This window comes from Clinocottus analis, unplaced genomic scaffold, assembly GCF_023055335.1.
Source record: "Clinocottus analis isolate CAN_PGR_092001 unplaced genomic scaffold, fCliAna1.0.p SCAF_13, whole genome shotgun sequence".
Lineage (NCBI taxonomy): Eukaryota > Metazoa > Chordata > Actinopteri > Perciformes > Cottidae > Clinocottus > Clinocottus analis.
In genome coordinates, this window is record NW_027175854.1 from 15,132,267 (window position 1) to 15,240,511 (window position 108,245).

The 108,245-nt window shown below is 45.9% G+C and overlaps 7 protein-coding genes across 15 annotated transcripts; 3 read left to right on the forward strand and 4 right to left on the reverse strand.

Moving 5' to 3' along the window:
* Positions 1-3,475: 3,475 nt before the first annotated feature.
* Positions 3,476-25,302, reverse strand: LOC137784325 (electrogenic sodium bicarbonate cotransporter 1-like). Of its 4 annotated transcripts, none has more exons than XM_068574901.1 (26): positions 25,008-25,302; positions 21,471-21,544; positions 20,530-20,706; positions 17,671-17,803; positions 16,389-16,549; positions 16,122-16,301; positions 14,833-14,909; positions 13,947-14,104; positions 13,769-13,856; positions 12,811-12,965; positions 12,159-12,278; positions 11,505-11,679; positions 9,867-10,000; positions 9,195-9,457; positions 9,027-9,082; positions 8,605-8,790; positions 7,983-8,096; positions 7,407-7,568; positions 6,758-6,936; positions 6,282-6,354; positions 5,497-5,565; positions 4,918-5,091; positions 4,652-4,816; positions 4,445-4,538; positions 4,039-4,119; positions 3,476-3,932 (listed from the first exon to the last, which is right to left on the reverse strand). In XM_068574901.1, exons 1-25 carry the CDS (start codon positions 25,022-25,024, stop codon positions 4,073-4,075), a joined length of 3,231 nt encoding a protein of 1,076 aa, XP_068431002.1. In that variant the 5' UTR covers positions 25,025-25,302; the 3' UTR covers positions 3,476-3,932; positions 4,039-4,072. The 4 variants fall into 4 exon arrangements, with proteins under 4 accessions (XP_068431002.1, XP_068431000.1, XP_068431001.1 ...); XM_068574899.1 differs by having other exon boundaries at positions 4,043-4,119; positions 17,671-17,806; XM_068574900.1 differs by having other exon boundaries at positions 3,476-3,895; positions 17,671-17,806.
* Positions 25,303-25,823: 521 nt separating this feature from the next.
* dck (deoxycytidine kinase) lies at positions 25,824-29,235 on the reverse strand. The gene is made up of 7 exons (XM_068573518.1): positions 29,101-29,235; positions 28,848-28,963; positions 28,201-28,394; positions 27,397-27,544; positions 27,191-27,306; positions 27,016-27,115; positions 25,824-26,169 (listed from the first exon to the last, which is right to left on the reverse strand). The coding sequence occupies exons 1-7, from the start codon at positions 29,189-29,191 to the stop codon at positions 26,143-26,145; spliced, it is 792 nt and encodes a 263-aa protein (XP_068429619.1). The 5' UTR covers positions 29,192-29,235; the 3' UTR covers positions 25,824-26,142.
* On the reverse strand, positions 29,142-37,241 carry LOC137783513 (MOB kinase activator 1B). Of its 2 annotated transcripts, XM_068573520.1 has the most exons (7): positions 36,911-37,241; positions 35,716-35,882; positions 33,994-34,087; positions 33,284-33,417; positions 32,128-32,291; positions 31,922-32,008; positions 29,142-29,249 (listed from the first exon to the last, which is right to left on the reverse strand). In XM_068573520.1, the coding sequence occupies exons 1-6, from the start codon at positions 36,922-36,924 to the stop codon at positions 31,931-31,933; spliced, it is 651 nt and encodes a 216-aa protein (XP_068429621.1). In that variant the 5' UTR covers positions 36,925-37,241; the 3' UTR covers positions 29,142-29,249; positions 31,922-31,930. The 2 variants fall into 2 exon arrangements, with proteins under 2 accessions (XP_068429621.1, XP_068429620.1); XM_068573519.1 differs by lacking the exon at positions 29,142-29,249 and having other exon boundaries at positions 29,926-32,008; positions 36,911-37,240.
* A 1,263-nt stretch (positions 37,242-38,504) lies between these two features.
* On the forward strand, positions 38,505-46,431 carry trappc13 (trafficking protein particle complex subunit 13). Of its 2 annotated transcripts, XM_068573515.1 has the most exons (13): positions 38,505-38,621; positions 39,555-39,623; positions 41,397-41,496; positions 41,610-41,694; positions 41,777-41,904; positions 42,227-42,299; positions 42,627-42,671; positions 43,073-43,090; positions 45,069-45,202; positions 45,290-45,488; positions 45,579-45,679; positions 45,778-45,925; positions 46,111-46,431. In XM_068573515.1, the coding sequence occupies exons 1-13, from the start codon at positions 38,576-38,578 to the stop codon at positions 46,216-46,218; spliced, it is 1,254 nt and encodes a 417-aa protein (XP_068429616.1). In that variant the 5' UTR covers positions 38,505-38,575; the 3' UTR covers positions 46,219-46,431. The 2 variants fall into 2 exon arrangements, with proteins under 2 accessions (XP_068429616.1, XP_068429617.1); XM_068573516.1 differs by lacking the exon at positions 43,073-43,090.
* Positions 46,432-46,559: 128 nt separating this feature from the next.
* On the reverse strand, positions 46,560-53,909 carry sgtb (small glutamine rich tetratricopeptide repeat co-chaperone beta). 3 transcript variants are annotated; one of them, XM_068574042.1, is made up of 12 exons: positions 53,843-53,909; positions 52,263-52,378; positions 51,975-52,078; positions 50,980-51,055; positions 50,350-50,449; positions 50,059-50,163; positions 49,806-49,944; positions 49,620-49,682; positions 49,002-49,039; positions 48,830-48,913; positions 47,956-48,076; positions 46,560-47,331 (listed from the first exon to the last, which is right to left on the reverse strand). In XM_068574042.1, exons 2-11 carry the CDS (start codon positions 52,360-52,362, stop codon positions 47,965-47,967), a joined length of 921 nt encoding a protein of 306 aa, XP_068430143.1. In that variant the 5' UTR covers positions 52,363-52,378; positions 53,843-53,909; the 3' UTR covers positions 46,560-47,331; positions 47,956-47,964. The 3 variants fall into 3 exon arrangements, with proteins under 3 accessions (XP_068430143.1, XP_068430141.1, XP_068430142.1); XM_068574040.1 differs by having other exon boundaries at positions 46,560-47,357; XM_068574041.1 differs by having other exon boundaries at positions 46,560-47,357; positions 52,263-52,375; positions 53,843-53,907.
* A 105-nt stretch (positions 53,910-54,014) lies between these two features.
* On the forward strand, positions 54,015-61,527 carry nln (neurolysin (metallopeptidase M3 family)). Its single transcript, XM_068574347.1, has 13 exons — positions 54,015-54,173; positions 54,609-54,862; positions 55,063-55,211; positions 55,471-55,575; positions 55,785-55,887; positions 55,966-56,126; positions 57,021-57,156; positions 57,738-58,104; positions 59,061-59,262; positions 59,360-59,546; positions 59,825-59,953; positions 60,228-60,364; positions 60,460-61,527. The coding sequence occupies exons 1-13, from the start codon at positions 54,130-54,132 to the stop codon at positions 60,619-60,621; spliced, it is 2,136 nt and encodes a 711-aa protein (XP_068430448.1). The 5' UTR covers positions 54,015-54,129; the 3' UTR covers positions 60,622-61,527.
* A 765-nt stretch (positions 61,528-62,292) lies between these two features.
* Positions 62,293-105,753, forward strand: erbin (erbb2 interacting protein). Of its 2 annotated transcripts, XM_068574278.1 has the most exons (27): positions 62,293-62,447; positions 70,952-71,026; positions 84,504-84,698; positions 84,964-85,081; positions 87,327-87,405; positions 87,530-87,619; positions 88,359-88,415; positions 90,679-90,742; positions 91,097-91,171; positions 91,925-92,069; positions 92,914-92,986; positions 94,570-94,699; positions 94,826-94,941; positions 95,560-95,629; positions 97,802-97,901; positions 99,198-99,319; positions 99,468-99,641; positions 99,750-99,929; positions 100,019-100,136; positions 100,220-100,394; positions 100,506-102,054; positions 102,708-102,851; positions 103,832-103,885; positions 103,981-104,148; positions 104,659-104,751; positions 104,962-105,036; positions 105,137-105,753. In XM_068574278.1, the coding sequence occupies exons 3-27, from the start codon at positions 84,513-84,515 to the stop codon at positions 105,242-105,244; spliced, it is 4,263 nt and encodes a 1,420-aa protein (XP_068430379.1). In that variant the 5' UTR covers positions 62,293-62,447; positions 70,952-71,026; positions 84,504-84,512; the 3' UTR covers positions 105,245-105,753. The 2 variants fall into 2 exon arrangements, with proteins under 2 accessions (XP_068430379.1, XP_068430380.1); XM_068574279.1 differs by lacking the exon at positions 102,708-102,851.
* The last annotated feature ends 2,492 nt before the right edge of the window (positions 105,754-108,245 follow it).

Genomic DNA, 108,245 nt, shown 5'->3' on the forward strand with positions numbered 1-108,245 from the left:
TTACTTAGACATTTAAGTTGAATTAACTTACAAAATCAACTTGACTTTATTTGAAAAGTCAAGTAATGTAATCTAAAAAGTTTAGTACACATTACTTGCAAAAATGAGTTGACTTATCCTAAAAAAAAATAGATATCCCTTAAAAGAAGAATGTGGGATGTACAAAACTGAGTAATTCATACAAAAAACGTTTCCTCGATTTGATTAAGTAGATAAAGATATTTTTCAGTGAAACATCATATCATCAAGTAATTATAAAAACTGACTTTGACGCTCATTCAGACACATTATGGTGAAAATAATGACCTCATTGTGTTGTTTTCCAGAGGAAAAGAGGCTCAATTAAACAAGGCAGCGCACGACACACTGACTACGAACTCAGGAGGAAAACATGGCTTCCCAACACGACTTGAGTTTCAATAAGAGCAATAATTAGAGGCTTCGTGACTTCACAGACTTTGACGCAGTGTGGTTTTCTGCTCCGTTTAATTGTCTTCCAAAGGTCCCACACCTCATAATTGTCACACATTTTGCACACTCTACACCGGCTTCATTTGGACCGCACCGTGCATGGAACTGTGTGGCGATGCTGTTTGTTTCTCTGCTTGACCAACAAATGCAATGATGACAATGCAATTACGTATAAAGAGTCACCACGCTGCTCCTTCATGAGCATTACAACGGAGACGCCATTCATTCATTAGGAGAGACACGCACACAGACTCACACACACACACACACATACAGCCATCGAACAAGTGTCAGGCGGCGACCAAATTAGCTCATGAATATAGACCGGTTTTATTAACCGTGACAAGCCTTAATACCAAATCTGTGATTGCCTTGGCTGACATCTTATTTATAAGAAGATAAGTGTGACGTGTACGTGTTCCTGTGGAACACCCGCAGGGAGAAATAACACACTAATTGCTCCTTGTGACTAAGAAATGACACATTCAGACAATCACAGGACCTTGTTACGAGCCGTGAAAGTGTGTGTGTGTGTGTGTCTGTGTGTGTGTGTGTGTGTGTGTATGTGTGTGTCATGAGCCAGCAGGTGCGCTGTCAGTTTATTAGGAGTTACAGGAAGAAGCTGCTGAGCGCGAGTTGATTGTTTCTCCAAACTTACTTTTCACATCTTCAAATCAGTAATATCTATATTTTGTGTGTGTGTGTTTTTTTTACAATCACCTGATTACACTTACTACACACACCCTCCAGCCCACAGACACAATCACTCCACTTTACCAAGAGACGCTCCACGTTCTTCTTCCCTTCTCTCTCTCTCTTTTAATACAAACTCTCTCTCCCTCCTCTCTCTTCTTTCTCTCTTTTAGTACAGACTCTCTTCCTATTCAATAGACTCTTTCTCTCTCCCTCCCTCTCTTAGTACAGACTCCCTCCCTCCCCCCATGTACAGTAACAGTGTCTCTCAGTAATGAGTCCTTTTGTCTCATTCCAGCAGACTGAGTCTTGTGATGTGAAACTCTTCCTCCTCTCTTCTTCACTGAGACGATAAACGCGACTCAGAGCTTCAACCCAACGCCGTTCATCCATGAAAATATCATCTATTTTACTTTAGTTATTTCATTGTATACATTTACTACAAAGATCATTTAATTGTCCTTAATTCAGTCATTCAATCTTCTCCTCCCTCTTTGAACCCTCCTTATGGAGTGCATGTGTAAAAGTGTATAATGTGGGTATACATGTGTATGGTTGTGTGTATGTATGTATACATACATGTATGGTTGTGTGTATAAGCCTCTGTTGGTGTGTAGATGTCCATATATGTAAAGGATAGCTTGTTACTATTGATACTAATACTACGGTTTTGATTTACTATTTTATTACATTTATCTTTTTAAATGTCAAGAGTTGTTGAAAATGCAAAATAAAAAGTATTCTGCTACAGTACACCACACACACACACACACACACACACACACACACACACACAGAAATAAAACACGACCCTGTTTAAGAATCATCTGAACGTTTATTGTGCTCACTCAGAGAAACAAACTACTCAAAGACAGACAGCTCTGTGTGGAGTAACCGGCTGCAACGGAGCACACACACACACATACGATTTGTATAAAATTGGTTCAAAAAAATATGATATTAATTGTGGAATCAGAACCAGGAAGTCAAAGTCAAGAGATACAGATCAGACAACAACGTGGAAGGTTTTTTTGATTCGTTTCAAAGAAACTGTAACAGTCTCGTGCGTCAACGCATTCATTCGTAATAAAAAGCTCTTGTTTGCGCCACAAATCAGATCAGAAGCAGCGCTGATTGTGCGCGATTTGAGATGCATTACACATTCAAGACGTGCACGAATATCCTGCAGATCAGTTCAAGTTACAGCGTGCACGTCGACAGGAGAGAGTTAAGACATCGCACCGTCACTAAAGTGGAAGTTAAGATTGTGAAAACGTGGATTTCTTTTGAAAGTGAAGCTGTTTGTGACTGACAGCTTTTGTTTTTTTTTTTACCCTGTAAGCTCTGAAGCGGGAAAGTTCCTCCAGCAGGATGTCACGACATTGCATTTCCTCACAGTGATCGTTTGATGATTTGCATAAAAAAAATAAAATCGCACAAAAACACACACATTGCATAATTTAAAAACGTACTCAAAAGATTGAACATGAATGCATCACATGAACAGTTCAAACATGATCATATGTTCAAAAGGAGGCTTCTGAGGGTTCACAGTCACGCGTGAGGACGTCTCACCCCAAACTTCAGCATCAGGGGAAAATATATATACATATAATCCTTTTTTTGTTGCTTTTGGGATGAAAAATATAATTACCCTTTAAAACATGGCAATGATAAAATAAATCATACACAATCATTTCATGAATCGACAAACAAAAACATCTTAAGTGTCACCGGGCAGAAGAAGATTCAGAGATCCTATGCAGTGCCAGTGAAGATAAAACAAACCATAAAATCAGTGTTTGATCACAAATAATTGCACAACAGATGTTTAATTAATTAATTAATATATGCTTATATTAATTAATATATACACACACAATGCCTGGCACCTACAGAAATATAAGAGGTAGAGCTACATATGTCTATACCTCCCTAAAAGAGAGAGAGAAGACAGCTGAGTAGATACAGACCACAGAAACGACTTCAGAATTTGCACAAATGGGGAAGTTATATAAAGCCATATACTTTAGGTTCAGCAAATTCATCTGCCGAGAGTTTAAATAGAATAAATATAGAAAAAAAGGGGATGTAGAAAGAAATTCCAGCCTGTATGAAACTGAAACTTCTTGCTTGACCTCTTGGATGTGTTTGTATGAATTCGCAGCCTGAATAAATAAATCGATACGCCCGTAAATACTAAATTATTGTCCGCTCATGCACAGATGTTTTACCCTTTAGATTTTCTGAAATTATGATGTAAAAACTCCAAAAAGGAACTTAAAAAAAAACCTTCCATGAGACAAGAGGCTGGTTTTGTTTGGTGTCATTTGGAATAAAAAACACATCTTTAATGATATATAACATCTTATTGCCTTTCAACACACACATTCATAAGATGTCAATGTCCCGTAAAACCTGCGTGACCTTAAAGTAGCCATTTGGTTTTGAACTCGTGAGGACGAAGAAAGCAAAACGTCTCGTTTAAAACTCAGTACCAACAAAGTGTTTAAAGATTAACACAAACACTTCAAGCCCTTCTGATTTAAATCCTCACAGGGAATCATAATAATAAAAATAATGCAAATAACAAACACTGTTACAATGTGGTACTATAGTAGAAAATAAAAAGGATGTTAGCCATCTTGTGCCGCTTCTGCTGCTTCTTTGGAAAACTCGTTCACAGATCGGTTTGAGAGCTCCTCCTCCAGAAGCTCCCGTGTGTTTGAATCTGAGGAAAACCATTTGTGTTGGAACCTCGGTCGAGACTGGAAGAGGAAGACGCGAAGCGATGCCGTTAAATCATGGAGACAACAAAAACAATCAAAAATTTGAGAAGCGGGAGAGAAAAAAGAAACGGCGTCCTGTACTCACTCACTCGGCCACGGTGGGAGACTCGAAGTAGTGCTCAGCACGTCGAATGCGGGTTAAGGACAGCAGTCTGGGATGGATCATCTTGGGGGGAGGGAGGGAAAGCACTTAAAATATATTCGAAACACACACACACACACACACACACACACACACTGTGAAAGGTCAAGTGGGTCAGCGGAAGAGAGACGAGAAAGAATAGAAGGCAAGCGCCGCGAAAGCTGCTTTTAGTGATGGATTTATTGCTAAAAACGGTTGAAGCCGGCATGTTAGAGCAGCGTGAAGAGAAGGAGGAAAAGAAAGCACTCTGTGAAGGCGTTAGCATCGTTAGCATCGTTAGCGTCAGCAAGAAGCTTGCTCGACGGGACCAAGTCTGCCGGCGCGAGGCCGTCAGAAGCAAAGTACTCACTATCCTGAGGTTTATCGCCCAGCATGGGCTCCTGCTCCATCAAATCCATAGAGATTTTTATACTGGGTATATTCTCATTGTAGGGGTAGTCAGACTGTTGGGAGGACGGAGGACAACGTTAACACTTCTGGACATTAGTAAAAAGGGGGAGGAGCCACCACAACGTATTCTTCGGCACAGCTAAATGTTTAAGTGGAGAGTACTTACAAAATCCAGTTCGCTGTCGATGCTTCCCTTCTTCTTGCCTTTCTTCTTCTTCTCGTCCTCCTTCTTCTTCTTGTCCTTCTCTGGGATGACGTCGTCCAGGTAGCCGAGGTCGTGCTGGGAGAACACGTAGTCCATCGCCTTGCGGACGGCCACCAGCGCCAGGATCTGTTTGCGGAAAGAGAGAGAGGGTGAGACCTTGATGGGGCGGGCTCTCTCTCTCGAGGCTCAGCACATCACGTTCGGGCAGCGGCCGAGCCGCCGCTCACCATGACGGGGAAGACGATGGCCGCCACGGTCGACTTGAGGATCCAGAGGAGGGCTAGACACAGGACCTGGATGAAGGTGAAGAGGTGGATGCGTCGCTGGGGGACGTGGCGCAGGTAGATGAGGTCCGGCTGGTGCTTGGCTGGCATCAGGAGCAGCTGCAGCCGGTCCATGAACTGATGCAAAGCAACAACAACAACAACAACAACAAGAAGACACAGACGGGTCACGAACTTAGACAAGTTTTTAAATATCGTATCTTCCATTTCACAACACGTTGACAGACTTTAAATGGGCGTTATTGGCAAGCAGCACTGCTCTGAAGTGATGCTTTACGACGATGTTGCAACTAGCCTTAGCTGCTAACAAGCCACCGTTAGCTTTGCTGGCATTTGATTGGTTTAGCCCACATTCGGGAGGGGGGGGGGGGGTTCGGTTCCAGAAAATGGAGGCGTGCCGCCCTGGACGCCGCCAACGCTGGAGCTTAGCCAACCAACAACTTCTCGTTGTTAGTTACTTCTTCAATTGGCGAAACGAGCAACGGGGTTGCGGGCTAACGTCGGTTCAAAAGGCTCACTCACCTGGACGCCGTTGAGCGAGGCCACGCCCATGTAGAGGAAGACGCCGTAGAGGACCGGCATGGGGATGAACTGCAGGACACGGCGCACAAACAAACAAACAAACAAACCAAACAGGTTATTCATATGAAGTGTGCAGCTCTAGTTTCACCAGTTTGGGTTACAAAACATTCTATGGAGTTAAAAAGAGATGCGACAGGTGATGAGTGTTTATAGTTAGCGTTGTTGCTTTTGGTCTATTAAAAGAAGCCCTCAAGCAGCTTTTCTCAGAAGGTTATTTCAGGTGACGCCGCCTCGGGGTGACGGGGCACTTAGTGGCGGTTTGGCAGCTGCTCGCAGAGCTTTGAAGCAGTAAGCTCGTGCAGCCAGAAGCAGGTCCAGCATGACGGAGGGAAAAGACCTGAGAGAGCGCACGCGTCACAAGTTACACCAAACAATCCGCGCCTTGAGGCACTCTCAGCACACGTGCAATATGCAACATGTCCACAAGAGGGCGCAGCAGCCCAATAATGACTTCTCTTCACTTTTTTTTGTTTTGTTTTGTTAGGCAGCTTCATGTGGGAATGGAAACTTGAGAAGGCACTCAGCTGCAAACGGAGCTTAAGCCCGGATGAGCATGCTTATCGCATCAAATTACTTCAAATCAGGAGAGCAACTAATGGGATGAAAAACTTTTCTTTTTTTTTTATTATAAAATTTGAGAGCTGTGACGGGCGTTCTGCCCTAAAAGAGGCCGACAGTAATCTTTGGTTTTCGGGGAAAGAGTTCTTAAGGAGTCGGCGCATTACCTTGAGGATAGGAGCCATGAAGACAGAGAGTCCCGTCAGGAGGAACACAAAGATACCCGTGACTCTCTGCTCTCTGGGAAAAAAGGAGGAAAAACACCAAAAAACCTCACAAGCATGAAAGCGTAAAAGGCTTAAAACCAGAGAGGAACGCCATGTTTCATTAGTAAAGTTTAATTTAACATTGCATCTAAATTCACATTCCCAACTGGTCTTTGCACGAGTAATGGTTCAAACTTTAGTTCCCTGTCTTCAGCGTTGAATAGCCCCGCCCCTAAAAGTATGATTGCATATGAATGTCTGCTCTGTGACGGACACTGACACTCTCACACACACACACACACACACACACACACACACAGCGCTTTAACCTTTGTGCTGATGAGACGCACTTTCATCCAAGGATCCAAAATAAATGTGTTTCCCGAGATGGAAGCAACGCGTTGGGAGTCATCCCAACGACGTCGCCGCAGGCTCACCTGACGCCCAGGAACTTGGGCTGCTCCCCGGGGGCCGACGTCTGCGTCTCCATCTTCAGCGAGTCGATGTGGGCGATGGAGATGACGGTGGCGGCCACGTACCACGGCAGGCCCATGAAGGAGCAGACGATCATCAGGACGGCCACCCAGAACAGATCCAAGTGGTAGCCTGCACCTTTCTGGAGGGGAGAGAGAGCGCGAGAGAGTCTCAGAGAGGCAAAGTGGACGAGAGAAAAGGACTTCTTCAGACAGCAAAATCCTCTGTTTGGCAATTTTTTGGAAAGTCCCTCGTGGTTGTAGTGAGCGTTCATTATCTTATCATATTATCACTCCTACACCTCTGAGCATGTACATCAGAGTGTATTAGTTGTTTGGGGCATGATCTCTTTTAAAAACATGAAATAAGAGGAAACAATAAAAACAATGACAGCAAATTACTGTATTTTGGTATTAAAAAGAAACTGATGGAGATGCTTGTTACTCAGAGTTTACAGGGAAATATTGTTCACATTATGAGGCATGCAATGAGTAAGCTAATGGTTAACAGTTCAGGGCATTTACAGGCATGCATGGAGACAAGTGGGCTTCTGCAATCTAACGGCTTTGGGAAAAAGTACATTTTGCAGACTTTTATTACTCATTTCCTGACCTTGAGCTTGTGCTCCTTCCTGTTGACGATCACGGCGGTGATCTGCTGGTCCATGAAGATGAGGATGGTGACCAGCAGAGCGGGCAGCGTGGCCGCCAGGTACACCCACCACGGGTTCCCTCCGAAGGGAGGGATGAACCAGCCCCTCTTGGAACTCGTGGGCTAGAAGAAAAAACAAAACAATAAAATGAACAAGAATTAAAGCGACCAGACACCGATCTCTCGTATCATCGCAGTAAAACATCTCAAAAGACTAATTCCAGGTGATTCCTCCGCGACTCCTTCAAGAGTCTCAGAAGAAATGACCGGCGCATCGTGACACGACTGGGCATCGAGCCGGCAGTCAGAACAAAGACGGCTCTCTACTCGCGACCGGCACGATCTCACGTGTCTTCTAATCGAGTAATTTGATGCAGCTGCCCGCTCGTCCACCGCGCCGGCCCCCGTCCTCCATGGTGGTCTTATCGAGCGCGCTTTAGTTTCAGGCGTCGAGCACAGAAGAGGCTTTTGTGCCCGCGGCCTCAGAGAGCTTCAGAGCGCTGCACGCGGCCGCAACGCGATCCGTCTGCACCGCACCTTGAATTCACTCGGCACGATGAGCTTGGGGGTGTCCACGCCGACGAAGACGTCCACGCCGACGAAGAGCAAGATGGTCAAGATGATGGCAAAGTCGCTGATGAGCTTCCTCACCTGCAGAGGGAAACGGGCACAGCAGGTAAACAGAGTGAGTGAGTGAGTGAGTGAGTGAGACAAACATTAACTTGCTGAGCGAGCGCTTTCACAGCACACGCGTGTGAGTATCCGTCCGGAGCCAGTTGATGCATCATTTTGTGGAATAAAGAACGGATAATTAATAATTATCTACATTTTAAACATTAGCTCATTTTAGTGCTCAATACTTTGTTCTTTGTGGTGTTGCTGTTGCTCGGTTTAAAAAAACTCTGTGAAGGCTTTTCTGGATTTTTTTTAATTCTTCGTTCACAAAACAAAAACTTCTCAAAGACTCCAAGTTGTGACACACACACACACACACACACACACACACACACACACACACACACACACACACACACACACACACACACACACACACACACACACGGAATGCCAGCAAAGTGTCTGACTTTTTAGGTATGACACCTTTGACATGTCACTCAGGCACGCACACACCCAGACACACACACAGACACACACACACCGTGGTGGGGAAGAAGCGGCTGGTCTTGAACTTCTTCAGCGATGTGGAGCAGGCGTAGGTCCCGAAGAACAGGATGAGGGACATCAGCGTGATGTCGGGCACGAAGCCGCAGGCCGCGCCCTCCAGCTGCCCGCCGTACCGCTGGCACTGCTCCTTGGTCAGGGTCCGCCACGTGGCGTTCACTGACTGCAGAGACCGTGGGACAAAGAGCCTCCTTTAAAACCTTGTAAATGAGATTACATCTTTTTTGCAGTATACATTTTTCCCTAAAATTAATTTTGGGGTTCCTATGACGACTCAAACAAGGAAAAAAGAGACAAAATTGGTTCCACAGTTTAAGCACCATAAGTAATATACAAGTGAAATGAATAGTTTGGTGCATGAGAAAATTAAAATGTGATCCCGACAAGGCCCCAACATACCAGATCAGTGTCGTTTGTCCACGCCGAGGCGTCAAAGATGGGGTCGGAGGAGTTCCCTGGAAACAATAATATAGAATAAAGAGAAGCTTTCACCCTCGGGCGTCACAGAGCGAAGCGTCGAGCCTGCCGCAATACGTCCTCGCGCCCCCGGGTGTCTCCGCTACGTACCCGGCGTGCAGCCGCATTCGTAGAGCGTGGCGAGGTTGTCGTGGTACTCGGCGTTGATGGGGTTGTGGTGCGCCAGCTTGATCATCTTCTTGAACGCGTCGTAGATGAAGATGAAGCTGATGAGCGCCGAGAAGCCCTCCTCGGTGAAGCGCGTGAAGTACTGCACCAGGAAGCTGGCGTCCGTGGCCACCAGCACCAGGCAGAAGATGGCCGACCACAAGCCGATCCACAGCCGGAACTCCAGGTAGTCCAGCCCGTTGTCTCTGGGGGGGAATCGGGCACACGGTTAACTGTGTCACGGCTTCCTTTAAGCGGCGAGTCACGGAAACATTTGATGAACGGAGGCCATGACGTTCTTGACTTTAAAATGAAATGAGTGAATTATTAATAATGGAACACAATCAGGTTGGAGTGTTGTAATACTAGACTGTATGTGTGTGTGTCTGTTCCCAACAGGAAGCAGACGGCAAAAACACTCGGAAAATTAACAATCAGCTGGCGTCAGATTTACAGTCGGCACAAAAAAAAAAAAAAAAAAAACGTTCCCGCCCGCTGGGGCGCGACAACAATCTGTAAACACAGCGGCCGCCGCCCCGACCTCCACGTCACCCCTCCTCCCTCTCCCTTCATTTCATGTTAGAGCCCCTGCATGAGTTGGAGTCGGCCGCTTACTTGCTGAAGCTGAACAGCAGCCTCTCGAACACGAGCACCGGGCCCGTGCTGCTCAGGATGGTGAGCGGCTGACCGGCCAGCAGACAGAACACGGTGCCCGTCAGCGCCGTGCCCAGGAAGCTCTCCAACACGCCCTGCACACACACGGACAATGCAGCGGGTTTAGCTTGGAAAATATACAGAGTTCATGCGCCGAGCATTGCTCCACAAAGACTCACATTCTTTTATCAGGATTTAGCACTTCTGTTTTTTTCCTGCAAAAACATCGATACCATGAATCTGCTGACGCAGCTGTGAGCTTTGTTTTCCCTGCACACATCACCTGTTTCATTCCTGACGCATCAGCTGTTCACACCGTCCACGTAGCGTGAAGCTCGTGAAACACACACACACACACACAGTTTTTCTGAGGACCTGCGTCGAGGAGAGGTCAAGCGAGGACAGGGATTCCCTCCGCTGTGCTCGAGAGCGGAGGAGGGCCACAGGATTAAAGAAGAGGATGAGGAGGAGGAGGTGGTGCTGGTGGTGGTGGTGGGGCTCCAGCATGACGAGGCTTCAGTGGCTGAGTAATCTGGATCTGTGTGTTATTTTCGGCCCGGGCAAATCCGTGAGGCCGGCACAGGACTGGGAGGATGTGCAGCGGCCTGCCAGGAGAGCGAGCAAAGCCAAGGACGGCCATCATGTAGACGGGGGGGGGGAGGGGGGGCGTGGGTCCATTACCAAACTCTGCCAGCAGTAGGTGCAGCAGATGGACGCTGTATGAGCCCTTGAGCTCCTAATTAGCATGGCTTACCAGCTGGAGGAAACTTTTTTTTAAAATTTTTTATTTCTTTTGGTATCGTTCCTGGGTGTAAAGCGACGTCGTTTCAGGTGGACGCGGGATGCGTTCAACGCTTCCAACGAGCGCCACTCGCTCTGTGAACGCGGTTGCGTAATGTTGTCCGTGCCCCGAGGTGGAGGGGGGGGGGGGAGGCGTTTAAATTTGGAGTTTCGAGTCAGCGGGTTTATCTGGTGCTTAAGGAGACACCTTGTGTAACAACCTTCAGGGTGTGGGGGCTGAGAGAAAGTCAACATTTAGGAGTCAGGGAAGGAGACGACCCAGCTGCATTATGGGAGATGTAGGATCAAGCCTGACCTGAAGTGAGCACCAAAAGCAGGTTGAGTCGGCAATATTACAAACATATTTATTTTACGAAGTGTATCTTCCTTTTTTCTTGCTCCCACTAGACCCTGGTATTATATTTACTACTCTATTGTTTTTATTCTTATATTGTTTGAGCAATCTCAACCGCGTCAATTTTTAAACACTTTTATGTGTCACAACTTTATTAAAAAGGGGAATAATAATTGCTGGACCATTAATTATTATTGTTTTTTTTAAGCATAGAAAGAGAATGTGTCACCGAGATGCAGCCAGTCACCGAGTGGTATTTACGTTCATTCAACCAGAGGCCGGACTGGAGATGTCAGATTCAGAGTTCATCTTTTTAGCCACCGAGTTAGCCGTTGCACAACTTGTTAAGCTGATTGCAGGACTCGTTCTGTCGGCGGTTTGGAGCGTCTCTCTGCACGCACACGTCTCTGCGGACTCAAAGCTCACCCCTACATGTAATGAAATCACAGTAAAATACAGCGTACCTGCATGTTTTCCGTCGCGTCCCCAAGGAGGCCTCCGAACGTGATGGCGTTGGTGACCGTGCCCAGGTAGATGAACAAGATGGCCGACAGCGACTGGATGTGGATCGCGTCGTAGAAGTCGCTGGCAAAGAACGGCAGCTTCCTCTTGATGTCCAGGATGAGACCGCCGCAGAACCTGGAGGAGGAAGAAGGTGAGTAGAAGAAGCAGGTGAGTCGTAGTAGTAGTAGTAAAAGAAGAAGAAGGTGAGTAGTAGTAGTAAAAGAAGAAGGTGAGTAGTAGTAGAAGCAGAAGCAGGTGAGTAGAAGTAGTAGGAGAGCCAGTGAACACGGCTTCATGACATCACTCTGGTTTACTTCAGCAAGATGCAGTTAATCACACATTTGTTAAAAACGTTACGTTGGAAACAGAAAAGAAAAACCAATGCAGTGCTATAGTGAAGCACTGTGACTTGTTATTTTTGTCATGTGTGGGATATTTTGTTGTTGGCAAGTTATGATTTTTCCTCAACGACGCACATCTTCATTGACAACGTGTCAGATGATAATCAGGGCAATGCCCTCGGCTCACGGAGCAACCAGATTAGGATTATTCTCCTCCAACCGTCCACATTGATGTCATTGTGAGAGAGAGAGAGAGAGAGCAACCCTAATTACTTTCTCGTGCACTGCAGCTCCTCTCCGACCTCGTGTCCTCCTCCCCCTCCGTGGCCGTCTCCATCGTGGGGCGTGTCGCCGTTCATCTGAGGCCCCTCGAGCCCCACATACATGTTCTTCCTGAAAAACAACACACACACACACACACACACACACACCCACAGACACACACACACACACCCACAGACACACACACACACACACACACACACACTTCAGTCCGTCAGTTCCAAACAAACGACAAAATACTGAGCGTTTAAATACATTAAAAACATTTAACGACAGTGTTTTAGGGTCATGTGTTAATATGTAACTTGTGAAAACTTTAAGAAAGTCATGTTTTGTCAAAAGATAGCTAGATTTATCCATGCATCCATCCATCCGACTCTCAGCCTCGCCTTCACTTGTGCTGCCGCTACATTAGCTTAGCAGTTAGCTAAACGCGAAGCCGTCACCCTGCGTTCAACGTCTCACAATAACTACTTGTAGTCATTTGGCCTCAATGGTCTCGCTCAAAAGGTAAAGAGGTGATGTGCCGGGAGGTTTTTGTCACGGTGTCGTTGGTTGGGCGCATTAGATGGATTTGTTCCTTGGATTAATGTGCAGTGACTTCATTCAATCGGGATTAGCACCGCGCGGATTAAAAGCGGACCTCTTGTCCGAGGAGGGCAGGGACTTGGGCGGCTCGATCCTGATGTTGGGGTCCCACTCTCCGGGGGGCAGCACGATGACCTCGTCCAGGAACTCCTCGATGCCGGCCAGCAGGTCCCGCCTGTCCTTGGCTTTGTAGGCGATGTCGTGGAACACCTGCCGGCAGCCAAAACACACAACAGACCTGTTAGCGATTAGCGAACGGGTCTTCGCTCCCTCCTCCTCCTCCTACTACTCCTCCTCCTCCTCCTCTTCCTCCACCACCTTCTCGCTTTGGAGCACTGGGACAGAGAGCGACGCGTCATCGAAAAAGACAAACAAATGGAGTATCGACAAACAACTAAGAACTCAGACAATTTCACAGTACAAAGAATTCGGCTGATAAGCTCGTGACGGAGGGGGGAAGAGAGCGGAGAGGGTAAAGTTCAACTTTAAGGAAATCCTGGAAAAACACATCCTATCCTGCCGCGCGAACGCGGGAGATAACGCTGTGAAAGAGGAGAGGAGGCCGGTGGGAATTGGCGGGCGAGGGGCTCTCAGGGCCGACGGCGTTACGGCCGTTAACATTCCTGACGACACGGAGGGGTTAAAGGTGGGGAGACGCGGAGCAGACACAACGTACACTACCGAAATGTCCTTATTTTTCAAAGTAAAGCACTGTTTTTTTCAATGAAGCCAACATTAAATGAATCAGAAATACACTTTATACATTGTTAATGTGGTGAAAGACTAATTTAGGTGGAAACGTCTTGTTTTTAATGAAATATCTACAGAGGTGTATAGAGGCCCATTTCCAGCAGCTATCACTGTAGTGATGGTACATTGTGTTTGCTCATCGCCTTAGAAGACTAATGGATGAGTAGAAAACCCTTGAAACCCCGTGTGCAGTGATGTTATGCAACTGAAAACAGTTCTGCTGGTGAGAGAAGTTATACAACTGGCCTCGTAGTAAAAAGTACCTCGTCTGACATCAGAGTGGCGATGGATCTTCCAATTTCGTGATAGGACTTGGCCTTCCCTTTGGGGCCCAGCAGGACGAAGAGGAATCTATACAGGCGGCAAGGAAACGAGGTGTTAGCGGCGTTTGACGGAGCCGGATCGCGTCGGGGTCGCGACGGTGTGGAGAACGTGCGCTACCTCGTGGGCACGGGGACCTCGGTCAGAGCGCCCAGCATGACGGCATGCTGCAGGCGCACAAACGCCACGAAGGGAGCGTCCAGGAAGTCCACCTCTCCGACCAGCACGTTGGACGCCTCGGCGTCGCGGGGCAGTTTCTTCATGAACTTGTTCTTCAGCTGGAAGGAAGGAGAGAGAGAGAGAGAGAACATGGTGAGCGGGAGATCGTTCACACGCACTGCAGTCGGACTTTGAGTAAGTGGTTGATTAAAAGAAGCGATTGCGACAAGACCGGCGTTGTGATTTTTCCCGGCACAGGTGGTGCCCGCCTTTTCCTGCAATTATGTGCAGCTTGACTTTATGCCACCGAGTAAACAGTGGGAGAAATCTCACACACACACACACACACACACACACACACACACACACACACACACACACACACACACACACACACACACACACACACACACACACACAAAACTGACTGTGTGTTCTTTTTTGTACTTTGCATAACTTAAAAAAGAAAAAAAAGAAAAATCCGGGAAATCATTAACTGCCGCCTTGTTGCGGTCGAATGTTGACACGTTCGGCGCCGCTGGAGCGTAAATCCAGCCGTCACAGTTCACCACACGGCCACGCCGCTGCTCCACTAGCGAGAGAAACTGCATGTGTGGAGGACAGAAACTCACGGGACAAAGAGCCAGAGGTCTTATCTCTCACACACACGTAGAGCCCAAACACATGACCACACACACACACACACACACACACACACACACACACACACACACACACACACACACACACACACACACACACAGAGTGCTGCTTTGTGAATGAAGACCTCAGAGTATCACCGGTTGCATAATAGCTGCACATGTCTGAGGGAGACAAACGGATTTACCTGATCCCTCTCTGGTTTGTCGGAGAAGTCACTGAGGCTGTTGGAGGTGAGGTTTCTGTGGGCCGTGGTCGGGCTACCTGCAGGGCGTGGAGGAACACGGGTCGGGATCAAACAACAGAAGCCGAGGCGAGACCGCGCAGCTTTCACGGGGGAAAGAATCTTTTATATATTTTTGGGCACAGGACGAAGACGAGTCCAAGAAAAGAAGAAAATAAAAAAAGGCACAGTGAAAGCACACATGCAAAGAGAGAGAATGCAGCGAGGGCTAATCTTTTGGAAACTGTGCGCGAAAATCCTCGCGGTCCCATTTTAAGTCCCAGCATGCCCCATTCAGACAATCCTTTGGCATAAAATACGTACATTTTCCATTTTTGAACCGAACGACACAGTTTTTTTTTTTACTGAAGATGCTTCCCAACATGCCAAGGCTTTGTTTTATTGAGATTTTTGTTGCAGATTCTGACTCTTTAGCTACTAATCTTTCCAAAAAGGTGTTTTATTGACCGCTCCAGGAGGCATTTTTGGGGAATCTGGCTCATACTATGCTAGATATTGAAAGTAATTTTGTTTGCAGATATACATTTTTTCCCCAAGACTTTGCTGAACAAATACATACACTAAACACAACTATTGAAATGAATTTGGGGTTCCTACGACCACTCAAACACAGGGGAAAAGAGGTCTAAAGACAAAATTGGTTCCACAGTTTAGCAGGTTAAGCTTTGGGACTAAAGCCAGACGGGCGCCGCAACAGCAGCAGCGGGCCGAGGCGACGGAGCGAGAGCGTAAACTTTGGAACGCCGACGGCGTCAGCAAGTGGACCATATCGGAGGCCAGCGTTGACAGCGTTTCAGTCCCTTTCCGTGTTGCCAAATAAATATTTAGTAGAGTACATTGAGTACTAACAGACGTAAACACATACAGCTTGATGCAGCTGGAGGATGAGCTGAATCGTGGGGCTGCTAGTTCTACGTGTCCTGCTACGACCTCACTTACAGAGGTATCCCACGCTGGAGCTCCTCCTGACCTCGCATTGGTCCTCTGGGTTCAAAGAAGGCACAGGGATATCGACCGAGAGGCGCGCTACGTTACCAGGATGGTTTAGAGGCGGCGCGAGTCCCAGAGAGAAGGAAGGAAGGAAGGAAGGAAGGAAGGAAGGAAAGGAAAAGCAGAGAAGAGACAAGAAGGGTAAGAAAATGCGTTAAGATTTCATGCCAGAAACGAGAAGAGTTAAAGCGGTAATAGTTTGTGTTACGAGCGGACACAGGGTGCGAGGGCGGGTACGTTACCGTTCTCCTGGTTGCTGAACAGTCGACTCGCGCTGGAAACGCTCTTGCCGATGTCGGCGAGGGAGCGCAGGTTGGACTTCTTGGTCTGGTGGCGATGCTTCCGCAGCAGCGTGTAGGTGACCTGCTCCTTCAGGTCGGCGCTCAGGTGACCCGCCTCGATCTGACTATCGGTGATCATGTCTGAGAGAGAGAGAGAGAAAGAGAGAGTGAATGAAGATCAAACCTCATATTCTTAACTCTCCGGTTAGCGGGTTAGCGTCGACCTACCGACGACCTGCGGCAGCGTGGCGGCCTCCAGGTCCAGCAGGATGGTGCCCGTCTCGATGCACGTCTTCAGCTCCATCAGGCTGTGCAGGGACAGTGTGGCCACGTGGGGCTTGCTCCAGCGCTCGCCACCCTCCTCCACTTTCTCCTCGAACTTGATCCATCTGAACAATGGAGGACACACACACACACACAATAAAAATGCATGTTGAGATGCATTCACCTCGCCAGGCGTCTCTTATAAACGATGCAGATGAGAAGATTACAACCTATAACACACAAGCTGAAAGTGAAGGTCACTGCACATCGTATGTATACAACTGTGCCTTCATACGTTTATGAACTGGTACAGGTTGACAAACAAAAAGGAGACAAGCGCGGCTCTCTTTTCTTTACTAAACAGCCCCGTGGTATTTTGCCTCGGTCACACTTCACGGGGTGAGAACAGGGGACGCAGCGCCGCGTGGAAATGATAAATAAAAACCACTAGACTCAAGCGAACGGCACGCTGGGATGGAGACGGACGGATGTCCCCGGACATGGCTAAATGTGAGACTTTAAATGAGCTTAGTCCTTGAAAAAAAAAAAAAAAAAGGAGGTAGGACTCAGGACAAGGATTCCTTTAATAATAACAATAAAGCCTTCACTTGTCACATGTCAGCGCTACAAAGGAGCCATTCTCCCGAGGCTGAGGATGGGGTTTCCTGCAGGGATCGAGTGTCCGTCTGGCTTTGGGCCGCACGCCACGACGAGCCGTCTCACCGGGAGAACAGGGAAGGAGTCCGGCTGCCGCCGGGCCCCCGAGGGCTTCACTTATCGGGCCCTTCATTCAACCCCCAGCGCTCCCCTCCCCAAGGATACTGCACGGTGGGAGCTTTGCCCTTCCTGCAGCATTACAGCGTACTCCCGCCTAGATGAGCCCGCCCCTTTTCTTTTGTACACCACACCTTCCTCTATCACATTGAAGTTAAAAAAGAGAAGGTATGTGACTCCACAGGACTTTGTAAAAGCATTAAAATAGGGAACCAGCGCACGGCATCCACTTTTCGATGCCAAAATGTCAAACGCTGAAGAGCCAACTGTAACATTACGTCTTGTTCTGGCCAGTGTGGGAGTTTCTGCCCTTTTCCTGGTCTCACAGGAGGAGCAGGTACTACAGATTTAACAAATCAGATAACAGCAGACTGGGAGTTCACCGGCGTCCCGCCTATTTCCCAACACAAAGGAAAAAAAAAAAGAAACAACACACACATAAGTGATTGTGAAGCGGGACATTTGGGCTCACCTGGCCGTCTCCTTCCACTCCAGCTCCTGCCCGTCCACGGCCAGCAGTTCATCCAGCTCAGTGAAGAGCTGAGGCGGCGGGGGGCCATCGTCCTCCTCTCCAAGGATAAACCTGATCCTCTCAGCCGGAGAGACTGCTGGAAGGAAGGAAGGAGGGAAGGAAGGAGGCCAGTTAGGAACCGACAAACGAGTCCATTACATGTCTGAGAAACTCAAAATACACAGACAGCCCCTCTTAAAAAGGTTCACCAGCGCTACAAAACAGCTCTCATAACATTTGCTTGGAAGTGCCTGGAAGTCAAAAACTCCCACAATGCATCTCACGTGCTGCAATGAACAGCACAGTCTTGACACGCAACAATGATTAACTGTTCAGGAAAACCGAGTTCCAATAAACCGGAGGTACAGCTGAAGTGTAAAGTATATCCACCATGAGATTAAATGAGTCACGAGTCTGCAAATAAAAAAGGAGAAGGTGTGTTTGGAGCAAACAGGGACGTAAAGCTGGGAAGGAAGTGATGCAGCTGAGCGTGCACGTTTGTCTCTGGACGTCTTTATCTGCCGAGAAGTTAAGAAATACAAATGAAAACTCTACAAAAAGCATGACAGACATGTCTTGAGCCCGGGAGAGAAGAAAAAAAGCACAGAGGTATTTAAGCGAGAAGGAAATACTCAGCAGCATGCCCGCAGTAGGAAGAACTTTCTACTTCCTTCTGAGAAACGAGTCAAAACAAAACCCACGCGATTGATCAGTTGCAGTAAATATCCTGATCTCACACTTCAGAAACTAAAAGACACAAAAAGCCTCGGTCACAATGTTTTGGATCCAGAGGATGAAAAAATATGAATAGGGTCCGTTCTTTCAGAACGTTGTGTAACGTGATGAGACAAAGCAGAGGGGAAGCGCTGAATATCTCTCACATACACACACACACACAGTTGAGGTGTGTGTGTCTGGAACATTTTACTCTCGTCGCAGCTTGAACTTACGGCGGTTTGTTTGTAAAGAAACAGTCTTTCACCGCAGCGCTGCATGAAAAAGGTCAAGATCAATGTCTTGGAAACAGCGTCTGCTCATCATCAGCATCCTTGTGTGTCACACACACACACACACACACACACACACACACACACACACACACACACACACACACACACACACACACACACACACACACACACACACACACACACACACGAGATCTTTCAGGTGTCCACATGGCCTTTTCTGCCATCCGGAGCTGACTTTTGGACGCCGCGTCGTGTACACAACAGCGCTCGCCCCCCTCGAGTGTCATCAATGAAAACCCAGAGCCGTGTTGTGGTTGCACACGACCTTTAAGTGGACGGCTCCACCAGGGGATTATGGGTATTTAGACGGAGGGCAAAACACCAAAATAAATAAAAAGTGGAGTGCTCGGTGCGCGCCGTCTGAAGGGCTGTACAGGAGATATGCATCCGTCACACGGCTCCGTCCTCTCACTCAACCGCTCAGAGCTGTTCACGCTTCAGAGCTCCTGCAGCGACGCAGTCGGACGGGGCCTCTGCGTCCCGTCAGCGGAGAAAGAAACCTGGAAACAGACCTCGGCGTCACAACGCCGGACAGAGACAAGCCGCCGAGCACGGAGACAAACGGGTGAAAGTTCCTCGTGACCGACGCTCGGCCTTTTCGTCTCCTGAATGCGTAGCGACGCAGCCGGTTCTCTCCGAGGCGTGACCGCACACAAGAGCGCCTTTCTCTGAAACTATTTCAGTTTCCTTGTGCGAGTTATCCGCTGCTCTACCAGTTTATCTTCTCTATAGACTTTTTTTTTTTTTTAAAAGGGGGTGTTGCGCCAAGCTTTGCCCCCACTGCAAATAATAATAATTAAAAAAAATGCAAATCTTCTGTACGTCCTCAGAGCACCTGTTGCGTAACCGGCGCTTGTCTGCACACGCTGCCGGAGGAGCGAAAGCTTCCTCGTGGCGTCTCTGAAAATGACAATAATGTTCAACCATTAGCGTTATTATTGCCCGAAACAAAAGGACTCATAATGAAAGGCCTTCCATCATCCTCTTCATCATCAGAACTACCAGCCAAAACTCTTCATCAGCAGTTGTTTACCTTTGGTCAGGTATGCAGCATCACTGTCTGCACATGCCCTGATGAGTCCTATACACAACCCCCCGTCCCAAAACACATCTTGAGCCTTTAATGTTTACCTCCGGCAGCAGGAGAGCAGACGCTCACCCACAATGCATCTCTTCCGGCTCTGAATTCCAACCGTGTGATAATTGCACGCTCTGCAAAGTGGCTTTTAAACCTGATTTTATTAACGTCTACTTATTTAGTCACCCACCATGCTCCATACTTTACCACGCAAATCTCACAGAGACGCATTCAAACTGATCTAAAAAGACCGTTCTCCGTTCCACAACTCCTCCAGTTGGCTGAACGGTGGCACAGAGACACTTTCCTGATCGTTCTCCATGAGGAGGAATATCTGCAGCAGAAGGAAGCGACAGACGACGATCTTAAAACGTGCATTTTACATTTATTTAGTGCTTTCGGAAGCTTCAGCTCCTTATTCAGTGCATGCACCTCCTCTTCCTCCTCCTCCTCCTCCACCAACCCCTTAACTTAACCCAGGTTTGCATAGAGTCTGTCAAAGGGAAGACTTTGAATTTGGGCTTTTTGTTCATCCCTTCGCCTCACAGCGACTCCCATCACAGACCGCTACTCAGTCATGTGATCCAGACGTGTCGTTGATGAAACCCTTCGTGTGTTCACTTTACACACTTTTAAGCCAATCCGGTGTCATTTTCAGATCAGTATTCAACATGTTCCCATGCCCCTCCCCCCCATGGGTGCACCACTCACTGAGCGGTTTGAGGATGTTGGCCGTGGACTCGTCGGCGTACTCCCCGTCCGACTTGTATCCCTCCGCGCCGTGCTCCGCCCGCTCCCGCTTGTCCTTGTGGCTGGACTTGCGTCGGTGGCGTCTCCTCCGGCGGTAGCTCTTGGGGACGTGCACGCCAATGTACACGGTGTGGTGACCTGCTCGCACAACAACACAAAGCAGAGAGGGGAATGCGGGGTCAGATAACGCTCACAATCAGCGTGAAATGTCTTATCACTAGGCGACGCTGACGCGATGCTTCTCGGCTCGTGCCAGAGGGGTTTTTTTTTGCTCTCCTCCCAATCAGGAAAAGATTAAAGCCCGACTGAGAAATTAAATACATGCCAACTACTTCCTACACAGCAGCTCGTACAGGAAATGATGACTTTTGGCATGCAGAAAGTGAATCAGAGAAACGACTCCTCCAGATACTGGAATGTAACCAGAGTCAACTGTGTGTTCCTTAAACCGCCTCAGAGTGTTTTAATGATGTCTTTCACGCGTCACATGGTCGCTCTGGCTTCCTTTGCAGAAGCCAAAGACCACCTGAGGCGCACACACACACACACACACACACACACACACACACACACGGCTCTTACGACTTCGAATTCAACCACACACACGGCTTGACATGATGCCAAACCCCATGGCGTGGTTTTCTTTGTGTGCACACACACACAAACACTTTAGTGTCGCTTCGTGAAGTGCGTTAAAGCCTCAGTGGGCGTGTCAACATAAATTCCCATGCGGAGGAATGTCCACGTTAAAGAGCTCATACGTCATATTCTAACTGGAGGCTTCACAGTGTGTGTGTGTGTGTGTGTGTGTGTGTGTGTGTGTGTGTGTGTGTGTGTGTGTGTGTGTGTGTGTGTGTGTGTGTGTGTGTGTGTGTTGAGAGACACCCCATCACTGATCTTACCTTCCACTTCCTCCTCGTCGCAGACGTGTTTGACAAAGGAAGCTCCTCTGTCCAGGACGACCTCATCTTCCACTCTGCAGGGCAAACAAAAGGTTACTCAACACGGATCCCCTCATGGACGCCAACAGCGACGGTCGCTCTTCACCATCATGGAAACAAATCAAAACACTCCTGAAGACAATGAGGACCAAATCTTTAAAACACACGCGGCAACACAAAAGGACCGGCGCAGGCAGCCGTAGTGGATTATTTTGTATGTTTTGAATCATCAGGAAAACAAACGATGAATAACGAGGCTTCGAGGTCACCGGAGCGAGCGGCCTTCAGAGTAAATCAGCTTTTGTGTGACGCCGTAGTCGTCGCCCACATGTGCTTATTAATAACCACGTTGCACAAAGCATGAGGCCGGGCAGCATTTGTTCCCCTTTTCTTTTGGCCAGTGAGTTGTAGATGTAAAACTGCACGGCTCTTATAACACTGTCGCAGCACACAGAAGGCCGGAGACATCGTCTCAGGCTTCTCGCCGTGAGTCAACTTCTCTCAGAGCGCCGTGTGAACCTTCCTGGAAGGTTGGAGGAGACGTGGCTCCTCCAGGCGGGCAAAGTGTGGACTAGCCGCGAGCAACCGGTTTGACCCCGACCTCAGGACACGGAGGGCGACAACCTCGAAAAAAAGGGAAAGCATGCGAGTTCTAAAACGAGTGGATCTCTGCCTCCAGGCTGGTTGCATCCGATCAGACGCTCGCCGCTTCACGAAAACAGTTTGGGTTAAAAACAAAGACTTGGTGGGATGTGCGTGGAGCGTGTCTATAAACACGTGACGGGTTTCCGCCGAGCAGCAATCCCCACGTGGGACGATATCATGAGAGAGAAAGCGAGGGGGACGGTAGCAGTGGACATGAATCGCCAAATAAACAAAGTCAGGAAGAGGATACAACTTGTTCCTCCGAGTACACCGAGAGCTCCTCTGGATTTCCCCCCCAGAGGATACGCTATCTGTCCTTGAGGGGAGATACGAGCGCAGACGTAATGTGGATCTAGCAGCTCAGAGATCAAACAAGCGATGGACGAGGAGGAGGAGCCGCACTCTGTGCCAAGTTTACACGCCATGCTCGTAGGGGTCGGCCTCTGCAGCCTCTTTGTTGCTCACAAAAAGAGGGGAGGTCAAGTTGCCACGCGGCCTCGCGAAGAGCGCCTACGCTATCGCCTCGCGTCAGATTTCTGTGAATGTTCTGTTCTGATTGTGCTCGTCTCTTCCCCCCCCCCCCCACACACACACACACCCCTTCCCTCTAGGACAGCGCGTACACAAAATACCAGCAGCTCCGGGGAGATACTCGTGTCACAGTTTGTGTGTGTGTGTGTGTGTATGTGTGTGTAACTGAAAAGGTCAGTTCGTCCCCAAAAGTCGTAAAAAAAAAAAAATACATATTTATCCTCTTACGCGCAGTGACGCTTATTAGCAATCCAGATGCGCGTTGGACAGAATGCGCATCTGTGTGTCGGGGAAGAAAGAAAAAAAAAGGAAACATCTTGACCTCATACTCGAGATAATCTACAGTCCTTGGCTTCATGTGGGAACTTTCTGCTTTCAAATGGCACAAAACAAAGTCTCCACACGGTCGAGATCTCCCAAAACAAGTTGACTGGCACCGAAATTAATCTACAGGGTGAACAAAATAGCACTTAAAGGGAGGAGGGAAAATATGGATTATCACAACGATGGTTTTAACCAGCGGTGCTTAAAATACACGGGAACGACGCTCGACCTTATAGCGTGTACACCTGCAACAGGGTGGGGGTTTGTGTGTGTGTGTGTGTGTGTCAGAGGGCCACACAGAAGCGCAAAAGAAAGCTCATGTTGCAGATTTACCGCGCCGAGGCCCCTCATGTGAGCACAGACCAGGAGAAGATTACAGCACCGACTCAAGGAGTGGATGTCTGCAGCTTTAAACTGCTCTTCATATCAAGAGTTTAAAAACCAAGCAGCGGAAAGCTGAACGGAGGCGGAGGATCTGGCGTTTGAAAGCGCAGATAAAAGATCCTGCGTCTCGGCGTAAACAGGAAATCTTCCGTTTCATTTCCTGCCATGACTTCCTCTGCCTGCTAGATTAATGCATGCATGCAGAAATAAGTAAAAAACAAAATCAGAAGCCGGGTGGGGGTCAGAGTGGCGGCCCTCTTGCGTCTCGGCACCTTTGCAGTGTCGGCGGCAACCTCGTGGATAAACCCGTCGGTTAGCGTGAGGAGCCGGGGATCAGCTGCTCGGGATCAGGGATCATCCCTGTCTCGTTACAACGTGACGCACACGATTCCCAGTGGACGGTTCACCGGCAGGGTGGGCCAGTTACACACACGCACACGCACACACACACTACAGCTCCCAGGAGTCCAGTTATACCTCCAGGTCTTCAGCACCCGTGCCGTCCAACCAACAAAAACTCATATTTATTAAAAGAAAAGGAGGAAATCGCAACACACAACATACTTATAATGGACTATTTATTTTAAACGGTGGCAGCGGCTCTACCAGGAAGTAGAGACACAGAGCCACTCAGGTGATTATGGACCTTTTCATGCACTAATTGAGCTGCAGTCAACTCCCTGCTTCTCAGTCAGGCCGGACTGGACTTTTGGAATTTCCTGTAAAGCAACAAACACTTTGAATGGATGAGGAAATGCATGGCGTGTATTATGCATGGAGCATCACTCACTCAGCAGAGCACAAAAGAGCATTCAGTAGTGGAGGAAGAGTCACACCAGCCAAGTGAAGGAACTAAAAAAAAAAAAAAAAAAAAAGGCAGATTTCACAATCTGTGGCAGAAGAATGAGGAATCCTCTCATGAGCCCCAGTGTGTGTGTTGTGTGTGTGTCACTTCTGTTTGCAACACTGCAGTCAACAGTCTCCCTCTTTGCAGGTGAGTTTACCTGTTGGTGAACTAGGGGAGAGAGGGTCAAGTCACCGAACTTCCCGCAGACGGACAAGCTTGTTTCCCGCGACTGGAACTATGAAAAAAGACGCCAAGTCTCGACAAATTGCGTCATTGCGCAACATCTGTCGGGCGTCAAACTCATAGACCACATGGTGTGTGCGCGCGCAGACACATAAACACACACAGAGACGCGCGCGCAGTTGTTTTATTAAGTGTCAGCTCTACGCCACCTGGCCCCGCGTCCCTCTAATTGGAAGCGACAAGCTTCCTGGAAGAATAGATTAGGAGAGCGAAGAGTTCAGAGGCGCCGCGGCGCGGGAGCGGCGGCTTATCCGCATGCGCACCGGTCCGATGCGCGACATGCGACTCAAGTTACACAATTCGGGAGCCTCGGAGGGGCTCGTGTGGTTTTTGGCAGCTGCGAGCCAACGAAGCCCCCAGATGAGCCGCGAAAACATTTAACGCACAAGAGTCGCGCGCCACGCGTCCTGTTAGCGGGTGAATAGTGTTCACCTGGTGCCTCATCACACCTGGCCAGGAAATGCCTCCGCATGGAGGAAGAGTCCCACCGCGCCGCTGTACAGAAACAAAGAGGGAGCACTTACTTCTTCTCGGAGCTCATGGTGGAGAAGTTGGCCTCTCGAGCTGCTCACTGTGGGAGTCTTCAGCTCCTCGAGACGTCGCGCTTTTCACGAGGATTCAAAAACAAATAGAGACTTGTTTTTGTTTTTCTAAAAGATTAGAAAAAGTAACAAAGTCGAGGAGTCCGGAGTGAAGTCTCTGGAACGGTTCCTGCGCCTCCACGGAGCTGAGCTGGGAACAGAGTCCTCGGGTTCAGGTTCGGGTCAGGACGCGAGCTGTCATCGTGGAGAGAGAGACGCGGGTTCGAGTCTCGATGGGTCTGGAAGGCGCGCGGAGAGACTCAGGGAGCGCAGCGTGTCTCTGTCCATATTTAAAGTGCCATCCCTCCTCCTGCGTGACGACACCGGGGGAGGAGGGTGATGATGAGGAAGAGGAGGAGGCCTAACATTCACCAACGTGTCTCACTTTGTATCTAATAGAATTATTTATCTCCAGATTATTATAATCCAATTGACGTTTGAAGACTTCATTAAATTGATTTCATGAAATTATTTCTACATACACATGCTTGTTTTGGAATTAATTTTAGGTTTTAATTTCACTTAATTTAACAGTCAGTTCTGATTTTAAACACTTTAAGTATAGTTTAATTTAGTAATACAAACATCACTGTATTATAGTCTATACCCCCCCCCCCCCCCCACTGGAGACGTCTTCTGGACGAGCTTCAGCTCCAGAAGACTCTAAAGCTGAAGTAGTTTTAACGACATTTATACTCTAGACAATGTTCAGACTTGTACATTTAATGATGATTCCACAGGACAAAACTCACAACCAAACACGACGCACTTAAAAGTTTATTTTCATTTGCAAGGGAAGAGACACACACACACACACACACACACACACACACACACACACACACACACACACACACACACACACACACACACACACACACACACACACACACACACACACACACACACACACACACACACACACACACACACACACACACACACACACACACACCAAATGTAAGAAGAGTTCATACAAGTTTGTTAAAAAATAATAATGGTGCAAGTCAGATAATCTGTACTTCATAGAAATATAATAGTATAAAATGTACACTCCATGGTGGTTTCCTCCTGATCTTCATAACGTGCTCAGGAACTCCTTCACCTGAAACAGAACCACAACAGTCACGCCGCCGCCGCCAAACATGGCTTTTCTGTTCTTTGTGCGCTTCCGACTCGAAAAACGAGTCGCTTCCAGTCGTCCATGCAGAGAGCAGCGAGGGACCTCTCCTCGCCTCCTGAAAGGTGGAGACGTCTCGAAAAACAATGCTGACGTGTGTGTATCAGAGAGATCACGCTGTGCTCATAACTTACTAAAAACCTGTTTTTAAGCACTTGATCTGATCCCTGTTGTGTCTCTAAAGGTCTCATTCTCTGTATGACATGCATCAGCTGCAACATCTGACATTTAGCTCTCCGTCTTTATAGCTGAACAGATAACAGGATCAAGTCTTCACCTCACAGTGTTTAAATGCTCCGTTACAAACTCCCGTTCTCCTCGTACAAGGAAAAAGTACTTTAAAGTAAAGAAATATCTTTCAAAAAGTTAAAAAAAAAAAAAAAAAAAAAAACAACTTTAAAATTAAAAAGAAAAATACTTTAAAATTTCAAAAAGTACTTTAAAACTTAAAAAGAAATGTACTTAAAAATAAAAAAAGTACTTGACTAACAAACTACATTTTTTATATTTCTCAAACAGGCTTGTACATCTTAAACATCTTATTACGATAGTATCATCCTATTTTGAATCTCTAAGATATTATTGTATAGTTTTTGCTCCGTTTTGTCCTGTTTTTAAATAACAAACAAAACTTTGATGAGTGCATGTTATGTTATAAAAGGAGCCATAGAAATAAAGTGTATTATTACTATTAGTAATGATAATATAAAGCCCTGGAGGCGATTTGCAGTGGGCCAACAGGATGTTTGGCATTAAGTGACCGCCCCTCACCTTCTCCATCATGTCGCCCCTCTTGCTTTTATTCCCCTTGAAGTCCTCGTTCACGTCAATGGTCAAGACCGGCACGTCTTTGAGGTACTGGAACTCCATGCTGTGGGGCAGAAGCAATGCTTAGCGACACAAAGAGGGAACACAAGGCGACTTTCCCGTGGAGGCGGAGGCTCACTTCATGGTCTTGTGCTGCAGCCAGCTCTCGTGCTTGAAGTGGAGCTTCTCCAGATACTCCAGCGGGATGTCCTGCTCCTCCTCTCGGCCCCTCAGGTGCAGCCGCTCCATACATTTCTGCACACGTACGACACAATAAAAGGAAAAAAACATTAGTTGGTGTCGACTCCACTGCTGTGGACGACACAATTAGAGCAGCAGCAGCACCTCCGGCACAGCCCTGAGGTAGACGATGCCGTCCAGCTCTATGTGCTTCCCAAACTGGCTATGCAGCCAGCCGTGGCAGTCCTGGTAGATGGACCACTCCGTCTCGTTTATGCACTCGCTCTCGTAGAGGTTCGCTGCAAAGATGTACCTGGTGGACATAAAGGACAGGGAGTTTCAACTCATGAACACTTTTTAAATCGAAAACAATCAATACAAATGACCATATCTGTGTTTATTAGTAGCTGCGTATTATCGACATGACCGAGGTTTATCTTTAATAATAACGTTTTTAGGTGGAAAAGATCGAATACTGTTTTTAACTTCATCACGTTGTGGCTTAAGAATGAAAAGGAAAAAAATAAATAAATAAAAATGATCAAATCTGTATAGTTTGTTTGTTCCCATTAATATGTTTGTGCATTAAATATGAGAACATTGTGGCAAACGACAACTACAAGTTCCCAGAGCCCGCGCTGTTGTTTGAGAAAAACTTATTTCGTAAAACCAACGGACAAAAAAAAACACAAAAATATTTAATTTCCGATAATACACTTTTTAAAAAAAAAAAAAAAAAGCAGCAAATCTCCACACGAGAGAAGCTAAGAATGTTCCTTTAAAAGAGAATAATAATCAGAATTGACAGTTTTTAACTGTCGAAACATGACGGTTTTTCAAATATTATGATAAAAAAAATAACTAATTTGAATTCTGTATGAATAGTTTTGTATACTTAAAATCATCCAAAACGCCATAAACGTATGCATTTCATTCCTCATCACATGTAGCCGCTCGTCGCCCCGGTACCTGTCGCTGTAGATGGACCGCTCGAAGAACTGCACGGGGTTCTCGGCCTCTCGCAGCTTCCCGTTGGCCGAGCGCATCTGCGCCCGCACCCGGCTGATGCAGGCGTAGCTCTGGAAGGTGTAGGCCCAGCGCTCCGGCTTCTCGTACATCATCTGCAGCACGTTGCCTCCACTCCGCTGAGAGGTGGTGAGCTCCTGGGACGGACGGACATTTAAACGTGTGCATAAAGTTAAATAAATACGAATAAATATGCAGCAATCATTGCTTTGTGTGCATGAACTGTGTCGGTATTAGTAATGTGTGTGTGTGTGTGTATATATATATATATGTATGTATGTGTTGACAGTAATGAAGGAGGCTGAGAGGGCAGCAGTGTGGGAGGTCAGAGATGTTTGGCCCGATGAAGGCATGCTCATCTGTTCCTCTGGGTGTGGATCAGTGACCAGCTCAACTATGTGGACGCACAGCAGCTGCACTCTGAGCCCCAGAAGATCTCTCTGACGGTGCAGGGTGATGTCAGTGGACGTGAGAGGGATATAACAACCCCACTTGCATTTTACGCATTGTCTTAAACGTGGATTTGTTGCACCAACTGTCACCAAAAGCAGACGGTAAGGTAAAAAGCTGTGGATCTTTATTAACGGTACCTCGAAGTCGCCGCCTTTCGTTTGCACATTGCACCACCTGGCGATGGGCTCCGGTACTACCTCCCAGTCCGCGCTCTCCTGCTCCAAAAGGCTCACAAACGTCGTCTTGCCCGAAGCTGCGCGTAAAAAAGGAAACAATAAGCCGGAAATGTAAATTCAGCATTACAGTAAATACACATTTAAGACACACGTATTTGCTCCATGGGACGATACAATGTCGCGGATTGGCGCCACAAATGAACTACACACTCACCAATGTTTCCCTCGATGGATATCCGGCGTATCCGCTTCTCCATGGAGTCATTCAAGGCGTCGGGACACGGCCTCTTCGGAATGAAAGACATTTTTTTTTTGCAGAAACAAGAAGTCGTCCTTGTTGATTAAAGCGGGGCGTTGCAGCTGCTAAAGAGAGAGAGAGAGAGGGAAAAGTCTTCTTGTTGTTTAAGGTTTGGCGGCAACTAATGTCAGGAAGAGGCGGGGCCTCCGGACAGCTGTGACTCCGCTCACCCGGAAGCAGCTGCGGTCCGTCACGTGACCCGGTAAACAAATCAAGTGAAAGAAACCCTGCATTTGATTTATATAGCAAGTAAAAGTATATTAGTAGCTGAAATATGTTTTTGATGTGGTTATATTATTACCTGAAAAGTAACTACAAGAGTTAATTAAATGTAGTGGGGAAAGTACTACTTAAACCTCTGAAATGTTGAGGTATAAAAGTATAAAAGAACAACAAAGAAATGTACATATAATACTCAAGTAGGCTTCAAATTGTGTGAGTAAATTAAATAACAAATAATAAACACTGTACCACAACTAAAGTAATGCATTGTAAATGTTACTTTAGTACAAGTACAAGAGCATTTTCAACAAGAAGTATTCAAAAGTAAAAGTATTATCTTGAAATCAGATTTTGTATAATATTGTAGGCGATAAAAGTAAATGTAGTGGAGTAAAACGTACAATATTTCCATCGGAGAAGCAGTATGAAGAATACAAAAGTACCTTAAAAATGTTTTTCTTAAGTACAATACTTCAGTGAATGTACTTTGGGCGGTCACAAGGTACAAACACAATTCAATCAAAGAGTCAAGACCACCTTTATTTTCCTTGTAAACAGCATAAATCAATTCAGTAGCATTGAAAACCCTCCTACCAAAGCCAATATATACAAACACGTCATGGTTATTACAGTCGGGGAGGAGCGAGCTGTAGGCAACAGGCTGAAAGATGGGCTTCACGAGCACGAGAGGCCTCCAGGACGACTGACTTTAATACACTTTCAGATATCCGGTGAGCAGAAACATTCATAAGAGTTCAAACTAAGGACGTGGAAAAAGACACTCCACAATAAAAACTAAGATTTGTTTCATATTTCAAATGAGGAAGCAGCCTCTAAAAAAAGACTCGATGCACTCTTTAAACCAAAAGCTACCGCTCCATGCGCGTCGAAAAACACAACAAAAAAAAGGTCTAACCCTCAGTATTTACATGTGTGCATTGAAGTGTTACACCTCCGACAAATTATATATAAAGATATATAAAATGTTCATCTCACCGGTTTCTATTTAGCCAAAACCTGAAAGAGAATTCTGTTCCCATCGCGCACAGGTAGGTATGCACGATGGGAAGGAAGAAGTAACGTCAGATTAAAAGCAGCCGGTGACCCTTTTAGTGTTGTCGGTTGTTGCATAGTGAACTACACGTCGAGATCCAGAGGGTTTCACGCAGCTCCAGACCATAAAAGCTAAAAAAAAAATAAACGAAAAAAATAAGAAATCTCACTTCTGCCTTAAAAAAAAAAGAGGTTTAAGCAATTCAACATTCATTTTTGGGGAAATATGAGGGAGGAAAAGATCAGTCACATGATACGTCTTCTCTCAGAGTCTATGCAGAATAAACATTCAGGCAAAAGAGGTCAGGAACATTGTTCAAAGTGCAAAAGAGAACAAGGGATGCAGCAGCGTAACCCAATTAGTAGTATTTTCTATGCTTGTATTTGTTTGTATGTAACTGTGGAGGTTTCGACTTTAAAAACACAGGTCTCTACTTCTACGAGGACATTTATTTACAATTTAAAAGGTTTTTTTAGATCCCTTGAAGACTTTTTTTTTCCTTAAGAAAAAATTGTGTTTCAAGTTTTTTTGAGAAAAACGGCGACTCGGTTAGAAGAAAAAAACGAACCAGCTAAAGGTTTCGTCCACACATTCATTCATCAAAAACCCAGCACTGAACACTCGGTGGAGAGGCTTCCTCGCTAAATAAGGAAGAATGTTTAAAATGAGGAAGAAAAACAGCTTTCAACCAAGTTTACAGTGCAGATAGAAAACTGGGAGTTAGGACTCAGAAACTTAAGAGGAGGTGGCGCGGGGAAAAAAATGTTGATGTTATCAATCAAGTCAGTGGTTTATGGCCTTTATCTTCTTCCAGCTGTTGATATAGGGCAATTATGAGCCATGCGAGGCACTTAGGATTATTCTGTATTGACAGATGTGGGCTCTTACAGGTGCTAGAAGCAACAAACCCCAGATCCTTCTACATCGACTAATGAGGGAAAATAACTCGCTTAGCGTGGTGAGATCGGCTTTAGAAAGGCTGTGAGACGGCAACTCTGCTCACTTCTTCTTCTTCTTCTTCTTTTTCCCTGCAGGTGACTCTAAGAGCGTCGTCATGAATCCGAGTAAGTGTGGGAACGGGACACATGTCTATATATTATCCGTGACTGAACACTGGGGATCTCTCCGTACGGCTAAAACTATTCTCTCCTATATTTTAATCTATGGTTTGTTTAATCGAGTTGCGTAATCCCTGATGGCATTAGTCCCGGTGCCTTAAACCTATCCAGAGCCTTCCTTCTTCCTGGCCTTATTATTATTAAAAAAAAAACATTTCCCCTGAATGGAAATGCAGTATGTGTGTGTGTGTGTGTGTGTGTGTGTTTGTGTGTGTATGTATATATATACATATATATACACATACATACATACATACATACTATATAGTGTATACATATACTGCATACACACGGGAGGGGATCTGTGCAAAAAAAACTAGAAGACCAATAAAATGAGGATTACGTCGCTGCTTTATCTATCCTTGGTTGTCAGTTTTTCGATCAGCTCCTGAAGCGGGACGAGCTCCTTCCTGTCGATGAGGTTGAACTCCTGAAAAGAGAGAAAAAAAAAATCATCAACATCGTAACCCGCTGCTGACGTACAGCGTTAATGCAATAAAAGTCCACGTTTAAAATGTGTACGAAATAAAAACAGGAGGGTTTTTGCACCTGAACGAAAAATATGAAGTGTTTGAACGACGTGTTGAGGTGGGCCTCCTCCTGCAGCTGCATCACGGAGTCAAAGTGCTGGTGGTAGATGTGGGCGTAGACCCTGAAGAGACGCTTCAGGATGGTCTTCGCCACCGACATGAAGTTCCTCTTGAACGGGACACCTTGGGATAAACCGGTGATAGAGATATTACGATAAGACATGAAGGGGGAACAAAGGAGGTTAAAAGGGGTTCAATCTATTCCTACAAATCCCAATATAAGCCTGAAAGAAAATCAGATGCAGCGACACGTGTTGTTCTTCGGATTGCAAATAAACAATTTAACGGGAAGTGCGAAGCGGTCACGGGTGCGACGCAGCAGCGAGCGCCTTGTGGGTAACGATGATGGCGCTGCCGCGTGCAGACGCTTCCTGCAGCGTGCAGAGAGCTACAGCACAACATCCATTATTCAACACAAAAAAAGGGGAGCGCGTGATTGACAGGACGAGGAGTTCTCAAATTAAAAAGCTGCACTTCGGGCAAACTATTCTGACCACTAGGCGCTTTTTCTTTTGGACACCAAACTCGACTATTTCTGAAAAAAAAAAAATCAATCATTCATAGGCGAGAGGCCGGTTTCTAGTCTTGACGAAGAAGAATATTTAAAAAAGAAGGTATCCTGTGGAGTTTTTGATGACTTCATCTTTTGAGTGACGCCCTGTTTCGGTAAAGAATGCGAGAGACTATAAAATGGCGACCGGTTAAAGATCCTGCGATCGTAGAACACTCACACCTTCCCTCCCCGTGAAGACGAGCGGCGTACGCGACGGGGCAGGCAGAGAGGTATTTTGTGCTGGCTGCCGCCCAAACTCCATTACGGCTGCACCCTACACGGCACAGGCCTCTGCTAGTCGTGAGGTTTGAGCGGCCCGCCGGTAGGTATGAAGTCTCTTCAGGCAGCCACCCGGCAACGCGAACAAAAGAAACTTCTCAACGTGTTCGCGTGGCGGCGCCGTATTTACACGCCTGCTAACAGGCATGTTATGGGGTTTTAAGAATTCAAATTCCACACGCATAAAGAAAAGGAAAAATGCTGAGCACTAATAGCGACATCAAACACACACACATAATGAAAAGATGGTGTCCCGGTGGAAGCAGTGGGACATGAGGCGTACCGATCTTTGAGGGGAAAAGCGTCTCGTCGTCGAGCTGGTCCTGCACCCAGGTCATGAGGTAATCGATGTACTTGGGGGCGGAGCATTTGATGGGCTTCTTGATGTTGGTTCCGTCTGCCCAGTGGTACTCGTACCTTCAAGGAAATGCGACAAATATTCCATTAAAAAAACATTCACTTAAGGCATGGACTTAAGGCTGATTTATACTCGGGTTTTACGCAGAGACGCAAGCACACATGGCCGCGTCACCCCAAATTTCTGACTATCCGTCAAAGCAACGCAAACCCGCAAGGCTGTGATTGGTCCGCTAACCACGTCCTTTCTGAGTCTCGCATTTCCGGTTTCATAGCATAATACCGCTGTTTTTAAAAGCCACAGCAGAAACACGAACAATGGATCCCGTTGAAGAACGTTTGGCTGAACAGGTCCACAAATATGAGCATTTATAAAAACCCGTCTGACGGAGTATAAGGAACGTCGGTGTGCAGGTCGACTCTAAATGGTCGTTGCGCCACCTACTGTTCTGGCGTATGGAAAACGCACGGGAACTATAAACCAAAACGTGTCCGTCAATCCAACTGCGCGGCCAGCCGCAGTTGTAGTTGCAGAAGTATAATTTGCCCTTTACAGGTCACATTTAGTGCCATTGGATCAGAGTTATATTACCCCGCAGGCTGGTTTTTACAAGACTACATCAACGATGAACTTACTTGGGACCAGCGGACATGACTGGACAGCTTGCCTCTGTGCAGAAATCTGTGATGGTGCCATACAGCATGTTGATTTGGTTGAAGAAATCCACCGCTAGAACACAGAAGAGAGAGGCAAAAGGGGAGAAAAAAAAGAGGAAACCTGTTGAAATCCAGCGAGCATGAGACCGAGGAGCACAAATGGTCCTTTAACCCGGCCCACTCGGCTGCCCCCCCAGTACAAAACTGTACACCAGTGCACACTCCAGTTATCTGGAACAAATGGTGTTATTGCTCATTCCCTGCGGCACACAGCCAACTCTGGCTCTCCGTTAGTTGGAGCGATCTGTTTAAAGCGTTGGCAGCGTTGGGGTCGGAGCTCCATTTGCTGATCACGCGGGAAATGAAAAGAACATATTGAACAGCTGATGTGTGATGTCATGTTGAGGGAAAACATGGGCTCCTGTGTATGTATTGATACGGTTTACTTCAGTCTCCAATGAAGACATTTGCTTCCAAAGTTGTTTGTATTCATAACAGGCTTGATAATACCTTTCAAAAGTTAACACTATTGTTTACACCACTAAAGTAAATGAAGTTAGATGCACTGCTTTATCACGACCAGCAGGCAGAACTGAATGAAAGACGCTCTCATAATAATACAGAAAAACATATAGTTCAACATTAACTTTAAAAGTAAAACTTCAGATGAAGCACAAAGAGACACAGAGGAACTTAAATCCGGGTCGTCGCTGTCGCCATGCTGTCGACTAACCGTGTTTGCGTCGGTCATGACGGGCGCCAAAGTCAATCGTCACCGTGACAGACTTTCTGTAGGCGTAGACGGACATGGTGGCAACGCAAGCCGACAGCTGCAGGACATCGCAGACGCTGAGGTGAGACAGAATAAACTTCCAGAGTTGTTTCCCCTGTTTGAATCTGGGCCTGGACCATTACTGCATATCACGACCCGTCTACCGCTAGCTTCCATTACAAGCTTCTTGTGAGCAGAGATCAGATACTCTTTCTCTTTCTTGTGCTGGTTAAAACATCTTTGAGTTTTTATTTCCACTAACGCCAGTGTTGCAATGACGTAGACACGTCGTCTCCATGGCACTCCTAACGCAGCTGAACAATGTGTGATCTGGCTGACACACCACAATACTCGCGGTTAGCATTGTGTAACAATAGCGGAGAAATGAGATCACCCTGTGATCAGCTCTCTGGTTCAAATGCATTGAATTCAAATCAAACACAAATAACTTTAGACTGAAATGGCAAAACTAGATGGCTTCACATTACGCTGTAGGAGAAGTACTTCAATAAAAAGGCCAATTCATCTGACGGAACATCTCAAACCCTGAAGGCCCAAGAGAGGAAATGAAGCTGCTGCTGCTGCTGCTGCTGCTGCTGACCGGCTTGTTATCTCCATTCAGAGGAATGTAAACACAACTCTCGCGGTGCAGACAATCAAGTCTATTTAACGTCCACCATGGTTTTTCCAGCACGAATGCACACGGCCTTCGGGGGAAGATTTAACACCCTGATAGCGCTCAACTGATTCTTGATGCAGACCGATTGTGACTTCAGGAAGAGGATTTAAGAGTAGAGTGACAGCTATAGAGATTATCTTTTTTTTAAAAGGGCACGTGTTGCAGTCGCTCTGCCAAGAAGCTGCATCTTAAACTGGTGTTTTCGGTAAAGGGGAAGAGGAAAGAAAAAAAAGGTAAAACTGGTGCTTACTGTTGACGGCAACCCACTCGTTCAAGTCCTCGCCCTCGGGCAACATGACCGCCATGCGCAGGTTTCCGCTCCCCAGCGTGGCCTCGGCATGTTTCAACAGCTCGTACTGGTGAGAACCCTCCGGGATATTCTTCTTAGGCTTGAACGTCTTGGATGAACGGTTTCCACTAAGAGTCATGTTCAGAGAAGGAAGACAAACAGTGTGACAGGTGAGGAGGGAAGTCGGACACCGTGACGAGGCTCTAGCCGAGGGACTTTTGCTGACCGAATGAAAGTCTGGATCTTCATTAAATAAAAACGACTTGAATCAGCGTGGCGGACCAGAACAGCGTGTCTCTCTCTGTGTGTAATGAGGCCGTTTGGGGAGGTGCTGTGTTCAATCCCTCTAGCCGGTCCATTAAACAAGAATTAGAGTCATCACAACACGGCAGGTCGCACACTGAAACATCGTAGATCATTTTAAAATGTATTATATTTCAGTAGGGGTGATGAAAACACATTCCCAGGTCTAAAATCTTCTTTTTAAAATCAACTCAAATTATTTGGATTTAAATAGTTTAGTTCATTTGGAAGAGTCTCTGCACTCTATGGTCTGATGGATACACATTAAAACATATTTGGTAAATGTTATTATGGGTTTTAAGTGTTGTCTCCTTCCAGCTACCTAAACAAAACACTCATATCTTTACAAGAGGGCACATTCTAATGTACCCCCATTCCTCCTTCCTACTTCAGCCACATAATGCCTTTTTTTTTAGTAGTTAACTAAACAGGTAGATCAAATGGCTCACAGATCGATGAGTGTCCTGTCACATCGGAGCTGGGTTAACTCATCTTAACAAAATGCTCACAACCAGCAAATACCCTGGCACCGGACTGACAACCCCACTCTGTTAACACCAGCTCTGAGGGGGTCAGTATAATGTAGCTTAACGTCTCATGACGGTACACACCACCGGTACACACAATCTACTGTCGATGCCGACGTTAATTATCCTAAAAAAAAAATCTATGATATCGCTGTAAAATAGACATTTGGAGGTTAGTCCAGCAAGTAGTCGCAGCCCGTGTGACTGCTTTTTCGCTAGCTAAAGCTAGCTTAGCTGCGTTAACGCCAACTCCATTAAACGTTACCCGGACACAAAGCTACATGGTGACGTTAAAATGAGCCCCCGGGACAAGAAACACTACTCACAAAAGAAAGCTCATGTTTCCTTGGACCGCAGACGAGGACACAATCACTCTCTTGGCAAATAGCTAGCAGGCAAAGTGGAGGCAGAGCAAGAGGGTTTGTTTGCTAAAAAAAAAAAAAAACTCTCAAGGCTCACACGTCCTCGGTTCTTTTCGGGTTCCTTTCTCCTAGAGACGAATCCGAAATGACTATTACTGCAGCGGGACTGACTAACGGCATCTACGCGTTCCTAATAAAGACAAAAACATGAATGTTGTGGACAAGCCGGTCCACTGTAAACTGCTCTGTACGCTGAGAGGCAGCAGCGTACTGGAGGTAACGTGAACTTCTTCTCTTTGACGTCCGAAGCAGATCAGACGCGTTTCTGCGGTGTGCCGCCCTCTAGCGGAGGAACGACGACGCTACAATTTAAATTCGAGATGGATTTAATATATTTAATATTATATATATATATATATATATATATATATATATATATATATATATATATATATATATATATATATATATGTGTGTGTGTGTTATATTTTTGTATATATTTATTTGTTATATTATTTATTTACAAAATCCCAAATTACAAATTTTCCTCTGAGGCCTTTACAATTTGTACACAACCCTGTCCCAGGACCTCACATTGGATCAGGAAAAAAAATTACGCAATAACCATTCACAGAAAAAAAGGAAGAAGCCTTCAGGAGGGCAACAGGATCCCTCTCCCCGGATGGACAGAAGCAATAGATGTCATGTGTAAGAACAACATAACAGAGTTACAGCACATTCAATGAATATAACCCATATATTAACCCATATATCTTCAGTAGTGTCTCTTTTTAGTTCAAATGGATTCATATTGGCTTCAACAGAAGAGACAAACAGAACCAGACATAATACATCCTCTTGTCTCTCGAGATGTCTTGCATGTATTTCCCGGTGCAATATGGATTTACTGGAACAAAAGATTTCCCTAGGGGACGTCCAAGATGCAATAAGAGGCCTTAGTTCAAGTCGGGCTCCTGGAGACGATGGCTACCCATCTGACTTTTATTAAAAAATTTAGTGATATTGCTGTAAGAACATTTAAAGGCACTTGACTTGGCAAGGGCCTATACGGCCTGCAAGTATGACAAAAAGCTTGTTCACAATGATCCTCAAAAAGTGATCATTTCAATCACTGCAAAGTGTGATCATTGGTACTGCAGGGTTGCATTTGTTACTGTATGTTCTTTAAATGTTGCACACGTGACTGATTCTCCCCCTAAATGCCATCAAAAAGAAAGTTTAGCTTCTACCCTGATATGCAGATAAAGAGCTGACCAAACAAGGTGAAGGATTCTCCATCAAAACAATATATTTTGTGTAACAATTACATTTATTCAGCAGGCCTGGCGTCTTGCTGAGAGTTTTCTCAAAATCTGTGGCTGCACAGGAGACATTAAGTGTGCAGCCTGAGGTTATATAAAGTCATGACACCGCTAAAAAAAACACCCGAATTTATAACTCCCAGGGCTGTAGGCAGGCTATGGGGGGCAGCATAGCATGCAGCGCCCCTTATTAAAAGACGAAGAAGAAGAAGCGTTTCCGGGTCAAAGTTGATAAAGCTAGCCTGTCACAACAACCAGCTAGCATAGTAGCTAACATCACCCCGAAAAGACAACTTCCTCTGTCAAAATGGAAGTAAATCAAGCGAAACAAGAACATCTACTTGCATTAAAAGGTACTTCATTTCCTCGCCATAACCTTAATAATATGATTCCAGGTGATAGTTTAGGGGGAAAACTACGCGTTATTCTTATTTCAGTGCACTGTTGTCATTTGTTTAGGGCTTTTAGCTGCTAACAGCTAATAGCTAAAGAAACAAAGATAATATTAAACGTTTTCATTGCAAAGTGTCTAAGCCAAACTGTGGCAGGTTTAGCTTTAAAGAAAACATGTCTTGCTGATATTTGACCTCAAAGCTGAGATTGAACGACGGTGTTAAAGCTATATATTACAGCAATACTATATAGCCAGCTAGCTATGGCTGTTGTGTTGTTAGCCAATGTAGCCAATAAACATAACGTTGGTTTACGAGTTAGGGAATGGAACTCACTAGCTTTTTTATTTATTACTTAAGCTGTATTTGTTATTTTACTGTAAAGGTGCTCCATAACTGACTAATATGAAGTAATTCAGTTTCTAATGAATGTGTAGCCTTTAAAGGTTGTACATGTAACACAAGACGCAATCAGTCAAAGACCCGGATCTTGCTTTGAGGTTAAAGATTCAGCGTACACACCAGTTGAAAGCTTTCATCTGCGAAAATGTTCCTGTTGACGTCAGACCCCTAAAAAGTTATTTAGTTCAACGTCACTAACCAGAGACTTGTGCTTTCTGTGCCTCATCTAGAAAACAAATCGTGGTGAAACATTAGAACTTGATCGATTTTTGGCAGTGCAACACCGTCTATTAATGCATAACAGCCTCAGACGATCTGTTGTTGTTGTTGTTGTTGTCGTGGTCTGGTGTTGGGATAAAGCCGGCCACTCTGTACGTGACGTGAGGCTGATTGCCAGTTAGTATGGACATCACTGGCAGTGGGATGTTCTCACCGACAATCAGGAGCCAACCTCTGTGTCCAGTCACTGACCGCTGTCCCTTTACTTCCCAGTGATGCGGTTAACCAAACCGACACTCTTTACCAACCTGCCCGTGACATGCGAAGACCGAGATCTGCCAGGTAAGCCTGCTCCGCTTCGGTGATGAAGTGCGAATTGGAATTTAATTCTCTGTTTACACACATCTGTTGCATAGGAGAACACGGTGAGTTGTTGCTGTTTGCATTGTCACCACCGCGTTGCTAGATGGCTTATTCACTGTCTCCCCCTTTTCTGCATTATTTAATGACATTGCACGTTTACGTTCAGACTTGTTGACAGCTGTGCTACTGTGCTTCAGTTTGTTTGTCACAAGGCTTCACGTCATGTTGAAGAGGAAATGGGAGAAAAGAAAACATGAGCAACACAATCCTGCTGGTCTTTGTTCTGCAGAGTGTACAGATTCAGTCACAGTCTTGGCACGCCAGAAAACAAGTTTCCAAAAAAACATTTCTTTTTTCGTCACATTGTTGTTGTTTTTTATGTCTCGTACGACAACAAAGTAGTTCAAAAGAATCCAAGAGGTTTTCGCCAGACATCTCAGGCTCCATCACCTGCATTGCATTCCAGTTAAATTACACCTATGACTGCGATTGAGACATCGACAGACGGGCTTCAGAACACAAAGGAGGAGCTTATTAACATTTCATAATCATGAGCACAAAGGGAAGCAACAAAAGCACGGACACCAGGCTGGAATGGATGTCTTAGTTCTACTTTTAGTGTCTCTGAGGGCATTGCCTCTGCTTTTTTAATTGATGGAGTTTCACAAACATCCCACTTCCATGGTCATGTTGAAACCTTTACTTGAGGGAACAATAGCGCATATCTTAATGTTATAAAAATGTCATTAAAGGGATCAACACGTATGCAGGACAAAAAACAAAAATGTGTACTTTTAATCTAAGCCTGCCGTAATGAGATAATATAATAACTGATTGTTGTAATAATGCAGGGATTGGTTGCCTACAATGTAGCCTGTTCAATTGTTGGGAATTTTCCTAAACTTGTAATTTATTGACTTCTGCAAAGTTCTAAATCATTTCGATTTTAAAACATTCTTTACAGACTAGTCGCTGAAATATAAACAGACAAAATGTAATGAAAGTATAATTTAAAATGTAATTTGAACCGCGTTTAGCTACTATTTTGTGTTGCATTTGCTTTAAATCCAGTGCACGTCTGTATTATATTTCTACACTCTCACAACCTTCTTGTGCTGTGAAGTTTGGGGCTTTTTTCCCCCCTCTGATGACATGACAGAGAAATGTGACCGCTGCACTGGTAACTGAGCTGCCGACAAACCACCAATCACAGTGACACTTCTAAGAAGGATCACTATATATATGGCGACGACTTATCTGAAAGTTCACAAAGATTAATGGGTTGAATTTGACATGAGATACATGGAAGCATTTTTCTCTTTTGCTATCGAGTTATAGCTTTAAAGGGAGCGTCAACATTCTCAAGCTCATACTTGTTTTATCGGATTAGATTTATGCCTCAATGTTAAGAAACCACATTAAGTTTCCTTATCATGTCAGTCTGGATAGATACCTGTATCCTCCATGTGACACAGGAAGGCGACAAATTTAATGCAACAACCTCGATATGAATATGAACATTGATATGTTGCCGTTGTGGTTGATGCGTGCAGAATTGCTCTCCTGGAATGGGAAAGGTGTGTCTCATGTTGGGACTATGTTACAGTTGAGATCTCAAGGTTGTGTAGAGATATAACAGACTGGACTTGTATTCTGGGCTGTAGGTGTAGTTTTTTGGTTACATCTGACTTTGATGTTCAATGTGTTAAGTCTCGTGTGAGCTCCAGTTCTCATTTCATTGTTATTTTATAGGGGATTTGTTCGGTCTACTCATGAGGGAGGACCCCTCCACCATCAAAGGAGCCGAGGCGTTGATGCTGGGAGAGATGCTCACGTTACCACAGAACTTTGGGTAATCCACGCTGACCAACCAATGAGCGCTCGGTTTTCCTTTTTGTGGAGCAGACGCTTGTTTTTAAAGTTCGACGACTTGACTTTTCCCCACTTCTGTGCGTTGTTACACAGGAACATTTTTCTCGGCGAGACCTTCTCCAGTTACATCAGTGTGCACAACGACAGCAACCAGGTCGTGAAGGATGTCCTGGTGAAGGTGCTGAGAGAGAGAGACCTTTCCCAGCAGTCGTTACACACTTTTCTCTCTAGTTTTACCCACAACTCTCCTCTCCTATCAGGCCGACCTGCAGACCAGCTCGCAGAGGCTTAACCTCTCGGCGTCCAACTCGGCGGTGGCCGAGCTCAAACCCGAGTGCTGCATCGATGACGTCATCCACCACGAGGTCAAAGAAATTGGAACGCACATGTGAGTGTTTGCACTCCGACCAGAAGCATGAGCGAGCGAGCAGTCTTCACCTTTTTGGAAACCATGCGCAAAAATTTAACCAAACAACACAGTTTCTTGACTGAAACTCCTTCGTAACATGCTGACGCTTAGTTTTATTGTGATTTCTGTTACAGATTATGATTATTTAGGTCCTAATCTTTCCAAAAAAAAGTGTCTTATTAGTATGTGGGATGTTGTTGAGACAATCTAGACAAAATTGGTTCCACAGCTTTCAACGGGTTAAAAAACTTTGCGCGCGTTTCTTTGCTATTCTAAATGTTTCTTTCCCTCCGATTTCCAGCTTAGTTTGTGCGGTCAGTTACACCACCCAGTACGGGGAGAAGCTCTACTTTCGAAAGTTCTTCAAATTCCAGGTGAGTTGTGTATATTTGCAGGCTCTCGTTAGATGACGGCGGTCCGAACCCCCGTGTGAGACCCGAAGAGACCCGAGGAATGTCACATGTCCACGACAGAGAGAACGCAATTACCAGGGGGGGGAGGAGGGAGACTGTGGATTTCGGGGCGTCGCCCCGTCTATCGTCTCTCAGCTCGTGAGCCGACGGTCCACGACTCTGATTCCCAGATTCTTCCTTTTCCTCAGCTGAAGAGTTACTGTCATGTGTTTAGTTTGTTCTTCCTGCTGAATGGAAACACAGTGTGAGAAAACCGCAGCGTTCAATCTGCAATCTATCCTCCATCAGGTTCTGAAGCCGCTGGATGTGAAGACCAAGTTCTACAACGCAGAGGTGAGTCTGCCACCACCGGAAAATAATTAATAATAATAATAATAATAATAATAAGCTGTCGTCATATGACACGCAAGTTCTTATTGTAGCACATGACATGCTTCATTTCACATTTCATTTCATAGTTAGGAATGTTTCCATACGCTAATAAGGGCAGATAGAATATGAACGCTCTCCTGGAAAACCCTTGTACCTCCCAGTAATGTCAACGTAACAGAAACAAACGTAAATCTTTTATTGTTTCAAGAGTCGGAGGTCAAGCGTTTTCCTCACAGAGGCAGCAAGCTTTTTCTTTTTCATACCAGTAGTTGTGTTTTTGTTGTGCAAATATTCACTGTCATCATCTTTTGGCACGTAACTTCATTTGTTCATTATGTCTTGTATTTTATTTTCTCCATCAGAGCGACCTCAGTTCTGTGGTAATTGTTCCTTCTGTTCTCACTGCTGGGCGTTAGCTTCTCTTTAACCCTCTCCGGTGCAGCGGACTCTGTCTCTCTGGCGGCCGATCGGAGGGAGCAAAGTAAAAGAATGGAAAGTGACGTGAAAAACGCCCTCAAGGCGGTCATAGAGCAACGATTGACCTTGCACCTTCGGCACAAACCTTTCCATTGTTTCCCTTTTGCCCTTTCTCTTGGACGCTTGTGCTTTCTTGCAAACTCATCCGACACAGGGCATGGACTTTTTCAATCAAAAGTTTGTGGTGTTTTAATCGTGGTGGAGCGCATTCGATCCTGCTCTTCCTCATCAAATCGTTTTTTTGCACTGTGATTACTCCCAAAAACCTAACATTGCAGACGGGAACGAACGTGCACAGATGCTTTACTGATTCTCCTTTTTAATTTTTGTATTTTTTACTCCTGTATTTTCCGGGTTGAAGGAGCGACGCAGCCGGTCCGGTGACGCCCTGACCAAACCCCAAACACGCTCTCGTTTACCAAATCATTTCCCGTCGGGTCCGAACACGTTTGATTACACGTGACGCACATGTTTGATCACATGTGACACCGCGTGGGGGTGTTGAGCGGTTTGGAATGGCTTTGCATGGAGCAGAGACGCTAATGCTGACTATAACGGTTCACGGCCACTTCTTTTATGTTATGAATTGCAAGGCATGGACTAATCTCTGCTTTTCCCCTCTCATGTTTCTGACTGTATAGTAGAGGTTGCACTCGAGCTTTGACAGTCGAGTAGAGACCACTGCGGTCCTAGGTTAGGTATTGTTTGACATATTCAAGTGTGTATATATATATCTATATATTATTCAAGTTTTTTGTCTTAAACGTAAGTTACTTTACTTTTTAATGCTAATATCATCAGGTATGGGTACGGTTGGTGGAATTTCAAATATTTCAGGATAGTCTATAATAGCAGTGATGTCATCGTCATATTGCTTTCTCGTATACAGTATAGTATTTGAATGAATAAAGTTCATCTGAAAGGCTTCAGCTGTCTTAAGTCGGTCCAAAGCACTATGATGATAACACTAAAAACATGCCAATAATTGACCAGCGATCAGGATATACTATGATACTTGGCCGAAATTGTCGTCATGAAATGCTTTATAAAGTGTTGTGGTTATTGATTTATAGCATTATGAGTGCCTATAAATGTAATTATAAGAAAGTTGTCATGCATTCCATGTTTTTGCAATGCGTTGTAGACACGGCCGTCGTCTGAAAGGCTAACTAGTCACAGTATTGGTGAAAAACACAACTAGTTTAATGGTCGAGGGATCTGTCTTGTGCAACCCCTACTGTCTGCTCCGCTGGTCAGCTCTTGCACTAACAATGTCCTCCAAGGCACATTGAGCAAATAATAACATGTATGTGTGATCCATGTTGCCACCTGACTCTCACATCACCTAAAAAATAAGTAGAAAAACAAAGGAAATGTTCACGTGTCACGCTTGTAAGCGCATTAAAAGGAGTTGCGGTTGTGCGTCATCATCCCTCCTGACTTGATGGGGGACTGAAGGCACCGACCTTTTTAAGCATAAAGTTCATCTGAAAGGCTTCAGCTGTCTTAAGTCGGTCCAATCAAATGGGTCTTTTTGCAAAGTGCACTGCACAGGGATGATAAAAACCAGGGAGACTTTGGGAAATGATCATTTGTTTTGTCAAAAGCATCACATTTGGCTTTAATCAAACTTTAGAAGGCATTTTGAGGAGCAAAACCACTGCAGTCAGCAACTCTCGTACTTACGGACGGACGTGAACGTGAACCTTCCCCATTTTAAGGCCGTAGGATTGTACACAGGCCCAATTAACTCTAATAATCCTAACACCTCTCGATGAAGTGGATGTGTTTGCTCAGTCGGCCTTGGAGGTGATGTCATTGAGCTAGATTGTGGGGCAGAGGAAAACCTTACTCAGTGACCTCTGGCTTCTCCGCACCCAGACGGATGAAGTGTTCCTGGAGGCTCAGATCCAGAACATCACCACCTCCCCAATGTTCATGGAGAAGGTGTCCCTGGAGCCCTCCCTGATGTACAACGTCACCGAGCTCAACACGGTCACAGGTGGAGACGATGGGTAAAAGCCTTTAAAAAAAATCCTTCTCATTTGTGCATTTTTTGCTTCCTGACTCTCACTCGTTGCTTTTTTTCTTCTCGCTGCCAGAGAGTCCACTTTTGGCAAAATGTCCTACCTGCAGCCCACGGACACGCGGCAGTACCTGTACTGCCTGAAGCCGAAGCCGGAGTACGCGGAGAAGGCCGGCGTCATCAAGGGCGTGACTGTGATCGGGAAGCTGGACATCGTGTGGAAGACCAACCTCGGGGAGCGAGGGAGGCTGCAGACCAGCCAGCTGCAGAGAATGGTACGAGGTCGCTTCTATTAAGGGAGTCGGCCTGCGGCCTAAATATTTATTTTTAAAAAAAAATCTCATTTTATTCTCTACGTCTTCCAGGCTCCGGGGTACGGAGACATCCGGCTGTCTTTGGAGATGATTCCTGACACGGTCAACCTCGAAGAACCTTTCGACATTATCTGTAAAATCACCAACTGCAGGTACAAAACCAACACATGAAAAAAACAGTCCAACGTACGATAAAATCACTGAAAAGCAGGCATGACGGTAACAACCGTTTTGTGTGTGTTTTTGGTAGTGAAAGAACCATGGACCTGGTGATGGAGATGTGCAACACCAGGTCCATCCACTGGTGCGGCGTCTCGGGGCGTCAGCTGGGGAAACTCAGCCCGGGGGCCTTCCTCTCTCTACCACTCATTCTCCTCTCCTCCGTCCAGGGTCTGCAGGTAGGATTGAGACCTTTAGAAATAAACCCAATGGTTCACTACCATAGCTCACTAGCGTTCTCGTTCACTAGTGTTGCTCACTAGTGTTCTCTCTCACTAGCGTTCCCGCTCACTAAAGTTGCTCACTAGCGGTGTCTCTCACTAACGTTCTCGCTCACTAGTGTTCTCTGCGTCCTTCTTTTCAGAGTATTTCCGGATTGAGGCTCACGGATACGTTCCTGAAGAGGACGTACGAGTATGATGACATCGCCCAGGTGTGCGTGGTCTGCCCTTACACAAGCAATGAGTGCTAGGACATTTTATTTTATTTTTTTTTGCATTTTAGCTATAAATGGACCAACAGTGGAATTCTGCACATAACATTTCACTCTTTCTGCAACCCGAGGGGATGACGCTGTAAATTTTTAAATGAATTGTGAATAATATAAATCCCTTCTCTTTGAAGATATGATATGAAGAATGATATAAATGTGCATAAATGTTAATAAAATATCTGTACACTTTGATCACCGTAGTGTCCAGAGTGATTTTTATAATGTGTTTTTAATGTAGAATCTGATTGTTAGCGGCTATTCAAAGACATTATTCAACACAAAAGATGTCACAAGTTCAATTTTAAGACATTTATTCACATGTTTTTTACACAAAACACTGTGCCGCCTTAGTATACCTACTTGTTTCCATCACGCGTCTGATCTCAAATACCAGATTTAAGAGCATGCAAAATGAACAACCTGTATACTTCGTCACGAGTTAATAAACATTTAAATATGATTAAAGGGGAGATATTTATATTTTTCTAAAGTGCAATAACAACACAATGCAGGCTGCAAACACTGCTATACGATGACATGGTTGTCTTCATCAGAAGTTAAATAGTACTATTAAATAGTAAGCAGTGATGTATACGAGTATTACGACGAGCGTATCCGGTCTACAAAAATAATATTACACAAGAGGCGATATAAATCTGATGTGTTCCGGTTGTTGTATACGAGCAAAAGTCGGACATGTTCCCTGCAGCGCTGTGAAAGTACATTCCTCCCTCGCCCTCGTGGGTGTCATGACTAGACGAGGAGGATCCCGGACGCGTCCACGGCATATAAAACACGATCTCTGCAGAATGTAAGAAGCACTGAAGACAGAACGAGCTCACGTCCCCCCCAGCGGGCTGAATGAGTTCTCGGCTCTTTTTACGATGAGGTGTTTACGATGTGTTTTTCCGTATATATACACGTGTGTGTGGATGCTTCATGTCGTGGTCCGGCCTCGAGGTTCCTTCGTCTCTCTCTCGTCAAAGCAAAGTGCCTTCAGCCCCATCCTTGTCTCTTCCTTCCAGCTGTGCCGCGGATTTGATTTCAAGAAATGGGTGTAGAGATTGTAATCGCGCCGTATGGTTGCCCTTCCTTGGAAAAAAAAATTAAATGTGAGACTGAAAAAAAACAAAAACAATGTGTGTTAATGAATTGTATGGAAGCCCGTTTCCGCCGAACACAAAAAGCCATAATTACGAGATAAAAAGTTATAATCTCATACAAAAAAAAGGGTTACAAGCCGCTACTAACTTCGATGGGTGTCCCTGCTAGCTCCCCGCTGGAGCCAGCTAGCGCTGATGCTAGTTACCCGCTAGCTCAACAACCACCGAAGGCAGCAGGACCAGGCCCGGCTCGACGCCTGACGCGGGCAGTAGCAGCAGCAGCTAGCGGTAAGCTAGCAGCAGCGCTAGCAGCAGCGCTAGCTTGCTACAGCGGTCAGTAGCAGCAGCAGCTAGCAGGGAGCTAGCAGCAGCGCTAGTTTGCTACAGCGGGGAGCTAGCAGCAGCGCTAGTTTGCTACCGCGGGGACACCCACCCGAGGTAGGAGCGGCTTGTAGCCCAACTTTTACGATAGTTATCTCATTATGAATTTTTAAAAAAAACTATTATTTAATAATGACACTTTTTTTTTGGGTGGAAACAAGCTTCCATAGATAGATAGATATTCTTCTTTCATTAAGGTATTTTTTTGCTGGGGCTGTACATATAAAAACACCTGAGTCGATCATGAGTGCTCCTCGGCGCTGCCGCTGAAGGAGCGGCTCCGGATGTGGTTCCTCAGCTGCTCGATGAGCTCCGGGTTCTGCTGCTGGATCTGCTGAGCAAACTGTTGTCCCCTGCAGAGACACGAGACACTTGTGTTCACCTTCTGCACAGCAATGGCTCACTATTCAAATGTCTAATAAGCAGGCAAAATTAAATGAAAATGCCAAAAGGGACGGCCTCTGAAGCAAATTTCTACAGGACTTTCTGCAAAAAGATGGCGTTTGTATGCTATGTTGGTACAATCTTTCCGTATGTGACATTGTTTGGGAAATATATTATGAAAATTATTTTTGACAGGACTTGCATGACACCGCTCTCCTGTCTGTGCAGTAAATATAAAGCTTCTATACCAGTAGATGGTTAGCCTAGCTTAGTATTAAGGGCCTTTACAGACCAGGAGGGTAGGCTTTTTTTCTCTCATGGGAATAATGCACATGTCAATATGTATATATATTTTTTTAATGCTTTACTCCTCTACTTTCACACAGAATGCAAATGTTATGCGGCAAAAATAGTAGTGTAATTTTTAAACGCATTAAATCAACCATATATATAAGTGTGCAACCATTCAGAGGACTTTTTCCGTTCTTACCTTTCACAATAAAAGCCCAAGACAAAACCACCGCCTTACTGTTTACCAGCGGGAACTCAAATTCACTCACTTCATTTGTCGTGTTAAGCAGCCGTAAGAATGGAAAAGTCTCCAGGAAGTGTTTTTTTCTCCCTTTATTTATGTATTACTCCCTTAATATGTTATATTTAAACATGTATGACTCATTAAAACTCTCCATATAACTTAAGCAGCCGTGTTCGAGTGTACTTACGCTTCAATTAAGCTGGAGATGTCCGACAGCCCCCCCACTCCGGCTGCAGGGCCCCCGACTGCGTTGGTCATCATCCCTGACATCCTGACACCGGGGCACAGGGACGGAGAGTCAACCAATGTCTTTAACAACTTCACGCTGAGAGGCAGTCAATTTGTTTTTGAACACTCACAGCTGCTGCACTTGTTGGTTCTGCATCACGCTCGCGGCCTGTGAACACAAATCAAACGTTTGAAGCCGCGTCGTGGCTGACTCAGATGTGTGTATCTCGTCGTCACCGGAGAGGCAGTAACGGGCCGACTGTTGTTACTCGCGGGACTAATTAGGGAAATATTAGAGTCTAACATCGGCAGCGACAAAATAAGCACACGACAGCTGTCTCCAGAACAAATAGTGAGCTTACTGAACAACTGTAACTTTGATGGCACAGCCAGACTCTTTATGCACACACACGCACGCGCGCACACACACGCACACACACGTAGTATTTATGCTCATTTGACCACATACAACGCAGTGTGCGTCCATCTTTATTATTCCCATTTACCTGGATGACATCATCACAAAGCGACACTTCCTTGAACAAGAGGTCAAGATAATACAACACACACACATATCCTGTATGTATGTATGTTTGTGTGTGTGTGTGTGTGTGTGTGTGTGTGTGTGTGTGTGTGTGTGTGTATGTATATATATATATATATATATATATATATATATATATATATATATATATATATATATATATATATATATATATATATATATATATATTAGGACTCATGCTTACCATGCTGATGAAGGCGGGGTTGTTGATTAAACTAGCCATGTCGAATCCCAATCCAGCGGCCATCTATGGCACACATTCACAGACAAGTCCACTATAAACATTGCTCCGTAATATATATGTATATGTATATACACATATATATGTGTGTGTGTGTTTGTGTGTTACGTCCTGTGTGCTGTGACTCACTGGGCTGGTCGCTTCTTTCTGCTTCTGCTCCGCTACCTTCAGGTTGGACTTGTATGTGTCGTTCTCGGGGTCCAACACCAGAGCTTTCTTAAAGTAGGTGATGGCCTCCGGATACTTGCTCATGGCCGTCAGAGCCAAGCTGGAGCCCCAAATAAATATATATATTTTTTAAAAAGGACACACAGGCCATTTGCTGTAAAGCATCATAGGGAAGATTCCTGTTGAGGAAAAGAAAGCCGGTGGCGCTCCTCACCCCATCCTGCCGTACGCTTTGCTGTAGGTCGGGTCGATCCCGATGGCACGTTCGCAGTCCCCGGTGGCCTCCGTGTAACTCCCCAGTTTACTGTGAGCTGCAGCCCTGCATCACATATTCATATATATATTTATTTATATGTATATAAAATGTTCATCACCAGCTAGCATTACATCACGTCCACGTACCACACCGACCATCCAACAACATCCACTGCTGCTTAACGCTGCTTTTCCTGCTGTTGTATAAATATACATACATGCGTACGTACATATGTACATACATACATACCTGTTGCAGTAGTACACAGCGTTTCTCAGGTCCAGCTCGATGGCCTTTGTGTAGCACTCCACTGCACATCTGTAGTTCTCCTCCTTCATGTGATTGTTACCTAAAAAATTAAAACGAATTGTTTACACGTAGAAGTAAGTTATTAACATGTATTGTAATTAACCTGGTATCGATATAAAAACATGTTTAGAGCTGTGGTAAAGGTTGACAACGCATGGAAAACATAAGAGTTTTAGTTATTTTGCAGGACTTTCTGTCTACATAATGTTGAGGGTTTTATCTCATATGCATGGAAATAACAAAGATTAATGTGTGCTTTTCATTTCACTCTACAAAGGCTCCAGTTTTCTTTCAGAGGTCAATTCTATATTCAGAAATACATGAATAAAGGCATGAATAAAGGAAGCGCATCGCCTCACAGGTTCCTCTTTCACTGCTTTTAAAAGATTCAAACTGTCGTGTGCTTTCATCTAGTGAGGAACGAAGTGCTTTGGTCTTCTTTTAAACCCTCTGAAAGCAAACTTCTATCCAGAAGCTTCTCCTGGTTTCTATCCGCACTCTGAGATCTGAGATCTGAGGTCTGAAGCACAGCTCTGTCGCAGAGGCGGCGGCGTCGCCATTGAGCATCACCTTCATTCTTCAGCTGCTCCGCTCGCTCGCTGTCCTCCGGAGATGGAGAGCTCTCCGGCACGGTGATGTTGTCGTTCTAGAAGCAAAAGAAGAACAGAAGAATCATCACTGGGAGGTGAAAGGACCGGCGGCTGCACTGGAAGACAGAAAGGTTGTTACACCAACAGCTGGAGGGATATCCTGATGATGTCATTTACAACTGCACAGTGTTGACTGTGGACGATGCAACACGCAGGTTACCTCCACCCGGATGCTGCGTCAGCTGAGTTAACATGTTCACATTAATAGTGATGATGTCACTTTACATTTAGCTGACGCTTTTCAAAAAAAGAGACTTACAATAGGTGCATTCAACCGTGAGTAGAAACTCAAGAAAGTACAACTTCTTCAAGAAAGTTAAAGTACAAAGTGCTACCTAAGTGCTGCTTTCTTTATTCAAGGTGTAGTTGGAAAAGATGTGTTTTAAGTTGGCGGAGGAAGATGTAGAGACTTCCTGCTGTCAGCAAACAGTCGTGACTTTGAGTGAGTAATGTTTATTTGTGTCGCACTTTTTACAGACAAGGGTCACAATGTGCTGAACAGGGATCAGGAAAACATACATAAATAAATAAGAGTGTTAAAAACCAGATTGACAATTACAGGGCCAAACATTTCAACAGAAAAAAGGACAAAGAGCTGGTCAGAGGGCGTGTTTTATATGGAAGCCCATTTCTGCTACAAAAAAAAAGTTATAATTATGACAGTAAGTCAAGTATTTCTTTCTCCAAAATGCCTTTTTTTCATAATTATGAACTCTTTTTTTGTTGTCATGATTTTATTTTTTGACGGTAACTGGCTTCCATTTCCGCCACACACAAAAATTAAGACCAAAAAAAAAAAGTAATAATAATTAGGACCCGAAAAAAAGAGTTAATCGACTTTTTTTTTTTATAGAAAAAGGGGTGAGGGCCCGTAACCTTGGGTTCAGCTCGCGGAGGCTGCGAGCTGCGACTCACCTTCAGCAGCGAGTTGAGGAATATCTCCGTCAGCGGCTGCGGCGCGGCGAGGTGGCACTCGCTGGAGCTGATCCGAAAGGTCGTCTCCAGACACTGGATCGCGACTGCGGCGGCGGAACGATGGAGGACGGACGAGGAGGTAAAAGTAGTATTAGTATCATGGTGAGTTGTGATTCTTTTCTTAGGGTAAAAGCGGCTCCTGTTTGTTCTCTCTTCTCCAGCACAGTGGGATGAGAACATAACGGGGGGAGCGACCCGTGTCCGCTCGCGCCCGGCGGGCTGACCCACCTTCCAGACTCTCCTGCTCGTCAGAGTTCAGAGCGCCGCGATGCGTTTGATCTCGAAGGAACTGCACGATAGAGAATGCCAGACGCTTCTCCACTGCCATGTTTACCTCGAGTCTGCTGCGCACACACACACACACACACACACACACACACACACACACACACGCACACGCACACGCACACAACGTTGTTTGGAGCAAAACAGAGAGGCACCCACATAAAAATATACACACCCCCCGACCCCCTTCCCACCAAAAAAAACACACACACAAACAAACATGCAAACAAACAAACACACACAAACACACAGGACGTCGTTTGGAGCAAAGCAGAGAGGAACTCACACAACAATGAGTGTATTATTCATCGGGTGACACTTTATATAAGCAGACACAAAAATAAAAATAACAAGAATGAAAGATATGTGTGTGTGTGTGTGTGTGTGTGTGTGTGTGTGTGTGTGTGTGTGTGTGTGTATGTGTGTATATATATATATATATATATATATATATATATATATATATATATATATATATATATATATATATATTCCATTCAAACAAGAGAAAGTGCAAACATGAAAACTATGTGTATTTGAAGTGTAAATGAATGTAAATGAACTATTATAGAGTTCTGTGTGAGAGTTATGAACCAGAGCGGACTATCAACTGAACGAGCGGCCACACTGGAGTTATGGTTCATTAATTCATGCATTGGTTGAGGAATATGCATATGATACAATGAACATGACCTGCAGCTTGTGTTGTGAGCTCTAACAGTGCAGCACCCTCGTCACGTGTCCCCTCCTCAGGAAAGTGTATTAAATCAACTTCTACCAACCAAAGGCTCCGCAGCAGATTGTTTAACGTTATTATTCTATTACATCCAACAAATACTAAAAAAAGGAGGCTGCTGTGCATCTGCTTCTTGTTTCCAAGACAACTCGCGGGAGGATAAAAGCAAAAATAAACGATTCTTCTTGGTACCAACAACAAGAAACCTGCTCCATTAAAAAAAAAGATGGATGCATATGAATGTGTTTTCCAGTGTGTGTCCCAGCAGCAGCAGCAGCAGCAGCGGGGGCAAACCGGGACCCCGATGTGAATTGATATGCTGAACATGATTTTAGGGACGTAAACACACCACACGTCCATCACGTGCTGATGCCATTTGGGGTTGCGTTTAGTTTCGGGTCTGCGCTCGCGCAGCCGCTCCTCCCCCGTAAACGCAGCGATGCAGAAGCTGTGATGTAATAACGGGGGACCATATGTGTATGTGCTCATTATATATTTATTTATTAATACAATGCATTCAAGAAAACACCAAGCAATGACGCGTGCAGGAGTGTGTCACGCATCAGAGCTCGTGCAGCCCTGTGCAGCTCGTGGGATGCTGAAAAACCATCACACGCGTCTGTGAGACAAGGCAGCAACACACACGGGCGCGAGGACAGGAACAGGTCGACCTCACACACACCCTCACACACACACATACACACACATTTTACCCCCTTTACCCCCACCCTGCAACCTTCAAACAGCAGTGTATAAATAACATTGTGTCGCCCCCCCGCCCACCTACCTGAGCTCTTCTCCAGCTGTCTGCTGCTCACGGCGTCATGAGGACTTGTGTCGGATGTGTTCTGCGTCTGCGCATGCGCACTTGAAAGCGGAAATAAGAAGCGTTTTTTTTTCTCTTCTTCTCTCCACACTGTTGTGGACACCAGCAGCAGCACCAGGTCGCACTGAGCTACAGTAAGAAGAGAAGAAAGTGCTGTTGGCTTTTTTTCTTCTTCTTTATTCTTTTGTCATTTAATTTTTTTGCACGAAATTTTTAAAAGCACACAAGCCGTGCATGACCCCGCCAGCATGTGTGCACTACTAAGAGTTGCAGTGTGCCGGGCGCTTTGCAGGTATGCTTCAGGACCAACAGGATCTCTGCCATGTGTATTAACCTGTGTAAATAGACTCTGACATTGCTTTTTTTATTATTATTTCCTGTGTATTCTATTTAGCATACACATGTATGTTGCAACGCGCTGGCCTCTGCCCCCACTTGCACTTAACGAAATTAATCACTCAGATGTTTATACCTTTTGGCAGCGCATCCTTGCAAATTATTCCACACTTTAATGTTCCTCCTCCTTGGCCATGAAACTGTACACTAAGTGGGGAAAGGTCACCGCTCGGCATGGAAGCAATGCGGGGCACATTTCAAGTGTTGACCTTGAGGAATTTACTGCTTACAGTAAGGCCCGGCCCACCTGTCGGGTTCAATCCGAGGGTGCTGAAGTACTGTTTAAAAAAAAACAAAAAACGTTGAGGTTGGTGTCTAATTCCTTTTCCAGCGTCTCGAAGCCTCTGCTGAGAATGACCATCCAGAACGGGCGCGTGCTCCCTGCCAGAGACCGCTCGCAGGCCGGGAACGAGGCCAACAACACCCTGAGGTGGGACCTGACCCCGGATGACATCCGGGCCGCGACAGATGGCCTGATGGCTCGCGTGAAGGCGGCCTACGACCACGTCGGGTCTCTACAGGTGGAGAGCGTTTCCGTGGAGAACACGCTGAGAGCCCTGGCCCACGCCAAGCTGGATTATGCGTGTAAGCGTCACAAGCAGCTGGGGGTATTCTGCAATTTTTAATTGTGTGTGCGTGTAGCCTCTTTGTTCTTTTAAAGGTGACATGTTCCTTCATTGTCATGCCACCTTTTCCAATCGATTATAGCTGATTCATGAAGGTACAATCTGTAATAACATTCACAAGGCCTTTTTTCTTCTTGTTTTCTCCTTCTGTTCCCGTAGCATCACTCCATGTCCTGGACTTCCCCCAGTTTGTGTGTCCTTCTAAAGAGGTCCGGGCGGCGAGCACGGAGGCCGACAAGAAGCTGTCTGAGTTCGACGTGGAGATCAGCATGAGGGAGGACGTGTTCCAGCGCCTCACGGCCCTGCAGGTACACGCCAAGGAACCTCGCGATAGCGTCCCATTTAGCATCGGAAAGAAATGTAATCTGCTTCTGCTCTATTCAAAAAGTGGCTTAGATAGGTAGGTAGGTAGATAGGTAGATAGATAGATAGAGAGATAGAGAGATAGATAGATAGATAGATAGATAGATAGATACTTTATTGATCCCCAAAGGGAAATTCAAGGAATGCATCATAGGATAAATGAAAATAAGTGGAATGAATGAACCAAGTGTATTTATTTAACAGGAGAAGCTCCCAGACAACCTTTCACCTGAAGAGAAGAGACTCTTAAACAGACTTGTGACGCACGGCAAGCGGAAAGGACTGCACCTGTCTAAAGATATACAAGAGGTATATATATATTTGCTTTTGACAGTATATACTGTAGGTATACTACATTAAAGACTTGTGCCTTTTTTTTAAGACAAGTGGATAATTTAAGTCAAAGCGGAGGCTTTTATTTTGAAGTTTGATTATTGGGTTACTCTATAATTGTACAATAAGTCGAACTATTTTAATAGGGCATAACTATTTTTTTTCTATTTCTTTTCTCTCACAAGGAAATCAAAAGAACCTACAAGCTGATAAGTGAACTTTCCATCGAGTTCAACCAGAATCTGAACGAGGACAATACCTTTCTGGTCTTTTCTGAGCATGAGTTGGGTGAGCTTATTCTGCACATGGTGTTCTAAAGTTATGCTTTGGCTGTTTAATTAACATGGTTGCCCTCTCCCTGTGCAGGCGGGCTTGCTGATAGCTATCTGCACGGACTGGACAAGGCGGCAGACGGCCGCTACAAAGTGACCCTTGAATATCCCCATTACCACCCTCTGATGAAGAGGTGTCACAACCCGGAGAGCCGGAGGAAGATGGAAACGGCCTTTCACAGCCGGTGCAAAGAGGTAACCGGAGTCTGATAATGCATCCGTGTGTCACAGCGGGACGCGTCCGCTTTTAACTCCAGTTGATGCATGTGCACCTGCAGCCTTCTATGGAGAAATAAAGCCACGCATACTGACGCTGCTACACTTTTAAAAGTTGTAATCTCAAAGATTCAAATGCCATTTTTTGGCTTGAAGCCAATTAATGTGTTTGCATTCAGTCATTAATCATCTCTGTGTGATGGAGTCCACCATTCAAATTGCCTACGTGCGCAAAGGAAATGATGCCGTTAATGTTTTGTAATTTGATCTCATTGATATCGGCTTTGTTAGCCGTATTAAATTACCGCGAATGCAAACCGCTTTGCTGCAACATTAACAGTGTCGGACTGGTGAAACAGGAGCAGGAAACCGTCTGTTGGACCAAGTGCATCAGTTTCTAATAGATCACTTAAAAAAGAAGAAAAAAACGCCAATTATTGACTTGACTTTAATTAAAAGAAGGCCTGTTTGTCCGTCGGCTCTTGCGTGACTAAAGAGAAGCCGCTTAGCGGCGTCTGCTGTCAGAGAGACGAGTGAACGACGTGCCACGTCTGCTCCTTCCTACTTTTCCATGACCTCAATGGAAAAAACAGCACGAGGGCCGAGGACAGATATGAAGGAGAATTCCTGAGGACTTAGAAGCCGACTAGGAAGTTGAATATTATCGGTGTTGTTTCCTTTTGAGAGAGGAGATAGGAAAGGAAGCGTTAAAGCACTTTTTTTCCTGAGCTTGTTTTTAATTCGACCGGCTTTTCTCATGCCGGCCGCGTGGTTAGCAACCTTCCTTCACAAAAGAACTGGACCAGACTCGTAGATTTACATCACATGCATGCGCTGATCTGCATATGTTATTTATTCTTCTTGGTTGTTCAGGTGAACACGGCGATCCTTGAAGAGTTGATCCAACTGAAGGCAAAGGCCGCAGACCTACTCGGCTACAGCTGCCATGCAAACTACGTGCTGGAGATTAATATGGCCGGGAATGCCAGCAAAGTGTCTGACTTTTTAGGTATGACACCTTTGACATCACATGTCACTCAGGCACATACACACGTGGACACACACACACACACACACACATGCATGCAACGCGTCTGTAATTTAAGATGAAGAAAAAATAACTAAAATAACTACAAGAGTGAAACGCTATACCTCATACATGTAGTGAATGTTGCTCGACATTCCCCTCCCATGTAGTGTAACATACAGTAACATACAGTAAAGGTAACATATAGTAACAGTAATATGCAGTAACATACAGTAATGTGCAGTAACATACATTAGCATACAGTAACAGTAACATACAGTAACAGTAACGTACGTTAACATACAGTAACATCTATTAACAGTAAGATCTCGTAACAGTAACATAAAGTAACAAACAGTAACAGTATCATACAGTAATGTACAGAAGTGTGGCTCAGGATCAAGCGTCATCATGCATCACAAAGTGGGACAAAGGGCCGAATGACTTCTCATTGTATCGAGTCGTTTCAGCAGAATCTTTAAATTGAATCATTTTAAGATGTAATCATAAGAAAACACACAACCCCCCCCCCCCCCCCCCCCCGACCCCTCCACACATTACAGACACATTCTACGAAACCCTGAAGCCCGTCGGCGAGAAGGAGAGGAAGTACATCCTGGCGCTAAAGGAGCGCGAGTGCTCCATGATGGGCTACCCGTACGACGGGCAGATCAACGCCTGGGACCTGCCCTACTACATGAACCAGGTGGAGCAGTGCAAGTTCGCCGTGAACAAGGACAAGCTGATCGAGTACTTCCCGCTGGACGTGGTGACGGACGGCCTGCTCGCCATCTACCAGGAGCTGCTGGGCCTCACGTACACGCGTGTGGAGCGCGCGCACGTGTGGCACGAACACGTCACGCTGTACTCAGTGCGGGACGCGGAGACGGGGGAGGAGATCGGGCAGTTCTACCTGGACCTGCATCCCAGGTGAGGAAAACGGGCCTCTTGTGCTAATTCTGCTTCGACTTATCAAATATGTATGGAAGCTCGCTTCGGCCACACAAAAAAAAGTCATAATTATGAGCTCAAAATTATGAGGTAAGAAGTCATACTTATGAGATAGAAAGTCGTAATTATGAGATAAAAAGTCATAGTTGTGAGACAATAAAGCTGAAATTATGAGATAAAAAAGCATAGTTATGAGATAGAAAGTCATCGTTATGAGATAAAAAAGTCATTATGAGATTAAAAAGGCATTATTAGATTAAAAAAAGTCATATTTATGAGATAATAAAATTGAAATTATGAGATAACAAGTCATAGTTATGAGATAGAAAGGTCATAATTATGAGTCATATATTTGAGATAGTAAGTGCTCATGCGCTCTAGGTAGAAACAGACTTCCATAAATATGGATACATTGCACACATTTATGAAAATGAAACTGAACATTGGATACAGGTTAGAAAATGACTTCTCTGAGTCAAAGGTTCCTCAAAGTGGATTTTTTTTTTATTTTTCAAAAAATCTGCCAATATAGAAGAAGTAATAAAGTCCTCATGTTTTGGAGGAATAACATGTTGTATAAGTCATGTTATGACTGATAATGACTGATATCTGATCAAAAGCATCACAATATGCAGCAGAAACTATAACGTTAGCTCCTGAAGCTAAATTAAACTATTTAAAAATATGTTCTTGCAGCATTTTTCAAGACACACTACTGACATAGGAGGTAAAGAATGTAACTATCAGATAAGTGAGACATTTTCTAAAGCTAACTTTCTCCAGTTTCCTCCCAAAGTGGGCGCTTTTGGTGATGGAAAAGTCGTAAAGAAGAGATGTTATGGAAGAAAAACGGCTCAAAATCTCAAAAATTGACTAGTGGCATTTTTTTGACCAAATAATGTTATTTCAGCCGTGTGACACATGTTCTCTCCCAGGGAAGGGAAGTACAGCCACGCCGCCTGCTTCGGGCTCCAGCCCGGCTGCAGAGGACCCGACGGGGCGCGCCGGCTTCCAGTGGCGGCCATGGTGGCCAACTTCACCAAGCCCCGCAAAGGCTGCCCCTCCCTCCTGCAGCACCACGAGGTGGAGACCTTCTTCCACGAGTTCGGTCACGTGATGCACGAGCTCTGCTCCAAGGTAGGGGACGCATGCCGTGCACACCGCCGGGCAGTTTCTTGATATTTTGCACGTTATACGACGGCGCTCGAACCTTGTTCCCCGTGCTTCGTGTCAGACCGCGTTCTCAGAATTCAGCGGCACGCTGGTGGAGACGGACTTCGTGGAGGTTCCCTCTCAGATGCTGGAGAACTGGGTCTGGGAGAAGGAGCCTCTGAGGAGAATGTCTCGCCACTACAGGGACGGCAGCCCGATCCCGGACAACCTGCTGGACAAACTGATCGCATCCAGAGTCGCCAACACGGGTCAGACACTTTTAAAGAAGATGTACAGGGTTCTTACGGTCATGGAAAACCTGGAAAAGTCCTTGAAAATCCCCAAAAGTTGAAAGGTTGAAAGTCATGGAAATTTGGTTAAATGTCATGGATATTTGGTTTAAAATCATGGAAATTTGGTTCAAAGTCATAGAAATTTGGTTTTAAATCATGGAAATGCATTGGTTACAATGTGTATGAACCCTGTATATAATATATCTATATACATATACCGGAGGAGTCCCTGCTGACTTGTGTGTCCTCTTCAGGGCTGATGAACCTGCGTCAGGTCGTCCTCGGCAAAGTGGACCAGTCGCTGCACACGAGCCGGCGAGCCGACACAGCGGAGGTGTTTGCAAAGCACTGCTGGGACATCCTGGGGGTTCCTGCGACGCCAGGTCGGGTGTAACATTAGCAACACTATCACACAACGGCAGCATTTCAATACAATTGTTTGACAATATAGCGCATATTTGGAAAAAAATACATGCATGTTTTTGTATTTATTTTGTTCAGTACTGTGTTTATTTGAGGATGGGGAGAAAAAATGCAATTCAACCTTTATGTTTTTCTATGAAACGCTTGCAGAGGACTTTTTTAAATTTATTTTTGGGACATAATAGCTCATAACCCTCACCATTTCAACGTGAATGACAATAGTTATTTCCGCAGGCACCAACATGACCGCCAGCTTCAGCCACCTGGCCGGAGGATACGACGCTCAGTACTACAGCTACCTGTGGAGCGAGGTCTACTCCATGGACATCTTCTTCAGCCGCTTTAAGAAGGAAGGCGTCATGAATCCAAAGGTGGGCGTGGCTATCATGTCACACAACGCATATGCACCTAATAACCTGTCAGCATGCGTCTCATTTCACGTGTAAAAAAAAAATGTCTCCGCCAGGTCGGGAGAGAGTACAGACGGGTGATTCTGGAGGCGGGCGGCTCCGTGGACGGCATGAACATGCTGAAGACCTTCCTCGGACGCGAGCCGTGCCAGGACGCCTTCTTTCAGTGCAAAGGACTGAGCAAGTCGCAGGAGACACAGACGCAAACGCAGATGTAAACACAGACGCTGTAATTCCACACATCCCTTCTTTTTTTCTCTCGACTGGGTTAAAGTCATGGAAATTTGGTTAAAAGTCATGAAAATCAACTTTTTTTTTCTCTTGACCGGTGCGACGGGTGTCTTCTTGTGACATTTTTTTTTTTTAAATGGCAGAAGACGAAGAGAACAAAGCGGCTAAATGGAGTTATTGTCTGAGTTATTTTTGCACTTTTCACTTTTTCTACTGCCACGTGTGAACATGTCTTTCGTGGGGCTCGTTGTGAATGACATTATCTGCACTGTACCTGTACGAATGCCTTTTTGTAAAAGTATTTTTAAAGAAACCTCAAAAGCTGTGGTACACAAACACAAATGTCAGTGCATCTTTTGGAGCTTTATTGTCCTGTTTTGCACGGCTGGAAGGAGACGATGCGTCACATTTGTATCCGCGTTATGGAGATTTTTCATGTATCTAGTTACATATATACCCTATGTAGTGATTATAAGCTGTGTCAAAGCTGCAGACATATGTAAAAAGCACAAAGTCTTACACGCCGGAGGATCTTAATTAAAACTGCTTATGTTACGAGGCAAGGACGCCTGTAATACATCTGTGTTAGTTCCCTGCTTTTTAAAAAGGAATTAGGCCACTGTGATGAAAACAAGTTAATTCCCATGTTGTGGAAGAAGAGGGTTTAAATGTGTTCGGGGAGCTGCTTAATTAAAGTTCCCATGCAGAGGAGCACAGCGGTGTATTGTCCACCAGGGGACGCCACGTGATCGCAAATGTCTGCGTGAAGAGAGAAAAAAAACCATGTTTGCGTTATCGTTGACATAACGCCTTTTACGGTGGGAATTACTATTTCCTATTGATTAAATAAAATAATGGACTAGTAGTGGCGGCCACGAAGGCTTGAGCCGTTTGCAAACGTACTTATGAATGTCGATTTATTTAATAAAATGTCTTCTTTTTTTTGCCTACTTCTGGTCTGTGTGAATACCTGGAATTAAACAGAGAGGGAGGGAGCGAGAGAGAGAGAGAGAGAGAGAGAGATAAGGAAATGGTTTGAGGGCGAATTCACTTTTAAAGTGTCCGGGCGAGCACATTGAACGCATCATCTCTTTGAACGCATCATCAGTTTGGGGCTCGGTGGAAGGGGAAGGATCGTCTGCGTCGGTACGTGAAGGCGCACAGAGGTCGCAGGGAAGCAGAAAAAGAAGAAAACAGAAAGAGACACCGCTTCTTCATAACGAGCCTCCATGTAACCTCGGGACGACTCCAGAGCTCGGTGAGAAGAGGAGGAAGAAGAAGAAAACCATGAAATTATGACCGAAAGCTCCTGGGTGCGGCACACTTCAGAGGAAAAAGGTTTCCGGAGGTCGTTTTGCTGCCTTTTGTATTTCCTTGCTGAATGAATATCGTGGACATTTTGGATTTTTTTCTGTATGCTTTTATGGCATTAAGTCTTAACTGAAGGACCCCCCTTCTCCATTTTTGTTCTTCTGTCGCTATTTTGGAGTGAGGTAAAATACTTTTGCTCGTGAAGACAATTGGGGGACGACGACGTTGAGCAACTTGGGCACGGTTCTGCGCGTAATGGGCCAGCTTCGAGTTGCTCTTTAAGGGGGGCGGAAGAGGGGAGAGGGGGGAGGGGGGTGCAACGTTAGCTCGCTGCTAACACGAGCGAAACCCGTTTTGAACTAGTTACCCCTCCTGGAGCCCGAGCTGCGGAGCTTTCATGCCCGCTCCTCGACACCGTTTTTGGGATAGAGGCACCTTTTTTGTTGTTGTTACCACCACAACGGACACCTTTGCACGAGCCGCGGACTCGACAGTAATCCAGGTGAGTGTCTTTTGTTTGCGCAAGTTACCGCTCCTGTGTGCGGGGGCCCCCTCGCTAACGTGCACGCTAGCTACGCCGCGTTCAGGTCCCATTCTGACGCCGTCCCGGGAGCTCGCGTCTCACGCAATAAACCTACAGCTTAAGGACCCCTTTTAAAAAATGTATACACCGATTTTAAACGTTTTATCGCTAATTGTTGTGTCCACATTCCTGTTCGGTTTTTTTTTTTGCCCGGGATGCGTTTTCCAAATGGGGAAGGAGAGATTGAAGCAGCTGTCTTTCGGTGTTGTGTCGGCTCCACAGCTGTGTAGTTACATGGCTGCCCCCATTTTTCTTTTTTTTTCAACGTTGCTTATTATCGATTTTGAGCCTTTCAGATTATCAGTGCGATTCACAAAAAAAACTATCAGCCGATAACTTGGAGGGTGGTGTAGTGGTGTGGCGGGGAGTATTTACAGTTTAACCCCAAAGTATCAGTAATGTAGCAACAATGTAGCAACAATGTAGCGTTAACAGCTGCACTGCAACAACAACAGCAGCAGCAGCAGAAGAAGAAGAAGTCGCATCTTTTGTTGCGCTTCAGCCTTCGGATGGAGGATCAACATATCGGCGTTTTCGTTTTCTCACCACTTCACTAATCAGATTACGCCCCCCCCCTCCTCTCCCCATTTAGCTCCAATGTAATGTAATTTAATCCTGTTAAGATTTGCGATAGATGCTGAAGGTAATCTCTGGGTTTGATTTCAGGTCCATCAGGTGACTTGGGAAAAAAAACAACAATCTATGTATTGTATTTTATTGATTTCACTGTCAAGATAAGCAGCCCAGATGTAATCAGATATAAAGTAATCAACCTTCAGGTGCAAACAACAAGTCTACAAGATGCTTTGTGGCGTTTAACTCACTCATGACACTAACACTGGACCCAAACCGCTCCCATTGTCAACACACTTGGACATACATTGTTTGTTATCTGACATTGCAATCCAACACAGACCCAACTACTGTCAACTAATCCCTATATAAGTGGCAGGATGGGCTTTTTTATGATGCTTAAAGGGTATAAACATTAACAAACTCCGCGGGTATCATTGGAGTTTAAAGTGTGGACGAGTGTTGCTGAGACGCGGAGACGGTTTCCGCTTCATTGAAGCTAAAACATTGAGTTCGATGCGTGGCATCGTCATCCGGTGACGCAGATACAGCATCTGATAAGCCTCCAAAGGCCATCCCATAAACAAAGACTAACCCATATCAGCTGACAATGTTGTGGGCCCCTAATCTGAGACAATGACTATCTTCTGTGCTTCCTTTTGGAGTTTGTAGTAAATTCTTAAACTTGGGTCATACCAAGTTTCTCTGACTACTTTTCTCCATTGCACTTTTCTTCCTTTTCTAATCGTAGGCTTCAGTATGTACATGGGGTAAATCACAGTCCGTGCCTGTCGGTGAACATTTAATTTATTAAGTTCCTCGTGTGATGATTTACAGCCGGCCGTATCCGGGCTCTCTACCTGCTCTTTTTCCTCACATCGGTGCCAAAAAAGAAATGGTGTTGTTACAGATAACACCCGCCCGGTAGCTCGCCGTGCTACCCGGAGATGGAAAAAAGGCGACGACTTGCCGACGGCCTTCAACAAAAGCGGCAAAGCCGTGTTTCCCTTATCTTTACAGGCCAACAAAAAAATGTCCGTGATGGTTAATCCAAAGTCCATAATGGCCTTTTTTTCCTCCCCCATATCTCTACATCATTCTTTGAGTCTGACAAACAAAACTCTTGTTAGATTACGCATTGCAATGGTCCCTCATGTTCTCCTGAACACACTTGAGATGCTACCTGCATGCGCTAAAGCTGATGTCATTCCAGTTAAAAAGCGACATCACGAGAGCTCATCCTGAACTGGGAGCCGATGGGATGTCATGAGTCGAGGCAGTTTGGCTTCATGAGACGGGGTCAGAGAGGTGGAATTGCTTTTTGTGTGTGTGTTAGATGTGTTATAGCAGATTGGGAAGCTTGATTCCGTCTTCTTTAACAGTCCTGACTGGCGTGACCATATAAGTGCACGATTCCTCTCTCTCTCTCTCTCCCCCGAGTTTGAAAAGGAAGAGAAACGAGCTCACAGAGGAGCAACGTGTAGACAAGGAGGAAGCTTGTTGACGTGAAACGGCGAGCACGCGGTTGAAGCACAAGCACACGCGTGACATTGCAGGAAGTTACAGGTGAACTATTGTCAGGTGGAATTGTTTCAGCCGAAGCAAAGTTATGCCGGATGCATTGAGTTGGTGCACTTGAACGTACGGACGGATGAAAGAGTGTTTCTTTGTTTTTGTTCTTGAAGAGGTTTGGCAAGTTGTGAGCCTCAGGTTTTGTTGTGTGTAAGCAGCCGCTCTCCGTCACTCTGAGCAGGTGTGTTGTGTGTCTGTGTGTGTGTGTTTTTGTTTTACTGTCAATCATGGCTTTGGCTTCAGAGACTATTCTCCTGATCCTGATGGAGCGGAAAAAGAACGAGTCCCTCAAACAGCCGACAGACTTGAACAACAGACAAACTGTTTTAATAATTCTCTGTAAAACTATTTAAATGTAGTTATTTTTTCCAGCAAGAAAGCCCAACTCTGTTGCGTTACTTGATTCCATCCGTTCAGCTGTTTGTCGTGATGATGCATTTATTATCTTTAAGTTTAAATGAAACGGGCATTTGTAGCCCAAATGATACATGAAGACGATCTGCAGATTAGTCGAGAGACTAAATGATAGTTTGTTGCAGATCTAAAAGCCTCGTCTTTTTGTTGTTGTTGTAAGAAACACAATTTTAACATAACTTGGAGGATGTCACTTTGCAGGTCCACCCCCAAGTAATTACATTTTTGATATTTCTTTTAAGTTCTTGGCATCAGCGGCTTCATTGTTGTTATTTCAAACTCCCCAGAAACCTCGGCAGGAGTGGCGTTGAACTAGTTTGAGCTCACACCATCCAGAGTGAGATGACGAAACATTCTGACAGCGTTCGTGCTTAATGTACGATCCTATTTCTCAGTCACGACAAAATAAAACCCCTTAAATCATCTTAAACCCGTCCACCATTCATTCATCTTTTGGTCTCCGTTGTCCTTGCACGCTCTTGAATGTTTCGCCATGTTTGAGTCTGATAATGGCGCTGAATATTATATCCCCACCCCTTCCAAGTTCGCTGGCCTCTTTTCTTTGAAGACAAAACACAACACCTGGACACTTTGATGTCCACAACAACGTATCTGTGTATGACCTGATGCGCTTTTTTAGGACGGCAAAGTGCACAAATGGGAATAGCGGTGCATTTGAGGGAATCATTTAGATGATGTGTCCTCCAGTGGGCCGTATGTTTGACACCGCCGCTCCACGGCGTACAGGTCCATAGAAATGTTGCCGCCTCGTTGCTAAAGATAGCGTCTGGTAAATGCATCTGGCCCTTTTCCTCGTCCATGCGCTCATACATTTTTTTTGCTTAAAAAGTTGCTGAAGGGGAAGACGGAGCGCTCCGCTTCCATTTCTGGTGTTTCCTCATGTATTCCAGTTTGGCTACGAGAGAGAGAGTCAGAGGGTTTAACACAGTGTTGACATTTTAAGCTAACGTCTCTGCACACAGTTTTGAAGGTGTTTGCTCTGGCGCGTCGTCTGTTGTTTAAGGTAAAACGCAGTGTGCACGTGCTCTGACCGGTTTGGGCAGGAGTCGGTCTGCGTGGTGTTCTTTTTCTTTCTTCTGTAGCTTTTTCATGACCTCTCTGAATCTGCTGGTGATTAGGTGTGTGTGTGTGTGTGTGGCTGCCAAAACGTGCTTATCCTGCTCCTTTTTTTAAAAACAAAAAGCAGGTGAAAGCATGCATAGTCCAAAGCAATGAATGATTTGATTGCAGGTAGAGACTAGAGTTTTTTTTGGTGAAACCATTGTGGAACAACAGGGAAGCGCTGTGATCAAGATGGCGGCGTGCAGGTATCGCTCTCGTTTTTTTCCCGCTCAGATCCGATGCTTGTGCCCCTGTGATGATTGCACGGGACCTCGGTTGAGCAAATGTCACCTGCGGGTTTTTTTTCGGCGGCGCACTCTTCATGACGGTAGAACCGAAAGCTGCGCAGCTAACTGGATCTGGAGCAGGCTATATTCAGTCGAGGGATGTCCCGAGCTGATATTTATAATTCATAGCAGCGCCGCAGACCCACTGACCTTACTCGGGCCGTATAAAAAGCACCGACGCACCTCTCCGTGCTGAACGCGTCCGCTGTAGACCGATTCGTCCTCGCAGTTCTTGAAGTTACATTAACTGTTCGTCTTTCACCACTTCCCAACAGTCTCCTATATTAAATGTATTTAGTCAACGTGCTTGTGTGCTTGGTGATTTGTGATTTACAAGGTGCATGAAGGTCTCTAGGTCTGCCGCAATATTTATCTCCCACTTTGCTTTTCATTATGACAAATCAGTCAAAGATATATGCCTCTGTGTTCATGGATTTTTCTCTTCTTGGTCTGTTGCCCACTCGCTATTACAGCCGGCTTAACAAATAGCAGGTATATTATCTCCACCGCCGTCGATATCAATATTAAATGAAGCCGCTTCGCAGGCCTTTTCGTACGCGAGATGGACGGGCCGCATCGCGCTGAGTCCGTGCTTCCACACGCCCTTCGTGGGTACGTATAATATTTGACACGGCGCTCCATCGGTTCATACATCTGTGCCTTCGGTTTCTCCCAAATGATTTGCCTTCTTCTTTGACCTAGTTAAGAAAACATCTGTCTCTGCCGCATGCGGCCCTGCTGTTCGTCAGCAGACATGTTCATGCAGCTAAATCCTTCTGGTGTCTGCTGGTTTGGATGAAGACGCCACAGAGGAGGCGCGCCACCTCAGCGCTTCTCTCCTCCACGCAACGCACGGGACGTTTACACGATTTACTGTTGTGGAAAGCGAGACAATTTTTGCGTTTTTCAAGCCTTTTCAGTTAGCAACGGGGGACATAAACCGTGCAAGTAATGGTCGGTTGTGATATCAGCGACAGACGTGCGTCATATCTCTGCGAGAAGCTGCGTTCATGCTGAATATCTGATTGCATGTGCTGAAGGCCGGGGCGGCGACTTCAGGGCGATAAGTGCTCCGGTGTTAACGCTGCACTGGCTTTGGCACAGGCTCAAACAATACCTCAGCAGACCGCAGATGCATCGGCATGCATTTTATATAACTCATAAAATACGTGCTGAACAACGGCGTGATGATTCTGTCTCAGTCTGGTTATCCTCTGCCGGGTTTCCTCACCGCGAGGAAGAGGGGAGGAAGCAATATTATTAAGGAACGTTATGTAACCGATTGAACACACAATGTGGCTTTTAGTTGTGGGCAAAAGATGGCTGTGAAATTTGGGCTTCGAAAAAAACAAACATGTGCAGCTGGCTCGTTCAGATATGAGACATCACTGAATTATTTGCAAAATGAAATGCACTGAGGATGTTTTTTTGGAGGACGGTAATTGGGCTCTGGGCCGCCGGATTCATCCATATTCATGTGCGCTCTAGAGGAACATGCAGCCAACACAAACAGAAAAAATATGTTTGTGGGGCTGCACGTTGCATTGTTTCAGCATCAACGTGCACACGGTGCGCAGGGCATGCGGCGCGGAGAAAAACGCAGAAAAGAGCCATGTTTTGTTTGCACAAACGCAACGTTTACATCGGCATGCACTCACTACGAAGTGATCCAAGTGGCCCCGCGGTGCGGCCCGTCATGCATCTGACCACGACACCGCCGATTGTTGAGTCACTGTGTTTTTGAGTGGACTCGCACCTGTGCGTCCGTGAGCAACGAGATCGCCCGCAAGCGCCGTTCTTGGTGTCGAATGCGCGCGGCTCCCTGTTCGCTTATGATTCAGCGGATGAATAAAGAAACCTGGCTCACGTTCACACGGGCTAATTGGGTGGGGTTTCGGCCCGGTACAGAATCTCCATGTTTTGGCTCTCGGCGTTTAATTTTTAAAGCGAGCCGCACGAACACCGGGCTGGTCAGCAACCCTCGTCGTTCTCGGCCTCCAGGACGCATGAGGTCACGGGGGAAGATAGCAGTTTGAGTGCTGCTCTGTTTACATGTGTTTATCTGCTGCGTGAGTCTTATCCCTTCCCGCCCCGGCTCTCCCAGCAGTGCCGGTGTCTCGGTCTTGATGGCAGGCTGAGACGCAGCCAACTGTATTTTTAGCGTTGTGTTGTGCACAGTCTGTGGGCAGAGCGCAGGAACAGGCCGGTCCGGGACGAGGAACAGAGAATCCGGTATTACTAATGTGCAATTAGGCCGGTTATGGGGAAAAATAATGACGTCGTTACCAAAGCAAACGAACCGCTCATCAGCGTGTACCTGTACTATATTTCACATGAGAGCACGATAACGTCGTTGGTTGTATTTTTATTAGTGTGATGAAGTTAGCTGCTGCTCTGTTGGGAGCATCCTGTCTCCGTTTTAGATGTTATCATATCATGTGAGGAATTCCTGATATCGCCCGATTTTAATCTGCGCTTTCCCGCTCCAAACTATCGTTACTTCATATAATTATCGGTCGGCCTCTTGCCCAGAACATGCAGCAGGCTTGAAATCCCTTCTTTCTTTCTGTAACGTTTTAAAAATGCATGCACTTCTTCTATAAAAAAAAGATTCTCTCAGTCAGTGCACGAGTTGTCAGCTCTATCATGTGTTACACGTGTGTGTGTATAACTACCTCTAATCACTATTAGCATGTTAAACTAGTTTTTCACATTAACAGAGAGATGCTACATGTTGCGTTAGTGCAGAATTGACATCGGCTCCATTTCTTTTAGATGTTGGTTATTGATGCCCGATGCATCTTATTCTGGACGAGTCACTTCCTGGTTGACGCAGCTCATGTCGACGCGGTGCAGGTGATTTTCCTTCACGCCGTGAAGGAAAATCTCCTGCTGTCTCTGTGTATCTGCTGCAGCAGCAGCAGCAGCAGCAGCAGCGTGAGAAGCGAGTAGCTGCAGAGGAGACGAGGCTCTTGCTGCAACGGCAGCTTCCCCTTCCCCCACTGCCTACATCCCCGATTTCTGAAAAATTGACGCTTCTCATGCACGATTCCAGCGCGCGGAGGAGGGAACTTTTTGTTTTTGGCGAGACTCTGTAAACCCTCTAACAGAGGCGAGGAGGATAAAGGCGCCCCACAGGAAGTGGAGCAGAAACTAATGGCGCACTGTGTATGCAGCTGATTGGAAGACGCTGTGAATAAGTCAAAACTTCTTCTCCTCCCTCTCTTTCTTCACATCCCTCCCTCGTTCCTGCTCTGTAGCTCTATTGTGCTGGTTGGGGAGAGTGGCGGGATGATGCTATCGTCTTTTATCTGGCTCTTGTTTGTCTCAGATCAATTGGCATAAAGCTAATACTTTTCCAGACGTGCACGGACAATACTCTGCGTTGTGTCTCGCGCTCTGACCCCGACAAACAAAAGATTGAGCCGCGTTTCAGAAAGTCTGCTTCAGCTTCTGTAGCCGGAGTTACCTCCATGAAACGATCAGATCCCAGTAAAAGAAATATAAATGAGCCGGTGCATTAGAATGCACGTTGCTCTAATGATGCCATCGCAGTGCGGGCTTTAGCCGCAACATGACAACAAGCGTGATGGTTACGTAACACAAATTCTTGTCTAATTGTTAATTTACCACAACATGCATGAGAACCACTGAGAGTTCACGGGCGGTAAAAAGCTAATTTAATGTGCTTCTATCTGTGCATTGTGTCCTCAGGCAGGAATAACTTTGCTATTCCAGTATCGGCTAAATTTGAGCTCTTTGTAGTCAAAGAAGCATTTTGCTGACAAAACACTTTTTTTCGTCTCGAACGTACACTGAATGTTAGCTTTCCTCCGTTAACGAGCAAGACTCAACTCGAAGGGGAGAGAACGAGCCGCTTGTTGACCTAAATCTGAGCGCTAATTAATGTGCACCGTGGAACACGGAAGACGATATCTTCCAGTCGCTTCATCTGATCCCATTAGTCCGTTCAGATTTCATGCAGTTTTCCATCACCGGCTCTCGGAGGGAGGATCAGACAAATGATCAATACACCAGCGTGTACTGCAATAAACTATCTCTTCCGGTTGTGTTGTTGTGCCACTTTCACGCCTGTTTTACATAATACCGCTAAACTCAAGTATAAAGACATTTCACGGTGGGAAAAACACATTTATTAGAAAATAAAATGGAATCCTCCGGTTCAGTCGCAGCTATCGAACGTTAATCAGGTGATTGTCTGATTTTATGATTTCCGTGGGCAATGCACGGCATTATGGTTGTGTGTTGAATTCATTAATAAAGGGGCGGGGTCATAAAACGCCATCAATGAGGGATCGCGAAGTGGTCGCGTCTCAAACTCTGCTGGCCGTAGAGTCGTCGCGCGGACAATTCAGAGAGGAATTTATATACTTTTCAAAATCTGGTTTGTTTCATGTCTTTTTATTTCATTTTTGTCTCCTTTTTTTTTATCAGATAAGCAAATCGTTGCAGTTGGATCTATCATCTGCCGTCCACTGGGATCCAGGCGCTTGAGTCCTAAATGACAAGGTACGTCAACGTCACGCGATGTCGCGGTAAAGGCTACACCTATGTGTGTGTTTTTAGTTACATTTCGATATAATTCCCCTTCCTCTCGAAGCAAACGCAAAAGTTTTTCAATTCAGTTTATTTTGTCAAGCCCAAAATCACGAATACGAAATTTGCCTAAGAGGGCTTTACAGGCCGTACACATACGACATCCATCCATCCTCACATCGGATCAGGAAAAACTCCCCAAACAAAGATAGTAAAACCCTTTTTACAGGGATAAAAAGGGCCGAAACCTTCAGGAGAGCAACATGACATGAATATGACATAAATTATTCATATGAGTAGTATACGCATGGACCACGATCCAGGCCTTCATGAGAGCAACAGAGGAGGATCCATCTCCCCGCATGTACAGAAGCAATAGATTGGTCAGGTGACCAGGATGAGCAACGCGGCAGAGTGGCGGCGCTTTTTGGTCTCGCGGAAGTGATGCATTAATGTCAAAACATTAGCGCGGCTCGTCACGAGAAACAACAGGAGGGCCCAACCCCCGTTCACCTGCAGGCTGCAAGAGACACGGCACACCTGCCAAAGCACCTCCGCGGCGCAGGCAGCATCCCACTGCATCTTTTAAAAGGGTTGAAATGGGGTCACGGCTATTTCAGACCATGCCTCACTGACAGACGAGTGATGCAAAATGAATGAGGACCAACTCAACGAGGAGGAGGATCGAGACAGACGTTCGCCGCACTTATAACAGGGCGGAGCTCCCCTCCAAATAGCGCTGCTATGGTTTCTACTGACGGGAAACAGGTTTGGCTTTGAAAGCACGAGGATTTTTCTTTGTCAGTTTTTGCATCCACGTCTCCTTGTTTGACGACCTGTAGCCTCCCAGCGGCTCTGTTTGCATAACTTTCACACCGCTGGAGGCGTCGCCATCAAGTGTGTGTGTTAAAGGGAACTGGAGCTAAACCAAGGTCAACATCCTCGTCTCCTCGGCTGTGATGTGGATATTTGTTTTACACCTAATTACACGGGCAGAAAACTGTGGATGTGCTGCTCCATGATGATGATGATGATGATGGTTCATTCACACGCAGTAGCTGTGCTTATCGGCTGTGGGTGCGGGCGCTCGACCAGTTTTTATCGGCGCCACATGGATTTTTACTATATGGCAGACAAACCAGTTCCGTTCTTACAAAGCCGTTCTTAGGGCCATGGACAACCTGAAAAAGTCATGGAATTTTTTAAATGGTTGTTTCCAGGCCTGGAAAAGTCCCAAAAGTATAGTGAAAGTAATGTAAATGTGTTATATTCATATGCTTGTTGGGTTAACTGCGGTCTTCGAACGTGTAGTAGTTGTGAATTCCCAGGATGCACTCTGCCTTCGCCCCTATATCAGCTGGGACGGCCAAATTGGATAAGTGGTTCGAGTGGACGGAGGCATAAATTGGAGGTCATATCATATATAATTTAACGGTTTAGAGGGCAGGAGCGCACGTCTCATGGGAAATCCTCTCTTTTGTCCACACGGGTCTACAATCATAGACACATTTTGAAAATGATGAACTGTGACTTTCTATTTCCTTCTTGGACGAGGATGATTAGAAATGTGTGCTGTGCTGTTCCTGATTCAACGGTTTTCAGGGAGACACGTTGCCTTCAAGGAGATACGTTGTTGCCTTTCATGTGATGCGTTGTTGCCTTCAAGGAGATACGTTGTTGCCTTCAAGGTGCTACGTTGTTGCCTTCAAGGTGCTGCGTTGTTGCCTTCAAGGTGATGCGTTGTTGCCTTCAAGGTGCTACGTTGTTGCCTTCAAGGTGCTGCGTTGTTGCCTTCAAGGTGCTGCGTTGTTGCCTTCAAGGTGCTGCGTTGTTGCCTTCAAGGTGCTGCGTTGTTGCCTTCAAGGTGATGCGTTGTTGCCTTCAAGGTGATGCGTTGTTGCCTTCAAGGTGATGCGTTGTTGCCTTCAAGGTGATGCGTTGTTGCCATCAAGGTGATGCGTTGTTGCCATCAAGGTGATGCGTTGTTGCCTTCAAGGTGATGCGTTGTTGCCTTTTTCAATACCACTCTCAAGTGTAAAGAACTGTTGTAAGTTCAGAAATATACTGTGACGGTCACATGGTCTCCTGGTCACATGGGAGGGATTTTAGTTACGAATGAGTGACGCTGTGCTTTCACGCTGTTTCAATGAATAACAGCGCGTTGCCGACTCAGTTAATGTTGCAGCTGGATGGTTCATTTAGAATTTGGACGAAAAGCAATGACGGACGTTCAAGAAGTCACCAAAATAGAGACTTTTTCTTTTTCTCTTCGTCATTGTTAATATTTAGTTAAAACAAATGTAGTTTATTATTATCATAGTTTACTCGGTCATAGTCCTTTTGCAAGGCATTCTGTTATTTGCTGTTTTTAGCAGCTGACGTAACATTATCATTAGTGGGCCATGGCCAGTGGGTATTGTCTGCATTAAGATCATTATTTGGCACTAGAGACTTTTAAATGCATAAGTTTAACATGGCAATGTTTTATTTTATTATTATTAAGTATGCAAACATTAGATTTTATTCCCCTCCAGGCAGACCTTTTTTTATGTGCCTTCAACTTTTTCATCTTTCTCGAGTAGTTTTTAAGTTTCAACATGATCCTAAAATCTGCTTTTTTGCATTTTTTAAATTTATTTTTGCATTTTCAACACAACAAAACAGTCCTAGACGTGCAACCTCTGAAAACACGAAACCATGACTTAAAAATAAATATAAAAAAACAAAACCGTAATATTAGTACTAATAGTTTAGCTGGTAACGACTGTGTATACATTTACATTCCCACATATACACCGACAAATATATCTACATGAGCAGCTACACATTCATGCATTAAAAAATGTAATATACAAGTAAAACAAACTGAATAAGTAATAAGTGGAAAAACAGAGATGAATAAATATATGAAAGCAAACTGTTACAGAACCTGAACTCTACTCCATTACCCTCATTGTTATTGTGTCATTTGTTAATAAGAACTAATGTCAACGTGCAGTCCTCCTCTTCGCAGAAATGAACCTCATGGGCTCGTATTTAACTGGATCTCATATTTAATTAAGATCCTACCGGCTGAGGGGATTCTTTTGAGCAGACTGCTATTTATAACCAGCAGGGCCCTCTCTCTTCCTTTGCCCTCGTTAGGTTTTTAATGAGGAAGAAACTGCTCTCCAAAGATCCAGACTTTCCCCCTGAAACACGTCTGACCTAAATGGACTGGGTTATGGCTTTTTATATTTTTATTTGTTTTGGTATGTACAAAAAAACCCATGTCCGCTCGGAGAACATCTAAAATGATTTGCTTGACTGTAGCCATTTGACCAAATCCTCTCATTTCATGTTTTGCGCCTTTAGGGGAGCGGTAAGAAACGTTTCCTCGCAAACGGTTATGCAAACCCTTCCCTGCGGGTCAGCAGCAGACCTGCTCGTCATCGCGCTGCAGCTCCTTCGCTTGTCACATTGAGTTTTCTGTGGGTTTGTGGGCCCTCTTTGGGCCCCGGAAAGTCGTCTCAACCATTGGAGCCGATGTGGAAATTGGGACATGGAGTGATAGAAATGGCAAGAGAAGGGAGGAAGAAATACTCATGCATATAGAGAGAGGGAGAGTGGGGGGGAAGGGGCTTGATGATGAGTGCTTTGCACAGCTCCCCGCTGATAAAGCAGCGAGTTCATTCATTAAAGCAGCGCTGCACTCTCTCAAGTGCAGGCCGCTAATGTCCGTGATACCTCGTCAATAAACGAGGCCTTCAAGTGTTTCCTCGCTGTCGCGTGGAATACCAAGCAGGTGAAATAATCCATTAATTTCATAATGCGCCACACATTGTGTGTGTGTGTGTGTCCTGTTAGTCGGGCCTAGCTTAACCCGAGAACACTAATGTAGAGCGGTTGTGGCGACGTTATTTTCATTGTGTTGCCTCATTGTGGGTTCTTGTGTCTCGTGCTGATGACTGATGTTATAGATGGTGGGCGTGTCCTATTGAGGGTGGGCGTGTCTCATTGAAAGTAGGTGTTGTAAAGGTGTCTTATTTAAGGTTGGTATGACCTATTGACGATGGGAGTGACAGAAGGTGAAAACATTTTGGATGGGTTTTAACATTAAAGGGGATTTTTCCTTCACAGGACAAGACTCACATGTCCCAGGAACATGTAGACCAAAGAACAAGTTCATTGTTGTATTTTGATGATGTATTTTTTTTTATCTGGTATATCATATATTGGGTAAAATATACCTAACGTTAGTGATGGTCTGACGTGAGTGTCCTAGGGTTAGTGCAGCAGCAACCTTCTGCAGAGGTAGAAAGCCCTCACCTTGAATGTCATTGTGCATCTGGGATCTATGATCTGAAAGTGAAATTGCCGGCTGCGGTGAGCTCGTCTCACAGGATAACCTGTTGTTGCACGTCTTAGCCGAATTGTCGTCATTCGTCAACGTGCCAGGAAGTGGCTTTTTAGAGACGCAAAAAAAGGCTGTGGTTGTAGTTCTGATCATGAATCTTAAGCATAATATTTGTTCAACAGCCCCAATGACCTGCAGAGCGGCTGGTTTCCTTCAGTATCGCCCAGTAGCTTCAATGTCATCGAGTGTCTCATGAAATATGTGTTGTTGTGACGCATTCGTAGAGTTGCCAGGGACAATTCTTCCTATATATTTGCTTTATAACGACCTTTTACTTCATTTTATAACCTTTTCTGCTGCTGTCAATGACGGGTTATTAGTCTCCTTCGCTCCACAGTCGCACACACTGAATGTAGTTACTCTAATTATATCAATGCAGGAGGAGTTTAGTCTTCCATAGCGAACACACTGAATGAAGAGATCATGCACAGAGTGTTGTATCACTCATGCTCCAAATGATATTCATGCATTTCATTCTAAAAATCACAAACGTATGTATTTGACTGTGCAGAGCACACATGCCGGGGGTCGCTCTCCACGTTTTTGACATTTTAGTACAAAGTGAATTGCAGGACACGCTGTTACCGGCTTGCACGGAAAGGTCAGAGGATAAATGCGCTTATTAATCCCCCACCTCCCGTTGCACGGTGGAGAGGACGTAACCTTTTAGAAGTGGACCGCATCGCGCCTCCTTTGTGCTCCTCCGGGGGATCCGTGACTCCTCCGTGACCTGAGAGTTGTGAAGACCAGAACAAACCAAGTGGAACTGGGACTGCTGTGCACATTCGCCCCGAGGCCCATCCGTGTCTCCAGAAATAACGTGGGAATTATTCATGAGGGTAATCATGGCGGGGTCGTCTCAAAAGGGAATCGCATTGGATTCAGGAATATTTGCAGTCCTCTGCTGTGTGTGTGTGTGTGTGTGTGTGTGTGTGTGTGTGTGTGTGTGTGTGTGTGTGTGGAAAAAGTAAAAAGGAAGAATGAACTGCATCCCATTACAATTTAGGATGGTTTCAATGGGATGTGATGGCTCATTGAGAGGCTGAAATATTTACACGCTCAATTTAATTCGGGAATATTATCAGTTAGCTGGTGCTACTTTTTTTTTCATAACTTCCTTCAAGAAAATTTATGTTGCACGCGTCGACTTTAGCGTTACATTTGTATAGCTTTTTTTTAGCATATTGTTTACTGATATCGTTTACAACAGAGGGCGTGTGTGTGTGGGTGGGTGTGTGTGGGAACACACTGTTTATGGTCAACGCAGCAGGGTGTTGTGGGTATTGTAGCCGACAAACAGTGACTTGACTTCTTCCTCTGAGGATACTGAGAATTTAAACAATCTGTTTTTATTTAAATTAGTTGTATAATACTGCACTCGTGAAAAAACTAACAGTTTGAATTGCAAAGTCATATTAAATGATATTCAGATATGAATGAATGTGTGTAGGTCGCATGTATAAATGTTTGAATAGGGTTGCGTTTGTGTGCTGGTGGTAGAAAGTTGGGCAGACGCTGTAAAAGGGCACTCTGTCTTTGTCACAGATCAGATTACTTACCCTTCCCGTTCACAACGAATTCAAAGAAAACAATCATGGTTTTGTGTTCTGGAGTCACGCAAGACCACTGAGACCCGAGTGCTCTGGTGAGAACCAAAACCGGGAGGGAGAGTGAAACTGGAACTTCAGGTTCCAGTGAGCTGCGACTCCCCCGACGCCGACTCGCCTTTCTCCCCCGTTTCAGTCGCGTCTGTCTGTCTGTCTGTCTGTCTGTCTGTCTGTCTGTCTGTCTGTCTGTCTGTCTGTCTATCTCTACATCTATCTATTTATCTATCTATCTCTACATCTATCTATCCATCTCTACATCTATCCATCTCTACATTTATCTATTCACCTCTATAGCTATCCATCTCTATAGCTATCCGTCTCTACATCTATCTATCCATCTCTATAGCTATCCGTCTCTACATCTATCTATCCATCTCTAGATCTATCCATCTCTATATTTATCCATCTCTACATCTATCTATCCATCCCTACATTTATCTATTCACCTCTATATCTATCCATCTCTATATCTATCCATCTCCATATCTATCCATCTCTATAGCTATCCATCTCTACATCTATCTATCCATCTCTACATTTATCTATCCATCTCTACATCTATCTGTCCATCTCTACATCTATCTATCCATCTCTACATCTATCCATCTCCACATCTATTCATCTCTACATCTACAAGGTGACGTACCACCGCAGCAAATTTCGTCACTAGCGTTCATATCCTCCTTTCTAAACTGTTAGCTTTGAGAGTTTGGAGACGTGGCGGCGTCTTCGTCGGTGGCTCAGCTGTTGCCCCCCTGAAGTCAATATGCCACATGCATTATTGAAACGCGGCCCTTCTCCTGTTGTGCCAGTCGCAGTTTAATGTGATGCCGTTAATGACGCTGCTCTTCAGCATGGAGATGTCGGCACGCCTCCACCACCACTACGAGGGTATGTGTTTATCGACTGCACTTAAAGTTAAAGGCTTTTCATTGTGAATAGAAATAACTGGAGCAGCTAAAGTCGAGGGATAATATAACTACGATTGAAAAGTGTTTGAGCAGGTTGAAGTGTGTGTTGCATAACCTGAAAACTAGGAACTTTCCTCTCTCTATGGGATATAAGGTCTTTCTATGGGAGATATAGGGTCTCTCTATGGGATAGTCTTCCCCGTACACTAGGAAGACACTGTGTAATATGCCGCTTAAAGATTGCATAACTTAACTTGTTTTGGTGATGCGTTAACCCGGAAAACGTTGGGTTGCGAGTACTTCAGCGGCGTTCCTACGGTCAGGGACGAGACCCCACGTGAGAAGAGTCACAGCTGCATTTAAAGAAAGGCGGAGAGCGAGCCTGCAGCCGGCTGGCACTCGGCCCCGCGCCGAGGAAGTGACTGTTTGTTTATTTCCTCTCCCTTCACAGACGGAGGCAATTCAAGTGTCTCCCACAGGCTCTGCATGCTGTTATGTGTTGTTGTTGTTTTGTTTTTTTCTTCTCTCCCTTGCATTGTTTTTGTTGCCATAATCTCTAATATAAAATGTCAGCTGGGGCCCAGCAATCCTGTAACAGTCCACTGCAATCTGGATGAAAAGCCCCTTTCATAAGGAGAGAGCTGGCCCGCACTAATCACATTCTGCCATATCAACCAGACGAGCGCCATTTGCTATAAATAACACAAGCTGCTCGCTACTGTCAAACGCTGCACTTTTGTTTCCGCTTAACCCATTACACACACACACACACACACACACACACATGTGTGCAAACGCGCATGTGTGCACACACACACACACACACACACACACACATGCACATGTGCACACACACATGATAGGGTTTCAGCAATACGTGCCGGGCCCATTTTAAATACACCCCCCCCCCCCCCCCCCGCCCCTTTTTTTAATAGCTTTTTACCACTCGTGTGTTATTTCAGGTCTTCTCAAAGCTCCGCTGGCTGCTTCTGAGGACCCAAAAGACATAAATATGACTTGATGTAGATGTTTTTTTGAAGCAGAGGTGTATTGGAAGCTTTGAGTTTGTTTCCCTCGCCCAAACTTTCTCAGAGGACACACTTTTCAAAAAGCGACAACCTCAATTCACGACGGGCCTCGTCCATCAGTCGTGAGAGGAGCGACATAAGGCATGCGTTTTATACATCTGGGTTCTTACGGTCATGGAAAACATGGGAAATCATTTGTGAAATGGTTATTTACAAGCCTGGAAAAGTCCTTGAAAAAACTAAAATCCCGAAAGTGTAGTAAAAATCATGTAAATTACATTAATTTACGCCGAGTTTAAAATAATGAAAATGCTTTTAAAAGAAAGAGGCTCAAAATATATGCAGGCATACATACAGGCATCTATATAAATGTTTATTCTTTTAATCAAAACTATTGTCTCTCATTCATTTGTGTCATTTAAGGTTTACTTTATGCTTTGAATCCTCATTCTTAATTTAAATACTACATTTTTTTTATCACTTTTTACTGTTTACACACAGATTTCACACAATGTTTGGCCATTGACATTTGGTTAAAAGCTGTAAAAATTTGGTTTAAAGTCATGGAAATCAATTGGTCACAATGTGTATGAACCCTATAAATGGGACATTTTCTTTAATGCGTCAGTGCTTTTAATATTATAAGTCTGCTGCGATGTTTTGAGCAATACAAACACCTGTGGGTCTTAAAAAAAAAACTAAGAAAAAAAAACCGTCTGTCCTACCAAACAAAAATCCTTCTGTATTTCATCAGTTGATTTTATATTTGTCTCAGCTGTTTTGTTTTGCAACCTGACATTATTTTTTCTGGATTCGGAGAGCGCCGCGCCGCCCCTTTGACCTGCCGCCATCGCCGTCTCTATAGCAACAGCAGTGACCCTGGAGGCGCTTGAGTTACTGGGAGAGAGGTTGTGACGGGGGAAGTGATTTCCTGGCTCCGACTGGGAGGGAAATAAAGTGGGAATCCTGCGCCCGCTCTGCCCTCTAGACTATTTCATTCACTGCTGCCGTGAAGAGGAAGCCACAAGAAGCACAGCCAGCCGTCTGCATCACATGTCCAGCGCTCACACTCGCCCACACGTTCAGACATTTCTCAATAACTACAACGAGTGTTTTCTTTTCCCAATCTCCCAGCTGTCAGGCCCAGGAGCTGTTACTATAGCACGCTGGTTTGAGTAAATGTGGCGCTTAAATAAAGTAGGCTAAGAAAGAAAATCTCTGCCAAGAGCTTAACATGTCTGGAAATCTCCATTGCATCTCTTGAACTTTTTTAGATCAAAAGTCAAACGCTCTTGATGGCGTAAAGCCGGGTGAATGAAGGCAGTCATCATTCCAGTAACATGTAGGTCAGTGGATAAGCCTATCTATGTTGAAGGCTGTGCGGGTCTCATTAGTGCGCTGCCTTCCAGATTACTCTTGAGGGTGGGGGGGCTTCGGCCGGCCGAGCAGTGGCACGGTTACCCACGTTTCACTTTCACTTTATTCTCAAACATGTATTTCCCCCTTTAGCATGGAAGATAAAGACAATACTTTCATCGCACAAAAGAAAAGGTAATCAAATGCTGATGTTGAACAACGTTTTACTCAACCAGCAGCTTACGGACGAGCGGCCGCCGATGTTAATGAACTCCTGCAGCCGTGAATGGACTCCTGCAGCCGTGAATGGACTCCTGCAGCCGCGAACGGACTCCTGCAGCCGCGAACGGACTCCTGCAGCCGCGAACGGACTCCTGCAGCCGCGAACGGACTCCTGCAGCCGCGAACGGACTCCTGCAGCCGCGAACGGACTCCTGCAGCCGCGAACGGACTCCTGCAGCCGCGAACGAACTCCTGCAGCCGTGAACGGACTCCTGCAGCTGCGAATCAACTCCCGCATGCCGTGAATGCACCCCTGCAGCCGTGAATGAACTCGTGCAGCCGTGAATGAACCCGTGAATGCACTCCTGCGTTTCATTTGCATGTCAGGTGTGACGAAGCGGAGCTCCACTTCCTTCTGCGAAGACGAGGCCGTTGTCTGAAGAAGTCTCAGGTTGTTTTTACCAGTGAGGCGATCTCAAATCTGGCACGGAGACGATATCGCGCCAGCTCGTTTTGATCGTAAAGAACGAGGCGCCTTATTGTAAGCAAACCCCCCTTCTGAGAAGACCAAAGCAAACACTGTTTTAACTCGTGCCTCAGTCGTTCCTGACCCACTCACACACAAAAAACAAGTCGAATAACTTCCTCAACCAGCCGGGCCTTCGCTCACAGTTTCCCATTTCAACATCGGAGTATTGCACGTTTGGTTCCTTTAACAGCAGGACGGTGGACGTGGGATCGACGTCACCCAAAGCGACCGTGCGACTCATCAATTGGCCGGAGAAAACGATGCAGAAATGGCACACAGGAGCGGGGCCGGATCAGAATCAAGCTTCTCGGACAATACTCGTGAGGAGCATCACGCCATTAGTGGTTTAGGTCTTTGCATGAAAGATGTTTTGCCGATAAGTTAAAAATAAGTTACTTCCATTTTCAGCTCAGGACTTTGTGCTTCGTGCAAACGACCGCCGGCTCGATGAAGACGGCAAAACGCAACTGCCAAACTTAAGCATTGTCCGCGAGAGCCCCGCGGAGGCGCCAGCGCGGCTGCAGACTGAGTCTTTCTCTGCCAACTTTACGATTTTCTGGTCATTTAGAACCCATCCTTAAAGGGGAGATTAAATTCTTCTGCCAGCTTTAACATGTTCGCCGCATCCAGGCTGCTGTTTTTACTGCTTCATACGTTCCTCCCAGAGTTTCTCGTGGCCGCTTTATCTACTTGATAGCCCGTTTCTTGCACAATAACCCACCCATACCCTCCTTTTCTCCCACCCCTCTCTGTTAACCCACATCACACTCCCTCTTCCCCCAGTCCTCCCACTCCAGCATGCGTCATCCATATGCTCGGCGCTCGTTGCTCGGGGTGAATGGGAGCCAAGCCCTCTGTCATCCCCTCTGGTGATAGACCAGATTACTCAGAGTATTTATACATGAGTAGCCTGCTGCTATGGCACCAAAAAAAAAAGAAAGTGTGTGTGGGAGGCTGACAGCCTCTTGGTTGTGCATGCCTCAATGGGAGAGTGGGCGTGTGCACACATGCACCCATTTTTAATGAGTTGGGAATGGTGGGACGGCCGGACCGATCCTCCTTTCAGAAAAACCTCGGACAGGTTCTAAAAGTTGCTTCACGTTTATGGAATCCAAGACCTTTTTTTTCCAGCGCATCTTTCATTTCTTTAGAATCCAAACTAATAGCCGAAGAGGAACTCTCGGGTCGTGTTTTCGAGCGGCTCCAAATGCCGTCGAATGCGTCTCGTCTTTTTGTTTTGCGCCGGCCAGAAAAAAAGGCACCTGCGTACGCCCGATAACGGAGACAATGGGCCGCATTCAGTTGACCAGAATGTCAGAGAAAATACTGACTTGCGTAATTCCTTGTTGCAACCGCGAACACAAACATGTGGGCACACAGACACACACACACACACACAGTCTGCACCAACAGTGTAGGTCAAGGCTATCACAATTTTACAGCTCAGTGAGGGAAGGACTCAGAGATTACGGGCTGTGGCGGTGCTCAGATTAAGACGAGGGGAGGGGGGGCGTTCACATTCTCCACATGCTGCAAGGAACAAAGCCTCTTTTGAGCAGAACACATTCCATAGTGTGTACTGTACTCGTCGGTGTTGACCTCGAGCTGTTAAAATTGATGCACGCACCTCGTAGCAAGTCTCCCCCGCAACATATCCTAATAAACTCCCGAAAAGATTGAAAGATGGACATTTTTTCTGGCCCTTTTTAACGCCTTTTTTCTTTCTTCGCAGTTTGTGATGAAACTAGTCAAAGATGTCTTTTGCTTTTGCGTTCTCCGCCTCCTCCTCAAACCCCAAATGAGGAAGCGGCAGATCCGCGGTGAGGAACAGCATCTCGTTTCCTCTTCTTTTATAAAATTCCCCAAGAAGGTAAAAGAGTTCCCACAAGAAAAAAAACAGAAATGAGAGACCTGGCATTTCCAACATGTCTTAGCATCTCTGGGGAGCTAGATTTCACACACTGGAGGGTTTTTTTTTCCTATGTTTTTATGATTGTTTCTCCACCAATTGTGTTGCTGAGTGGTGTCAGTGATCAGCTGTCATCTATATGCAAATTGTAGAACACATTGGCAGCGTGTATGAAGGGATCGAGTGTGTGCGACGCAGCCCACGCTTCTCCAGAAGAGCCACTTCACTGGATGAGCTGCTCCACGTGGTACTGGGAAAGCGTTGCTCCCACTGCGGTCTCCCACAGACCGGATCCTGCGAGTGCAGTTGAACCTTTTCTCCTTCTTTAATGGATGAATGCTGCGTGTAAAAGGGATCATTCTCAGGGTGTCGCACGCCTCCGACGGCCGTCTAGGAAACTCAAATTTTATTAGAAGTCGACCGCGACGTCGTCTCCTGGAAATCCCCGTTCAGTAACCGCTGCAACTTCTCCCACTGCTCCCACTACTCCCACTGCTTCTGAGTCTCGCCGGAGAGCTTGTGTGTAAAACTGAATCATGAGTTGTAGCCTAAGATCCAGCGTGACAAATATTGAAATTTCATTTTTTTTAAAGCAGGAACTGTGTTTTTTTATGGATGTGTTCTCCACCATTGTCATGGCTATTTGATCAGATCCCCTTTTCAAGTATTTGTGTCTGATATCTACACGTAAATACGCACGCCAAGTATCACTGAATGCTGCTGAACTCCATGACTAACACAGACTTATTGTCTATTATAGTTTTAATAGTTTCCTAACTTATGGTGTTCTTTTTTTTAAAGCTTTTAACTGTTTTGCACTTAATTACAATTCAGTTTGTCGGACAGAAGAGAAACATGCTCTCAGTCTTCTGTATGTTTGCACAACTGGATTAATTGAAAACTGAGTTCCCAATCCAGGCCTTTTGTTGTTGTTGTTGTTGTTTTCATGTTTAGTTACGCCCTGCCCTTCACTTCACTTTATTCCATCTTTATGTTCCCATGAGGGCACTTCTGGTGCAGCCTGAACACAAAACATGGGAGAAATGTACTGTAATTTGGTTAAAAGTCATGGAAATGTGCCCTTCACTTCCCTTCAATCCATCTTTATGTTCCCATGAGGGCAATTGTGATGCTTCATGAACACAAAACATGGGAGAAATGTACTGTACACGCAGCAGCAAAGACGACCGTAAACGACAAGTAATGGCAAACGACGAGTTTGCAAAGTGCAACGAGTAAAAAGAATAAAGGGTTGACGAGCGGTGTGCGGTTATGGGCAGTCTAAATCGGTGCATATGACATCCTAACACGCAGGTTGGATTGACAGGGGGCATTTGTAATCCCTTTAACTTTTGCGAGTTCTGCGCTGACGGTTCGGGTCTGCAGAATCTGGACGCTCGGCACTGAAGCCGACATATGCCGACCGCTCCCTCTCCAGTGCTCGCCTCCCTTCACATATCTCTCTCTCTCTTTCTCTGTTTCCCCTCCCCAGTGCCTGAGGATGTCCAAGCGGAGCTTGTTTGTTCGTCTGGTGCCGTGCCGCTGCTTGCGGGGTGAGGAGGAGGCGGTGACATCGCTGGACTACTCCCACTGCAGCCTGGAGACGGTTCCTAAGGAGATATTTAGCTTCGAGAAGACCCTGCAGGAACTCTACCTCGATGCCAACCAGATCGAGGAGCTGCCTAAAGTAAGGCCACGTATAGAAACCACTCCACTCAAACCACTCCACTACAGCCTGTGCAACCTTTTGACCGCACGGCGTTGCCCACGAGGCCGCTAAACATGAACTTGCTGCGTGTCTAACCCGCTCATCTCTGATGAAAAGCTCCATTGTGGACACTTTACGTCATTCACATGACGCATTTAAACCGCTTAATACACTGTGTATTCTTGTTTTTTTTATTAAACAATCCGTTATCTCTTCTCTCTGTCTCTCTCTCTCTCTCCACCAGCAACTGTTTAACTGCCAGTTGCTCCACCGACTGAGCATGCCAGATAATGACGTGACGGTGTTGCCGGCAGCCATCGCGAACCTCATCAACCTCAGGGAGCTTGACGTCAGCAAAAACAGTAAGCGGCGTCTTTCCTCCGCTGCGTTGTGTGTCTTGTTAAGGTCGGGAGCGTTCTGGGTCCGCAGGTTTTTAAATGAGCCACGTGAAACAACGAGGCAATGGGATGAGGTCGTCTGAAGCGCAGCAGCCGCTGGGTCATCGGCCCCGTGGAGTTCAAAAGCCTAAATGAGGCCCGGATGCTCCTGTGATTTAAATGTCATGTAAAATTTGGTTAAAAGTCATGAAAAATTGGTTATAAGCTCGACGTCAGCAGAAACAGTAAGCGACGTCTGCCCTCTGAAAGGTTCTGGGTCGGCAGGTTTTGAACAGCGTGGCGATGGGATGAAGTCGTCTGAAGCGCTGCAGCCGCGGGTTCATCGACCCCCGTGGGGTTCAAATGTCTAAACGAGGACCGGATGCTCGTGTTGTCGGGACGACAGCTGGACGTCAATCAGGAGGGAGGAGGAGGGGAAAAGAGAGAAGAGCAACAAAGTTGCATAAATGGACACCGAGAGGTGCGTCGTACTAGACGATCAGCGGCACGGCGAGAGGAAGCTCCTCTCGCCTCAAGGCGTCTCGTCAGCGGCTTTCCCAGAGCGGGAAGTGACAACGTTTTGCAAAAAAGTGTGTGACAGACATTCACCTCCTTTCTTGAAGATAAACGCTCGCGCTGTTGAACACGAGGCGGCGCTTTGTTCTCAGTGTCCTTTTCAATTTCACACGGTTGGTGGAAGCTTTCCCGCCGTCAGCCGGCTCGTTTGTTCATTTCGGAGAAGAAGAAAACGTCTGCAGGCTGAAGCGAGTGAAGACTCAACAGGAGGAGGGGGAGGATGTAAGAAGGAGAAGGATTTGAGGAGGAGGTGAGAAGAAGGTGAGAAGGAGAAGGTGAGGAGAAGGTCAAACATGTAAGAAAGAGGTGAGAAGGAGGTGAGGAGAAGAATGTAAGGAGGTGAGGAGGGTGAAGGATGTGAGGAGGTAAGGAGAAGGTGAAGGAGGTAAGAAGAGGGAGAAGGATGTAAGAAGTAGGTGAGGAGAAGGTGAAGGATGGGTGAAGGAGGTAAGGAAAAGGATGTAAGAAAGAGGGGAGGAGGAGAAGGACGACGTCCTGTTGCATTTTCCTTGCGTCGGTACTGTAACGTTGACGTCGCTCAGCTATAAAGCTTGTGGACAAAGAAAAGGTGAAAGGGTTAAATGAAGGAGTGACATAAAGAACAGGTGAAAGCGTTAAATGAAGGAGTGAGACTGAGAACAGGTTACAGGTATGAGCGAGTGCAGAGACAGGCCGGCTGAAACAAAGTGAGGGATGTGGTGGCGTTTTCACGAAGCAGAGCTTCCGCGTTGACACTGAAAGTAGCTTAACCTTCTAACAGAGCACTCTGCGCTAAGTGTTGTGGACACAAAGCAAAGTGGGTCGAAATAATCCTCTCGGCCGCGGTCGAGTCCTCCGTCTCGCCGCTCGCGCACGGTGGACAGTTCATGAGAACTCGCAGACTGTCGCTCGGTGATCTTTCTTTCTTTCTTCCTTCTCCTCCTTCCTGTCCCGCTCTCAGCGTGGCACCTCGAGCGCTCGTCTCTGTGGTTGTTTAGAGAGGAGAAGTCACTCTTTAATGCATCGCCAGCGCTCTCAAGCCACCGGTGTTTGACATCCGCAAAGCTTGCATCATCCCTCGTTTATTTTTGGAGGGCGAGAGGGTTTGACAAGAGACATTTGTGTGGTGTCAGTGGCGATGAAATGGCCAACACGCAAATGTTGAGTTACTGGTGAGCGGGTTGTCGTGCATATTTTTTTAAAAATCTGTTCTTACGGTCGTGGGATGATAATGGAAAATAATTCCAAAAGTGTAGTAAAAGTCTTGTAAATGTGTTATATTCATGTGTTCATGACGTTCATTTACGCTGAGTTTAAAATAATGAATATGCTTTTAGAAGAAAGAGGCTCAAAATATAAGCAGGCGTATGTACAGGCATCTATATAAATGTTTATTCTTTCAAACAAACTATTGTCTCTCATTCATTTGTGTTATTTAAGGTTTACTGTATGCTTTGAATCCTCATTGTTAGTTTAAATACTACATTTTATCACTTTGTACTGTTAACACACAGATTTCACTCAATGTTTACTCATGGATATTTGGTTAAAATTAATGGAAATTTGGTTTAAAGTCATAGGTATTTGGTTAAAAGTCACAGAAAAGTCCTGATCAGAATGTGTACGAACCCTTTAAACCCTCACAGTATTGACTGCTCTGCTGTTTTCTCTCCAGGTATTCAGGAGTTTCCGGAAAACATCAAGAATTGCAAAGTCCTGACTATCGTAGAAGCCAGCGTGAACCCAATATCCAAGTGAGTACGGCCACCAGTACGACGCTGGAGCCTCGATCGCCTCCTTTCTGGTTTCACGTCCAGCTTTCATACGACTGATGCAAGTCCCTCTGTGTGTGTGTGCGTGTGTGTGTGTGTTGTCCAGGCTCCCAGATGGTTTCACGCAGCTCCTGAGTCTGACGCAGCTCTACCTGAATGACGCCTTTCTGGAGTTCCTGCCGGCCAGCTTCGGCAGGTCAGTGCGTTCTCCGGACCGCCCGCCCGCTGCGTCGACCGCGTGCTTTTTGTGTATCGAGTGACGGCGTGAAAACAATGAGGCCCACAAACCCCGCGGAGGATTCCCAGAGCTGTTTTCATCCACAAAAAAAAAGCTGCAAAGCCTCGGAAATTTGGTTAAAAGACATGGAAAAGTCACAGAAATTTGGTTGAAAGTCACAGAAAGTTGCTCAAGAACTGCTCGAGGTGGAAATAAAGCCGCCGTTCTGTTCGCCGATGACTTTACAAGCTGATGCCGTGTCAGTTTTGTCTTCACTTGCATGTTTCTGCTGCCCCAAAGCTGTAAAATAACACCTGGGATTCAAAGAAGGAGGAAAAAACCCCTGCCTCTTCTGTTGTGGGCCTCGTGTCGGCCTTGTTTTGACTTGATTTAGCATTTAGTGGTCAGATTCCCTTGTTTTTAGTTTAATTTAAAGTCACTGTTTGTAGTTTACACAGAAGTTAGTGAGACACAAAACACGTGCGTTGCTCAATAGTACCTCTCACTAATTCTCCTTTTCAAAGGGCTTTCTCTTCAATCAGCCGACTTTAATCCTACGTATATCTAAATGATTTGACCGATTTTTAGTTTTGCTCAAAAGACCTCGGCGCATGAGAGCAGAACACAGAAACCAACGTGTATGTAAGGTGAACGACGGCACGGAGGAGTCTTTTGTGCTACTTATCGACGATGACGTCGTCTTTTCACTCTGTTGCAGGCTGACGAAGCTGCAGATCCTGGAGCTGAGGGAGAACCAGTTAAAGATGCTGCCAAAGTAAGTATACCAGCACATGTACCTGGGTGTCGTGACCTCTCACTTCCTCCGCTGTGTCCTCCGTCCTCGTTCCTCCCGGCGGTGGCGTCGAATTCCCCGGCGTTGCATAAGAGCCTCTCTGCTCGGGCCGCTCGCCATGGCGGGTTTTTTTTATTCTAATCCTCCACCGAGACGGACGTTAAGGGTCGTTCAGCCATTTGAGAAAGGTCGCCGAGCCGCAGGGAGACGAGATGTGCACGCTGTTACTTTCTCTCTCCAGCTCCTCGTGCTTCACCGGCTGCAGCAGATGTTTTGTTTCGCCAAATAAATACACGAGAAAAAGGGGAATCTTGTATGGAAAATGCCTTATTTTACTATTCTACTAGCAACGCATAGTGCACTTTACACACGGAGCAATACTAGTATCATATCTTTGTGCAATCGTGTCATATCTTTTATGTTTTGTGCCTTTTTTATAATTTTTTTACCTTAAGTTTATTGTAATGCTGTGTTAGGAGGACCCAGCAAAATGAGTTTTTCGCTGTACAGAGTAGCTGTCTGCTGTCTGTGCGCATGACGGTAAAAATATCTTGAATTCTTTTGGCTGAGTAAACCACCAACCCTTTGGTTTTTGTTTGCTTTTTGACAAATTGCCCCATTCACTTGCCGTTTCCATTTTCTTTGCATAATTGTGTTTTTTTTAATTTTTCAAATACATTTGGTTAAAAGTCATGGAAAAGTCATGTATTTTTTAGCCTGGTTCCTCGTGTCGGAGCGGATCTTCTCTCCGCCGTGTGTTTACGTGACGGAGGCCAGACCCGCTAACGGCTGGACGCCCTGACAAAGAAAAAAAAAAAGGGGGAATAACGATCGGGAGCGTTGCCAGAGCGACGTGCAAAGCATTGCGGGGATGTAAACACTCGTGCGCGTGCACAAAGGCGAGCGCGGCGGCGTTTCCCCCCACGGAGAATGTGCGCGGCCTCTTTCTCTCTCGCCGAGCACACGCATGAAGGAAAATGGTTCCCCGTGTTTCTAGAGAGTGTTTTTATGTATTGTTTCATCGCTCTGACACCTTCCAGCTCACGGTGAGCTCCAGGGGTTTCGGGGTTTTTCTCGCCAACTTTCGATGTAACAACGTGACTAAACTGGCTTAAAGTGCATCGACGGCATGTTTTCGAAGTATTAGAAAAATGACCTTTTAAAAATAAAAAACACATTTATAATTTGCGCCGCTCGTCTGACGTCGTCTTCTTCTTTACGAGCCTTTTTAGAAAGAAAACAGACTCCGGGCCTCTGCTTTCTGCTTTCCATCCCCGCGCTGAGTGTTTTTCTTAGGTTTAAAACACACGCCGTGCTTCCCTGTTGCGAGAGGATCATTCTGTCTGTTCCCAAACAGAACTCATGTTCATCTCCATTTCATCTCATAGTCTCTCTCGCTCCGTGCTTTCTTCTTTTTTCTTCTGCGATTCACTCTCAGGAAACGTCAGATCTGAATTGGCTCATCGTGTCTCGTCTCGGGCCTCCGCATTGCGAGAATCTGTGTCTTCATCGCCGTGAGAGAGTTGCGCAACAACTATTGACACAAGTGTGTTTTTTCAGTGGCGGGCCGTGGATGTGGTCACTGCGCCGGCTGTTTAGCTTCACAGCTAGTTCTGATTCAGTTCAGGCCCGCAGAGAAGGCTCAGCGAGTTTTCTTTCATAAATAGTTCAGTTCTATGAAGGACATCTTTAACTGTCCCCTTTATCGAGACGTTGGCTTCGTTATTGTGCGCTTGATAAAAGACGCTGTGTACTTCCTGTGCTGCTAGCCGTCAAAGCTTGAATGCCCTTTTAAGGGAGTCTTGTCGCCGTGACATAAACCTTTTTTATGTAGAAGAATATTTCCTCCCCTAATTCTCTGTCCGTGGTATATAATCCGCTGCATGTAATAAAGTGCACGCGCGGTTGAATAGTCCTGGTTTGTGTCCGCTTGTTTACGGCGCAGCAGAGAATGTGAGACTGTGTGACCTGAATGTGGGGAGAAACCTCCGCAGCGAGGCGTAAGGGCGAGCGTGCACGTCACGCGTCTTTTCCATTATTTAAACGCATATTTCTGTCACGCCCGAGCCGTGTTTTGAAGGTATTTATTTTTCTCATAACATCAGGCGGTGCAAGAAGAGCAAAAAGGCACGCTAACCCCGCCCGAAACGTGGCAGCACAACCTGGGAAATTTGACAGTTTTCTTTCAGTTTCCCTCTTGTCATTTGAAGCACATCGCTTCTAAGATCTCCCCGTCTGTCCACAGGAGCATGCAGAAGCTCGCGCAGCTGGAGAGGCTGGACCTGGGGAGCAACGAGTTCACTGAAGTGGTGAGTGCCTGTCAAGTCCATACCCAGGGTTTTTTTTTTTTTTTTTTACCTTTTTTTGTGTGGATGTGTGGCGGCGACCTCGCCTCCTCCTCCCTTGGCCCCTTACTCTCTTCCCTCTTTTCATCATTTTGAAATCAAAGCCCTGTTTTTCTGTCGGCGCTCGCTCGTCATCGCGCCGTTCATTAATACGTGATAATCACATTTGAATGAATAACTGGCCCGTGTGATTTATTTTGAGCTTGTTTACGAGTTAAGCTCTTCATCCTGTCACACACACACACACACACACACACATATATACACACACATGCATATCATTTAACCTCCTTTCTCCTCTCCTCTCCTCGTCTGCAGCCTGAGGTGCTGGAGCAGCTGACTGGAATCAAGGAGCTGTGGATCGACGGCAACAGACTGACGTTTCTACCCGGGGTATGAATTCGCAGTCGAACCCCCACAAGACGCATATTTTGAGAGGCTGCTGATCCCCCAGAACATCACCTGGAGATTATTACCCACCCCCCACACCTCCCTCTCCTCCTCTCCTCGATTCTCAATCCCTGCGTCTGTTTAAATCCGCATCAGGATAAAACTGCAGTCAGTTTGCATCACACTCTGAAAACACAGCTGAGAAGGAGCCGCAGTTTAGAAACGATGAGCTCGTTGCAGACTTTTTTAGGGTGGGAGGTGTGTGTGTGGGGGGTGGGAGGGGGGTCTGCAGAATACAAGAAATCTGCAGCGGTGAAGTCATGCTTTCCCTTCAACATAACTCATGCATAATGATGTTTTCATAGTCAGAATGTGTTGCATAATATTCCTTTTTCCACCCAAAATGACCAGCTTGTTTGTAACTGGGTCATAATTAAAACATTATTCCGTCTGCCAGCATTTCATCGGCTGTAATCACAATCTGGCTCCTTTTTTTTTTTTTTTACATGCAGCAACGTCTGTCGGTAACAGAAACTGAGAACCTTTTCTTACAAAATGTGTTTTTTGACTTTTCAATGTAATAATTCAACCAGAGACAATAAACCCCCGCTGAGTTGCATGACCTCGGTGGATCGTTTTAATCCAACGTTTCTCTGTTCAACCAACACAACCTGCCTAATCCCCTGGATAATAAGATATCAAAGTCTGTGTATTTATCGTGTGTCCCTTTTTGTTTGTTTGTTTGTATCAACCCAGATGTTGGGCACGCTGAAACAGCTGGTGTACCTGGACGTGTCCAAGAACAACCTGGAGATGGTGGACGAGCAGATCTGCGGCTGTGAGAGTCTGCAGGACCTGCTGCTCTCCAACAACGCCCTCACACAGCTGCCCGGCTCCATCGGTAACTCTCACATTCACACGCACATGCACGCATGTACACATCATATGTGAAGAGAAACAGAAAGTAAATCACGAAATGCCTCAACTCCCCTTTTTTTTTTTTAGCTCCGCGGTGCATTTCTCATCCCCGTATGCATTCCTGTGTTGTTCTGCAGGCAATAACTGCTTTTCACAGGTGTCCACAGTGCAGAAGATGTTTTTTTAAACAAATACTCCTCAAAACTGTGCTGCAGCTCTGGTTATTAATGCAGGGGGAACCTCTTGCCGCGATCGGCTGCGTCTGCGTGGAATGAATCGCTATAAGTGGATGATTATTACGACCGATTTCCCATCCGAATGACATTTATGTGTTCATTAAATTGATGTAATGTAATGAAAGCAGCAGCAGCCGTCTTCAGGTAGCCGGCTGGCATCGTAAGAAGAAAGATTTAAAACATTTCCCGTGTGAATTATTCAAAACCCGTTGTTGTATCCTAGTACAACGCCTTCCTTCTCACTCATTGTGCAATCTTTGTTTTTTGCACTCGTGCATGAACACGCATTGGGAATAAATAAAAGCAACTTGAATCACATTGTGTATATCCACTTTAAAGGATATAATGTTGATCCTTTTTATTAATGGCTTGCTTCCTTTCATCGTGCGCATATGTGAGCGCCATGCTCGTTAAATCTAAGGACGCGTTGTGCCGTACAGTCGGGGTTGATTCCCGCTAAACTGATTAGACGGTATGAATTAATCCAATTAACCGACGTATCGGATGCTCCTCTGTAACGGCGACTTATGATCAATACACCCCACCTCCCGTTTCGTGCATCTATCTGATCGTCTATTCCTCTCGCTAAAGGCTCGCTGAAGAAACTGACTGCGCTGAAAGTGGACGAGAACCAGCTGATGTACCTGCCGGACTCCGTGGGAGGGTGAGTGTGACGGCGATGGCTTTAACGTCAAAGCCCTCAGATCAGATCAGTGGATTATCAGGATGTTTTCATCTGCTATCCACTGATCGCATACATAAACGTCTGTCTGTCTGGATGGTGTGTGTGTGTATATATGTGTGTGTGTGAATGTATATATTCCCATCAAACATAATGTGTTCCGATGCTTTATTTGTTTCGTTTCCGATGATGTTGAGTAACTCGATTCACGACCACGATTTATGAAGTAACAACGACAGTAATTGAATATCTCCCCGTGCGGATCTCATGGCCTCGAGGCTCGCGTTAGCGGGTCGTAATCTCGGCCAGATGACCCTCGGATGCGCCGCTGATTGAATCATCCACGGCCGGACTCTGACAGGCGAGACAGACAGGTGGAACCCGGCGGGGTCGTCACCATCGTCTGCTGGGACATCCTGGCGGCGCCGCCACAAAGATAACGGCTACATTGTCGCAGCGCTTCAGTTCCGGGTCCTTCGTCCATTGTTTGCGTCCCGGATGCTGAACGTTCTCTCCCACGTGTAATTTGACACAGATTACGTGACAAAGCCTATGGTTTATCGTAATCCCGTGCACGGATTTTATTTCAAGCAAGCTGATTTTATTTCTTTTTTTTTTCTTCCTTAACTGACATTACTCCGTCCGCTGTCGGTGCACAGTGCCGTTTGTCCGGGGTCAAATCCTGTGTTTTTTTCAGGTTTTTTTAATAGTTTATTCCCCTTGCTGTCCCCTCCAGTCTGACTCCTTTTGCATTCATCTCGAAGCCCCAGAGTGCTTTTTGCATTTTCTTTCCTTCCTTTGTGCAGAAAGCTCCAGCTGCTCGACACTTCTATGTCAGCGCGGTCGTTCACAAATGTCGCTGCTTTTAGATTATGCCCCGTGGAGCTTTTTTCTTTTTTACGGGCCGCATCGGTGTTGTAAATGTCTCGCCGCGTTTCTCTGCTGACGCATAAGCGAAACAGAGTTAATCTTGGTTCTCGTTTTTAAAGCCATTTAAAGACGGTTTCGTCGCTGTTTAGCCATTCCTTGTCTTTGTAGATTTAAAGCTTTGTGGATAAACAATAAACAATAAAAAAGGCTTTTAACAGAGCAGTTTAGGAACCATCTGGTTTGACAGTATATTTAAGTCTTCTGTTGCAGAATTAAAGGGACATTCCACGTATTTTTATTCAGTTTTACACATCATATTAAGTGCCATAATGGGTTCGATTGCGCTTTTTCACAGTTTGATTCTAAAATATGATCGTTTTTAACTTAAAGTAAAGCAGAAAACCTGCGTTACAAACCGGGGATGGAGAGCCGAACCTGGAAAATAAACTATGGCGGTGAGTGGCGTTATGGAAGAAGTCGGGTCCAGGGGTCTCTTTGACCCCCGTTACTTTGCACAAACACTGAGAGATTGCGAGGAAATCCACCAGGATCCATGAATAAAAAGGTCGGCGGTGTCTTAGATCCCAGTCCTGCGACTTTCCTCGGTCTCTCTGGACGACGTGGAGCTTGTATCTCTTGTATCTCGGCCTGTAAACACGGTGAATGATGAAAGTCCTCCCGTTTCCACGCATCAGGCTGAACGCTCTGGACGAGCTGGACTGCAGCTTCAATGAGATCGAGGCTTTGCCCTCCACCATCGGCCAGTGCAGCAGCATCCGCACCTTCGCCGCGGACCACAACTTCCTCACCGTGCTGCCCACCGAGGTGAGTGTGCACGTGGAACATTGTGTGTGCGTGTGTGCGCGTGTGTGTGTGTGTGTGTGTGTGTTGAATGGTCTGCTGGCTTCGGTTGGCTCATGGCTCTCTGGGTTTTTTCCTGCCACTTCACAGATGGGCAACTGGAAGAACGCGACGGTGCTGTTCCTCCACTCCAACAAGCTGGAGACTTTGCCCGAGGAGATGGGCGACATGCAGAGGCTCAAGGTCGTCAATCTCAGCAACAACAAGTGAGTCCAGAGGGTTCCCCTCACGACGAGGGTCGAGTTCAAGGACAACAGCTTACAAATGAAATCGTGCTCCGGGCCTTTTCTCTGTGAACCATCACTGGAACTTAAATCGTTTTAAAAACGTCATTTTAATTGACAAATCACTTCTTTAATAATATATATTTTTTTTTCTTTCTTTATTATATGTTTTTGTTTATATACCTAATTTATTCATATAAACTGTTTTTATTAAATAATACATTTTTAAAATATATAGTTTATTATTTATATATTTTTAAAATATATTCTTTTAAATATATTTTATTATATAATATATAGATTTTGTATTATATATATTTTATTTATATATACATTATTTTTAAAATGTATTTATTATAAATATTTGTTTTATATAAAAAAGTAACATGGGCTGTTGGGATGTTGAGGCTCTTTCCCAAATACACTGAATAACTTTGATCATGACCCAACAACACTGACATAAGGCTTGATCTTCACGACGCCCCTCACACGTTACATTTACCTTTTCTAGATAAATCATTTTTACAGATGCATCTGGTTCGCGAATCTTTCAGGCTGACTGATCCCTGTGCTTTTTGTTTTCATCTTGTTTCTTTGCAGGTTGAGGAATCTTCCCTACAGTTTCACTAAACTCAACCAGATGACTGCAATGTGGCTGTCTGAAAATCAGGTACGTTTACACGTAGATATCTATCTATCTATCTATACATATATATATATATGTATATGTATGTGGCTACATGAGGATATATATAGCTACATGAGGACACAGGGTTTCCTAAAAGGTGCGCCTGAGTTCAGGGCCGTCAGACGTGCGATGGGTTCTCTAGATGCCGTCATGGCGGTGGGGTTGCGTGTAACTGGACCCAGCGAGGCCGCGGCGGCGGCGACAGGAAAAAACACATTCAACATTTAGTGAACCACTTCCAGGACATTTGAGCTAAACATGCCAAGTGGCAGCGCGGGTCAGACGGCTCCAAATGGACGCCAGGAAACGTTGCACTCGCGTTGCCGCTTCTTCAACGCCAAAGGGATCTAGACCGGCGGTCCGACGGCCGTTTTTTACGGTGTGGGCGATAACTATGACGTAATAAAATGATTCGACCGGCTTAAAAGTGTATGAAAATACAACTCACCATTATGCCAGATTAGTGGGAGCCCTGTGCTTGTTTTTTCAGCTACGAATCGGTCCCATCTACTGTCTGTCCCTTCTACTCCTAACTTAACCCTTTAGTCCCGTCTACTTCTAACTTAAACCTTTAGTCCTGTCAACTTCTAAGTGCTACAACAGCAATCTGAGTGACGGAGAGACACTTTGTGAGCAGATAGCCCAAAGAGTAAAGCGGATGTGTAGAGAGAGAGAAAGAGAGAGAGATCACGGTTACCGGACAAGTCGTGTTGCTGAAGCTTGGACGTCCGCCTCGGTGAAGATGACCCTGGACCGAACTCGAGATAGCCTCCCGGGGGAGGAGTAAACGCTCGAGTCCGCCCGGCTCGGGTGTCAGGAAGTGGCTTGAAGTCCCACTTTGTCACCGAAGTGTAGCTTTTGTGTGCAGAGGAGTTTTAGACGCATGCACGGTGATGTTGGAGACGCTGCAGGAGTATTGATCCAAAGGGTTCTATTATTTATTACAGCGCGTTGACTGTCACCGCATTCAGGAAAAAAAAAAAAATCAATGACTCGTTTATTTTCCCATCCTCACTGGACTATTTTGATTCTGTTCAAATGCCTTTTCCACATAATGAATGAGACGTATGTAATATCAATATGTTCTTCCAAATGTTTCCAACGTTTCTGTCCGTTTCATGTGATGGCATCACATCGTGTCAGTGTCGAGGTCGTGGATCATAAATTGACTCTTTTTTTTCGCTTTTTAAGCCACTTTTTTTTACCCTTTGTAGCTCTTTGTTGTTTTTAACTTCCTGTGTGTCATGCGTCCGCTTTTTAACGTGAAACTGGTTCAGTCTGTTTTTATTGGTTTTGATTGGCGGGTAAAAAAAAAGAAAAGAAGGTCCCGAACGTCTGGATCTGAAGTTGTCTGAGAAACGAGCGATCGCTCGGCTCACAAACCCCTCCAGGACGTCCTTCTGTCAGCCGATCCGAGCGAGAGAGGAACTGTTTCACGTTGTGGTTGCTAAGACTGATGGGCCCCTACCGGTTTTTGAAATTTTCTACCTTTCGGTGGGGAAAGACAAACTCTCTTACGGCTTTTCAAAAACCTTCCTATGACTCTCTTTCTCGCCGGTTATAAGCGGACATATACGCACAATACTTCTGTCGCTCGGTGCATCAACCCGGCTGCTGTACGGGTCAGACTGTGTTCTTAACAGGAAGCTTACACAGACTCCATGGCCATATGAATGGAGCTCTGTGGACCAAGAGGTTTTCACTTCCAGGCTCTCGATACAGCAGTCCTGCAGACATGAGGCCCTTTTGTTGATGTCTTTGTGGATCAAAATTCTAGTTTCCCCAGGCTTTATTGACTTGTAAAACACCCTGCGACACTGTGGATACGCTCCATGTGTATGAATACGAGTGTATGTCTTGTAATCTGGGGGGCGGGCGGCACGGCACCTGTTGTGTTGGCGGGACAGAGATGAGATGCACAGTGTGCTTTTGGGCTGCTGCGACAGGGTCGACCGGGGGACATCGACGAAGCTGAAACCGGCTTCCTCAATGAACGGCTGACAGGAAGAGGCACCGAGAGGAAGAAACTCGGCCGGAAAGAACTGGGGTGAAATAATCGGTGCTGCAGGAACCAGCTCTCTCGGTCCTCGAGTCTCGCTAATTGCAGATGGCGCGTGCTCAAGAAGTGTATTTTTTTTTTTTGTCTCCCCGCAGTCCAAGCCCTTGATCCCTCTCCAGAAAGAGGAGGACCCGGAGACGCACAAAACCGTGCTGACCAACTACATGTTCCCCCAGCAAACCAGGACGGAGGAATGTGAGTACTGCACACTCAACAGCAATCGCAAGTTTCCGCCACGTCAATTCTTACCAACTGGTAAGGATTGACCTCACGGTAAATCCTCCAAATCTTTCGTTGGGTGAGGGAAATTTATTTTATGTAATTGTTTGAACTCGCCATCTTCAGCTCAGCCGTCTCTGCGACGGCCTGCAAGGATTCCTGCGTTCATATTTTATGAGCGGCCATGTTATCCGAGACGGAAAAGCTGCAGAAACACACACTCGCCCTCTTCTTCGTGTCCAGCATCTGTTAAGTCTGGCTTAAGTCCTCCAGGCGGCCTCTGCTGACCCCGTTGCATCTCAGCTTTGTTGTAATTAGTGGTTCAAGCGTCACAAACTAAATGGTAGCGATTCAGCTGCTGGATTTTTCATTTTGTCTGTATGTGTGTGTGTGTGTGTGTGACAGCGCACCGCAAGAAAATGTCGTCATACAAGTTCCTGTACGTCCTGTTCTCGCTTTCATCTGACTTATCTGCCGAGAATTTCTCCAAAAGAGCTTCATTTGTTTCCTCGTGTTTTTCCTGAGGACCTTACTGCAACAATTACGTATTACAACTTGTCGTTCCGGTGACTACACACACACACACACACGCGCGCACACACACACACATACCAGGTGACTCCTATTATCCGCCTCTGCATTGACACACTCCGGTGTGGCGTGTCAAATGGTTAACAGTTCTTGATTTGGTCTGTTCTCAACGGTTGTAGGTTCATTGTGAGCCGGCAGCAGCTGCTTCCTCTGCAGTTTATAATAATATATTTGTTTCAGTCATCTGTCGACTTATAATCGAAATGTGAAATGTGTGCGTGAGTATCTGTGTGTCGCTAAAGATCTTTTTAACACAGGAAACGCACTGATTCACACCTTAAATCTTAAATAACAGCTTCAATTCATGTAGTGGAAAGTAACTAAAAGAAAGGAATGGGATATATTTATTGATATAATATTTCTTTTTTTGTTCTAAACATTTTTTTGGTAATGTTTAGCAATTGTTTTGCCTGCCGTGGGAGTCACAGGCTGGTTCCTGGTGACGGTAACGGGCAAATCCTGCAAGAATGTTAATCGATTGTGCTTGTTATAGTCACAGTTCCAAGAAGCGTGAATTCTTTATTTCTGGAACGGAGAAAGAGGAAGGGGTTAAACTCCTGAACTGCAAGTTCCTCCACATCACTGGCGTGCCCTCGCCGTAGACTTTTGCGCCACCTTGTGGTGAAAGCCAGACTAACACAAAATCCTCCCTTCTGGCTTCTCCGCTTTTTTGGGTTCCAGATATCCCCAGCTCCGACTCGGAGAGCTTCAACCCGGCTCTGTGGGAGGAACAGCGCAAGCAGCGAGCTCAGGTGGCCTTCGAGTGCGACGAGGACAAGGATGAGAGGGAGGCCCCCCCGAGGGTGGGTGTCACGCCACATGTCACGACACATGTCCGCGGTGGCATGTTTTACCAAACCGTACAAGTGACGTGGCTCTGACTTCGCAAAAAGGTCAATCGGAGGAGTTTCATCAGTGAGTGTGTTGTGTGGGTCTCTGTCCCGTCTGCAGGAGGGAAACCTGAAGCGCTACCCGACGCCGTACCCGGACGAGCTGAAGAACATGGTGAAGACGGCCCAGTCCGTGGCGCACCGGCTGAAGGAGGACGAGTCTAGCGACGAGTCGGGGAAGGAGGCGCGGCCCGTCGAGAGGAACCACATCGGTGTGCAGGACGTGGGCGTTAAGGTCCGCTTCGGGAGATATTTTTTACGCATTGCGTCCATTATTTGAAATATTGATTCCTCTTTTAGTTCCTCAAAGTAAAGAACCGTCCGTGCTGTGTTTTGTGTGCAGGTGATCGAGGCTCCCTATCCCAACGGCTCGGCGTCGGACATGGAGTCCCAGATATCCACCACCACATTCGCCCAAAACCCCTCCGCGACCGAGCCGAAGGACACGTCCGACTCTTACAGCGCCCCGAAGGGCGCTCTCCAACCTTCGGGGGGCTCCATGATGAACCACGAGGACACGCTGGTGATTATTTAGTCCTCACGAGCTCAAACACACACGACACAAAACAGCGAGCACTTTGGGGAAGAAAACATGTTTTTTTTTGTCCTCAGGATTCTGACGAGCTGACCGACGAAGAGGACGAGATGAAGATTGCAGAGATGAGACCCCCCCTCATCGAGATCTCCATCAACCAGCCCAAAGTAGTGACCTTGAGTAAAGACAAAAAAGGTATTTTGAGGTTTTTTTTTATTGAGTGACGAAATGTTTGTAGACACACAGTACAACTCAACGGGGACGTTTGTGATCGACAGACGACGCCGACTCTCTGCTGGACGACACCGTGGCCAACAGCAACCAGAACAACAGCAACTGCTCGTCGCCGTCGCGCATGTCCGACTCGGTGTCTCTGACCACCGACAGCAGTCAGGACAACTCTCTGTGCACGCCGGAGCGAGAAGCCAAGATGCCCTTCCTCCCAAAGAGCCGGTTGGTATCGTTCCTGACCTCGTTTAACGTAGGAGAGTCTTCCTCGTGATGTTGTTGTTGTTGTTGTTGTTGTTGACGACACCTCACGTGCTTCCCTTCTTTTGTTCTAAGGCAAGAGGACGAGAACATGAACCAGCCGAAGGAGACTGCCCCTCTCCTGCATAACGGCAACGGCTCTGAGACGTCCCTTCAAACCCCGCCGGACAAAATGGGCGACTACGACCTGTCGTTGGAAGCCAGACTGGCCTTCATCGAGAAGAGATTCAACAACGGCGTGGGCGAGTCCTACACCAAGTGGGACCAGATCAACATGAACGTGTCCAAGTTGCCGACCGACAACATGCAGCTGGACGAGGTGGATGAGTCCAAGAACGGCGCGGTGACCCCGGACCTGAACCTGGACGGCAAGCAGGGTTTCGGCAACGACAACGCGGAGGAGCGTTTCCTGAACGGGAACCGGCGGGTCGGCGGCGACTTCGTCAACAGTCCCGTCATCAAAAGCCAAGCGACGACCAGAGTCGAGGCGCAACCGCCGCCGCCGGCTGCGCGTGTGGCCTCGACGGGCGTGACGGCCAGCAGCGACATGTCTCTGTCCCGCAGCACCGAGGAGCTGTCTCCGGAAAAGAGGTGCCTCCCGCCGCAGGTGATGAAGTCTCACAGCGTCAGCAACATAGAAGCGGGAGGCCTGAAGCTGTACTCCTTCGACGGGGACGACGACGACTCCTCCTCCTCCTACGACGCGGCGGGCATGACGAGGATGGCGTGCGCCGCCGGCCCCGGGGCTCAGGGCCAGAGCATCGTCCGGAGCAAGTCCGCTAGCCAGTTGGTCAACGACCCGACTCTCCAGATCTACCCGGGCTCCTTTGCGTCTTCCTCGGACCTGCTCTCCTCCTCCAAGCCCCCCGCCAGCACCGCCAGGTATCCCGTCTCCTCCAGCATGGCCATGGGCCTCCCTCCCCCTCAGTACAACATCCAGTACGCTAGCAGCGGCGTGCCCAAAGAGGGCCTCTGGTCCCAGAGGACACCCGTGCCCCCGGAGCACCAAGGGTACCTCCCTCCTCCTCCACACTCGCTCGCCAACACCAACTACTCTAACCGCAATCAAGCACCCCCGTACCCTCATCAGCCCCAGCAGAGGGGCCCTCTTCCCATGGCCGGTGGGGACATGTGGACTAAGGAGAGGCTGCACTCTGCCGGAGGCCAGCCCCGGAGCAGCACTCTGCAGAGGCAGGGCAGCTCGGCCTCCACGGCCTCCGTCGCCTCCGTGGGCGACCCGAGGCGCATGCAGCTGCCCGACGGGGACTACATGACGTACCGGGACATCCACACCCTCGCCAGGGGCCCGCTGGCGATGAGCCACGCCATGCAGAGGCCCCTGTCGGCCCGCACTTACAGCATCGACGTCCCCGGAGGCTCCCGGACGCTCAGCTCCAGGCCGCCGCCGCAGCAGCCCCACGAGCTCCCGGAGAGGACCATGTCCGTCAGCGACTTCAACTACCAGCAGGGCAGTCCGAGCAAGAGGCCCAACGTCAGGGTGAAGTCTGAGCACTCGCTGCTGGATGGGCACGGGCAGATGCCGGGGCCCGGCGGGGTGGGACGGGTGCCGGCCGATTGGCGGGATCAGGTGATGCGGCACATTGAGGCCAAGAAAATGGAAAAGGTAAAAAAAGAAGAGGTATTTGTGTGTGTTTTTGTAAAGGTTAACCTATGAGGTGTAGATCACGCAGTATGAGTACATACCGTAAAAGTTGGGTTACAAGCCGCTACTACCTTTTGGTGGATGTCCCCCGCTGTAGCAAGCTTGCGCTGCTGCTATCTCCCCGCTAGCTGCTGCTAGCAACTGCCCGCGTCCCCGCTGGTCGAGGCTAGGCTGGTCCCGCTACCTTCGGTGATTGTCGGGGAGCTAGCAGTAGCGCTAGCGGAGAGATAGCAGCAGCGCTAGCTGGCTACAGCGGGGAGCTAGCCGGGACACCCACCGAAGGTAGTAGCGGTTTGTAACCCGACTTTTACGGTAGTTTGAATATAACGGTAGGTCAAAACTCAGCTTGAATTTGGTTAAAAAGAGAGGTTAATTAGATGTTTAGGGTACATATAACTGTTTCAACAGCATTAATAACTGGAATACAAGTCGTATTATATCCTTTTTTTTCTTTGGAAGTCCACCGGCGCGTTACTAACCCGTCTGTCTGCACAATGTGTATTCACTGCATGCGTGTCTGTATATGCTGTAAACCTTTTTTGTTGTTGTGTGTCTCTCTATGTCGTCATCGCTCATTTTGGTGGATTTGCATGGCCGCCGCCTCGTCTGTTCAGAATGCGCTGTCTCGCTCCTATAATTCCACTAGCGCGCCGCTGAGCCGCTCTCACTACGGCAGCTGTAGGGATATGCATGCCAGCCAAAGCTCTCTGGTCTTTAGCGCCAGAGACCGACAGCCCTACGAAGTGCTGGGCCTCTGTGTGAGTACTCAAGGGAACCTGGGAAAGGTTCTCGAGCCGGGGCTTCCAGCTCCTGCTCGTTTTAGAGACGATAAGATAACTGTCTTGTTTCCGCTGTTGAGAAAACTGATCACTGACCCTCAGAAGCTTTCACTTGTCTTTTTATTTCAATTTAATGTCCCTCCTAACATCTGACCCTCTCTAGAACACGTGACTGTGTCTTCTGAGTGAAACAAATGCACGCGTTTGGTTGTGTAGCTCCTCCCCTTAGTCGTGATGATGTTTGACTGGTTTAAAAAGGGGAACTACTTTTTGTGTACCATTGTCCACTTCATGCACAGGCTTTACACGTGACAGAGTTTGAGTAAGAGAGAATCTGAATTGCTGCAAAAGTTGCCAAAACTTAAGGTTTTCAACCTTAATTAAGTAAAACAATATAAATATGTGGAAAAGGTGATATGTAATATGATGTATGGTACAATTCAGCCCCTTTTTAAGCCTGCCAGGTGCTTTAACATCATCACCATCGTCCCTCCCAATGTGCCCTCCTTCTTGACTGCACCTTTAAACTTTTATTTTGCTTCATTCACCGTCTTCACTTCAGCTTTCAATCACTTCAGAATCACTTCACATCTGCTGTGTGTGTGTGTGTGTGTGTGTGTGTGTGTGTGTGTGGATGAGAACTGTGTGTTACAAAAGGTGTTAGAAGTAGATATTAGAAAATGATCAGGGTGGGAAAGAGCTTGTGCATCTTCAGCTACGGGAAAAAAAAGCACATTTTTCTCTGTGTTCATCATCATTTTAATCCGACATGTCCCTCCCGCCTCCCTCTAAAGCCACACTTCACTGCCTAAATACCATGACCGGACATGAACAATGTTCCCGTCGGTGTCCCATTGGCTGTTTAAGTCTATTAACGTTATCCTTTTGTTGTGAATGAGGTTCAGTTCAGGTCGGTTTTTAATGTTAACGACCATCACGTGCTCCCTCCCCGCTTCCAGGATGATGTGTTTCCACAAGTGCAGCAGAGCTACACCATGGATCACCACAGAAAAGTAGGGTGTTGCCACACACTTAGACTTTTACAGTTAGACGTTTAATAAACAACAACACAAAGTAACTCCCCGGTGGCGTGCTTTCTGTGTCCCAGGTGCCTTTGATGAACGGTCAGCTGGGTCCGTCTGCTCGTTCTCAGGTGAGCCAGGCACCGATGGCCCGCCACCCTTCCAGAGAGCAGCTCATCGACTACCTGATGCTCAAAGTCTCCCATCAGCCACCGGGGGGCCCGCGTGCCCCGCAGGACACGCTGCCGCAAGAGGTACTAAAAAAGCAATTTTTTAGCATTTTGAGTTGGACATTTTGGGGAAACGCTTAGTTACTCTCCCGTAATCTGTCCGTTTTTTTAAACATGACGCTACAGTCAGTTAACTTAGCATGTGAACTGGAAAAAAGAGGAAGCAAACCACCACATCATTTTAAAGTGACTTAACAAGCTTTAGAGATGCTGTGAGGTGGATTTTGTGAACTTTGTCCAAAGCCAGGCTAACCGTCCCCCTTTGTTTCCAGGGACTATGCTAAAATAAGCTAAGCTAAGCGCTGGCTGTATCTTCATAATTAACAGACAAATATGAAAGTGGCATAAGTCTTATCATCTCACTGAGGAAAATGAGCTTATTTAACTTTATGTCTTTAAGGAAGAATCTGATCCCCGGGTTCATTCCCCAGACTTTTGTGTGTCGCAACCTCCTGCTGAGGAAGTTCAAGACTGATGTTGTGAACCAGCGAGCTACTGTGAATAAGCTAATAAAAGTGTGTGTGTGTTCCTCAGATCCGTGTGAAAGTGGAGAAGAATCCAGAGCTGGGTTTCAGTATATCGGGAGGCGTGGGCGGCCGGGGGAATCCCTTTCGACCGGACGACAACGTAAGTTTTTTAAAATAGCGCAGCATGCACCAAACCGACCATGTTCAGGCATAAAGGTTATAACTTTTCAATTTTTTAACCCAACTACAGTTTTTTTGACTGAAACTCCTTGGTAACACCCCAGTGCTTTGTTTAATTGTGAGCGGAGTTGAATTAAATGGGTTAACATGCTGCAATTCTATAATATATATCACACTTATATGATTTCAGGGTATATTTGTGACGAGGGTTCAACCCGAGGGACCGGCGTCCATGATTCTTCAGCCTGGAGATAAAATCCTGCAGGTACCAGCTGTCTGCGCAACATGAAGCTAATAATCAATGTTTTTTTCGTTGTGATTTCAGTCCATTAAACGCTCGTTGGGGGTTCTGTCTCTTCTCACAGGCAAATGGATACAGCTTTGTGAACATGGATCACCTGCACGCCGTGTCCCTCCTGAAGACGTTCCCCAACACTGTGGACATGATCGTCGTCAGAGAAGCGCAAGCATAGACTCAACCGAAGCCGGGGGAACAAAAACAACCCCGAAAAGCTTGAACGACACGTCGGAACAGAGGAAAATGACGTTGACTCTCATATTTTTATACGCAGAGGAGACTTGTACCTGTTGATATACCTGTCGGGACTATTTATAGTAGAGATCTGCAATCGCCTTGGTTTTAAAACAGGGGGGGAGAAAACCACTGAATGTAGTGGAAGAGAGGGAGGAGCCAGAAGGCCGTCACTGTGGTATATATATATTTTTATACAAAAGAAGCTGAAGATTCAACCGGCTCTGATGCAACAAGTGACTGTGGTCTCTGTACAGATCATCTTTACTTTCATTTCCTCTTGTCCCAAACTCATGAATCCTTTTCATCATAAATAAGGTTTTATTTCTGCGGATCGACCACTCTGGGACGGAGATGCTCCTCTGGCATCCATGTTTGCCTTTCTTCTTCTCCTTCTTTTAATCTCCTTCTTCCCCTTCCCCTTCTCCTTCTCTGTCTTCTTCTTCTTCTTCTTCTTCTTCTTCTGTTTTTCCTCTGTCTTCATCTCCTCCTTCTCCTTCTCAGTCTCCATCTTCTTCTTCTCTGTCTCTTTCTCCTCCTTCTCCTCTTCTCTCTCCTCCTCCTCTTCCTCCTTCTCTCACGCGTCTAATATAAGATGTTGAAACCATGTTCTGATCAGCCGTGTGATCTCGTGAGGAGGACAATGTTACGTTGCTGTTTAAGGTCGTGGAGACGAATGTAGATAAAGGGGAGGAGCTTTGGATTATTTTTTCGAGGAGGGAAATTGTATTTCTCCTCTTGCAAAGACGGAAGAGTTGAGAGGAGGAAATCACCGACGGCCCTCACAGCGGACCGAAGGCACGCCGCTTGGGTCTTTTCATTTTAGGCGGTAAAATGGAGACGGGGATTCAAATGTCGGGGAGGGAATAGCGGAGGAGAGGCTTAGCTTTGATCTGTCCGGTCAGGAAGAAGGTTTCAGTTCAAAGTTTAATACGTGTGAGGTTGAGCAGTGAGAGCAGGAGACATCCATCTTTTTTGCCCCCTACCCAAATATGTGTTTTTAAAGCGGAGAAAGGCGTCGCGGTCGTGCTAGTTAACCAAAGCGGGTTTGGAAATTGTGGACGGAAGAGATAAAGCGGGAGACGACGCTTTGTTTTTTTGTGTTTTTGTTTTTAAGGGCTTCATCTTTCAGGCCGTCGGGGAGACGAGCGATCGCTTTGGTTTCAACATCTTGTCCGTTTTTATCCTTTTTTTTTGTTACATGGGAGAAGACCACAGTTTGCCTTTTTTGCGTCTGTACAAATGTTTTTAATCGTGCTTTTTATCATCACTATGGAGAAGTTCCTCAGTCTTTTTCTTTTTGTTTTTGAAGTCTTTGCTGTACAGGGTAGAGTCGGGAGAAACACGTTGTCAAGTGCCATACAGAGACCTTGAGCTGTGTGAACAGGGAGGGGGGGGTGACCTTTGACCCCAGAACCAGAGCAATATCCACCACCTTCAGAGTACACTCACAGCGTATAACGGCTTAAAAGCAATATTTAAAGCCTTTATTTTCATGCATAAAAAAAACATCAGACATTTTTTTAACACTTCTATAAAAATAAAAAAAATTCACCGATGATTTTACATGATTTTTATATTGTGAAAATAATCTTTTTTTTTTTTTAGTGAAATAGCACTGGAATTATAAATATAAACAGAAGTGCTTAAAAATTAAAAAAAAAAGTTTTCTCTGCATTGTGTAAAAGTGTTTGTCACTTTCCCCCTAAAAGCTTTTTAGATCATAACTCCAGATGTTTAATTTGTGCAACAAAAATAAATAATCTAAAATAAATAATCCAGTGAAAGCTGCATCTCAGAACATTCCTAATGTTTGTCGAAGAGCCGCGCGGGAAGGAGAACAATCAAGTTTTTAAAGCCATCGCCTCCGTTAATATTCATCCGCTCGTCAGTAACGCACGATAGAAGTGATCAGATTAATAAACGACGACACGTTCACAACCACTGAATTGTTTGTACAACGTATCATTTCATCGTTAGTGTTTTATTCTCGTGGCACTGTCTAACCAAAATAAAAACACTGTGTGGTAATTAACACAATTTTAATTATCCCTTTTCTTTTTAAAATAGAAATATAGTTGTACTGTTTTAAGTGACACCCTTTTTCATTCTTAAATCTAAAAATAGGTACATTTTATTCACAGGCCAATGACTTTTAATAATGTGCATTTCCCCCCAAAATTTTCTCACAGAAAGTAGTATTTTAACGCGGATGAGTTTGTATTATTTGTAATGATTTTGTGGACTTTCTGAGATTAGAGGGTGGAACATTTCCGCGGTAACGGTCACTTTATTCTCCTCATAGCAGAAAGAAAAGCCTTCGCTTTCTTATCCTCTTTATTTATTTTTAGCAGTCTTCTTCTGTGGTTTTTAGACCGTACTAATCAACTTGTAAATACTCTTTCGGAGAACACAAAAAACAAATTTGAGAACAGAGTTAATAACGGCATTAGTGACTCGCGATTGTAAAACCAGCAATAAATAAATTGCAATGCAGAGGCACTCGTTTTAATGTATAGCTAGTATTTCTAAGGTTGCTCTGGAAACGTTCGCAGTGAGGTGATGATCGATATGCATTTATCCAACATTCCAGATTTTTGTACATAATTTACCTGTTTCTGAAGTAACCTGTGGAAAATAAACTAATGCTCTTTAGCAAAACATCCTCATGTCGTCATTTCATCCTCTGGGGCTCAGTTGTTTTTGTGCATGTGTTTTAAACCAGCAGGTAAAGAAGAACACAGTACACACAGTACCAGCAATACACCATGTACAACATGTACGGAACAAAGGTACAAACTGCATGTGTACTCCAGTAGAGGAAAACAGACAGTTTGGTTCACATCTCAGGAGCATCATGAGGTCCCAAAAACCTTATTGTTCTTCTTCTTGTCCTTCTTGCCCTTCCTCCTCCTCCTCCTCCTCCCCCTGCATGACATAAT

Excerpts from the sequence above, each read along its gene's own strand:
- dck (XM_068573518.1), bottom strand. The coding sequence starts at position 29,191 with ATGTCTTTCATTCCGAAGAGGCCGTGTCCCGACGCCTTGAATGACTCC. Across the intron at positions 28,395-28,847 it reads CGAAAGGCGGCGACTTCGAG|GAGCTCACCACCTCTCAGCG; the intron begins GTACCGTTAATA and ends CGTCCGTCCCAG. Across the intron at positions 27,116-27,190 it reads CTGCAGCACAAGACCATGAA|CATGGAGTTCCAGTACCTCA; the intron begins GTGAGCCTCCGC and ends TCTGCCCCACAG.
- LOC137784325 (XM_068574899.1), bottom strand. Across the intron at positions 16,302-16,388 it reads CACGCTGCCGCAGGTCGTCG|ACATGATCACCGATAGTCAG; the intron begins GTAGGTCGACGC and ends TCTCTCTCTCAG. Across the intron at positions 4,539-4,651 it reads TCGACAGCGAACTGGATTTT|TCTGACTACCCCTACAATGA; the intron begins GTAAGTACTCTC and ends TCCTCCCAACAG.
- sgtb (XM_068574042.1), bottom strand. The coding sequence starts at position 52,362 with ATGGCAGTGGAGAAGCGTCTGGCATTCTCTATCGTGCAGTTCCTTCGA. Across the intron at positions 50,450-50,979 it reads GGAGCAGCTGAAGAATGAAG|GTAACAATCACATGAAGGAG; the intron begins GTGATGCTCAAT and ends TTAATTTTTTAG. Across the intron at positions 48,077-48,829 it reads ATCTCCAGCTTAATTGAAGC|GGGACAACAGTTTGCTCAGC; the intron begins GTAAGTACACTC and ends GTGTCTCTGCAG.
- nln (XM_068574347.1), top strand. The coding sequence starts at position 54,130 with ATGTGTGCACTACTAAGAGTTGCAGTGTGCCGGGCGCTTTGCAG. Across the intron at positions 57,157-57,737 it reads CAAAGTGTCTGACTTTTTAG|ACACATTCTACGAAACCCTG; the intron begins GTATGACACCTT and ends CACACATTACAG. Across the intron at positions 58,105-59,060 it reads TACCTGGACCTGCATCCCAG|GGAAGGGAAGTACAGCCACG; the intron begins GTGAGGAAAACG and ends GTTCTCTCCCAG.
- trappc13 (XM_068573515.1), top strand. The coding sequence starts at position 38,576 with ATGGAAGTAAATCAAGCGAAACAAGAACATCTACTTGCATTAAAAG. Across the intron at positions 41,497-41,609 it reads ACGTTACCACAGAACTTTGG|GAACATTTTTCTCGGCGAGA; the intron begins GTAATCCACGCT and ends GTTGTTACACAG. Across the intron at positions 41,695-41,776 it reads TGAAGGATGTCCTGGTGAAG|GCCGACCTGCAGACCAGCTC; the intron begins GTGCTGAGAGAG and ends CTCTCCTATCAG.
- erbin (XM_068574278.1), top strand. The coding sequence starts at position 84,513 with ATGTCCAAGCGGAGCTTGTTTGTTCGTCTGGTGCCGTGCCGCTGCTTG. Across the intron at positions 91,172-91,924 it reads GACTGACGTTTCTACCCGGG|ATGTTGGGCACGCTGAAACA; the intron begins GTATGAATTCGC and ends GTATCAACCCAG. Across the intron at positions 102,055-102,707 it reads AGGCCAAGAAAATGGAAAAG|AATGCGCTGTCTCGCTCCTA; the intron begins GTAAAAAAAGAA and ends TCGTCTGTTCAG.
- LOC137783513 (XM_068573520.1), bottom strand. Across the intron at positions 34,088-35,715 it reads CGAGTGGGTTGCCGTCAACA|CGGTGGATTTCTTCAACCAA; the intron begins GTAAGCACCAGT and ends TCTGTGTTCTAG. Across the intron at positions 32,292-33,283 it reads GCTTTTCCCCTCAAAGATCG|GTGTCCCGTTCAAGAGGAAC; the intron begins GTACGCCTCATG and ends GTTTATCCCAAG.